Raw genomic sequence first — 144,179 nt, forward strand, 5'->3', positions numbered from 1 at the left:
GGAATGATACCAGATTTTGCTACAAAAATGTTACCTTTGAACGAAATTCGAAGACGACTTCAAATGGAAAAAGAAGAACAGAACGCTTTCGAAAACATAAAAGATGAGTTATGTGTTAGCCCACTTGTTCAGCCTTACAGCTTGACGAAAGAAGCAACCATGAAAACAGAGGCATCTGAGAAAACAATAGCCGAGGTCCTCTCACAGGAAGGACATACTGTGATCTTTGTCTCTTGGAAATTGTCAGGAGCCGAAATAAATTACTCCAATAATGAGCGACAAACAATTGCAATCGTCTTTGTGGTCACAAGACTGAAAAAATTCCTGCTCGGAAGGAGGTTCACTCTACAAACAGAACACAAACCTCTCAAATATCTCTTAGCACCAGACGAGGAAATTCTCGAAACAGCATCGGCAAAAATCACGATATGGGCTATAGGGCAGATGGGATGCGACTTCGAATTAAAAAATACACCCGGAGAACAGTTCCCTAACGCTAATGCTTTGAGCAGACTAGATTTTGATGGCGACGATGACAATGATCGGGTCTGCTTGGCTCTTGACAATATCGATTTTTTTTCAATCTGACCTGGTGACCCAGTTAGACATCAAATTTGAACTGCGACCCAAACGACTCTTCCAAGATGTCATCAAACAAAAAAAAACGAAAACTGGAAACAGTGCTCAGAAGCAGAGAAAGGTTTTGAACAACAGCAAGACGCCCTTACAATCTCCAAAGGAATCATCTTTCGAAGAGTTGTGCACTTCATTCCAACCAAACTAAGACATCAAGTGATAGCCAAAGACCATGAGACACAGATAAAAATTGAAACAGCAGACCGAATGATAGCCTGGTGGCCCGCATCAGTCAAGAAGTTCTTTCATATGTTAGTAAATGTACGGAATTCCAAAAAAACAGTTCTAGCCTGGGGAAACCAGTATCTACTTGGCCAGAAGCAGAAAATTGTGAAGACTCCATATATATTGGGGTTACGTTAAAGACCAAGGTAATATTTTATTAATTGTAAACGCGGGATCAGGCTGGATAGAAGCTTTCCCTGTGGGAAATAGAACTTCAAATAGTGAAAGTGTTCTTGAGTCAAATCTTAGCAAAACTTTGGATACCAAAAAACGTTAGTGTATCACATTATGCTCCCGAGTTTTTAAGTGGTGACTTAAGACAGAGGTGTGACTCACTGGGGATTAAACAATTGGAGTCACCCATATACCATCTAAGGGCAAATGGACTTGCCGAGCGAGCAGTCCAAACAGTGAAGCTGGCTATTCAAGCCTGGAGTCCGAATCTGAAAGTGTCATTTGGCGCTTTCCTACAGTGGGCTTTAATGACACAACGGAATACTTCCAAGACGCGGGGCAGACCTCCCGTGAAACTAGTGCTAGGACAAAAAGTGAGACCTCCAGCAGCCACTGACTTTGATATGTGTGAACCAGTCCTCTTAAAACCAACTAGCACATCAACAGTTCCAGCTACCTTGACTATACGCAAAAGAATGAACACTGCATTCATCCAGCCAGAGAATTCAAACAAGACAATGCTTGTTAGTGACAATCAAACTGCACGGCTGGAACCTGATGACAACAAATCAACTGACTCACAATCGGAGAACAGTAGGGACAATATAGACGTGGCTTCACCCAACTCCAATGAAGAAACTTCACTAACTGAAGGAGAACAACTTTCAGGGGCCACGAGAACTTCCAGCAGAAAAAAAAACAGCCGGAAAGATTTGGTGAAGCTATCCCAACAAACTGGCCTGAAAAAAGAGGGAGGATGTTTAGAACTTAGAGTTTAAGGTAAAACTTCGATATTAAAAAACCTTTGTAACCTGATACTGGTGAATTAAATTTATTTAATGGCTACTAATTTGAAACGAATCGTTACTTCAAATTTGTTCGTAAAACAACGAGTTTATCAGTGTAAATAAACCATAAATTTAAGCGATTAACTCGACCTTCTCACCATCAGTGATGACCATAAACCAATTAGATGATCTTCTCTGTAGATACCAATGACACGTTCTCAGGTTTGAACAATGTGTTTGGTGCAAAAAAATGCACTAATACCTGCTATAAACGGCAAGGGAAAAAACTTGTTCATACTTCAGCCAATTTCAGTTTATCTATATCTAGACGGTTCTGTAAATTTTCATACCGATAGCGGCTATAAACACCTGTGAATGTTTGTACTTTTAGGCCACTTTGAATTCAATTATTAAAATAGTAAAATTCTTGTTAGTCGTGCTCGAGACCTCGACACCCACAGTCGATTATCTCCCGATATTGTTACTCTATAGTTGGCGAGGCATAGTTGGGGTTATTGGATTTGCTGATATAAAAGTGTTTCGGTTCTCAACAAAATTTGATATAAAATTATCTTTTAACAAAAGTCCTATTTGTTGACACGCTTTGGGGACAATGTGCAGGTCTTGACTTCGAAACAACACTGACAAAAATTTTGCGGAGAGCCAATTATTCGAACATTTGAAACCTTACTGTTTAATACCCAGAATTTAGCTTTAAACATATGCAGCTAACATTTTGGCTCAAATTATTCTTTTCTCAATTTTGCAATACGTGCGTAATTTGAGCCAAAAAAGGTATCTCGTATTGTTGCGTTTCATTATAATCAAATTTTAAAAACATTATGCCACAAATTATCTTTCTGCTTCTGCTTTCCTGTCCGGACAGCACTCCCAGACAAAAAAGTCAAACTCATTCTCAAAAATTTTCCAAAACAATTGAAAATGTATTTTAACAGAAATTAGCAAATTTAATATACGAATTCGGGTTTTGAATGTATTATGTTTAATTGATATCAATTAAGATTCACCCCGAAATACATAGATTGACAAGAACGGTGTTGTAATCAAATTAAGATTTTGCTTGCCGATAATCTTATGCGTAACTTTGCAATCCTATTTGTGAACTGGTATACATTGGTTCAATCTGGTGGTTGCTTGGGACAATTTTGTCTGGGACTGTTCTATCTGTATTCTTCGGAGCTATTTGGGACTGTTTCTGGGAGTTTTGTCTGTTCAACTTTGCTTTAAATCTCATGTTTTTTGTATTTTTGGGTTATTAAAATGGTCGAAATTTTGCCACTATGGACAGCTGTCTTAAAAAGATTAAAGCAAGAGAAGCTACTAACAGATATACTAACTAAATAATCCCTTTAAACGCACCACTTGGTGTAGGTTTAGAATTTGTTCAGAACTATTTTAGACAAACGCTGGACGATTTGCTTCCAAATTAGAGTCTGCGGCTTAATATGCTTCACGTTGGGTAGTAGCCTGAATAATATCACTAAGGTTCTTAAAAAGTGGTTATCAGAGCTCGGTATTGAAAAAACGAAACAAAATTTTGAAAAAGCAACCAATGTAGACTTCTTTTCAGAAATTGTGCTTTTCCCTAGTACTCTGGTCCGACTTCATCTGCTTAATAAATGCCTGAAAGAAACAGTAATTTATATCACCTTAAAAGAAAAGTTTTTACATGTCGCATTATTCTTACAAATCTTTCTACATACACAATTGAAGCAGCTGCAGATCAAAAGTTTATGGCACATCACATGAGCAAAACTATTTCCCGTGTTTTCGGACATTTGGCAGTGGAAGTGTTAGTTGGTTTGTCGCTATGCGCTTCAACGAAAAAAGTTGTAGCCAATAAAAACTTTCAGACAGCAAAAGCTATCAATCAGAGGGATTTTCTATTGCTTTTGTCAGGCTGGCAGTATTTTTTATAGGTCAAAATTTATGGTTCTCCTGTAATTCTGCTAGTCCATGAGCCATGAAAGTCTCCTGATTTTGTAGAAAAACTTCCTGCTCACAAAAGGGAAAATGAATAGTCATCTGGTTTAAAGCACCACTGCTCATTTTGAGTTCTTAAACGATTAAGTGGGGAGAACTTCAGTTGTCGAGGCAGCCCATTTCTCTAAACAAAATTCTTTGTACTCTCCTGGCCAAAGTGGGGAGAAAAAACAAATTGCAGGAAACGCCTAATTCACATACTGGGCAATGAAAAGTACTGCTGATGTTAGATTCATCAAATGCTTATCTGTTGTGTTGATGACCAGCATTTTTAAGTTTTTCAAGGCTGTCAAAAAACTTCAATTGCTATAAGAGATTAGGCAGTTTTCGGATTATTCAAAGGAAATACGAGCCTTTTGGTTATACTGGTACTGAATACCCTGATTTCCTACCAAAATGAAAGAGTGCTCACCAAAAAACTGGAATTTAGAATTGCGTGGCGGTCGAAATATAAGAAGAGGTAGGCTTTTTTAAAATTTCTGTCTTCAGAACCGACGAAATAACGCAAAAACAACTAACACAAGAACCCGGCTGAAAACATTACTTAATTGACCACTTGAAGTCAAAATAGGAAAAAAAACTATTTTAAAATGCATCAAAGTTGTGCAAAAACCGTTTTAAGTCTGATTTGTCTTTCTGATATATAGGTCATCATGATCTAAATTTCGCTGTGAAATGCTAAAATACAAATATTTTACCCAATAGCAAAAGCCTGGTTGGACATGTAGGAGTCAGAAAAAAGTCAAAATGAGAAAAAAAACAATGAAAAGTTGCTACAGTTCTTGAGTCTAATGTCTTCAAACTTATTTTCTTAGGTTAAAATCTAATCAATAATAAAATCGCTAGCTTCAAAAAGTTTCATTGGTTCAATAAAAAAGACAAAATCAATAAAGAACAAAATAATTAATCCGAAAACTTGGGAAATAATACAAACATGAGAACTTGTTTACTGTCGCATTACCAACAAAACAAATACACCTCATAAGACAAAAACAGCCATATTTCCTTTGTGCCAATTTCTGTAAACAACAAACAAGGTCAATTTAAGACCCATTTGAGCCCAACATTAAGGACTGAAAAACTACGCGAGTGAGTTGTTCGCCACGCAATTAGGCCTCTCCAGTAACTTCAGAACACTCATACGACGTCAGCCAACTAACAGACTCAAATGCAAACGTCATATCCGCAATATGTGTGTGTTGAGAAAGCAAGCACCAATTTCAAAGAAAACCAATAAGGCAACGTAGGAGAATAAAAATAAAACATGGCAAAATTGATATCTTTGAAACTACTTGTGGTCAAATTTTAAAAACCTCGAACATAATTTAAAAAACATTACTGACCTCAATCTACTCACAGCTAATATTCATGTTAATTCATATTATTACTACTGAAAAGGCAAAAATTACCAAAAACGTCAGGCAAAACGCGGTCAAAAATCAAATCGCAATAATAATTTTTTAAAACAAATTTTGCATAACGTTGGCTTGGGAAAGATTTCATTTTGGTTTGTTAAAATATCAAAGGCGTCTGACATTTGTGAACTTAAGTGACCAGACACCAAAAATCTCGAATGAAAACATTTTTATTACATTGAAGCAAAAAGGGTAAAAAACATAGTTATAAAAAACCCTGAAACAATTTCGTTAACTTCAGAAAATACCAATGAGACCCATCGTCAACAACAGACCTGTCGACAATAAAAACAACAACAAATAACATAACCGACTAACGTCGGGCGAATTGCTCTCAAACGACCGGTTGGCTTCGTCAGTAGCTAGTCACGGGGGGGGGGGGGGGGTGTGAACCGGGGGCTGATGGGGGGGGGGGCAACAGCGCGGTGGGGGTGGAGGCAATCGTGGGGGTGGGGGTGAACAGGGGGAGGGGGAGGTGTCTCAACCTCTAAGAACCGCCCTTCACGCCATAAGTACAAATATAAGTCTCCAAAACAGTTTGAGCTGAAACAGAGCTGAAAGGCTCTAAGAGCACTTAATGCCCGCTGGGCGTTACCTGTTTATCCCGTTTTTGAGGACGAAAAGTCAAAAGCGTCAGACGAAAAATTGGTCAAGCAAAAACTCGCATAAAAAAAAGACCGACAGGACTAATATAATTGCTACAAACTTCGTTTGAGAGCAATTAATAATCAAAACTTTTCGCTTAGTGTAAAATAAACATTCATGTGAAACACCAAATCTAATTATACTGAATTTGGTACGAAACAGAATCTATTAATTGGTTAAACTATACATCATTGGAGAGACAATGTGAACTGAGGACAAAAAGAATATCAAAAAAGACAGAACTTAAAGTAAAGACATTTTTTCTGAAGCAAATGCCAAAGTTGTTCAAACATTAGCTGTAGCCGAAAGCAAAAAACACAATCAATTGTGCCTCAATATGGAGCCTATAAGGTTTATTATTGATGAAAACGAGCGCCCAGCCATCAAAAACAACAAACTACAGGCGAAGCTCAAAAAATCAAAATCTTTAAAAGATTAGGGGCCATACAAAATTACAATTATGCACCGTTAAGCATGCATTTTCTTTAAATAGCATTCGTGAAAGGAATCAAGAGAAAACAACAACTGACTGACGTCGGATGAATTGCTCTCAAACGACAGGCGGGGGCAAGTCAGACCTCATAGGGCTTCGGATCTTAGAGCTGCAGGATAGCAGTCAGATATCTTAACCACTTAGCTAGAACGGCCCGGAGAGTCAACAGCTAACAATCGCTTCTTTACTAGCAACAAACTTCATTGGAATGGAAATCACTCAAAATGATGAAGTAAAGCGTTTAAAAGTTACTTGAGAAGTCACAGGATGTTCAAACTTCGTTCGAGAGCAATTAAACAGTAAAAAACAGAAGTCGTATTTCCGCACGTTGAAAAATTTTTCTTGAAAACCAGAAATTTGTTCTAACACTTTTCTCAGTCCGGCGGCGGTATTTAAAAGTATGATTCTCCGCCCTCTATGTAAACCCGTTCACCCAATCAAAGTAGAAACTTCCGTTTTCCTTCCATTTTTCCTTCCAAGTAGAAAATTCTGTTTTCCTTCCATTTTTTACTGTTCCCTTTTCAAGCTTGGAATAGAATTTTAACAAAAAGGGAAAAGCAAACGAAGAGGGAAAGTTTGACAAAGAAAAAAGCCAGCCGCCTATATTGTATTCTCCTAGTTCCTAGTTCAACAATTAAGTCTTTAAAACTGCCTAAATGGAAATACTTAATTCTTGACAGTTTTAACTAACACAATTGCTTTAAAGTTTCAAAGTTTGAGTGACTTCGTTTTGAACCGTTTAAGATCAGTTGAAGACAACATCTGAAAACCTTTCTTGTAAGATCCAATTTGGCCATCACTCGCTTGTTCAAATCTTTCACTGCCAAACATTTGTTTCGCTCTCTCATTTTTTCCCCTTTTCTTCCCTCCTGCCAACTTCGGGGGGTCTTTAGGCAACACTATGCCTTGCAGTCTGGCAATTTCTCTTTCTTCTTTGTATTTATCTCGTTCTTCTTTCCTCTTAGCCATTAACTCTTTATAATTAATACTCTTCTTCTTCGGAGGCTCAGCTCCCAATTTTATCAGCTGTTCTTTTTCAGCTTCAAGTCGCTCTTTTCTGTTGAGTGATTTTGTAGTAAAACGTTGAATTTCAAAAGTCATGGAATTCAGGTCTTTTGTGAGTTGTTTACTGTATTTCAGAGACTTCACATCTTTTCCTGGCTTTGCTTCAGCCGTTTTCTTATCATCTTCTAACTTTCTCTTTCGCCTGTCGTAACGTTTATCCGGGTCTTCAAATTTGATGACTTCTATTTCAGAAGGAGAATTGTAGTTGGAACGCAAGGGCACAATATCTTCTATACTAGTCATTCTCAACTTGAAACACAACCTTGTTAATAATAATTTGTCTACAACTAAACACAAAGGGAAATTAAACACAAAGGTCTACAGCTATGTTGCATTATAGTCGAGAGGTTGACACCACATTACTTCAAACCAAACCTGTCCGATTCAATGTTAAAGCCTTGTAGTCGAAGCACTTGATATACTTAACACCACTGAATAGAACCCACTAATGCTTAAAAAAATGCTCTCAAACTTCGTTTGCCAGGGAGATTTTCACTTTTCAAAACTCCCAGAACTGCCTTCAACAATTTAAATTTATGACTACTCGACAGTTTCGGTGAGTCACACTAAAAGACTACTCCGTAACAAAAATAGCATTTTTACATGGTAAACATCCTTCCAAATTGATGATTGTGTCGAAGACCGTTTATTTTGATTTTTACATCAATCGGAACATAATCATTAGTTTAAAAAGTCTAAATTCAGAAAAACAATCAAGTCTACTCACACAGAAAATCCAGACCCAAAATTGCCAAAGTATAATTCTTCAAAATGGTCAAGAACACTCCAAAATGTAAAACTACTTGTTAATAACATAAACCGACAAACGTCGGAAGAATTGCTCTTGAACGACAGGCGAGGCAATTTAATTCAGGGGCTTGTAGCATAGATTAATTTTTCTTTATGGGTGCAAAATTCCTATCCCCCGCCGGGATTCGATCCCTCGACCTGCCGAACCCTTGCCACCCCCACTAACCACTGCGCTATGCATCACGTACTCCTGCTATGCTGCAACCGATTTTATATTAGCAACAAGCTTTACTTCGGAGAGATCACTCAAAAATGAAGAACGAAAGCGCGAAAAAGTCTTTTGAGAAGTCAAAGAATGTTCTAGAAGAAAAGCGCAAAATTGTCAGGCAAAAATGTTGCATAAAAAAGACACACACACGTTTACAATAATTGGAACGAACTTTGTTCAAGAGCAATTAATAAGTTGGAATACCCATTGCTACTGATAAAATTCATGTTAAAACTTTCAAAACATTCTTTGAGAATACCTCACGTGAACAGAAAAAAACTACTCTCAACGAAAATTTTTTTACGCTTATTTTCTCGCTCACTCTCATTCTCACTCACTCATTCACGCGCACTCTCTCTCTCTCCCTCGCTCAGAAAAATGTATGATCAAAATCCTCTTTCAGTGAGTTAGATTTTTTAAAAAAAGTTAATCACGTCTCATCTTCGAGCCCTAAAAACTCGATGAAAATCAAATAAAACAGACGTTTCGCACGTGTACAAAAAACCACTATCAATAAAGTCAGTTTTGTTTATCCATCATTTTTACATTGTACTTATACATTTTAGTGAAAAATATAACGCCCCAATACAATATCACTCGCTTTTTCACTCCGTGTCCTGTTTCAGTGTTACCCAGATCACCCCTCAAATTTGACTTCAGAAATCATCAAAACTTGAAACAGATCTTAAAAACAGACAGCGTCAAATCCAGTTCAATTTGTTTGAATTGAATAAAAAAAACTAAGACCACCGCAATATAGATATGGTTATCTTAGACTTTCGCAGCTACAATAAACATAGCCGGCAGATTGCCGAAAAATAGCCGCCGTTGACGCACTCCATGCACATCGGGATTGAAATAGAAAAAGAAAAAAAGAAGAGATAAATTGACAACATTTTATTTTTATTTTTTTTCCAATGTCAAAAAGTGTTCTAATTCGACGTGTGTAGTTTCGGTTGGATTGTAAACAATACTTAATTCAGCTTCTAAACTGAAAGCTAATAAGCTTAATACCAATGTCAGCTAGCAAACAATCTAAGAACTTTGATAACCTAATTCTCAATGACTTAATGACCAGGATTTTTTGGTTTATCTCGTCAAATTTTGATTTTACTCTTTTGACCTTGACTGTGTTCACTATCTTGCGTAATTCATCGAGTGAATGGATTTAAAACCCAATCAGTTGAAACAGTGAGTGAGTTCAGTCAGAAGTCAAACGTGAACGTCGTGACTTATAAAAAACAAAAAACGTGATCAAAAGGTAAAGCGAAATAAAAAAAACATAGGACAAGTCCTGGCGTACAATTCAAAGAATTTTCATTGAATTAACGAACACCAGACGTAGAACAGACTACAAGTGAATTGAAAAAAAAACATTTCTAAAAAATTCAGATCAAAATCCAAAAAAAAACAATCATTATCAAAATGCCGCTAGCAAGAACAAAAACCACTAGCAAGAAATGTTCATTTGATTCGAAAAACCTGGCCTAGAAAGAACTGTGAATAGATTGGGAAAACCATTTAGAAAAAAAACCCGATCCAAAAAATCGAAAGAACAGTAAACATCAAAATGAAATTGCCGCATGTGAACAAAAAACCACTAGCTAGAAAGCGAATTTTTGTTGAAGCACCGTTTTTTCACTCTACTTTAAAATTAGAGCGAACAAAATTCACGCCGCAAAACCGCTCGCTTTTTCGCTCCATTTCCTGTTTCGGCGTTACCAAATTCACTATTCCAATTTGATTTCAAATATAATATTACGTGAACAGATCTTTAAAAAAAGAGAGCACCAATACAATTCAAATTCTTTGAATTTTAAAAAAGAGAGCGCCTAAATAATAGCCGTTTGAGAGGCTGAAGGCGGCTATTACAAAACAACAGAACTCAAAACATACCCGGCAGATTGCCGGAAAATAGCCGCCGTTGATTCCCATAACTCTATTGGGATTGAAAGAAAAAAAATCAACAAAAATTGATTTTTTATGAAAACATTTTTAAGTGCGATTTATTTTGATGTCATTTCGTAATTGAACATACTCCTGTCTCTCAGTGAGAGGCTACACGGTCTAGTATCAATACCAATAAGTACTATAGATAGTAGCTAAAACTTTTGAGAACAAAGTTCAAGTACCTGGCATCTAAAAATAGGCTTTATGGGTTTATCCTGTTTCTATTTTACTTTGATTTTTTTATACTGACTCTTCATTTTGTATTATTTTGCTGAGCAGCTGTGGTTTAAACGGACTTTGAGCAGAGTGACAGAAAAAAAAATTTGACGCAGTAAAAAAAATATAGCAGTACAAGCCCCGACGTACAATTCAAAGATTTTTCATTGACTAAACAATAAATGACTTATAACGGACTATGAGTGAATTGGGAAAACCATTTCTAAAAAAATCCGATAAAAAACTTTAAAAATCGGTGTCAAAACGCCGCATGTGAAAAAAAACCACTAGCGGGAAATGAAAATTTGGGTCAAACAAAAAACTAGGCCTAGAATGAGCTATTAATGGATTGGTAAAACCATTTAGAAAAAACCCGATCCAAAAAAATCAAAAACAGTAAAAATCAAATAGAAATTGCCGCATGTGAACAAAAAACCACTAGCGAGAAAGCGAATTTTTGTTCAAGCACCGTTTTTTCACTCTACTTTAAAATTAGAGCGAACAAATTTAACGCCGCAAAACAACTCGCTTTTTCGCTCCATTTCCTGTTTCGGCGTGACCAAAATCACTACTCCAATTTGACTTCAAAAATCATGAAAATGTGTGAACAGATCTTGAAAAAACATAGCCGGAAGAATTCCGGAAACGACTCGAAGTGGAAATCCATTTAAACGCCATCCAACTACTCATCAGACAAAACGTGCCTCAACTAATTTATGATTATTTGAAACAAAACTATAAAAAAGTAAAAACAATAAAATCAAATCTGTTAAAATATGATAAAAAATCTGATCACAATTTGTTATAAATTGAGATTTCGAAATGAAAATCTCTGCCAAATTTACTTCATCAAAATAACTATTATATACTTAAACCACTTAAGTGATTTTTTTAATATACTTGCGGCCAAATTATGAAAAAAAAGCTCTGTAAAACAACTTGCACTAAAAAAACTAAAAATTAATAAATTTTTTATATTACAAAAGCATAAAAATCCAAAGACAAATTCTTGTCAGCCAATAGGTATCCAATTGCCCGCAAAACAATAGGCAAGTCATAATTGGGTAAGAAACTTTTCTAAAAAACAGAGAAGAAAGAAAAACTGCAGAAAATTAAGAAAAATTGTTCCAATTTTCGCAATTTTCTGCCAAATTCTTCAACAAAATTATTCATATCCACAAAACTGTACCCGATTGCTATCGAAAACTTGCTCAAGAAAAAGGCGTCTTTTCAATACCCATTTGAGCCAGTAAGACGAAACAGTCGTCAAAAAATCGTAAAAATTAGCCCAAAAATCAGCAAAATACGTGAAAAACCTCCGAATTAGCATAAAAATCATACGATTTCCAGAAACCTTCAATCTACTGCCATGATCAGCCTAAAATTAAAGCCAAATCATAACCAAACCTCTGAACAAAAAAAAACAAAAAAAAACTGCTTTAAAATCCCACACGTGAACAAAAAATTTTGCTCGCTTACAGAATTTTTTTTCACACGCTCTCTATTTCTCGCTCTCTAGAAAACAGCGATATGAACAAAGAACCACTCTTTTCGCTTCGCTCTTCACTTTTGTTCAGCACCAAAATCAATCGTTTTTTTTTTTCACGCGTTCCATTTCCCGCTTCAAATTTCACTCCAATAAAATTGATTTAAAAAAAGGACTTCTCCAATACTCCTCTTCGAGTCGTAAAAAGACAGCGCCCCAAAACAATTCAAATTCTTTGAATTGTAAAAATTAGGAGCGCTATAATAGCCGGCTGAGAAGATGAGGCGGATATTAACAATTGCTACAAAACCTTGTTTGAAAGCAATTAATTAGAGCTCATTAGATACCGTTTAACTGTAAATTGGAAGAAAATAGATCGAGTAGAAAAATATGAATTCGATAAGGGAATAGCAACTAGCAATAAATATTGTATGCAACATATAATCGCACGGTAAAAACTACTTTGATAAATTGAAATTAGGAAGTAATCAATTTAATATTTTGAATCAAATTAAATAGCAACTTGTGTTAAGAGCAATAGCACAGAATTTGATTTTGAGTACTTGAAAATTATGCAATGGAAACTAGAGTTTGAGCGAGTTCATGGCGGGCTGACTTGATTTATGAATGATACAAGAAACATATTCACAACAATATAACATCACATCAGAGGACTAATATTAGTTGGAAAAATTTAAACTTTGTAGCACTAATGTACAATTAGGGCTCAATGACAGTCAATATAGGAAACTGTAGGTTGGTTAGCGAAATTCCTGAAGTAGCACATTAAAACCAGGTCCGAAACAATTGTGTGAGTAATTCTGCAGAAAACCATTTTCAACTCGTCCGACGCATGCGAGTTCGTTAGTTATTTCATACCAGTCATCATGGGGAACTGTTTCCTTTCCCCGGTAGTATATAACTATTTATAGTTCTTATTTAACGTCTTTATGGTGATATCTATAAACTATAATAGGTAGTCGTTTCATTTTAGACTCGTTATAGAACCCATAATCAGTGAAAACTTAATTCCTTTGTTTACTAAGGCTGACGAAAACAAAAAAAAATGTTCAGTGCAGAAAAAGAAACAGCTCCGATCAGTCCGTATCTTGAACAAAAGAATCTTTATAATGTAAGAACAATCTTTAAAACAGAATTTTCGATTCATAAAACGATTGTCCTTAAGCCAAATAACTCAATTATCACATTTATTTTTATCGCTTTGAGAGAGTCAATTTAATCCATTCGCATACACTAATATGTTACACTAACGCAACAAAAAAAAATCCTAGTGATGGTAGCAGTATTTGGATGACTTAAGCATGATACTATGATTCAATAAATCGTGAGGTTCTAACATATTTTCTGAAGGTTCAAGAGTTGGACCGATTAAGAGATAATATGGATGTTATTGCAACAACAAGTTCACGAATTGGAACAAGGAGAGGCTAAGATACCAGGGACAGTAGATTGGTGGGGTAGCTGCTCACATAGCCCAAGGGTTAGATGATCGAAAAAGTAATTGTATTAGGAGCACGAGGTTATGTTTCACTGTAACTTATTTTGTCCTTAAAATTTGTTTGTAAAGATCTAAAGCCAGCTAATGAGGCCATCAGCCTTCATTAGCAGGCTTTATATTTTTCTGTATCGTAGTTTGAGAGACCAATCACAGCTAGCTAATACAAATCGAACAAAAAACTCAGCCAACCAAATTGCTTTGATAAATGTGAGCCTTGGGCCATGTGAGGACAGACCGCGCGTAGGTAGAGAGGAGATATGCATGCAACAGAGTGATTCTGCTACTAAGTCTTCATCATCATGATCATCTTTAACATTATTACACATCGCACTATGAGCGACAGACTAGCTGTGAACTAAAGAGAAAAATAACAAAGCTACAATTTAACAGCAAACAAAATCAATCACTACTTTTACACATTGTTGTGATGAATAGAGAAATTATTACATAGTCAAAAACAGTCCAAATGATAACTAGGGAAGGATAGTTATAACTACTCCTTCAGTAGGCAAACTAGCAGCAGCAGAGATACATTGATTGGTCTGTGCGAGAGAATAAATTCAACTTCACTTCAGCACTTTCTCAAAATCCTATTCGTACAAGTTTCTGTCCTCTAAATCTCTTTTCCATTGCCTTTTAAGATAGGTCAAGTTTATAAAATGCTCGGGAACCAAACTCATCGTAAAAATTTTAGCGTCAATTGTCCCTGATAATTTTTGCTTGATGGCAGATTTTGGTTTTGAAAAGTAATCGATTGACGGAGAGCGAATAACAATACTGATCCTAATTGCAATTGAATTTGAACATAATTTTCAAGCCACACTTAAGCAGCACTCCTCACAATTGACAAACTCTTCAGAAATTTGTAAAAAGTACAAATTGTTATTGTTTTCAAATATTTAATCATACAATTTTCAGGCAATTTTTAAATGGAATGGCTGATTAGTTCCATATCTTTGAACCATATGTTTATATAATCTTCTGGCATTTCTTCTACACAATTCCAAAAAAGCTAACCATGGCCAAATAGATTGGCTTGAATTCGGGATCAAATAAAAAAAATTCGGGGAAATTGAATCACATGATCCTCAAGTAAAACTTGCAAAAAGACCACGAGCGCTTCAGATGAACAGAACGCTTCAGTCAATTAGTTCAACATTACAATACATCAATAAAAGATTGTTCGTAAAACCGAAAACAAACAATTGACAACAGCACAAAACACCCATCCAAATGTTGTACAACGATTGACACAAGGAAGCTGTTAAACCCTTTGGTTCGCTTTCAAGCTACTTAAGACTTTGGAAACACTATTTTCTTAACCAGTTTAGACAGTGATTCTTGAATGAAGGTTTTATTCAAACGCTAGATCGGGACATGAACGCGGAGAACAGAACTGAGTAATTCCTCAACAAATACATCAAAAAGAGCATCTTTATAAAATGGACCCGTCTCAAAAAATTGTGTCTGCTTTACTAAATTCAACAGTCAAAACATCACGAAATTTATCCACTCTAGTCTAATCTGATCGTGGAGAAACATTTAAATGCATAATGTAAAATTAAATGTATTTGCCAAATTCTTAAAATGGTAGCTCCGCACCTCGAAAATACTTAGGAAGCATTAATGACAAAAAATAGACAAACAAGACTAATAGTTACCGACAACCAAATTTCCTCAGAAGGGTTCTTTCAACTGACCGTTTTCACCAACATATCACTCAGACAACACAGCCCTCCCTCGATGTGTCTACTAAACTTCCTATCTATCCGACCCAATGCCATCCAAACAGCCCTCTCATTCAAAGCCAACTCAAAAATGACACTTCTTCCTGATAGCAGAACCTTCGCACGGCTCCTCCAAACAGACCACCACAAACGGCCAAATTTCTGTGGACAAAAATCAAGTTTTTCTAATAAAAAAGCACCCAATGACAAAAATTTCCCTCTGATTTTTGCTATTGGTTCTTTCCTCCTTTCGTAAACCAGCCACAATTTCCCAATTAAAACAAGCTTTCGAAATTCTCCAGACAACATACTTGAAAACTAGAGAAAATGCTTCAAAACAGCTTCAAGAGAAAAGAGCTTTTTTTATAACTGAACTACAACTGTACCATAAATCATATTACAAAATGATTTTTTTTTACCGCAAACAAAAAAAATGGCCTTGCAAAAATCATTCGGTTCTGCCACCGATACAGACGAATTCACGAAAACCCCAGAGAAATTTACAGAACTTCACAAAATATGTCAAAAGTTAAAATCGATACTTATTAGCTGCAAAAGATTCCTTTGGACGAATTAACTTGTTCTTTTTATTGCACAAACTGATAATTAATAATAAAATTCCATCCCAGTAGGGGTTTTATTCAAAATGCTTGGTTCTGAACAGTGGTAACTTACAATTTAAATGGAATTATGGACAAGCAGTGAATGAATGGACAAAAAGTAAAAATATGATCAAAACAATTTCAGAACAGCAGCAACAAAAGAACTCTCAGTTAAAGCATTTTTCAGAAGCACTGCTTGACAAAAAAAATGTTTTTGACCTATTTTCAAGGAAATTTACACATGGAGGATATTTCGTCACCTCCAATAATACTATGTAATGTAAATTGACAAAAATGATAGTACAATTGTGCATACAAATCAATTTTAAAAAAGATTTCAGAGTCGCCATAATTCAAGAAATCAACGAATGAAAAGTTACGCAGCCCAAGTCAACTAGCATGAAAAATCAAAAAAATATATTCTTGAAAAAGTTGATTTCAAAAAAATTAATGGTAGCAATTACAACTGACTTGCGTGACATCACAATGAGCTCGTACCTTACTTCCTCAAGGAAGAAACCGATTAACATTGGAATTGCCCTCGAACGACTAGTGGGAGCTCGCAGCCATTGCAGCCTGCGTGAGTCGGGGTACAGTAACTAAATTCAATAAAGGGTACTTCAAATAACATCATTAGGTGTTATATAGCACCATACCCACTAATAAAAGTACACATAATGAAAATTACACTCGAAAAGCCAAAACGGTCAAGCAAAAATTTTGAATAAAAAATAGACCAACACGTTTACAATTGCTTCAAACTTCATTCGAGAGCAATTAAAAGTGCAAACAGATGAAGCTATGCTGCTTTGTGTTTTATGAGAAATTACACTACACAAACAAGTCAAATTTGAAAAGTCAATTGAACGGTCAGATCGTACAGAAAAATAATCAGAAGAGGAAAATCGTATACAAAGCAACAGAATTAAACATAACTGTCTAAACCTCGGAAGAATTGCTCTTGAAAGACTAGTGGTAGCTCTAATCAATTGCAGCCTGCTTCAGTCGGGGGGGGGGGGGGCTAAATGGGACTAAGAAGTTCTATAGTGGGCTTCAAATAACCACATTAGAGGTTAACATATACCACTATTAAGATTTAAAGTAAAAAATGACACCAGTTTCGGCGCACTTTTCATTTGACTTTTAGTATTAAACTGCCGCCAATTGCGTTCAGCTGCTTGAAATTGTGATTGAGAGGGAATTTTAGATCACGCGAAATGCAAAAGTCAAGGGCGCAAAAGTCACTCGAAAAGTCAAAATTGTCAAGCGAAAATTTTGTATAAAAAAAGACACACGTTTACAATAATTGCTATGAACTACGTTCAAGAGCAATTAAACATCCCACTAGCCTTAGAAAAATTTCTTGCAAACATCTGGCAAGGCAATTTGGTCGATTGTATCCTGCGTTAAAAGGGGTTGGTCGATTGGATCCTGGTTGAAAACTCCAGGAAGGTTGTTTACAAAGATGTCACTAGAGCTTATCGTTGACTCTATGTGAAAAAGAAAAACACTTAAAAAGAGTTTTGGAAGACTTTTAATTTGACCTTCAGTTGGTAGGCTGCTGTCAGCTACGTTAAGCTTCTTAACATTTTGAAAAGCAATTTAAGTAACACGCAAAACTCAACAAGTCAAGCTTCAATAAAACCCAGCCGATAAGTCAAATAGGTCAGCCGAAAAACGATCAAGCCAAAAAATCGCATTATAAAGACCAAAAGGACAGGTTATACAAACTTTGCTCGAAAGCAACACAAACTTATTGCTACAAAATTTGATTTCTGCCGTAAAATTTTTTTTAAACGTTAACGAGAATTTTACTGGTTATTAAATTAATCAGCGCATACATCAATTGTCTCAATAATTAACTGTCAGGAAATAACGATGACTCATATTTTTCCAAAGAGCTAATAAAGTCAAAAATCGATGACGTCGTACAATGTTCACACACCAACTATAAGAGGGACCCAAAAACACACAGATGAAAAAGTAATAATCAGAATAAATACTAATCAATATAATTTTAGATTAACCTAGATTTTGAACTGGACACAAAATGAAGCCAATTGTATTCAAAGGCAAAAGAACCGTCAACAATGCAACATTTCCATCCAACAGTTTGGCTTAAAAAAGATAGAAACCTTGAGACAGAAACATGGCACATGTGAATTGATGAAAGACTTTATTAGAGACAGTCTTCTTGCATAAGTTGTACTGGTGCATGAAGCTCTAAAGATGTGTGCTCGTAGTGTTCTTTACTAGAACAATATTCTGACTCTTCTTTTCTATTGCTGATTTCACCACTGCAGTCATTGCTAATTGTTAATTCTCTTCTCCCTTTCACATCATCAATATCATCGTCATCGTCATCATCAACTTCAGGTGTCATCGGAAGTTGGCCGTTTGCAAACACATGCTGACCCTAAACAAAACAAATTGTTTACCTTCCTGTGTTTAGATTCGAGTTAGGGTGTTTATATGTATGCATAGAAAGGCCGTAAACATTCAAAAGGAAAACAATGAGCAGATGTAAACAGAATGAAAGTCCAAATTAGCCGGGACGAGTTGAACATTTAGTCAAGTATCAGTACATAAAAATAGTCCATATTTGTTTGAATCAAGTTTGGTTTTCCGAAAGGAGACTTTTACAAGAAATTGACTGACTAGGTGTTAAGTTGACTCGGAGATAGAAGTGAAAGGAGGAATACAAGGAGAAATTCGATCGGAAGGAAGAGAAGAACAAATCACTAAAAACGACCCGAAACCAAATCAAATTCACGACAGTGAGAGAATGAGGTGAACATCTAACAATGTACACACAATTACGCACACTCAAAATAAAATAATCACGACAATTCGGAGCCCTCGTGTTTTAAGCAGTCGGGCTTCTTCATTAATCGCTGATCCCAGTTGTCGTGGGTTACTACAGCCAAATGACGGGGTTATTGACGGTTTTGTAATTAGCTCTTGAGTTCATCTTGGCATTATTTCCACCACTGGCAGTTTCTGAATAGACAGCTTCTCCACTGTACTTCCTTCGCAATTCTACCTCATTTTGACTACAGGCAGCGAATCTTTTCGGTTTGCGCACCAATTAAATAATCACAATTTCAGAGAGAAAACCCAAAGAAAAATACTCCCCCACGTGACTGTTAAAGAGCTGCGTATTTAGCTTTGCCTCGCGGTGCGTGAGACTTGAAAAAAAAACCGCTCACAGCCCATCAAAAAATTACGACTGCAGTTCAAAGTTAACATATGGGCTAACTACCATATAGTAAATATTGGGGGTGGAGGGAGAGCGGTGCAAAACTGAAAAGATCCGAAAGAGCATCCCTTGTAGTACTATTGGCAGATCTCGCACTTGTTGGTTCAATTGAGCCACTAAGACTGTCAAAATGATCTCGTCCAAGTGTGTTAGATGTTATGACGTTTGCGTTGGGCTTCGGTGGCAACAAATTTTGCCTATGCTTCTCTTGAGGTAGAGAGAAATGCTGAAAAACCATCCATCATAGAAATTCTTAATGGAAAAGAACCCGGTTGCACCTGATAGACATTTTGAGAAAACAAAATTGAAACAAATATCATATAATTCTCTTCAGAACTTAACTAACTCAATTAAATTAAACCAGCTGAAAAATAATTATCTTCCTCAATTCAAACAAAACAATATAATTAACAAAACTGAAAAGCTCACATCTGTGAGTAAAAATTATGCAACCCACTATCTCCTACCATACCATAAGGACCGAGTGATCTTTAAGCTTTACCAGTATAAAAAACCGACTAAGGTGGGACCAATTGCTCTCAGAAGACTGGCGAGGGGTTGACTTTCGAAGTCGCGAGCTCACACTTGGGGAGCCTATCATAGTTAGGTGCAAGGGGTGGACTGGGGATAAATTAAGTGGCAAAACTCCATTAGCTCAAGTCAATTTACTCGAGTTTGTCACTATTTTTCACCACTACGTTTTAAGAGTAGGATTATAAGCGTGCGTACAATTGAGACAAAAACAAACTTAGTTCAAAGTTGCTTCAAGTTTTGATATATCCGTCACAATTTTCCAGGATGTCTCTTTGGGGAAAGCATGGACAACAAAGACAAGATTTTGTCACTTGTCTACGCCACTCACCACACATCACGTCGTAACTGTTGCTCACGTTTACGAACCGCAATAATTAACAACTTATCAAACATAACCGACTAACGTCGGGCGAATTGCTCTCAAACGACCAGAGAGCGGTTGGCTTCGTCAGTAGCTAGCCAAGTTTTAGTGGGGCTAGCTTTAGCTTAATTGAAGGGGCATACGTGTGCGCAGCGGGGGGAGGGGTGCAGCGGGGGGCTGATAGGGTGGCAACAGTGGCGGGGGGGGGGGGGTCAACCTCTAAGAACCGCCCTCCGCACCATAAGTATAAGTCTCCAAAACAGATTCTTTGAATCGCATACTTGAAGACCAGTGAGCTTAAAGGCTCTAAGAGCACTTAATGCCCGCTGGGCGCTACCTGTTTAAAGTCAAAAGCGTCAGACGAAGAATTGGTCAAGCGAAAAATCGCGTAAAAAAGACCGACAGGACTAATACAATTGCTACAAACTTCGTTTGAGAGCAATTAAACATAAACGAATTGCTCTCAAACAACTGTCGCGGCGGTATAATTTATAGGGAGTACAGGCTGCAGAAACTTCTATGGGCTGCAGAAACTTCAAGAATTTCCGAAAAGGAGCAACCAAAACATTCGAAAGTCAGCGTTACATAGTCACTCGAGAAGTTAAAACGAAACAGTTTTCAGGAAAACGGTAAAGCAAAAATTTTGCATAAAAAAATCCACGCACGCTTAAAAAATTGCTCCAAATTGCGTTTGAGAGCAATTAATTAGACTGAAATGAAAACCTAATTGGTGATTATTTTATGAAATGTGCCTCCGAACACTGAATGCGGATAAGGCAGACAATAAGCAGTTGCAGCTACCCATAAATGGTGATTAATTACAGAAATGTCTCCCCTCTCGCAATTTTAGATGTTGATTAGAAAGACAATTAGCAGATTTGCAAATTTACTGCTCACAAGAACATTTAAGTCTCTGAATTGGATCTAAAGTAATTACCAATTAAATTCGAGCAATGAAGTCATAGGTTAACTGAATGCTCAAAATTGCAGACACGAGTTATGTTTCACCGTAAATACAATGCCAAAATTCATGTGTTCTCCAAAACATGAATTTAGATTTGAAGGCAATAACTATACCCAATGCTGATGATATTACTCACAGACAAAAATAAACGCCAAAATTGCAATTTTACATGATAAACTTCCTGCTTTTGAGCAGTAATTTAAGGTAAAGCCAATTTCCGTTGGTTTTGTATTTCATATAAATCCACTCTAAAAGCATCAAATTGTAAGTCTCATAAACTGAAAGGACAGGCCCAAATTATTTTAGGAAAAACCTGGATGGCAGTTTACCAGTTTTCTGTTAGAAGTATTATATTCAGTTCTGACGGAAATCTACAAAACTTGAACATACCTATTTCATTTGAAGCAAGTTTCAGCGTTGTGAATTAAAGGTTTCCATGATCCAGTTGAACAGATTTCAAAGAACTTAACTTATTGTTTCTTACGGAAAACTGATTTCCTTTCTTAATTGAGGGGGCTTAGAATCGATTCTTTTGCATTTATAATCGATTCTTATGATATCCAAAGGTAACAGAATATGAGCTGATCCTGAAATTACTCAAAAACAGGCAGCTAATCAGGTAAAATTGCAGTTTGAGCGTTTATTTTTGTCACTGAGTGTAAAAGTACTAGCATTGGGAAAAATGGTAGAAACATCATTTGAAAAAGCGATTTGAGAATTGTAGGTCAAAGAAATAGTATTTTCTGTCCAAATTATAGAGTGCGAACCTGATTTTGACACAAATTTTCACCAAAATAACCAAAATTCAAACTGAAACCAGTCGCTTTTAGTGGAAACTGAACAATTATAATCAAATTCTTCGGCATTACAATAGCATCAAATGAACACTTGGAATCCATCAGTAAAATGTATTATGAGATACTAACTCATGAACATTTACTGCTTTCTTTTCACTTAGTAAAATCAATTTTCAACTTCAACTTCATCAGTCGGCTAGGATGGTAGGTACAATTGCATCACCAATCAGAAAAGGTAATTAATTATGATTAGCTTTTCCAATTTTGTTTGACGAACGATCTTGTAACAATCTAGCTGTCGAAATGGAGCACTCCATTTGTTACCAAGATCTTGAAGCTCACAGGATTCGAATATACTCAAATTATGGCACAGCGTGATACCATCGTATGAGAGCTCTCTTTAAGGAGCGCCTTTGATATTTTCACCTACCAAGAGCAATGCAATTGCCGTATGCTTGTTATTGACAAGAGTCACTTTCTACAAACCGTTAAACAAGCTCTTTTTAAACTGGTTTCATAATCCCGAATGATTTTTGAATGATAACAGTCGGCAATGAAATTAGAGGCCCCTTATCCCTTACCCAATTAAGCATAATCTTACCAGGGGTGACGGGTTTTCAAGCAGACGTGTATTTATGTACATTTCAGCATTGTAGAATGGAGGGTTCTTTTACCCGGACTTCAACAAACAAAAGCTAGCTTTACCTTATGATAGAGATCAAAAGGGATTTTTCATAACGAATTATCCATTCAGGTCCGAGGAACCCGATAAGAGTCTATCATCAAAACACACCATCAGATCAGTTTACTAAAAAATTTCTTTGTCTTTATTTTCAGCTAAGCGCGAGATGCTCATATTAGTCATATAGTATCTTGAATTAAAAAAATGGAAAACTTTTTTGAATGGAATCCGCCAATCAGAAAAGAGAACAAAATTTTCTCAACGCTGATTGGCGAGTTAAAGAAATTGTACATTAATACCAGTCTGCTTGTTTCCCTAGAGCCCTTATAAGCCTACAAAGTGACTGACAGCGTACATGTTGTGATCTACATGACAACAAACACATTTGATTTAAAAGCAGCTTGACGGATAGACCTGAAGCCACAGAAGCGAACTACCTTTCAGTTCTTGTCATCAACTGTTTCGTACTCAAACCTGTAAAATAGCACATGTTTGTGGGTCCTTGCCAAATCAATTAATGGCCCCATTAAGAGGTTCCCTTAGTAGATAGAACAGCCCGATTGTGTGAATCCATATGCAAATTACAAGACATGCCGATTATGTGAACTGGCCGAGAAATGAGATCACAAAACAAAATATAAACCAACTAATGTCTGACAAATTGCTCTCGAACTACAGGTGAGATAGTTTAATTCAGAGGGGGCTGTAGCAAAAAAGAGTCCAAAGAAATCTGACTATGGAGGGCTTCGACCCCCCGCCGCACTGACCTCCTGCGTCCTAGACTGAAGAACTTATCACTCGTCTATCAGGCCCTTATAATCTCCTATCTTATAATCGCCTTTATTTTTGCAACGCACATTCAATTTCTTAATACTCAAGAAGAGCAATTTAGGTCAAACGAAAAATCGAAGTTGAGCGAAAAAAGTCACTCAAAAATCGCAAAAGAAAACAGTCAAGCTCAAATTTTAAAAACATAGGTAGGTAAGAGGTAGGGTGGGGGAGGGGTAAGTATAGGTTAGTTTGCCGGGGGGTAGGTAGGAAGCGCAGATAGGTGGGGGCGTAGGTACGAGTGGGGGTATGTAGGGGGATAGAAAAGTGGGGGGTAGGTACAAGTTGCCGCATTGGGGGTGCTAAGGTAGGTAGGTAGGGCTGTAGGCAAGAGTAGATAAGTTCCCAGCAGAGGTCAGTAATAAGGAGGTACGTGGGTAGGTAGGAGATAGGTGTGGGAGGGTAGGTATGGGTAGTTAGGTGGGTGCTCTGTTGTTTAGATAGATAGGAGGGACCTGTCTGGGATCAAAAATTCTCAAGATTACACGTTCACCTTAAATATTGCCAGCTGTTTCTAGTTACTAATTATTACAAAGTAAGCTACTGTTAATAGTTTAATAGATCAGATCCGCATCAAATAGTTGCATTAATTATAACTTTGCTTTTTACTATTTCAGAATTCGACATTGACTACTTAGTTGTATTTCAATAATATCATATTAGGGACCTTCAGTGCACAAATGAATTCTTAAAATCAGTGTAATATTTAAACTCCAAGAGTCCTTTTGTTGTGTGAGGTAATTCAATTATGATTAAAATCTAATCCTCTAAATGACCTAAAAACGTTTACTAGATAGAGTGAGAAAGTACGCGCTCAAATGCCGTTAGTGAGAGCAAGAATTCATTGAAACTTTCTCAGCTTCGCTGTGAGAACAAATGTAAAACGAAAAAAGAACTTCAGTAGACGATGCAAAAAAAACAGCAGGGCATGCCCTGAACTACAATTCAAAGAGTTTTCATTGATTCCAATACGCCATTCATTGCCACACGTGCACAACAGAAGAGCATTTTCTAAGCAGAGCAATAAAATTTCACGATGCAAAACTCCTTATTTTTGCTTCATTTCATGTTTCAGCGTAACCAGAATCTTCGCTCCAATTTACTTCAAAGATCATGAAAAAGTGCGAACAGATCTTAAACAAAACACAGCCGGAAGAATATCGGAAAAAAATCGAAGCGTCCCTCCTTCTCGAACAAAAAATGACCATTGCAGCCGAAGCGATTATAACCAATGACACTTTTAAGCACGGACAAATTGGGAAAGCATAAGCCGTTGCGGAAGAGACTATGGGAAAGCGTAAGATGACCTTCGAAAAGAAAAATATTTGGTCCCATCAAAAAAATTCGTTTTTAGCGTAACAGCATTTCAAAAAATTAGGAGATAGCTCTATCCTGTTGCAGCTATTATTGAGTAAATGAACTCACTCTATTGCAATCAGCAAGAATTCAATGGAAACATTAAAACAACGGCAGCAAATCATTTATTCACAAAACCTAGCGCCTAGGAATTTCTCAAAAATTATTGGCCACTTCCCGTCATAAAGTCCAGTAAAAAAATTGCAGTAGTAAAAAATTCAGAGCTGCATTATATTAAATGAAGTTAGCAGCCAACAATAGAAAATGCTAAAATCTTGATAAATGCAAGCAAATAAAACTAAACATAGATAAATGTGTGAAACAAGAAAGTGACAAAATGATGGACGCAATTTAAAGAAAAAAAAAGCATCTCCATAATCGCAAAACTGAGATCAGGAAAACTTATATGGAAAAGCAAGTACAATTAACTATTCAACATCGGAGGTTGAAGAATTTATCCATACTCCTGTCAAAATAAAACAGCGAAAAATATAAAGATTCGGAAGATTTCGCAAAAAAAAAATTAAGCATATTGTTAAAACCGTCATCGTGAAACAGATGAAACGCGCTGTAGGCCAATTGTGCTTTGAACATTCAAAGCACATCTAAAGTTAACAAAATACGTTATCTGATACTAACAGAACTTTCATATGATACAATGGGCGCAACGTCTGAGTGTCTATTGGAGCCAACTGATGTGATTTGAGATCTGGATCCAATTCTCGGCGGTTGGAAAGATTCGTTATAGCCATCTTCTCTGAAACATAATTGTTCACATCAACAATTATAGATGGCAAATTGTCAGCAATGAGCAGAAACCCATTTAGTGATTTGCAAACAAAAAGAGACAATAGAAAGAATTCGACGGCTGAAAACAGAGCGAGATTATAAATCATTAACATTACCGACAAGCCAATTGCTCCTGAACAACTGGCGAGCGGCTGGCTTCGTAATCTGGAGGCTAGCTTTAGGTATGGACCGCGCGCAGGATTAAGGGTGAAGGGGTGGGATGGGGGGGGGGGGGTAATTAAGTGCGGGGAATTATCTTTTTTAAACAAATTAAGTTTCGGTGAATCGCTTACTTAGTGACTAGTGAGCCGCCAGGCTCTAAGAGAAATTAATGCATGCCCTCCGGACTTTAAACGTTTATCCGGTTCCTGAAGTCAATGGTCAGACGAAAAAACCGATCAGACTAGTGTGAAACACCGCATTAAAAAGACTAGCAGGACTAATATAATTGCTCACAAATTTCGTTTGAGAGCAATTGGTAAAGATGAAAAACGAACGTCTGGGCAGCAAGGAGGTCCAACAATAATATATTTGCTCTTCAAACCTTCAGTGTCTCCTTTGCGTTTCGATGAATCGTATAATCAGCCTGGTTAGGCTCTTACAGAACAGCTCTGCAACTTAAAATCCGTTTTATTCCATATATCAAAAGGAAAAACCACAATAATTGCTAATCAGGAGAAAAAACTAAAACAATCAATCAGACGAAAAATCAAAGCTGACAAAATAATATAAAAGGAGCTCTGAACTACAAGAAACTTGTGTTTGTTTTCAGCTACAACATTATGCTGCCAAACAAAACAGACAAATTGACAGCTAGACAAAAATTCGTAACCCCTTAGGGGCTAAGTTTGAGGCAAAGTCTAAACCAAATTATAAAAAAAAACATAGCCGGCAAATTGCCGGAAAACAGCCGCCGTTGACGCGCTTGATGCACATCGGGATTGAAACAGAGAAAAAAAGACAAATTGACTGATTTCTTCTGTTTTTTTTTTAGTGTCAAAAGGTGTTCTAATTTGGAGTGCAGTTTCAGTTAATTCTCAAATTATATTTAATTCAGCTTCTAAACTGAAAACTAATAAGCTTAATAATTATGTCAGCTAGCAATCGCTCTAATGAACTTTGATAACCTAATGCACTATGACTTAATGACAGAGCTTTGTACGTTTATCGCGTTTCTTTTGATTTATTTTGACTTATTCACTACATTGCGTACTTCAAGGCGTAAAAAAATTCAAAAATCCATTCAATTAAACAGTAAGTCAGAACGCAAACGTGCAAATCATGACTTATGTAAAACGAAAAACGTGGTCAAAAGGTAAAGGGAATAAAAAAAGGAGAGCGCCAATATAATAGGCGCTGACGGGCAGACGGTGGCTATTAAAAAACGAACACTAACTTTAAGATTTTATGTTAATACCCAAAACTAAGATTTACCTGCGAAAGCAGGCTATTAAACAGAAAATAACTAAAACAAATCCAGCAAAATGCCAGAAAATAGCCAACATTGACCAGCTTAACGCACATCGGCATTGAAACAGAAGAGAAACAAGCAGATAAAAATAAACAGAATTACTCTATACTGAAGGCCATGAAGCTTAATACGCATACCAGCTAGTTACCGCTTGAACGAACTTTGATAACCTAATGCAGGACTTTATCTCCTAATGCATTAGAGCCGAGTTTATCGGGTTATCCGGTCTTTTTTGATTTTGCTCTTTTGACCCTGACATTAATCAATACATTCTGTTATTCAAAAAGTGGAATATTTTAAAATCTATCCTGATAAAAGAAGGAGCGAATTAATGCAGTTATGTGACTCATGCAAAACGAAAAACGAGATCAAAAGATAAAGAAGTTAAAAAACATAGCAGGACAATTCCTGACGTACAACTCAAAGAATTTTCATTGACTAAGCAAAAAACTAGACCTAGGACAGCTAATAATTGAATTGGGAAAACCATTTCAAGAAACAGCAGATCAAAAAACATAGCCGGCAGATTGCCGGAAAATAGCTGCGATAGACGCTTGGGGCCTTCAATGAATTGAAACAACTAAAGAGGTTAGATAGACAGATCGACCACCAGTCCTTTAATAGACCACTTGACTTTTTGGGTTAGCTTTGGACTGTCACTTTTATGACTAGACTGACACATAAGCTCTATAAGGAGAAAGCCCCAATAGGGCTTTTCAAAACTAGGATTTTTTCAGTTTGTGCCCCCTCAGCTTAGGGGGCGCAAATTATTTGCACCCCTCAGATGCACGTGCAATATTTTTTACACAAGGACTTACTATGTAATGGCACGTCCTCTGTAACTGGGGGCGCATAACGTATTGGGGGCACAAACGGAGAAGATCCCAAAATTAAAATTCGAAATCAAAAACTCAAGACTCTAATAATCAAGAATTAGGGCATATATGTGTGGCACTACTTAGATGCACACTATTGATTTTTAATAAGTGAATGTTCATAAAGTTTAAAGTTCCATAAGTGAGTTCAGAAGTCATTTTTTTGAGTGAGGTAAGTCATTGAAAAAGTCAATTCCAAGAAGTCGGGGTAAGACAAAACAAAAATCTGTTAGACAAAGTAAAAAAAATAGGAGCGCTATAATAGCCGCCTGGAATTGAGGACGCGGCTTTTAAAAAATACAAGTCAATTTCAAAGTGAGGAAGTCATTTTTGTGAGTGAGGTCAGTCAAGTGTGACCAAAAATTTAACCACGCAAATGAACAAAAAACTAGCTCCACTAAGAGCGAAAAATGACGTCACGCACGAACTTCAGTTGAAATTGCATAAACGAATGAAAAAAGAGCAGATTGCGAACAAAAATTGCGACGACGAAATAAAAAATACCAAGAGAAGGCCAATAATAGCCCCAGCTCTTGCTGTGCGGCTATTAGTAAAAATAAAAATCAAAGTCAAAAGGGCGCATGTGAACAAAAAACCACTAGCGAGAAAGGGAAATTCCGTTCAAACAAAAACTAGGCCTAGAATGACCTATGCATGGATTGGGAAAAACATTTAGAAAAAAAATCCGATCCAAAACATCGAAAAAACAGTAAAAATCAAAGTGAAATTGCGGCATGTGAACAAAAAACCACTAGCGAGAAAGCGAATTTTTGTTCAAACACCGTTTTCTCAATCTACGTTAAAATTAGAGTGAAAAAATTCATGTGGCATAACCACTCGCTGCTTCGGCGTGACCAAAAACACTACTTTAATTTGACTTCAAAAATGAAAATGTGTGAACAGATCTTAAAAAAAGACAGCGCCCCACTACAATTCAAATTCTTTGAATTGTAACATAAAGATGGGTCCTGAAAAGATTCAAGTAATTTTCGTTGACAAAACCGAACAACTAGACCCTGAATTGACTTCCAAACTACTCTGAAAACCATTCACCAAAAAATTCCGATAAAAAACTAAAAAACAGTAAAAATAGTGACATTGCCCCGTGTGATAAAAAATTGCTCTCAAAAATTCAAAAAGTTCAAATACCGTTTTCTTACTCCACTTTAGAATTAGATTTTGGGAAAATTATACGCCGCAAAACCACTCGCTTTTTCGCTCATTTTCCTGCTTTGGTTCGTAAAAAACAGTGCCACAGTACAATTCAAATTCTTTGAATTGTAAAAAAACCAAGAGAAGGCCAATAATAGCCTCGGATAATGCTTTGAGGCTATTAAAAATAGCTGATAATTGACATCAAAAGCGCCACCAAGGAGAACATCGAAATAATAGCCGTTGAGAGGCTGACGGCGGCAATTCAAAAACATACCCGGCCGATTGCCGGAAAATAGCCGCTGTTGATTCCCATAACTCTATTAGTAGTATAAGACTTCAATTACCTTCTGAGGGTATAAACAACGATGATGATACAAATGGTATCACAAAGATAAAAAATGATATAAACTATGTAACAGCTAGAAAAACATTGATTGAACAGAAAGTAATGCTATACAGAAACTAATCTACACCTAAGGTACCACGTGCAAGATAAGTCAAAATCATATTTATTATTTCTCATTGCCATTAGTAGATTTTGAGTTGCGGTTTTGGATTTGCAAGTATCCTTGAAAAAACTGAGTAAATACGCGGCGTCATTTATAATACGTTCAACTATGAAGCAAAAAGATTTTTCTGTACATCTTTTCTTAGCTCGTGTGAGTGCCAGACGTTCATGATCAAGAGTTCGTAGGTTTCAGAACTTTAAGTCCAATTTGAAAAATTTGTCAAAAGATATGCTATTCTCGTTGTTTAAGATTGTCGTAAAAACAAGTATGTCACTCTCGATGAGTTGATAGCATATTGGAAGGGAGTTGGATAATTTTAGCAGGGAGGAGCAGTCACTGTAACCGGAGCACCAACGCAGGCCACGGATATTGAGCTGTTCTAATTTCCGTATATCAGAAATTTCAGGAAACGAAGCAGCGTATCCTTATGAAAGAAAAGAAAAATCAACAAAAATTGATTTTCGTATAAACACATTTTTAAGTACGATTTATTTTGATGTCATTTCGTAATTGACCATACTTCTGTCTCTCAGTGAGAGGCTATAGGGTCTAGTATCAATTCCAATAAGCATTATAGATTGTAACTAAAACTTATGAGAAGAAAGTTCAAGTACCGGGCATCTAAATTTGGGCTTTATGGGTTTATCCCGTTTCTATTTCTGACTTTGATTTTTTTATACTGACTCTCTTCATTTTGAATTGCTTTGGTTAGCAGCTGCTGTTTAAAAGGACGTTGAGCAAAATGACAGAAGAGTGAAACTAGGCTAGAGAAGTCAAAAAGATTTAAAGCAAAATGTCGAAAAAGCGGCAAAATGGATAAAGCGAAAAAAAGTTCGACGAAGTAAAAAAAAATAGGAGCGCTATAATAGCCGGCTGAGAAGATGAGGGCGTCTATCAATAACCGAGCTCGGTAGGTGCTAGCTTAAGTTGAGGCAGCGTATTTTTAAATGCGCCTACACAGCAGAGTTCAGGGGGAGCGGAGTAAAGGGTTGAATGTGTGTTTTTGTCCTTCACACCATGAATTTAAGTCTACTCAGTTTCGGTGAATCGCATATTTTAAAACTATTAAGGCTCGTAGAGATTTGTTCAGCAATTGGATACCCTCGCGCTTCACCAATTTATTACGTTTTTACGTTCGCTATAGCTGTTTACTACGTAAATAAAGGATTGAATTAAATATTGAAATGAATGGCTTGTGAATCAAGAGAAATTAGTAGGTAAACAAAGCGAGTGAATTTTAAGCGGGAAATTTTGCGTGTGTTTACACAATTGAACAAAAATCAGCCATAGCGAGTAACATCAAAAGTCATTACATGCGTTGAGTAATTTATATGTTTATACATTGCCGCCCCCGTTGATGTATGGCATCAAAAAATATAAATGAAAAATTACTTCAGATCATATTTCAGCTTTTGATAGCATCAACCGCTATTCAACCTTATAATACAAGAAGAGTCATATTTTGACCAAGTTTAGGTCTTGTGCAGTGAGGCTTGTGAGAATCCAATTTCCAGTGGTCAAGGCTTCTCGTGTCCGGGTACAAAGGTACCGAAAGTGTGCTCGTGGGAAGGACGGCAGGCGGGATCGAGTTGGCTCCTTTCTGCAGGACCATTTTCCACAGCTTCTGGATTGAGGTTAGCGTGTGTTGATTGGTATCTTTCTGAGTTTTACTATGGGTCTTTTTGAGAATTTGCCATTTCCTGTTTTTATTTTGGCTACTCTGACCAAATTGTAATTTCCTGTATATGTTTCATGCACAATTCCCAGAGGCCATGATAAGCGAGGACTGTTGTCATCTGTGATGTACACTAAATCTTTCGTCAGGTTCTGCTTTTCGGCCATGTTCTTTGACCTGGTCTGCAACTGGGATAAATATTCAGTTGTCCATTTCTTCCAAAATTCTGCTACGAGTTTTTGCAAGTATTGAAAGCGCTTTTTTGGATCTTCCTCATCTTTTGTTTTTGGGATTGGGGAAACAACCAAAGGCAATTGATGATTATGAAAGCCGGTTAATAGCATAGCAGGGTTTAAGGGATAACTGTCTTTCGCATCATCTGAGACAACTGTGAGCGGTCTCGAGTTAAGTACAGCTTCGACTTGGCATAGCATTGTACATACTTCATCCAAATCGAGATTAGCTGTTGTTCCGATTGTTTTGAACAGCAGTAATTTCATCGATTTGACTCCTGCTTCCCATAGTCCACCAAAATGTGAAGCTTTGGCTGGAATTGTTGACCAGTTGATGCCTAAATCAAGAACAGCTTGAGGTAAACAATCAGTTCCATATTTCTCTTTAAGTATCCTTTTGAGTTTTATGAGATCATTCAATGATCCTATAAAGTTTGTACCATTGTCCGAAAATATGTGAGCTGGGGATCCTCGTCGAGAAATGAACCCTCTGATAGCTTTCATGCACTCCTGTGTATCAATGTTTTAGTGACATCCAAATGAATGGCTTTTGTAACGAAGCATACGAAAACTACCAAATAACATTTGCCTTAAGTCTTGCCACATCTGTAAGGCATTGGACCAGCGAAGTCTATGCCCACGTTACCGAACGGTGCAGCTGGGTTGACTCGTTCTTGTGGTAGGTCGCCTAGGAGTTGAGAAAGGTTTCGGCCATTAAACCGAAAACATGTGATGCAGTTTCCAACTATATGCCTTGTCAGCGTTTTCACTCGGATTATCCAGAACTTCTGACGCGTATGAAGAACTGTTGCGTTTACGCCTGAATGCAACACTCGTTGATGACTGTCAAGTACGATTAACCTCGAAAGATGATTTTTGTAAGGCAAAATTGATTGAAATTTGGCAGATTCATTCAAGCAATCTGCTGCTACTAGACGTCCACCAACCTTTAAAACTCTTTCCTCATCTATGAAGGGATACAGTTGAAGGATTCCCGATTTTCGGCTTATGCTTTGGTTTTTCTGCAATTTGTCTATTTCACGAATGCTTGTCGCTTGAATTCTTTTCTCTCGATTGGCTTTTTAAGCAAAATGTAAGCAAACTTTAGAACTTGCTTTGCTACTCTTATTGCTTTGTCGAGACTTCCGTAACGATTAATAGGGAATAATTGGTCGATTTGGTGATTCGACTGCTCTATGTTTTGATCATTGAGAGGGTCGTTTGATCATTGATCGATAAATGCCATCCAGTCAGTGAATTTGCAATCGAATTTGGGTAGCTGTATCTGTGGTAGCTTTGCAACATGCGGCTGGTGCTGTGTTGCATCTCCGAAAGACGTATTCATAGTCACGTATTCGTCCACCTTTTCCAGTTCAAATTTGTCTAGGGCTTTTCCCAGTTGAAATAGCTTCTTGTGGACTAGTGTGTGCTTGTCTTGAACCAGATCGAATTCTGTATCGTACTGATCATCCTGAACTGTTTCCGAATAGGATTCGTCTTGCTGCTGTTGAATTTTGAAGCATTCAGTAGCTTCGGAGAGGGCCAATCTGAACTCGTCTTCGTTAAATGGCTGGCTAAGTCTATCCCATTCATCAAAGATCTTGTTGAGCTGTCGTGAATTGGCACGCCTCCTTCTGGAACGTGTCTCTGTAGACGCTGCTTGGCTCATTTTGTCGGCGGTCCAGAATAATGTACGTTCGCGATAGCTGTTTACTATGTAAATAAAGGATTGAATTAAATATTGAATTGAATGGCTTGTGAATCAAGAGAAATTAGTAGCTAAACAAAGCGAGTGAATTTTAAGCGGGAAATTTTGCGTGTGTTTACACAATTGAACAAAAATCAGCCATAGCGAGTAACATCAAAAGTCATTACATGCATTGAGTAATTTATATGTTTATACAACGTTTCTCAAGGCAAAAAGGAACGATAATTTGTTGGTCATAAGAAAAATCTGTGGTGGGAAAAATTGCATAAAAAGACCTACAGAACTAACATAATTGCGATAAACTTTGTTTCAAATCAATTAAACATGAATTAATAAAACTAACAGTTCAGAGTTGAAATGGGTGAGAGATTCTTGTTTGGCTAAGGCGGGCATCATTGTAGAAGCTGTCCTGATGGCTCTCTGGGAACTGACACTGCCCCCTCCACTGGTCTTATTGGATCTAGGAGTGCTCGTGCTTAATGTTGTTGAATTCGCCTCAAAGTCCACCTTAAAGATTATTTCGAGGTTGGTCAGTTATAACTAGCTATAAAGGCATTTCTACATCAGCTACTGACGACATTGATAAAAACTATATTAAAACTAATCTCCATTTTGGAAAAGGTACAAGCTCCAGCATTATTAAACTGGTCATGTTCAATATTTTGAACAAATGAGTGCCTGCTCATGACATAGTTACAAGTTTTACTCCTCATGAATCGTCAACTGAAACCAGTTTACAAGCTTTTCTCCACTAATACTTTTTTTGCTTCTGTGCGCTGCTTTACAGATGGCTTTACATTGAGAACTTCCCATTAAACAAGCATATTTATACAGATTAAACTTTGTTAGGGTCGGCTTCCCCTCAAAATTAAGAACGCCTATTCACCTGGTCACTCAACGGCCGGTTGGTTCGGGGAGTTGTATGCCCAACGTTTGTTTGATATTGTGCCTGGTGGTGACCTAGAGTGGAGGGGCGTGAGAAATGAGAGGTTGTGGTGTGGTTAGTTTCTGCTGGTATGGTGCTGATGCTATCATTCATTGTATTGTTCGCACTGCTCTCTCCGCTATTGTAGGCGCTCGATGCACTGTTGTCCAGCTGCTGCTGAGTAGCAAACCTGTTGCCGCTGGCAGAACCCGATAATTTACTATTTGACATTTTCGGGGTGACCTCCACGTGGTGCCTAAAAAATGATCCTTTGCAGATCTTATAAAACTCATGTTTCACTTTTTAATGTTCCTTGTAGTTTAAACGTATGACTATTTAATTGTCGCGAATTAAAAGGATCGTTTCCGTTTGCCCCCCCCCCCCCATCCAATACGTTATGCACCCCCCACAGAGCACGATCCATACATAATAAATCATTATGTAAAAATATGGCACGTGCATCAAGGGGGTGCAAATCATACGCACCCACTAAGCTGGGAGAGAGAGAGAGGGGGGGACTTAAACTGAAAATGTCCAAAAAAGTATACGCCTGTTCTTCAGTATTTGAACAAAAAAAAACGACTGCCGTTAAACACAGATCCAGTAAATAAGATTATAAAGAGCTTGGAATGTTATTGCAGCTGTAGCACCTAGAATTAATAAGTTAGCGGTCAATGATAATAGTAATTAATATAATTTGAAGATAATCATCAAATCTGAAAACATCATACATTATTTTCACTGTCACGCACACGCGCGCGTTTCTGCGCATAATTTGGGCAAAACTTTAAGGTTGAAAGGCTCACGGGAGATCAAAACAAAATAGATGCCTATTGCTTTGAAGCGTTGAGATCAGTGAAAAAAGCTTACTGGCGTTGCTGACTGCCCGAGAAATGCGTGGAACTGGTAGGTCTGGATCCAGTGGACACTGCACTACTTCGTGAGTCTATGGGGTTGGTAGTAGTAATTGGACTAGTGGCATCAGATTGGAATCCAGACGACGAACTGTGAAACACTGACTTGCCAGTCTGCTGATTGCCACGGATACTTCCCCCTCCGTTTGCCGTGACTGAAACGAAAATCACTTTTCAACAGAATTTTATTGACATTCAAGTAAATATTCAGATTCATAGGTACTACAACAATCTGTCGCCATAAAAACGTTTGCGATTCCGTTCAATAATGGCGACAAACAACACCTTTTTTATTTATCTTTAGAACAGGAATAGAGGAAAGAAGTTTCAGCGATTTCCTCATCAGAACGCAATTAACGCTGTGAAATGAAACCTCGTCTCATAATCATTAACCATTAAACATTGATCATCATTGCCCTAGATTGCCGTGGACTACACGTTGTCAAGAACAAATACTCTGTTGCAAAATACTCAGACTTGAGGAAATTTTTTATCCTATAATTCAAACTATCAGAATTCAAACTAACAGAAAGACTGTTTAGCGTAACCAAAATAATCGCCACGAGCATTTCAGCGTCTTGGAATATGATATGAAACCATCAATCGAATTAGCTAAAACAAACCCACAAACATTGGGTGAATTGCTCTTGAACGACAGGTGGCGCAATTTACTTTAGAGGGGCTGTAGCTTAGAATTGTTCTACGGTCGCAAAAAATTGAACCTACAGGTGTTCGAACCACTAACCTCCACGTCGGCAACCAGACACTCAGCGACAATGGCTTTGAGTTCCCTTCGCTCAAAATGAATTTTAGCGACGAACTTGACTTCAAAACGAGAGCAACTTATAACATAACCGACTAATTATCGGAAGAATTGCTCTCGAACGACTATTGGGAGCTCTAATTAATTGTAGCCTGCTTCAGTCGGTGGAGGGGGGAGCTTAAATGGGACTAAGAAGTTCAATACTGGGCTTCAACTAACCACATTAGAGGTTAACATATACCACTATTAAAATTCAAAGCGAAAAATGGCACCAGTTTCGGCGCACTTTTCATTTGACTTTTAGTATTAAATTGCCGCCAATTGATTTCAGCTGCTTGAAATTGTGATTGAGAGAGAATTTTAGATCATGCGAAACGCAAGAAGTCAAGGGCGTAAAAGTCACTCGAAAAGTCAAAACTGTCAAGCGAAAAATTTGCATAAAAAAGACACACGTTTACAATAATTGCTATGAACTTCGTTCAAGAGCAACTAATCACCCAAAAATGAAAAACTAAAGTGTGAAAAAGTTACTCAAGAAGTCAGAGAATATTCTAGGACAAACGCAAGTCAAACATGAAAATCGTGACTTATGTGAAACCAATTAAAAGGTAAAGCGAATTAAAAAAGAGGACTGCGCCTAAATAATTGACGGCTTAGCTATTAATTTGTAGTTATTAATTTGGGGGTAGGCAGAGGGAGGGTGAGGTGTAGGTGGGCCCTCCTCGAGGGGGAGGTAGGCAGGGGAAGGGGTTAGGTAGGTAGGGGAGACGTGGGGTAGGTAGGGGGTTTGGTAGGTATGTGTGGGGGGTGTCTGTAACTTAGATAAGAAGGGAGACTTATGGGATCAAAAATTCTCAAAATGACCTTTTCACCTTGAATATTACCAGCAGTTCCCAATTACTTTACAAAAAAAACAGCTACTGTTAAAGTCCAATGTTCAAAAACAGAAATAAAAGTTCCAAAACGGAGGTAAGTGGTCAAATAGAAAGAAGTCAAAATTGCAGTCATGAACTGACTTGCTACAGCTTAAAAAATTTTGTGGAATACCAATGCTCCTCTTAGAGTCGTAAAAACCAACACGTTAACAATAATTGCTTCATACTTCCATCAAGATCAATTAAACATGCGTGTATCGAACGTCAATATCAAAGTCAACAAACCTTTTCATTGAGTTTTTCCGCATTGGGTATTTCGGTATTGGTTAAATATTGTTTAGTCCTACTGCATGCGAGGAGTTGGAACAACATGCAATACGAATGGACACCCCCAAGCGCAAAAGCTCTTTTGTTTTACATAATTTTTGTTAATTTTTATAACAATTAATTTTTGTTAACAGTATGTGTTATTGCTGTTTTGCAGAAAATTGTTTTGGCGTCCAAACAGCACCGCCACTGCCTTTGCAAACTCCTGGATAATCTGGTTTTTCGAAAGGTATGTGGACAATTTTGCTCATCCTGTTCAAGTGATGGATACCAAGAACATAGCCGGCAGATTGCCGACAACAGCCACCGTTGACCCGCTTGACGCATATGGGGATTAAAACAGAAAAAGTTTGTGGATTTTGCTTATACGTGACGGCTCATCAAATGACGGATTCCAAGATCATGTACGTCTGTTAATTAATTCAGAATTAGTCAAATCTAAAAGGTGCTAGAATAATTCGCGATTTTAAACTGATAGCAACACTTAATAGTGAGTTGAGTACCTGTTGGCGCAGCTAGAGTTGTGCCGTGATGAGTGTGAAATTGGGATGATTGTTGGGATTGCTGGTGGTGATAATAAGAGGACAATGAGCCCTGATGGTATCCAGGTGGGTATGCTCCCTCCTTGAATACAACAGTCTTCATGAAGTTCATGAATCTTCTTTGGAACTTGGTAGGATGAGTGACAGACACTTCACTGTCCTGACTCTCCAGAAACACTGCCTTCACTCTGTGCTCTAGCTTCTTCTTCAACCTATGTGATAAAATATCAAGTCAAATCAAACCTGTCGCCACTCAGTACAAGTTCAGAAGATCTTTACAAAAATTGCATAAAGACCAAACAGAAATTTGAGAGCAATTAATCGATTGGCTCTACATCACTTTGCAGCAATTAATCACGTACTTGTTCACACACCCACCATGTGCTAAAATCGAGATAAAATTACTGATTATGTTTATAAAAAGAAAAATTCTTACACGTATTTCTGAAGTATGTCAATGATTCCCACGTACAACCGCAGCTCCTCCCCGTTCTCGGTTTTTGCTGGAATGCCTTTCTGGTGTCCTCTGAAAACAAGTTCAATTCTTTATACCAAAATTTGAAGACTATCACTCCGTCCGATCATGACCATAATGTAATAGATTATAGCATAGAAGTGTTAATTGCTCCTTAAGGGTCCCCCCTTCTCATAAACTTTCCTCATTCCAATTTACTTCACATGTCTAAACTCCAGTTTTTTGGAGGAACCATTTCACTGTTTTGTTTCTATCGACTTTGAACAGCAAACTCTCTCATTCACTGCAATACACAATATTGCTGCTGCTGAAGTACATTGTTTGTCCGATCAGAGGTTGAAATAAAAAGAAAATCAAAAAAGTTCAAATCGATATTCAAAATAAAATTACGATTTTCCACTATCATTTGATGGTTGGGGACAAGGTGTTGCGGACCTCAGGTATCGTTGCCTATCATCTCCGGTCTCTTAACATTGTATGAGGTACTTTATTACCAAAATTTATGTAGTTTACCTGAGGAATAAATTTTCTGATTGTGGGTTGCACCATGCCTTTTTAATGTATTACATCACAATAGATCTATCTATCTTGTACGGTATTGCACAGCAAAACAAACTCAACTATTATCAGCTGCTCACTATTGACTCACAAGAAAAAAGTATTTTTGAGGGTATTGTGACTTCTATCATGCTATACTCTCATATTGCTCCTGAAGAGATATTCAAAATCGAGATTTAAACTCCTTTTAAACAACTTCTTTTTAAACTGACGCCACTACTTGGGTAATCTTCAAAAGCAGCATTTAGGCTGACTTACAAGACGGGGAGGTTAAGAATCTGGCTATACTGGTAGAAAGTGGGAACCTTGTCCTTTTCCGGCCTCAAGGTCGCTGTCCGCAGTTTCTAAACAACAACAGCAAAATCTGTAACATCAAACCGTTTTCCAATGGCTTCTTAATTTGCATTACTCTAAAACTTAGCTCCAAAATGTGATTTAACTAATCCCCCGAGAAAAGGCCACGGAAATTTGAACAATCTTTAAATACACTTTTGACCAAAAATGGGGTTATCTTTGATACGAAGAACTTCATATGCCAGCCTGGGCTTTCAAGCTCATCGATATTTTTCCGATTTCTTGAAAATAAGTTCTCTTCTTACCAATTGAACGCTCAAATTTGTTATCGTATGACGCTGTGTTAACAAGATATTTAATTTTACTAGTAACTACTAGCAAGCCCCAAAACCATTGCAGAGATGATTTTGAAATGAGTATAAGGCAAAAAAAACTTTTTAGTGTGAAAAAATTGAAAATCAAGATGAAAAAACAAAAAAAAATAGAGAACGAAAAACAGACAGGCACACAGACCGACACACACACGCACACACACACACACACGCACGCACACAAACACACACACAAACACACACACACACACACAAACGCACCCACACACACACACCACACACACACACACACACAAACACACACAGAAAGACGAAGATGAGGTGGTGAAGGAGGTAGCAGGAGGATGAGGAGGGAGGGAGGGAGGAGGAGGAAACAAGTTTTGTCAAGCCTTGCTTTGTAAAAATTGGAGAAAGAAAAAGTCAGACGACGAAACAAAAAACAAAATCACAGTACTATAGATACGCTCAGACCAAATCTTCTCATCTTTAAAAACGGAGGAAGATAAAACTAAAACAATGGGAAATGACGAGGACAGATTTTAGGATAGACTAAGTCGCACGCACGGACGCAAGCACACTTACATACACAAACACACACACACACACACACACACAAACACAACCTCAAAAAATTTTTTAATAAACCATTCATACTCGCAATGAAAAAAAAACAGAAAAGAGGAGTAAAAATAAGACGAAGAACCAAAAGAAAAAAAAGAATGCAAAACAGAAAGGAAGAAAGAAAGAAAGAGAATGAAAGAAAGAAGGAAGGAAAGAAAAAGAAGAAGAAAGAAAGCAAAAGGAAAGAAAGAAAAAGGAAAGAAAAAATAAAGAAAGAAAGAGGAAATATAAGAAAGGAAGGGAGCTAAATGGACGAGAGCGGGGGCAGTGTGGGGATGGATGCCGACGGGGGGCACAGATAACGACTGAAGAGGTCAAAATTATAGGAGTAACAGCCACCCTTAACACAAAGAAAATATCACCTCAAAAGTTTTGGTGAACTGCGTACTAAGACACGAGTAAGGCGTAAGGCTCTAAGACAGCTGCGCGGCAAATTGAAGCCCGGCGAGCGCTACCTGTTTATCCCGCTCTTGAGAACGAAAAGGCAAATTAAACGAGCCAGAAATAAAAAAAATGCTACAAACTTTAGTTGAGAGCAATTTATTCTCAATTTAATCTCAAATTTTACAGCTGTTAAAAAAATTGATCAAGCTAGCCTTTGAATTTAGTTTTCGTCACAAAATATTTCTGACTCCGACTTCTGTTTTGCCTGATACTCAAGATAGGCAAAAAAGATTGACTCTCGCGTCCATTCATTGCTCGTATAATCATTGTATTCAAGTTCATTCCTACAAATTCCACAATATGAACCACTAACCTTTTTGGTCATTCTTATTACCAACTGAACGCTCAAACTTGTTATCGTATGATGCTGTGTTAACAAGATATTCATTTCTGTTAGTACCTACTAGGAAGCCCAAAAACCATTGCAGAGATGATTATGAAATGAGTATAATGCAAAAAAAATTCAGTATGAATAAATCGAAAATCAAGATGAAAAACAAATAAAGAAGGAAAGACAGAAAAAGAGAAAGATACGGACAGACAGAGAGAGAGAGGGAGAGGGGAGAATGACGAGGATGACGTGGAGGAAGGAGGAGGAGGAGGAGGAAGAGGAGGAGGACTTCAAGCATTACTTTGTAAAAACAGCTTTTCTCAAGCATTGCTTTGTGAAAATAGAGGAAAAGTCAGACGATAAAACAAAAAAAACAAGATAACAAAAGTAGACATACGCTCAGACCAAATCTGCTCATCTTTTAAAACGGAGGGAGAAAAAAGAAAGAAAAAGAACACAAAACACATATACAAACACGCACGCACGCACGCACAAACACACGCACAAACAACCTCAAAAAACTAACATAAAAACAGTGACACACGTAGCGAAGAATTAAAACAGAGGAGTGCGAAAAAATCATCACAAGACGAAGAAACAAAAGAAAAGGAAAAAGAAAGAAAAAAACAATGAAAGAAAAAACAGAAAGAAACATAACCGACAAAACGTCGGAAGAATTGGTGTTACGCACTGATTTTAAATGTCTTTCTCGAGGTGTTATTGGTGTTGATATTTGAAGCGAAAAATGTGAAAAATTATCATTTTACAAGGACTTATTTTGATGTTTCACAGTGCGGTTTTTTTAGCGGATATATTTTGAATAAAACTAGCTAGTAATAGCCCTTTATTGAGCGGTTCAGATGCGTGATATATCCACTAATTTGCCTTGTATTTCAAAGCTTTATCCGGTCGCAATTTAGCTCTAGGGAAGCCTTAATTTAACTTAGCATGTCAAAGATTTTTCCAATTCAATCTTTAATTATTTCAGCAAGAATTAATCAACAATTATTAATAGGAGTTTTTCAAGCTATCTAGTTTTAAGAGATTTTGGTCAAATGGCTTTCAGGCTGGTTATCCGGTGTTCTGGAGATCATGGGTTCCGCAGGGCTGTACCTTGAGTTTTATTGGTCCTTCGTAAATATTTACTCATCTACAAGTAGGGCAATTTCCGGCTTTTGTACGTCTGTTGATGTTTGTTAAGCACATATACAATTTCCGTATTAGCACCAACTTTATCAGAAAAATTACTTCACCAAGTACATAATTTCTCATGAAGTTATTCACCAAATAAACGAGTTCATCGTCAGGGAACTCAAAAAGTTAAATATTGAGGCTTTTAGGCACTTAATATGTTTATCAGTAAACTGTTAATCTGCGGTTGTTTTTAATAAACATAAACAAATTAGGGGCTACAGGCCTAGATGGAAAATACTGGCTATATGTGGCCTTGAGAACTATATGAATATGAACTAAATTATAGCACCTATTAAGGATATTTATAGGAAAAACATCACGTAACTATGAGGCACGAAATAGGGGCGTGATAATTGCTCTCGAACGACTAGTGGATTTCTAATCAATTGCAGCCTGCTTCCGTCGCGGGAGGAGCCTAAATGGGACTAAAAAGTTCAATAGTGGGCTTCAAATAACCACGTTAGCGGTAAACATATACAACTATTAAGATTTAAAGTGAAAAATGGCACAAGTTTCGGCCCACTTTTAATTTGACTTTTAGTATTAAATTGCCGCCAATTGAGTTCAACTGCTTGAAATTGTGATTGAGAGAGAATTTTAGATCACGCAAAACGTCAAGGGCGTAAAATTCAATCGAAAAGACAAAACTGTCAAGCATAAAATTTTGCATAAAAAACGACACACACATTTACAATAACTGCTATGAACTTCGTTCAAGAGCAGTTAAAAAGAAAGATAGAAAAAAGAGAAAGAAATAAAAAGAAAGAAAGGGAGCTAACGGGACGAGAGCGGAGGCAATTCAAATCGCCATAAGGAGGAACGTGGAAGTGGGAGCGTTGGGGGGATGGATGACAGAGGGGGTCAGACTTTTAGGATTAATAGCCGCCCTTCACACCATGAAAGTTTCTCCTCAAAACAGTTTTGGTGAAGCGCGTACTAAAAGACTAGTAAGAAGTAAGCCTCTAAGAAGTGCTCAGCCACTTAAAGCCCTCCGAACACTACCTGTTTATCCCGTTTTTGAGGACGACAAGTCATATTGAACAAATTAAACATCAGTCGAGCGAAAAATTGCATTAAAAAAACCACAGGACTAATATAATCGCTAAAAACTTTAGTTGAAAGCAATTTAATCTTTATTTAATCTCAACTTTTACAGTTGTTAGTGCAAATTCGTCTATCAATCCTTTGAACCTAGTTCTTCTGTCGCCAAAACATTTCTGACGGCAACTTCTGTTCTTCCTGACGCTGAAGATAAGCAAAAAATGACTCTCGCGTCCATTCAATGCTGCAAAAATCAACGTATTTATGTATTATAACATTCAAATTCCACAACATGAATACTAACCTCTGCGTCCACTTTTTCAATGGCCATTAGGAAGCTGTAATCCATGATCTGGAAACTCTCCAACATCTAAACAGCCAGCCCCAAATAAACAAACCAACACAAACTGATGAAATTCATATTGATACAACTTTCTAAGAATTATTTAGAATGAACGAAAAGATCCGAAGATTATTGCAGTGTCACGTACACTAAAAGCATGAGCACTGATTGCCTATCCGATATCTCAATAACCGATATCTCTAGACATCCGTTCATCAGTAACATTAAACATTTGAATTTTTGTTGAGTCAAGATTCTGATTATAAGCTCAGAACTTTTTTCGAATCAGATAAATCAGATTAAGATAGCCGGCGGATAGCCAGAAAAAAACCACCACTGACATTACAGACCGACGTTGGCATTGGAACAGTGAGAGATGAAAGAGGAAATTGACAGCTTAATTTTCTTCAAAGGTTGAAAAAGTGTTTCACTTTGATCTGCAGTTTCATTAGATTCAATAAATATTATCTGATTACATTTCTTTTTTTACAAAATTGTCTACAGTCATATATCAACAGCGAAAAATGTGACACACCTAAACGTTCTCAATCAATTTCTGATGTGATGTGGCCTCAATTAATGACTACCAAGCGGTTCAAAACAAACTAACAAGCAGAAAGTGGAAGATCACAAAAATAGGGTTAAAAACACAAAAGTTTATTTATTTCTGTTAATACTGGGCAATCAAACATTCAACTTTCCCTCTGATTACATGTCCAACGAAAACAGGTCTAAACAAGCATTTGTATAGGAAAAAAATAAGTGAAAATGCTTTAAAATATCAATATTGAACGAAAACATCATTAATGGACAAAAATAGTCAACAATCACAATTAAAATAATCAGTTTTCTTAAACAAAAAAGAAATTAAAACTGATTCCCATGAAAAGAAAAGATAAATTCTCCTGACAGAAAGACCAACTGCAACCAAAAAATCTCTCAAAATTTTTTAAAAGTTTTTTGTGTCTAGAGATTTTTTGGTTGCAGTTGGTCTTTCTGTCAGGAGAATTTATCTTTTCTTTTCATGGGAATCAGTTTTAATTTCTTTTTTGTTTAAGAAAACTGATTATTTTAATTGTGATTGTTGACTATTTTTGTCCATTAATGATGTTTTCGTTCAATATTGATATTTTAAAGCATTTTCACTTATTTTCACTTAGCATTTTCACTTAAAGCATTTCACACAAAAAACTTTTTAAAAATTTTGAAAAAAAACTGCCAAAAGCGTCGCAAAAGGCAAGTTGACAATAAACAGCTCAAAAATCATCTTAAAATTAATTAAATAACTACTTAAAATATTAGGAAATGATCCAAAAGATACAATTACTTGATAGCATTTGTGATCAAAACTATTTAAGAGGGAAAAGTTAGAGTTAGAACTTAAAAAACTGGTTCGAAAATGATAAATCCAATTACCAAAAATAAAACTTTTGTTCAGCGGACTGACCAAAACAATTGTTTTGACGTGTGGCATTTGGCTTCGCATTCTGTGAACAAAGAGAGAGGTTGCCGGAAAACAGCCGCCGTTGATTTCCATGAAAAATAATGGGATTGAAAGAAGAGAAAAAACAAAAATTATTATTGTTAACAAACAATTTTAAAGTGCGAACTATTTTGATGTCATTTTAGAGCTGGATTCGTAGCGAGACGACACAAGCGCTAGTATCAATACCAATAAGCATTAGAGATGGTAACTAAGAACAAAGTTCGAGTAACGGACATCTAAAATTGGGCTTTGTGGGTTTATCCCGTTTCTGTTTCTGATTTCGTTTTTTGATACTGACTCTGTGCATCTTGAATTGCTGAGCAACTGCTGTCTAAAAACCCTTTTAGCAGAATGAGAGAACAGTTAATCTAGCCTAGAAAAGTCAAAAAGATTTCACGCAACATTTTGAACTGTGAACTAAGGTAAACCGAAAAAGATTTTATTCGACGAAGTAAAAAAACATAGCAGGACAAGTACTGAAGTACAATTCAAAAAAATTTCATTGGCTAAAAAATCTAGACCTAGCAAGGACTATGAGTGAATTGGTCAAACCATTTTAAAAAAAATCAGATCAAAAAAATTAAAAAAAAAAACAGAAAATCAGTGTCAAAATGCCGCATGTGAACACAAAACCTCTAGCGAGAAATGGAAATTTCCAAAAAAACTAGGCCGAGAAGGAAACATGAATGAATTGGGAAAACATTTAGAAAAAAACCGATCCAAAAATTGAGAAAAAAATGTAAAACTCGAAGTGAAATTACTGCATGTGAAAAAACCACTAGCGAGAAAGCAAATTTTTATTTATGCACCGTTATCTCACTCAACTTCAAAATTTGATTGAGAAAATTTCTACTCGCATTTTTGCTCCACTTCCACTTCCTGTTTCTGCGTGACCAAAATACCTACTCCAATTTGACTTCAAAAATCATAAAGATGTGTGCACAGATCTTAAAAAAAAATCAGCGCCCCAATACAATTCAAATTCTTTGAAATAGGTGCACTATAATAGCCCGCTGAGAAGCTAAGGCGGCTATTAAAAACCGTCAAAATTAATCCTGATCCAGTCGGAAAAATAGCGCACCAATACGATTCAAATATATCCACAAATAATCCACAATTAAGATTACTTTAAATATGAAAACATAGCCGGCAGATTGCCGGAACATAGCCGCCGTTGACGCGCTTGAATCACATCGGGATTGAAACAGAAAAAGAAAAAAGAAGGAGAGACAAATTGACTAAATTTTTTTCTGTTTTTTTTTCCAGTGTCACAAAGTGTTCTAATTTGGCTTGCAGTTTCAGTTAAATTGTAAAACTATATTTAATTCAGTTTCTAAACTTAAAGCTAATAACCTTAATACTAATGTCAACTAACAAACACTAATGAACTTTGATAACCTAATTCTAAATGACAGGGCTTTAATTATTCATTAAATTGAGTAATTCAATGCTTGAAAGAATTTAAAATCCATTCAGTTGAAAAAGTGAGTGAAGTAAGGCAAAACGTGAAAATCGTATGTAAAACGAAAAACATGATCAAAAGGTAGAGCGATTTAAAAAACATAGCAGGACAAGTCTTGACGTACAATTCAAAAATCTTTCATTGACAAAACAAAAACTAGACCTAGAACGGACTATGGGTTAATTGTGAAAACCGTTTCGAAAGAAATCAGATAAAAATTTTTAAAAAAAAAAAAACAGAAAATCAATGCCAAAATTCAGCATGTGAACAAAAAAAACCACTCACGAGAAATGAAAATTTGTTTCAAAAAATTAGGCCTAAAATGAACTATGAATGGATTGGGAAAATCCTTTAGAACAAAATCCGATTCAAAAAATCGAAAAAAACAGAAAAAATCCAAGTGAAATTGCCGCATGTGAACAAAAAACCACTAGCGAGAAAGCGAATTTTTGTTCAGCCACCTTTTTCTCACTCTACTTTAAAATTAGAGCGAGCAAATTTAACGCCGCAAAACCACTCGTTTTATCGCTCCAATTTCTGTTTCGGCGTGACCAAAATCACGGCTCCAATTTGACTTCAAAAATCATGAAAATCTGTGAAATGATCTTGAAAAAAAGACAAGGCCCCAATACAATTCAAATTCTTTGAATTGTAAAAAACATAGCAGGACAAGTCCTGACGTACAATTCAAGGAATTTTCATTGACTAAACAAAAAACTATACCTAGAACAGCATTGAACTGGGAATACCATTTTTAGAAAACAGATCAAAAAAATAAATCAATGTCAAAATTCTTTGAATTGTAAAAATCAGAGCGCTTAAATAATAGCCGTTTGAGAGGCTGACGGCGGCTATTAATTATTTATGCAATTAAATCAATAAATTTGTTGTTTTTGTACTAATAAATAAAATAAGCCGACTAACGTCGGATGAATTCCTCTCGAACGACAAGCGGGGTGATTTAATTTAGAGGGGTGTTTTATCGGTGCAAAAAAGGATCCCAAAGGGGTTTCGAACACCTCATCTCAAGGTTTGCAGTCTAAGATCTTGACCACCCAGCTACAATGGCTTTGATTTCCTTTCGCTAACAGTCGCTTTTACGAATAACTTGATTTTAGAACGGGAGCAACTTAGATCACTCAAAAATGAAAACTAAAGTATGTTACAAAGAATGTTACGGTCAAGCCAAAACTGTATAAAAGACTAACACGTTTACAATAATAGCCTCCAACTTCCTTGAAGAGCAATTAATAGTTCTGAAGCCCCTGGGTTGTTATTTGAATTGTTAAGAACGATTAGTAGAATTGAGGAATGTTTTGTATACACAAAATCTTTAAAAACTGAAGAACATCGATGTTTCAATTAGGACAAAGCTGACTATTTATGAGCTCTTATCACGTAAAACATCAGCTTGAGCACATGACATGAAAACTGTAATCACTCATCGCTCCATCACAATTGATTGAGATAAATAGGGTCTAATATTACGATTTAAATTGAAGCTTTGCATGAACCCCTGAAAATGAGCTTGATTAAAAGATTTAAATAGAGAGCTCATTTGCAAGCTTGCTAAAAACCAAAAAATTGCTCGAGATAATTAGCAACATTCTGACGCGTACATTTCAATAGGATAAACACGAGTTTTATTGAATTTTTGAAAATTGCGATGAAAAAAAATCTTTTTTGATGAGGTTTTCCTATTTGTTGAGGCTGCAAAACCAAAGCCAAAGATAGGGCGAAGAGGAAGGTGATTGTCACTTATAAATGTATCTGAGCTAACAGCATTATTTTCAACTGTTAAATACCAAAATGTCCAATATATTGCTAGTTACATTTTGTCGACAATAGCAGAAAACTTAACACTGTGCGTTTTTCATCAGTAGAGCAGTTTGTGTTCTTCTTTTTGTGGTCACTAAAAATTAAGAGAAACCAAGTGTTAAATATTAAACAGCAATAAACTTTCAATGATCTACTTGAAATTCAACATTTTTTACATTAAATAATCTCAGTTATCAATGCTAAGAAATCACAGCAAACTACGAACATACCCGGCAGATTGCCGGAAAATAGCCGCCGTTGATTCCAATAAGCATGATTGGGATTGAAATAACAGAAGATATTGAAAAAAAAAGATTTTTGTACAAAAACATTTTTTAAGTCCGATTTATTTTGATGGCATTTCGTAGTTAAACATACTTCTGTTTCTTAGAGAGAGGCTACAGGGGCTCCTATCAATAACAATAAGCATTAGAGAGAGGTAACTAATACTTATAGGACCGACGTTCAAATAGCGGGCATCTAAAATTGGGCTTTATGGGTTTATCCCGTTTCTATTTCTGACTTTGATTTTTTTATACTGACTCTCTTCATTTTGAATTGCTTTGCTGAGCAACTGATGTTCAAATTCAACTTTTAGCAGAATGAGAGAAGAGAGAAACTAGCCTAGAGAAGTCAAAAAGATTTCACGCAAAATGTTGAAAAGGCGGCAAAATGAGGTAAAGCGAAACATTTTTTTATTCGACGAAGTAAAAACATAGCCGGAAGAATTCCGGAAGCGACTCGAATCACCAAAACTTCGCAAAAAGCTGAAGCCATTACCTTTTGTATTAAACCATTAACTCATTACCTGCCCGGGTCTGATCTAAAAATCGGTGAAATTTAAACCACTGTCACCAAGAGAAAGAAAATGCAGCAAAACTTTATTATTGAAAACGTTTGATAACGTTAAAAAAGTCTGAAATTTTTAGGATGGTCGAAAAGCTGATAGCCTGACAAAGCTGACAGGGCCATCAATTGCCCTCAGATAATTATTGATACTAATCTCAAAAAGATCGCGAAAGCAAACGGCAGATAAATACTTTTCAAAAAAGATAGGAAAGTCAAAATTATTCAAAAAAGAGTGCTCAAACTTAAGAATCAGAGAACCACTACAATTAGATTTCTAATCACGGCAATTTAGACAAAAATAATACATGATTCTTCCTTGTTGTATATATGCTAGACAACATGATTTCATACTAATTCAAAAATTAAATTAATCATAGAAAAACAAAAGCAACAGAATAATATTCAAAGGCAAAAAATTGTCTCAAAACAATACCGAAACCGGAAGAAAATTGCAATGAATAGGAATAAGTAGAAATGTTGGAAAAGACCTTCTAGCAAACTCCCAGTACTGCTTTATTTTGAATTAAATCAATTGCAAACCGAAGAAACCAAGATCTAAGAAAAAGCTGAATTCATTCAATTTTTTAACAACTGAAAATCAATATAACGAAAATAAAAGTAGGTGCCAGGACAAAACTAGAATGATACAAACGAGAATGTGAAGAATATGGACACAATGTTAGGAACACCGTAACAAAAAGACCAATTCTTGATTTTTGAAAGTTAAAAATCAAATTTAAAAAAATCAAGAAAAACGAGTACATTTCATTGATCAGCATTCGAGACATAGAAAAGACAACGAGTCATTCGAGACAAAAATCCAACTTGCTCAAGAGAAAAAAAACAAGAAAAAGCAGAATTCAGACATGCGAAACATTGAAACATTTTGCAAAAAAGTGGTCAAAAAATATTTAAGACTGTATTTATGAAAAAAATTTATCTGTTTTTTCAAAAACTTCACACCAAAAAATGATTGCATTTTTATTGAAACGAAATTAAAGTCCCTCATGTTCCCCAAAATACTATTTCTAGTAATTAAAAGCAAAATACAAACAAAAAACTGAAAAAAATTGGCAAAAAACTACGAAAATCGGATTAGCAAATGTACAATTTTATGAAACAAATTACATCGAGGTAGAAAGAGGCATTGAGTATATGAATTATCAAAGGGAAGTTGCCATATTAACTGATTTTTGACAAAAAACAGCGAAAAGATCCAAAAATGAAGAAATTAATAGAAAAAAAAGCCAAAAATTAACTAAAAAATCAAGAAATATGTGCCAATTTCGCATTTGAAACGCAATTTCAGGCTATGCAAAATACTGTGCTATCAATTTCCGGGGTTTACATTTCAACATAGCACCGATTAAAAAATATTTATACAAAAAACCAAATTACAAGCAAAAAAACTAGGCCACTTAGACGAAAAAACGGCTAAAAATGGTTATCTATATGTGCCATTCAGTCAAAAACTACTTTTCAATGTCAAAAAGTCATTCACTAAACTCAGCGTATGATCAAAAAACTTCTCTCACTCAGAAAAAATTAGTTCACACTGCAATTTTACTCGCTTTCGCTTTTAGGTCAAAACATCGTCTGAACGAATAGTACTTCCGGTAAAAAAAAAAAAAACCTCAAGAAAACCAATACTCCTCTTCGAGTCGTAAAAAAAAATAGGAGCGCTATAATAGCCGGCTGAGAAGATGAGGGCGGCTATTAATAATAAAAACACGGAGACCAAAACCCAAAATTAGCTCAAGTCTTGCGGACAAACTAAGAGGGTTTGTCATAGTTACCTTTTTAAAGCGAACCCGAAAAATGCAGACAGAGGAAATATAGCAACACTCACAAGTGTATCGTTTTCCAGTCTGTTGATGAGAGCCTTGTAGACGTCTGGTTCAAGGACAATTCGCCCGAGGTTTTTGAAGTCGTTGATGAAGTTGAGGTCTTTCAGGGTCGGCACTTTACTCGAAGACTTGGACTCATCTGTTACCCTTTTATACGTAGACCCTGTAATACAGAAACACTTCATACCTTCCAATTCCACTGCACTAAACGTGAAATAAGTTTGAATTAAAAAGAGCTTGCTTTTTAAACATGTGTCTGTTGCGTGGTTCAATGGCAGTTCAAATTTAAGATGTCAAATTAAACCATCAATAGTAAGTGTCACATATTTAGAACTTCATTCTTTATCCCCCTTTAAAAAGAACCATATACAATGTGTTCATATGAGCAAAACCAACAGCTGGAAAACACGCCAATAGAATTTATTACCTATAACATAGCCGACTAAAGTCAAAAGAATTATGCACTCGGCGAATTCAGCCTCTAAATTGGAGGAAAATAAGCTTAATACTATACTTAATCAGCAGAATAAATTCTAATGAACTTTGATAACATAATGTACGTCAAAAACTGACAAAACAAAATTTTTGAAGTGTTTTAATTGAGTCCACAGTTGCAATGGATCCAATAAATATGCTGAATTCGGCCTCTAAATTCGAGGACTATAAGCGTAATACTAGAACCAATTAGCAGTATACTCTAATTAATGTTGATAACTTAATGCACGGTCATCAAACATTAGGTCTCTCTCTACCCCAGTTCTACTGGTTTATCCCGTTTCCATTAATTTCACTTTCTGATCTTGGACGTACTCGCGTATATCTCACAAATCAATTCAGTTGAACGAGAGTGAGTAAGTCAGAAGTGAAAATGGTGACTAATGCATAACAAAATGTCAAACGATATAAGAAACATAGCAGGTCCAGTCCTGAATTGCACTTCGAAGATATGAGCAAGCTAAAGACGACCCTATTAGAATCCCTTAAAGAACAACTCTGCTAATAAAATCATATACCAAGACGTCCACGAAAGTAAACAGAACACTAAAAAACTAGTTTTTTAATTTCCCCAAAAAAAGTTTTATCGAAGCTATTGTCAAACAACGTCAAGTTCAAAAGACCTTTACAGAAGACAAAATTCGACAACAAACGCAAACTTTTAAGAAAACCATTGAGAGACGATGTAAGATGACAGCAAACATTTTGATAAAAACCTGTTTTTTTAATGTCATTGAAAATAGGTCATCAAGTCAATGAAACACGCAACTAAATTCAAACTGTTCAACATCTATCGCAATATCCATAATTGGGGAACGATGTAACAAAAGTAACAACAACTGCAGGCAGTAAAAAAATAGACAAGAATATTTGTAGCAATTACGCAAAAATTAGGAACTAAAAATTAGGCGAATACCAATTAACATTTGAAGGTACTGCATTTTTTGCTTGGTAATAATATGTATTAAAGTGACTATAAAAAACTTCGCAAATTAAAAATCAATCAAAAATTGACCAGAGTTTTTGAATTTTGAGCATTGTCACGATATAGTTTATCCACCAACATTAGGCAAAAACCAATTAAATTACTTACAGGCGGTACCTCAAAAGACACTTGAAGCTATAAAACACACGTTTTCTAAACAAAACAATTTCAAAAATTTGATGATTCTTGTAAGTTACTATTATGAACAGACATTTACTCGAGTCACTTGAAAACTTTATCGCGTCAAGAGGATGAAGTACCGCTTTTAAGTGTTTAAATTGGTATTCGCCTAATTTCCACAAAACTTCAGTTCAAAATTTTTCCCCAAAGAACTAACAATTAGCGACTAACAACATTAAAGCTACATAGTGAACTCAGCAAAACTTCAAACATTTGATAATTTCTCCTTCCAATTATGGTCCTTTCGGCTTAGGCGCTTGGGTATTTAGGAGCTAGATAAATTGTCGTGTAACCACATGAATATCGAATGACTGCCGACACTAGCTGAGAACCAGCTTAATCAAACAAGAGCCCGCGGAATTAAACGCCCTCTTTCTTCAACTCATTCAGTTGAATTGAATGTTGCCCGGAAGAACATAACGAACTAACAGATTTTTTTAACTTCCGATGGAACTAGCAGCAATTTATGTATTTGAAAATTGACTTTTGAAAATTGGAATCCGGTTAGTTACGGAGAAACAAACAAACAATGCAACAATATGAGTTTTTCCATCCTTTCTCGCACGCATTAGCTCGTGTGAAATATGCAAAGCGACCTATTTTCGACAACAATGTTGGAAACAACAGACACTACTTTGGACATGTCATCAGCAGAAACCAACCCTTGTCAATGTACAAGCATAGAGAGACAGCTCCTCATTTCAAACAAGGCCAATATAGACGCAATTCATTTGCTACACAATTCAGATCTCCACTCAGACGTCACTCATCAACCAGACGATATAGGGATCTATTCTGTTTCGACCCCCCCAGTTTCATATGATATGTTGTTATATAGCACGTTACTATGTAAGAAAATGGCACGTGCGACTGGGGGTCATAAAAAATTTATGCTCACTAAGCTGGGGGGGGGGGGGGACAGAATAGATCCCCATATAGTTACGACTCGTTCCCCGGACAACACGGAGATTGGTAGGAACTTTTCCGTTACCCACGAAAACGTTATTCGACCCCAGTTAAATCTTAATGTTACCTCTCCCCGCTGCCGTTCCCACCTATAATTTAAAACTTATGCCCTCAAAAACTATGCACTAATTGTAATGACTAGAGTCCTATCTCTTAATAGACAACCCTAACTACTATTCGCTCAAAAATGCGCCTTGATTTGTTCACACATGGATGTGAGGGGGAAAACTTATCAGTATAATAATGACATTTGGTTACGGGGTTGCAAATAATATGTACCTAATCAGATGTGGTGGGGGGGTCTCAAGCAAGCGGAAAAGATATCCGCTTGGTATGCCAGGCACCAATATCGCCCAAGACAGAGCTTGGACACGAACTACACCCTGAGAGACTCAGTTATATCGCCTCTCAATTACAATTATTACACAAACAACCAAGCAGGCAGCAGCTACTGTCCGTCTTCGGCAAGACGACGCTTCTCATACCCCACTAGCACCGCTATCTCATTCCCTTTCAGTTCCTCTTACCCGAACACCTCCACTCGTCTCGCCTACAGTTCTAACCGGCCCACCTCCAGAGCTCCCTCTACGTATGAAAGGTATTATACAGCAGCAACAAGACATTCTCCATCTTGGCTGTTCGATGGCATCGAATTCTCACCCGATCGAACACAGCATGAAAGAGACAACAGCTTTACTTCCGAATACGGTACTTGGAGCACAAAACCTTCACGACAAGGTTACAGACGCAACAGACACCTTAGCTCGAGATCATCGCCCAGTTCATCTTCATTTTCGCAGTTTTAACTTGGAATACAAACCAAAGAGCCAAGGATATTCAACCAAAACACTTGAAGCAACCAAACTATTTTTCATATAGATAAGGGTGAAAATAACTGCCAAATTCAGATACTTTTATTAACAGTTTTAGAACCGATGACACAACAGATATGGAAAAAAATCCATTTGAGTTCTTAAATTTGACTTTATAAACTAGCGACTTTCACAAAATAGCAAGAAACTAGTGTACTATGAATTGGAGTTGTCGCGCACGAAACTAAATTAATAGCACAAGTCGTTTTTTAAGGACGGTTTCTCCAGGGGGTCAAAAGCTTACGACTCAAAATTTAAACTTAATACGAGTCAAAATAAAAATAGAGGATGCTAAACAAAATTTTCAATCATAAACATACCGCACATTCACCGAAAATAGCCCACATTGATTCTCATAATTCCGACTCGGACTGGAAGACAAATAAAAAAATGAATTTTGTGCACCTGTGTACTATTCTGATGTTATTCCGTAGTTCGAAATAGTCCTGCATCGAAATAGTAATGAGAGGATACAGAAGCTAGAATTAATAAACATTACTGATGAACATTACTGATGATAAATAAGATTAAAAAAGAACGAAGTTCAAGCAGCGGGCATCTAAAATTGGGCTTGAAGGGTTAAATGCCGTTTTTTTTCCTTTTTGATACTTACTCTGTTGATTCTAGAGTTTTTTGCAGAGCAACTGTTGTTTATGGGACAGCAAGTATGAGAGAAAATAAAAACTACCCAAGAGAAGTCAAAAAGATTTCACGCGATATGTAGACCACGTTGTGAACTAAGGACAAGCCGAACAAGTAAAAAAAAACAGTAGGACAAGTGTGGACACAATTTTAAGAATTTTCAATGAGTAAAAAAACTGAAAAACGACTACACCTAGAATGGACAACACAGGGATCCGGAAAACCACTTAGTCAAATTGCCACATGTGAACAAAATACCACAACTGAGAAAGCAAATTTATGTTTAAAAACAGTTTTCTCACAACTGTATAATTGGAAAAAATTCACGCCGCAAAATCAATCGCTTTTTCGCTCCACTTCCTGTTTTAGCGTGACCTAAATTTGACTTCAAATTCATGAGAATGTGCGAACAGATCTTGAAAAAACATAGGACAACTCCTGAAATAAAATTCAAGAATTGAATGGAAACCTTGAATACTGTTCAATTGACTAACAGAAGAATTGAATAACAGAAGCCAAACAATTTTCTTTACACATTGAGAATTATCAAAACTGAATTTGTGCTGTAGATACTCTGGTTGCAAAGGTAACGAGAACCAGAAAATATAAAAATTCGAAAAAAAAACACAAATTGCCATTTTGCAGAAATATTTTTGGACACAATCGACAAGAAGCAAAACCACAAAAAAGTTAACTATGTAAAAGCAAGTTTTTAAAAATCAATGATCGTTAGTGTTATTGAATAGGCTATTGATTAATTGCTAGATTTATTGCTGAGCTTGTTAAACTGCTCGATACCTGACAGACTACCGATTAATTACCAAATTTTACTGAAAACACGCTGAAAAATTGCAGTTAAAAACAATCAAAACATTTTTACAATTAAATTTGAAAGTAATTAATACTTTAGTTAAGTTCAAAAACACTTATTTCATCAAAACCGGCTATTTTCAGCTATAAACATCAGAATCGCAAATCTGCAGGCTACAAAAAATTAGGTTATAACCAAATTTTCATTAACCCATTTTCAAGCCTTAGAACAGTTTTTGCCCTATAAATATGAAAACTGAAACATGGCAAAAACATAAAACATACCCGGCAGATTGCCGGAAAATAGCCACCGTTGATTCCAATAAGCATGATTGGGATTGAACGAATAGAAGATATTGAGAAAAAAATTTTGTACAAAAAAATTTTTTAAGTCCGATTTATTTTGATGGCATTTTGTAGTTGAACATACTTCTGTTTCTTAGAGAGAGGCTACAGGGGCTACTATCAATACCAATAAGCATAAGAGATGGTAACTAAGACTTATAGGAACGACGTTCAAATAGCGGGCATCTAAAATTAGGCTTTATGGGTTTATCCCGTTTCTATTTCTGACTTCAATTTTTTATACTGACTCTGTTCATTTTGAATTGCTTTGCTGAGCAACTGATGTTCAAATTCAACTTTTAGCAGAATGAGAGAAGAGAGAAACTAGCCTAGAGAAGTCAAAAAGATTTCACGCAAAATGTCGAAAAAGCGGCAAAATGGTAAAGCGAAAAAAAGTTCGACGAAGTAAAAAAAATAGGAGCGCTATAATAGCCGGCTGAGAAGATGAGGGCGGCTATTAAAAATAGAAAAAAGCTTTGACTCTGGTGTTAAAGTTGGTGTAAAAGTTGAGAAAACTAAAGATGAAGGTGACTATTTATTAAAAGCTCGCGATAAATTGAAGGCTAACCAACTGAACAATCGTCCGATGAATTGCTCTCAATTGACTAGCGGGGCAATTTAATTCAGACGCGTGGAGCCTAAGCAAAATTTTTCTGGTGCAAAAAAATCCGACTGCGGGAGGGGGTTATCCTCACTAGCATTTGCTTTATCGTTACCAACAGACTTAGACACTGAATGACAGCAATTTAGATCACGCGAAGCGTGAAAATTCACTCCAGAAGTCAAACCATTCAAGCAAGCGATAAAAAAGATTAAGAAATGCGACCAGCGAAAATTTTGCAACACACATGTACAAAAATTGTCCCAGATTTCATTCTACAGCGATTAAAGAATTTATGATAAAAGTGATAATTAAATTTTAGCCGCCGATGACATCTTGAAGCTCATCGGGTTTGTAATAGACACATAAACCGACTAACGTCAGAGAAATTGTTCTCGAATGACAGGCGGCGCAATTTAAATTCAGGGCTGTAGCCTCGATAAATTTTTTTTGGATCTATTCTGTTTCGGCCCCGAGTGTTTTTTATGACCCCCAGTTACAAATTATATATTAATATATAGCACGTTACTATGTAAGAAAATAACACGTGCGCCTGGGGGTCATAAAAGATTAAGCTGAGGGGGGGGGGGCAGAACAGATCCTTTATGCGTGCGAAAACATCTACCGAAGGCAGGATTCGAAACTCGACCTCCTAATTTGATTTCGTCACCTCGACTGATGTATTATCCACTCCGCTATCAGGGACTTGTCATCGAGTCTCTAACAATCGGTTTTCTTTGAACAAAAAAAGTTTATTTCGGAGTGAGAGCAATTGCAATCAATCAAAAATCAAGAACTGCCGGAAAAAGTCACCCGAGAAGTCAAAGATTATTCTAGAAGAAAAGCTCAAAACGGTCAAGCGAAAAATTTGCATGAAAGATAGCCGGTAGAATACCGGAAACGAATCGAAGCGTAGTGCATTAAAATCTTTAACATAATTTTGCCAAAATCAAAATATCAAAAAAGATGAGACAACAGTAACTATTAGTCTAATAAACTGTAAAGTGTTGCAAAAAAGCAGACACAATTCTTAGTTCAATAAGGGGGTTGGGAGGGGGGTTAGGTCGGGGCAGGGGGTACGTTGGGGGGATTAGGTGGGGGTTGGGGTTACGTGGCGGAGGGGTATGTGGGGGAGGGGTACGTGGGGAGGAGGGGGCGGTACATGGGGGGAGGGGTACGTGCTGGCGGGGGGTAGGGGCTGGTGGTTAAATGGAATGAAAATTTCTCAAATCGACCTCTTCACCAAGACTATTACCAATAGTTCCCAATTGCTATACATTACAAACAGCTATTGTTAGAGCCCAATGTTCGAAATCAGAAGTCGACAATCAAAAACGGAGGTAAATCATCGAAGAGAAAGAAGTCAATTAGTCATGACCAACCTTGCGTCAGGTAGAAAAAAACCTGTAGAATCTCAATACTCCTCTTCCAGTCGTAAAAAGACACATATGTTTACAATAAATGCTTCTCATTCAAGAGCAATTAAAAAGAAAAGACAAATTGACAGCCTTTTTTGTCAAGTGTCCAAAAGTGTTCTGATTTTAAGTGATTTCACAACTAGCCTTAATTCAGCTTCTAAACAAATGGCAAATAAGCTTAGTACTAAAACAAGCAACCACTCTAATGAACTCTGGTAACCCAATTCACAATGACTCAATCTTAATGACTAGGCTCTATCGGTTTATCCCATTTCTTTTGATTTTGCTCATTTGACCTTGACCCTATTCACTACATTGCGTAATACACTGAAAATCTACTTACCGGAAACAGTGAATGATTTAAGTCACAAATCAAATGGGAAAGCCCTGATTTACGTACAACGAAAAACGTGATCGGAATAAAAAATCAAATCTTTAAAAGAAGCGGCCTAAATAATAGCATGACGTCGGCTATTAAAAATTACCTGGAACAAAATTACCTGCCTCTTTTACGACTATTTATCATGAGCAACTAACATCGGAAGAATTGCAATCGAAAGACCATTGCGAACTCGAATCCATAGCAGCCTGCTTCAGTCCGGGCATAAATTTACTAAATAGGCCATCGAATGGCGTCATTGTATAACTACTAAGATTTAAAGTTAAAAAAGGACTCCAATTGCCGCACACATTTCGGTTGATTACCAGTAGTAAGCTGTGGAAACTTGAATTCAGGCACTTAAAACTGTGAACGAGAGAGATTTAGATCACGCAAACTATCAAAATGGTCAAACAAAAATTTTGCATCAAAAACACAATTAAAATAAATGCTTCAAACTTCATTCAAGAGCTATTAATCACTTCAAATTTATTGGCCAAGGTGAGTACGGAGTTCAAAAAATGTCAATTAAGAAATTTAGCCAGTCAAGCAAAAAAATTTGAAGAAGACATCAGACTAGAATACTTGCAACACTGCGGTTGAGAGCAATTAAAATCAATCCTTCTTATGAAATTTGAAGCGCATGAAAACATCACTGATAACTTTAACCGTCGCTTCAAGGCTATTAAATATATGCTTGAATTACTTTGATTATCTTTACCGGCAAATTAACATAGCCGGCAAATTGCCGGAGAATAGCCGCCGTGGAACCGCTTGACGCACATTGGGAATGAAACAGAGAAAGAAAAAATGAATAGATAGAAATTGATAAATTTTTTTAAGTGTCAGTGTTCATATTTGGCGTGTAAATTTACTTAATTCAGCTTCTAAAATGAAGGCTATTAAGCATAATACTAATGCCAACTAGCAATCGTTTAAAATGAACTTTGATAACCTTATGAATTATGTTTCTCCCATTCGTTTAGATTTTGCACTTTAGACATTGACCGTATTCACATTACGTAATTCAATACGTCAAAGAATTAAGAACCCCATTCAGTTGAAACAGTAAGTGAAGTAAGTCAAAGTCAAGTGTGAAAATCCTGACTTATGTAAAAACCGTGATCAAAAGGTTGAGCGACTTAAAAAAGGAGAGCGCTTAAATAATAGCCGTTGAGAGGCTCACGGCGGCTATTAATTAAGCTAAACATTTTTATAAAGTACGTGCATAATTGCGCAACGATTTAGCTACTGTAACTTTTAAAAAATTAAAATTTCGAAATTCGCCAAAAATTGCTAGCTGATGTGAACATAGTCTACTGCCTAATAGGGCTGCGACTTGCCTACCAGAATATAGACAGATCCTAACAAAACCGATTAACGTCTAGCAAAATGCTCTCAAACAACTCGAGTAGCTAGCTTCGGTATTTGCCATCTGCGTCTTAGGGATGCTAGCATTAGGAGGTGAGCTGAGCGCGGGCGGGGGTGTGACAGAGGGGGCTGAGGGGGGAAAAGATTAGGAACGAGCCTTCAAACCAGGGAGATTTTCTCGAAACAGTTTTGGTGAATCGCATGCTTACAGTCTACAAGGCGTAATGCTTAGACACTAATAAGGCGTAAGGTTCTAAGAGAGCTGTTCAGCCACTTAATGCCATCTGGCCGCCACCTTTTCATCGCGTTTTTCGGGACCAAAAGTCAAACGAAAAGTCGGTCAAGCGAAAGATCGCATAAAAAAGACAACAGGACTAATATATTTGCTACAAATTTCGTTTGAGAAAAATTAATAAGATACAAATCTGAGTAAATGGAGTTGCCGATTCAACGTATAAAATCTATTCAGAGCATTCAAAGCATTTTCCCTATTTCATTTTCGTAGTAATAACTTATTATTAACAGTCCTTGTTACATTGAACACATTATTTACCTTGAAAGGGCTTAAAGTAACGTAAAACTTTAGAATTGAAAGTCATTTACAGAGTGCATAAGTTATTTACAATCAAACAATTAATCACGCAATTCAAATTTTTAACTGAATAATTGCTTTAAAAATGACGCAACGCACAAGCAATAAAATCAGCATGAAAATATCAAAATTGCTTTTTCGGCGTAAAAATGTTGTTACAAGAAATAAGCGTCAGACGAAAGACATTGAGTACCGCCATATAGCTCTGCTTAGTTAATAGCTCCACGCTATGATCAGAACACCCGAGCTTACTCGCCCATGTATTTTACAATGACTCAGAAAATTGCTTGACTTCTTATTCACAAGTTGAGCCGAGATGAACTTCCAATACACTCTCTCCATTCAATACAAAAATCTAGAGCATAACTGATTAACGTCGTACGAATGGCTCTCAAACAACTGGCGAGAGGCTGAAATATGCGAGTTTGACCTTTTCTCGAGGGGGGATTTGGGGCAGAGCGGTGTGGACCAAGTTTCCCAAGAACTGCTCTTTACAAAATTCATTTGTCTCTTTAGCAGTTTCGGTTAATCGCATACTTGAGAATTTAGTAAGACTTTTAGGGATCTGCTCAGCAACTCAACGCCCACCTTTTCATCTTTGAGATTATTCCAAAAAGCTATCCGATTACAGATCCCATTCAAACTTAAGGTTTCCGACAGCCTTCAAATCACAGCGAGATCCATCAAAAATATTTATAAAAGATTTAGATCAAAATTAACCCATTGCCTCAGAAAAGTGAACCTTGCGATAGCCTTCAAAAACCATCACAAACGCGTGACATTCAGGTGTGTATCAGTTTGGGACAGAGTATGAGGTAATAAGGTGGACTGACCTTTGAGATCGTACTTTTTCCAAAGAGTGACATTCCGTGGAATGAGGTTGTTCATGATGGCCACCCGGACATTCTTGCCCAAAATAGACTGGTAACAGTAGCACCCAAAGTATTTGGGCAGCAATGTGTCGGGAGATTGGTACAAGTTCTAAACACAATTGGCACACGTTCTAAATGATGCGCAGTCATCTGAATTGCAGATATTACCATTTACTTTGGACGAGAAATTATTGAGCTGACAAATTTCATAGTTTTGATGTGATCATGCTGTCTACATAACTCCCCTTACAAATACATTTGATTTAAAAAGTATTTGAAACTTACTCCATTATAAGAAACAGATCAGATTCATAGCGGCACCTGAATGAAATCTATACAATTATTGCAAAAAATTTGCAAAGTATTAATTTCGAAACTCCTGTTTTGCTATGATGCTATTATAGTCTGCCCAAGAAATTGAAGCGGAGGCGAAACTTCAACTAACTTTGATATGCAAATTAACGTTAAAAAGCTGTTATCTGCACAACATTTACTTTTGAACTTTGACCTTCGAAATATTTGTTCACTTATGTTTCAGGACACTACATAACATCTAATGCTCACCAATATGTATCCTGGGTACAACTCGAGTAAGAAGACGGCCTCCTTCTTCTGCAGAGTTTTCATTATGAAGCAGTCATCCCCCGTGATGAAGAAGAGACTCCCGGAAGCACCTGTATTCGGAATGCACTTCATCGGAGCCCCTATCGAGTTCTGAAACCAAAACGTACATCTCCACTCAAGTATTCACTAACTGTGTTCTAAACTTTTTTATCAGAACGCTATAAATTAACAAAACTTTCTGTCTTTCAGGTCAAACGAGACAACTGAGAAACTTTTAAACCAAGATTATGTAAAGTTTAATTATCTAAACGTTGGTATCGCCCAGTGAGTGACATTTGGAAAAACGTGAACCTTAATTTTACAATCTTGCAAATACGTCAAGCTATTTTTCTTCGATCACAATGAAAGTTTCCACAAAAAAGTCTGAATGAAAACTGAGAACATCAAACACAGATGCTCATAGTTGCATTCCACCTCCTTGGGTGGGCGGGAGAGGGAAAGGGATATGGAGGTTCCACAGTGATTGTAAGAATATGGGGGGAAGTCTCATACCATGAACTCTCCCTTGTCCACTTTGTATATTTGGCGGAAGAAATCGAATGCTCTGGGGGCATAAGCTTTGAATCTGTAGTTGGCCACAGAGACCTGTTGAGTACTGCTACTAGGTGATGGCTCAATGGCACTCGCATCATGTGTGTCAGACATTGATGAGGAGAGAGGTTTGTCACTCGTAAACTTCAGATTCCGTGGCACCTCACTCCTTTAATATGGAAACAGATCAAAATGTCTCTCTTGTACAAAATATCGGTTCAAAAAATTGAGTGAAAACCTACCCTTGTATGTTCAGCATGACCACTTGCTCCAGGTCCTAAAATAGACATGTGAATAGAAATCGCTATTTTTAGTAACCTCATTTTTTTATTACTTACGATTATACTATTATAATTTTTACCATTTAACCAATTTTTATTACCATGTGTAAAAAACGGATAATATTTTTTCATTGATAAAAATGTGTAGGGCTCGGCGTGGGGGAGTCTAAGAATCGCGCCCTTCACATCATGAATTTGTGTCTCCAAACCAGTTTCGGTGAGATTCTTAGAGTGTAGTAAGCCGAAATGCTCTAAGAAACTTAATGCCCTCCGGGCTTGACATCTTATCCCGTTTTTGAAGACGAAAAGTCAATTTGGTCAAACGAAAAAAAACACAGCCCGCAGACTGCCGGAAAACAGCCGCCGCTGACGCGCTTGATACAGATCGTGATTGAGACAGAAAAAGAAAAAAAAGCAAAGATAAACAAACTGAATTTTTCTCTTTTTTAGTGTCAAAAAGTGTTCTAATTTGTCGTGCAGTTTCAGTTGGATTCTAAGACTACACTTAAATGAGCTTCTAAACTGAAAGCTATTAAGCTTAATGTCAGCTAGCAATCGCTCTAATGAACTTTGATAACCTTATGCACTATGACCGGGCTTTATCGATTTGTCCTGTCTCTTTGGATTTTGATCTTTTGACTTTTACAGTATTCACCACATCGCGTAATTGAATGCGTGAAAGAATTTAAAATCTATTCAGTTGAAACAGTGAGTGAAGTAAGTCAGAAGTCAAACGTGAAAATCGTGACTTAAGTAAAACGTGATCAAAAGGTAAGGCGAATTAAAAAACATAGCAGAACAAGTCCTGACGTACAATTCAAAGAATTTCCATTGACTAAACAAAACATAGCTGGCAGATTGCCAGAAAATAGCCGCAATAGCTTCGTAGATCTGCAGTCTCAAAAAAATCAGTAAAAAGACAGACCAAAAAATTTGAAGGCTGATATGTTATATTTTGATTAAAAATCTGGATAATTTTTTGCTGCCTCTATTAGCTGCTCTCAAATAACCTTCATTTAGAGTGACACACACCCATTTGACCTTATCTCTTTGAATTAAAGTAAATAAAAGTCATTCAAAGTGAGGAAGTCATTTTTGTGAGTAAGTCAAGTGTGACCAACAATTTAATCACGCATATGAACAAAACTCGCACCACTAATGGCGAAAAATGACGTCACACACGCACTTCAGTTGACATTGCAGGAACGAATGAACAAAAAGCAGATTTGAAGTGGTTGTGACGTCATATAGTCGTAACAAAAATCGTGACGACGAAATAAAAAAACCAAGAGAAGGCCAATAATAGCCCCAGCTATCGCTGTGCGGCTATTAAAAACTAGACCTAGAACGGACTATGAGTGAATTGGGAAAACCATTTCCAAAAAACATCAAAAATAAAAACAGAAAATCAATGTCAAAATGCCGCATGTGAACAAAAAACAATTAGCGAAAAAATGAAAATTTAGTTGAAACAGAAAACAAAGCCTAGAATGAACTACGAATAGATTGTGAAAACCAGTTTAAAAAATCCGATCCAAAAAATCGAAAAAAAACGGTGAAAATCAAAGTGAAATTGCCGCATGTGAACAAAAAACCAGTAGCGAGAAATCGAATTTTTGTTCAAACACCATTTTCTCACTCTACTTTAAATTAGAGCGAAAAATTTTCACGCCGCAAAACCACTTGCTTTTTTGCTCCACTTCCTGTTTCGGCGTGATCAAAATCACTACTCCAATTTGACTTCAAAAATCATGAAATTGTGTGAACAGATCTTTAAAAAAAGACAGCGCCCCAATACAATTCAAAATCTTTGAATTGTAAAAAGGAGAGCGCCTAAATAAGAGCCGCTGAGAGTCTGACGGCGGCAATTAACTAACATAGCTGGCAGATTGCCAGAAAATAGCCGCAATAGCTTCGTAGATCTGCAGACTCAAAAAAAAACAGTAAAAAGGCAGACCAAAAAAATTCGTCTTTTCATTGAAGGCTGATATGTTATATTTTAATTAAAAATCTGTATAAGTTTTTGCTGCCTCTATTAGCTGATCTCAAATAACCTTCATTTAGAGTGAAACACACCCATTTGACCTTATCTCTTTGAATTAAAGTAAAAGTCAATTTCAAAGTGAGGAAGTCATTTTTGAGAGTGAGGTAAGTCAAGTGTGACCAAAAATTTAATCACGCGCATGAACAAAAAACTCGCTCCACTAAGAGCGAAAAATGACGTCACACATGCAATTCAGTTGAAATTGCATGAACGAATGAACAAAAAGTGGCTGTGACGTCATATGGTCGTAACAAAAATCATGACGACGAAATAAAAAAAAACCAAGAGAAGGCCAATAATAGCCCCAGCTATCGCTGTGCGGCTATTAATAAAACGAAAAGTTATTACGATAAAAGTCATTGCAAAGACCAGCAGGACTTTGTTTGAGAGCAGTTAACAAAATTTTGAAAAGAGACTGGGTTTCTTCAAATATGCCAAGATTTTGACGAGATTCTTCAATTTTAGAACCAGATTATTGAGCCCCTCATCCTCGTAAAATATTCTCCCAGCTTTAAGATATTCTGCATTATTACATGATTAACCGTTATAAGTTACTATCCGGAAAACGAAAAAGATCCCATATCCCATAACTTATAACGGTTTTCTATGTTATAATGTAATACATCTTTTATCAGGGAGAATATTTTAAGAGGATGAGGGGACTCAACAATCCGATCCTAAACTTGAACTATCTCGTCAAACTGTTGGTATGTGAAGGTAAACTTATCTACAAACTTTGTCACCGTTTTGTTTCAGTGACAACTAGTTACATCAGTTCTTTTCTGACTTACAGCCATGAGCATCTGTCTCTCCGGCTCGTACAACTTCTTGTTTGCAATGACTGAGAGCATCCCGTGCTGTATGGAGCGCTGCAGGTTCTCCAATTCCAACTACAAAACCACAAACAATTGTACAAAACAACAGCACAAACAATTGTAACAAATAATATTACCTTTTTGAACTTCTGGGGCTCATTGTTGGCGTCCAAGGTTGTGTGCCCAACTTTCTGAAGTAGAACATGAAACATTCATACATTTTTAAATTGAGAGTCTTCAAAAGACTATGTTTCAGCGTCTCAAAAAGTTCATAATGACCTGGACATGAGAGTGCATTCACAATATTTATTAATCTCTCGGTGATTTAAATAATTGACCAGAGCTGTCCCAAAAAAGCCCCTGATATTTTAACTGTCATCTTTCAGAACAAAAGCGTTCTGTTAATTTAAAAAGAATGTTAATAAATATAAAGCGGTTTCGCATTGAGTTTTTTTGGCTTCCCATATTTTACTTCAAAAATTAACATTAACCAACTAAAGTCGAACGAAATTCTCTCAAATGACAGTCGTACTTCAATTTGTTTCTAGTAAACTTCATTCGGGGGGGGGGGGGGCTTAGAGCCTCCTTAGATCACTTCTGGGATTTAGGAAATCAGCTTTGGCGCATTTTTTACTCTTTAATAGTAAACTACCGCGATTTACAGAATTGGCTTTCGAAAATTTGTAGTTTTGCCCTACTGATTACTTGCTGAAAAAGAAATTATGTTTCCAGCATCATTTAAGTTGTGTAGCGCATTGCTCCTCTCTAAATTTCTTAAATTTGCAATAACTGCGTAGAAAATAACCAACTTTTATTTGAGTTTCTCCGCTCAACAATCCATCGACTGGAGAGAAGCTTACGCTGCCATAAAAATCTTAATGAGCAACTATATAGCCAACAAAATAACAGATAACAGCTACCGAATAGAACACTTAGGCTTTCAATGCCAATACTCGATCAGAAATTGTTCCCTCAGAAATATCAATCTCCATTTCATCCTTCAATTTAATGTCAATTAGATTCATCAGATTCTCTACAGCAACATCCGGGAATATAAAAGCTGTAGCGTCCACGAAAAGAGATGTATTAAATTAGTATGCGCCAGAAAAAAACAGTTTACATGCGCGATATTATACAGCTTAAATTTCAAAGCATCTTTTGTCCTTCCGGAGCTAAAAATGAATATTACCACGATTGTTAAAGGCATCGAGAAGTTATCAAACTCAGGGGCGAAGCCGAGATCTAGAATAACTTTGAATTTCAAAAGGTCGATAGCAAACCCAATGATAATATTTTTCACCAACTCCCGTTGCAATAAAAACAATTGCATAACTTACGCCACACTGAAGCTGGTAAAACTCGTTTTTCGCACTTCTCCATATAGCAAAAGTGGCGAGAAAATATGATAGAAAAAAATAGTCAGCCAAAAATCACAAATTTCGCCATTGTTTCAGATTTCCGTAGTGTTCATCGGTCAACAATTTGTTCATAGTTATCCAATTTTTGTTACAACAATGGGAGTTCATTGAAGTTTGAATGCTAAAAAACGGTTCCCTTTGGATACAAAAATATTGATGTCCTGTCCTGGTTAAAAAGAGCGATTATGCGTCAAATTATATTAAATTCGAAGAATTATATAAAATAAAATATGATTACTTTCGTCTTTGGTTAAAATCAACTCTTTAATTTGGTGAAAGCGTCGTGTCTAATACAACCATATGACAATGTTCTTTATAAAACACATTCACAAAAATGACAATTTATAGAAAACTAAAGGATAAACTTTTTGCTTTTCGATATTCCGAAATCAAAATCCAGTTGAAAGTTCTGGCATTTCAAGAGAAACCGTGAAAACAAAAATATTTCAATATAAAAACATGGCATCTTAATTGGGAGCAAAAAGTATTTTTTCCAAAAAAAAGTTTTAAAAAAAATTACGAATAGCTTGTAGACATCCGAGTCAGAATTCTCGAAAACACTCGCCGTTGATTCCCGTAATCCCGCTTGGAATTGAAAGAACAGAAATGTAAAGTGCGGACTATTTTCACTTAATTTTGAAGTTAGAAATTCTTCTCTTTCTTAATGAGAGGACACATGGGCTATCAGCAATACCAAAAGCATTAGAGATGGTAACTAAGATTTATAAGAACAAAATTCGAGTAGCTGCCATCTAAAATTGGGCTTAATGGGTTTATCACAAAAGAAATAAAAAATTATATCACGCAAAATGTTGAAAGCTGTGCTCCAAGGCAAAACAAACCAAACTTTTGTTCGACAAAGTAAAAAAAACGTAGCAGGACAAACGAACTTCCATTAACTAAAAAAACTAAAAGACCACTAAACAAGTGGAAAAAAATCCGATCAAAAACAAACACCTTTCCCTCACTCTACATTAAAATTATAGAAAAAAATGAAGTCGTAAAACCACTCGCTTTTCCGCTCGACTTCCTGTTCGTCTCCAATTTGATTGCAAAAATCATGAAAACGTGTGAACAGATTTTTTAAAAAAGAAACGACAGTACCCAATACAATTAAAATTCTTTGAATTGTAATGAAAATAGGGCAGCTATCATAGCCGGCTGAGAAGATGAGGGCGTGTATTATTAATTAACGTCTACTAAAAATTGCGTTTTAATTACCTGATTTTTCACACATATAACAAAACAATGCAGCGAAAAACATTTATTTTTGATCCAAGAATGTTGCTAGCACGAGATGGCAAAGCAGGACACTAATAAACGATCAGGGTGACGAGATCGACAGTTTCAGCTTATTTTCTTTCAGTATCTAAAGTAATCTGTTAGGACATATGTCCACTTTATGGAACAATCAACGTTCCTTATGCTACTCTGAATATCATTTGTTTCTGAATGATTTTAAAACAGAATATATATATAGGCAGTATTGGAGGTCCAAATTTGAAGTTTTCGTCCATCAGCAAAAAATCAATGTTCTCAGCAGCTAAAGACGCCAGAAGTTGATTGTGAGGAAAACCGTTCCTAATAATATCTTGAGTTGAAATTTTTGCCCACGTTTGTTGAGACCATTGTTAAGAGTGAACGGCTTTCGAATGACATCTCCTCAAGTATTTCTCCGGAGATAACATTAAAAGGTCAAACTTAATATTATAAGGTTAAACTTACTGAACAGAAGAACCAGAACGAACAGAATTCATCGCAAACTATTATGAACTGCAACTACTTTGAACTCAGGGCTAAAAGTTTTAAGATAGACTAATACCAACGTGTTTTCTGATAAAAAGTACTACAATAACTATTTAGGCTATTTTAAATATAATTGCTTCAATCACAGAAATGAACGATAAAACCCAAGTCGATCTACCCAGCTAAAACCTCTCGCTACGTTATCAGCTACAATTTTACTGATCAAGAAAGGACTTTTAATGCACAAAAAGCACACTTTTAATCATCAAAATGCTAGCTGGCAATGACAAGAAATATATCAGAAAGGCTCGCGGAACGGCGCGTGACGGAAAACTTAAACATAGCTGGCAGATTGCCAGAAAAAATCCACAATAGCTTCGTAGATCTACAGAAAAGATAGTAAAAGAAGCAGAGCAAAAAAATGGTTTTTATTAAATGCTGAGATGTTATGTATTGATTACCAATCTGTTATTGCTTCTATTGCTGCTTCTATTAGCTGCCCTCGAATAACCTTCAATTAGATTAAAACACATTTACTTGACTTTATCGCTTGAAATTTTTGAAAGTGAGTTAAGTCGTGAGCCCAAAACTTAATCAGGCGAATGATCAAAATATCGTGTCAATAAGAGTGAAAATGATGTCACGCACTCAATTCAGTTGAAATTGCATGAACGAATGAAAAAATTGACGACAAATAAAATACGAGAAGGCCAGCAATAGCCTCAGCTATCGCTTTACAGCTATTAAAGAAAATGCCTAAAGTTGGATGAAATGCTCTCGATCGAGATGCGGGCGCAATTTAGAAGTAGTTCATAAATTTTACGATAGCAAAAAAGGCCGCTACAAAAAGGTTTGCTCTCCAGACCTCCAGAATGTCAGTGCACCAACATAACTACTAAGCATCAATTGTTTTGATTCTATTCCATCTTAATCGATTTTATATTATCAACAAACTGAGAGAGAGAGAGATAGAGAGAGAGAGAGAGAGAGAGAGAGAGAGAGAGAGAGAGAGAGAGAGAGAGAGAGGAATTCAAATGAGGAATTCAATCGCAAAAAATCCCTTCAGAAGTGAAATTGACCTATTGTTTTGGAAAACGGTCAAGCGAAAACTTTGCAGAAGAATAAACAATCGTTTTCAATAATTGCTTCAAACTTCGCTCGAGAGCAAGTGTTTGAGAAAAGAAAGTCCTGAATCATTCAACTGACATTTAGATTCTTCCTTACCTCAAACCTCTTGAATATTAAACCAGTTCCAATCACGCAATATTAACAGAACTAGCTGAAAACAAAGTCTTACATTTTTAACCTTTCGAACAAATGAAACCATTTGGTTCCCAAAAAACTTTCATCCAAAAGACGGCAACTATTTGGCTGCCTAGATTAATTTTACAAATAAATTTTAATTTTGTCAGAGCATATCTTCTGACAACCATGCAAAAAAAGTTGCGAAAAAGTCAGTGAATTAGTTTTGATCTTTTTATACCCAAACAACCAACACAAAGAAGTCCCCCAATTTTAATATGTCATAGTGAAAATCATTTCAGCATCATTTAAATTATTAGACAAGAAGTTCACTTTAAAGTCCTGTTAAACATCACGCAGAAAAGGTAACGAATGCAGAAAAGAAGCTAATGATCTCATCTTTATTTATAAAAAATCACCAAATGTTTCATCGGCAGCATATTTAGAAAAATTGCTGGCAGTTGAACTCTTTTCTTCAAAAACAGTACTTCCTAATTTCTCGCTCCAAAAAAGCTCTAAATCAAAAGTCCAATTAATTGAGCTAACAAGGCACATTTCCAGCCGTTGGAATTTGAGACATTTACCAAACTGATTAGCTGAACTGCAGATAATTTTTGAAACTTCCAGAAAAGAAAGTTTGGTAATCTCAGGATCTGTTGTTGTTTCCTATCCACAACCCTATACTCTCACTAAAAACATCCCTGGACAGGAACTCGACAAAAAGACTAGGGGTTTCTTCCAAACTAAATTCCGCTTCTAAGATCATCATTGCTTGGCAAAAGATGAACCTTATAATTACTAGGCCATTCCCGGTCAAAACTAAACAACATAGTTTGAAAGCCGCATCAGTATTCTCATTCCAACCTGCATTGTTTAAATGCGAAAACATCTCATCCTTATCATCAGAAATGAAACTCAAGCAGCCGTTTAAAGTGCTTTACAGCAAGCCATAGAGGCGAACACGGAAGACCGAAAGGAAAAAAATTGGGGGGATTGATCTTTTTAACAAAAGGAGCGATGCAACTTTGTAAAAAGAGCAAGCCGAAACAGAAGAATTACAATAGAAGGGACATCAGATTACTGGTAGTTAACGAAAAAATTAAAGAACTACGAAGGGAGTCTGCTGAGGGAGAAAGGTTCCGCAACGATAAAGAAGGTTATCGGTGCTGCGGTATCTATGGTGTGTATGGTATATCGACAACAGTATCTATGGTATATCGACGACGGTGACATTTCGACTGCTCAAAGACTTCCTGGGGGCAAAAGTGGAGAGCGACCAATGCTTGTGCTTGTTGCCTTTACTGAGTCTCCTTGGCTGCTGACATTGAGAAAGAAGGATTTGTTTCATTTAGTTGCTTAAGAAAAACATCTTTTATTCATAAGCCCGAATGGTGAATGAATACAATAACCATTTGAATCAGGAACTAGCAAAATAGTTCAAAACAAACTACTGATGTAAGGGCACGGCTAACGAGTTAAATAGTTTTAATTTCGATTACTGAGCGATATGCGCCATTGAAGCACATTCATCCAAGAGAAGTTTTCTTCCAAAAGTTTGATAATCTTAAAAATCTGTGTACCGAACCTAATTTAATGCATAGAAGAAAGACAAATTAAATTTCAAATTGCATAACAAGTTTAAGACATTCGGATAGGGCTCGAAAAGAGCATCAAGAAAGCAAGAAATGCTTTAAAAAAGTTTGAAAAGTATCAGACTTAAAACATACCTTCAATCTTCCCAATTCACTCACGGGAAGGACTCTTATCAATATGAGATTCCCAAAAAAGATTCCTGTTTTGGGGGTGCTGAATCTAATTCATCCGCCTTTCGGATTGCGGAAAAGTAGTTTTTTGTAAATGCCTGCAAAAACCTTAAGCAAAGCAATTCCGCTAAAACATGTGTTCAATCAAAGGGATGTTGAAAATTCAATTTGATTGCAATCAGTTTCCGAAAAAGGAATCATAGATTCTCCTCCAGATAAGAAAAAATCGGCGAGGAGCAAATAAACCTCATTGCCAAAAAAGCAATTATAGACCAAACTGTCAATGGTTTGGATCAAAACTTATGAGAGCAATGTTCACAAGAAAATATGAATAAACGGAGAATTTTAATCCGATATATTCGAAACAATTCGGCTTCAGGAAAAACATTCAACAGTTGATGCATTGGCCTAAGAATTAGCCTTAAAATAAGGAAAAAAAAACAGTGAAGTTTTTGCTACCTGAAGAAGGCTTTTGACATATTAGTCACAAAATTTTGTTTAGAAAAATGCAACTATATAGTATTCGTTATAATAAAGTGATTTAAGGGCCTTTCATCTGAATGATCATACAATCTAACCATAGCGGGCAAGTCATCAAATTTGGCTAAATGTAAATTGGGGTGTTCCTCGAGGATCCATCCTTGCACCAATCATATTTTTGATCTACATTAATGACCTACTATATGTGTGCACTCAAGATGTTTATCTCTTTGCCGACGACACCAATTTTTGCGGATTGAAGTGCTCGTAGTGCACCTTTTCCCCCTTATTTGAAGTGCATCAGATAATACATGAAATGATTTTCTTTAAGAAAGGCCGATATCAGAGTAATGATTGTTCATTGGTTTTTGACGGTTTAAGCAACATTCTAACGCTTTCTGAATTATGTTTCGGACCTTCTAAAATTTGTTCTTAAATCATTAAATGGGCTTCATACAGAAAAGTATTTGAATGATGATTCCTTTTGAACGACTGATTGTGACCACAGGACGTGCATCTTGGAGGTTACTTAAAATCACATTATCGAAAACGAAAAAAAAACCCAATTACTCAACGTAGCTGTTTAAATTGTTGAAAATGCAAAATATTATCCCAGAAAAGTTGAATAAAGTCTTTGACACAACTAGTCTTTCCGAAATAGACACTCTAGAATATTCCTTGGTTAAATGTTTTAGAATTTTTATGAGATCCATCTGATGGCAAAAATAAAAGTTGTATTAGTTTTTGCTGTCTTTTGAATTTTCGTGCAATAAGTATATCCGTTCTGCAATATTGCAGGGCACCCTGGAAAACCAGTCTAACGACCCCGTTGCGAGTCCTTTCCCGGCCTTTGATCACTCAATGTCCTTAATTGAATTAAATTGATGTCAAATTGTTGATAATTTGGTTAAAATACATTTGGAGTAATAAATTTGGAGTAAAATATATTCGTCTTGAGCGATGTTTGATTTATGTTTGAGAAGGCATTTATACCAACTGGGCGAGGATAAATTTACTTTCTCTCTCTTTCTCTCTGCTGCATGATGAATTTTAGTCTGTTGTCAAGCAGGGCATTGGCAAACAGAACTTAAAAACAGAATTTCAAATACGACTGGTTATTTATTTTAACGACTGGTCACTTAACAGCATGTTGAACCCAATAGAAACAGATATCTCCTTCGAGCAATTCTGTTCTACAGCAAAAATACAGAAAACCAATTGCTTTCAAACATGCTGATGACGTGTAAGTTGAAGAGCCGCTTTAGAAACAAATGATCAAGCTGTAAATATTTTGCATTGTTCAAAATGAGACAAGCCAATGCGTGAGTTTTGACGCGTCTTCTTTTTGTGATGACAAGCTGACAATTTACAGGGGATGGATTGAGGAATAATAAAAAGCTGAACACTTTCGCGGAACATGGCTTTTCGGGAAAACAAAAGCGGACCAAGAAGGGGTCCACTTATTGCACTCCGATTGGCAACACGGCGGAGTTGCTAAGAAAAATTGATATTAAAAACCTCATACAATAAAAAAAAATCAGCAAACGCTAAGCCCGCGGAGCAAGAAAAATCACTGTAGCATTCAAAAAAGGTGTCATATTCAGAAGTTAAAAGCGTTTTGATGGCCAATTTTCAGTATTGCTCATCTTTCCTATCTCAGGATCATATATTTTTTGGCATGGACTATGCCTATAGACTCACAATTCAATTACTTGATTAAAGACACAATTATATGAAAACAAACATTCCTGAAAGACTAATTTTAGACACTATTTAAAACCTTTCATTTCTGAACAACTAAACGTTAAAAAACCGGATGCGAAAACAAAAAACCTTTAACCAGTCACTATGGTCCGCTGTTTAAAAAAAATCTTAAAACCACTCAGGATTCAATATTTGAATAACATTCTCCGTGTTCAATTACTTTCTGATCAAGGATCTCTTAAGTGATAGCCCGCCAGGTTTCTATAAAATACCGGACCCACAGTTAAGGAAATTTAAAAATCTAATACCTTGCACAAAAAGCAACACACCTAGAGAATCTGATCATGGTTTTCAATTATTTTTTATAGATATTTAAAAATATGTGCTTTGGACAGCGCAAGTCAACAAAAATTTTCAGTTTAGGCATCCTGATTCGTTAGGACAAATTGCATCAAAATAATGTGACGGAAACGAAAACGACAGAGCACAAAATTTGAAAAGTTTTTGCAACTCAGTATCAAGCCTTCTTATTTTTACTACGAGACGCTCCACAGAACATAAACTTTGTGGTTTTCCTCTTTATTTTGTTTCCAGAAAGATAATGAAAAAATAAAAAAGTCAATGAAAAATTGCAGTCTTGATCAAAAACAAAAAATAGCAGAAAACAGCCCAAAAACTTTAAATCCGAAATCCTCTACCAAAGTGAACAAAAAATCGGGAAATTCTCGGTAACATATGAGGCCGAAGAGAGAATTAATTTCAGACAAAGAGAAAAAGAAGGCATTAGCGGAAAATTCTGGATCCAAAATGCCCTGAGAAATTAGGAAATATCCCAACTATTAATATCCAAAACGATATTTTAAAGAAATTGCCAGTTAGTTAACGTAGCTTTCGCTCATGCAGATTAATTGGACTCTTGAGCCTAAAAGAGAGCAATGTGACAACAAATTTTTTTTCAACGTTTTTAAACATTTAGCGTTGACAGCAATTGATTTTTTTTAAAAAAGTGCTTAGCTAAATGTTTTAACCGTTATCACTAAGTTTTTAGCGAAACAAATTAAATTTCTCTTGCGTCGTCAATATGATCCCAAAAAACTAACGAGCGTTAGATCTGACATTTATCGTGCTCTTCAATGGCAAAAAAAGTAAAAGACAGATAAGTATATCTATTGAGTGAATTCAATTCTAATTTCATTCCTTCAAACATTGATAAAAAACAGCAAAAAATACCTGATCAATAGTCGAGTACTTCACAAGCTCCAAACTTCAGGGCTTCTTGGAAAAAACAACTTCAAATATCATTAAAATACTAAACGTTTGCAATAAACAACGAGGCTAAAAAATACTTCAAATAGGATAAACGTTTAATTAATTTAGCATAAAACCGAGTCTTTCATTCCCGACCGCTCCTCTGGAAAGTGAAAGTAAAAAGAGCTCCCTTTTCAGCCTACGAACGTGCATGCCAACTATTCTTATGGTCACTGCTTTTGACAAATCTCCCTAAAATGAGCACAAATACAGATTTAATGCAGTTCTTAACTGAAAAAGCTAATTAATGCAAAATCAGACAAAAATTCAATTGAAGCAAAGAGCTACGGTTAAGCAATCAAAAACTATAAATAAACGTCAAACAAATACCAATCTAGAAAAAACTTTTAAAATACATTTAACATCTCCTATATGCTAGAGTACCACTGATAGGTTTTTCCACTAAGTTAATAGTTACTTTGCAGTGCTATACGAACCAACCGGATACTGGAGCGGTATCATTAACAACTGTCTTTTATAAAATTTTAAGGAATACAAGAGTTTCATGAAACTTTAGTGCATAGAGTAATTATCAAACAAAAAAAAACCCATTGAATTGTTCTCGTATTTTTTGTTGTCTTTCGTCTGTGCAACCAATTCCTGCTCCACGGTCGTTCTCGATTGCAAGGTTTGCGAGGCGTTCAAGTCAGTTGAAAATCATCTGGATGCTCTTTAACTAAGCTGAACTTAAAAGATGCTACGTCCAGTCTGAAGATTCATCTTTAATCTAACCTGAGTATCGGTTCCTAAGTTATTTTAGGGACTGGTCGAGGTCATTTGGGAGTATTTTCTGGTAATCGTAAATAAGGGTTAGTGCTCATCTGCTCTGATGGCGGGCTTCAGCTATTCTTGACACGGCTATAATAGCCCGAAGCTAGCCTTCGAATCGGTTTGAAGCCTTCGAATCGCCATTTTTGTTTGTGTTTCCGGATGAACTTAAGAGATGAACATGAAGAGGAGTAGGGTCCTCTATTTTGTTGAAGTCAGTCCTTTGTTTACTCAAAAGTTAGCTAATTAGAGTGAATCGGAATATATAGTTTTTTAGTTCAAAATTGGTCGGGAGGTTTGCTTGCAATCGGAAAGGAACTTGCTGTTGTTGGGGATTTACAGCTGTGCTGAAGGGTCTAAGGTCCCAGTCCGAAGGAAATTAAAATAATGTCCAATTATTTCTACAGTTTTGACAATCGCAGAACAGTTGCCAAGGGCAAATATTTCGCACAGAAAATTTCCTTGAAAAAATTCCACATTGTACGTAATATTCTGTTTTTCAGTCCAACTGGTTCTCTTAAAATTATTAAATTTTCTAAGCGGTTTGCAATTGGACAGGTTTTAAAAGTGAATTCGCTGCGCGATTTCTCTGTTCGAGTTTTCATCAATTTGAAGATTTTGTTGTTCCTTGTCTCTTTCGTATGTACTTCTTGTAGTTCGATGCCGCTATTCTCTTCATTCAGCTTTTGAACCTATTAATAGGTCGTTAAGGTGGATAAACATTGGTTGAGGCAAAATGTTTAATAGTCGAAGCTGGCTTTTGTATTCTGTATCTTTATTTCCCGTTATCCATTTCACTACCTTTTTTGAAACTTTTCCAGTTTTGAAACTATTTGAATTTCAGTTTTTCCTGCTGTCAAGCACGTGAAACCATACAGCAGTACCGGCAAAATTAATGACTTAAATAATCCCAATTTCAAAAACGTGTTTACTTTAATTGCAACATTTCGCTTAAGCATGTACAAAAATTCATTTGCTTTCTTCAGTCTTTCTTCGATATACTCTTTCCACGATACATCAGCCAAACGTGAATTCCAAGATCTTTGACAGTTGTGGAGCTTGCCAAATCCTTTCCCATCAATTTGTACTGTTGGCCTCTACCTCTGAATTTCAGATACGCACACTTGTCTATTGCCAGCTCAATTTTATTTTGGAATACCCAGTTCTCAATCCCAACAAGCTCATCTTGAACTTCCCAGTAGCTTCTTTGCACAGTCAAAATTTTAAGATCATCAGCGAAGATAGGGCTCAGAAAACATCAGGAAATCTGGAAGATGAATATACAGAACAGCAATGGGACTAGGAGTGACCCCTGTGGTACCCCGCTTCTTATATCGAGTATCTTCGAACTGGTATTGTCCACACGCATATGTCATCAATCTCAAGTAGTCTATTAGCATTTCAAGCGAACATCCACCAACTCCAAAGTTAATCAACTTTTGATTTAATTCATAATGTAGTACTTTTTCAAAAGCTTTTGAGAAGTCAGTATAGAAAGCAATTATCTCTGAGTGACAGTCGTGATCAAGAGCTTCATATATTCTTTTGAGAAACACCAGCATATTTGTTTGCACAGATCTTCTCCTGACAAAACCATGTTGACTCTTAGGCAGGAACTTTCAAAAATGATTGTACAATGCAATGTATATACATTTTTCAGCATCTTGCTATCAATGTCCAATAATGAGACAGGCCGGTATTTTTCAACTTTTCTTCGGTCTCCTTTTATGAAAATTGTCGTTATGATAGCAACTTTCCAGCTGTCGGGTATTTTTCCCAACCTCTTTATATTCTTAAGGACTGAATGCATAATGTTGCAGAGATTCTTGCTAGCCTTTACGTAAAAACCCGGAGGTATACCGTTCGGCCCTCTGCATTCTGTGGCATCAATATCATCTATTATATTTCTGATTGTATTCTTCGAGATGTCAAAATTTGTCAGAGGGTTTCTGTACTTTGAAATCTTTCAAACAGATTGGTTTTTGGGGAGAACACGGAGTGAAAGAATTCCTTCAACGTATTTACTTGTTCGCATCGAAGCAAACTTTGCTTGGTATCATTCATCAAGACTTTGTTTAGGCTTTTCAGATGTTTAAAAACATCCTGTTGTTTTGCTGAAGTTCTGCGTTAGAGTATTGTACAGATCGGTCGAGTTCCGGTTAAAAAGTGCAAGGTTTTAAATTGCGTGAGCTCTTTTGCACAGTATAAGTTGCTGAGAATTGTCAGCAATAACATTAGAAAAGAATTTCTTCCCTACAAGGACTATAGGGCTTTATTTAGAACATTTAACCGAAAACAGAGTACCTCAGAAGTATAAAGTCATATTTAACTCAACACAGGTAAAAATTCAAAGCCATCGGGCGATGGTCACATGGTTTCAAACCTTGCGATACGACAATTGATACTCAAAAGCATTTCGATAATTCTCGGAAAAATGGAATAAATTCAGCGATTTTAACAAAGACGAGTCTAAAGCTTATTTTACGGAAGGTACTTGGGAAAAAACGACAGAACTTCAGAATTTCTGTCGCCATGTGCCATCTCTAATATGCTGGAGTGCTGCAGCTGGTTTTCTCTATGTTACTGTAGGCTGATTGCATGAATTTTGATTAAAAAGGTGTAGCATGACACACCAAACGCTGTCTAGACGCAATTTATTTTCAAAACATGACAGACTAAAAGTCGGAAGAATTGCTCTTGAACGACTAATGGGAGCTCTAACCAATTGCAGCCTGCTTCAATCGGGGAGGGGGGATTGGGACTAAGAAGTTCAATAGTGGGCTTCAAATAGCCACATTAGAGGTTAATATATACCACTATTAAGATTTAAAGTGGAAACTGGCACCAGTTTCGGCGCAGTTTTTATTTCACTTTGAGTATTGAATTGCCGCCAATTGAGTTCAGCTTCTTGAAATTGTGATTGAGAGGGAATTTTAGATCATGCAAAAAGTCAGGTGCGTGAAAGTCACTCGAAAAGTCGAAACTGTCAAGCGAAAACTTTGCATAAAAAAGACACACGTTTATAGTGTGTCCCATAAAGTTTGAAATAAGCGAACGTTTCAAAAGCCACAGATTAGAATTCAAAGGTCAAAGTTCAAATTTAAAACATGTACAAAAAATTGATGACTGAAAACTTAATGGAAAAAACGTTGGCATTCAAATGACCACATTGATGCTCAATTGCACGTTTTTGGCCTTTTTCGAAAGTTCGCTTATTTCAACTTTATGGGACAGACTATACAATAATTGCTTCTCTACGAGAGCAATTAATAATTAGATGTAGACATACTTACTTGTTTTCCACTATTGGTGGTAGCAGCCGGCACATCTCCAGATGCTCCTGAAAACAACTCATTCAGAAATGTCTTGAGAACTATGCAGACGTGTAGTGTAGTACTAGTAGTAGATTAGGATTTAGGGATACGCTCAATACTTTGCCCTCATATAGAACTGTTGAAGTTTATATTATTATTAGGTTAATTTAATTTAGCAATTAGATTCAATTTGAAGCTGTTACGGGCCAATTTAATTGTTCGCAAGCGTGCTAATGTACGGCACGGTTTATATTAACTAGCGTAACGAACGTCCATCCGTGGTTGAATTCCTTTTTAGGATCTTTTTCGTTTGTGCCCCCCACCCCGCTTAGTGGGTGCATATTAATTGCACCCCCCAGACGAACGTTCCATATTTTAACATAATAGTAGTAGTAGTAGTAACAGTAATAACAATAGTAAATAATAGTGATCTGTAACTGGGGGAGCATAACGTAATGGGGGGGACAAACGGAAAAGATCTCCTTTTTTATTAAGAAGCGGGTACAAAATCAAAGCGCCAATTCTTGTCATCAATCAGGAGACAAAAAGTTTACGGTCCTCATTGACACTGGAAACATTAATCCTCTTAAAACCTTGCTAACAACTAACTAGAATCTGGGTCAGTCATTTTGATAGTTGAAGAGCTTGCATCTCATTGTTCCATACAACTGCATGCAGTTTACCCGTATGATCTGGATACCATTTCTCTGAAACACCAACCGGACCAATTCAGAGAGAAAGGTTTCGAGATAAAAAGACCACAATATTTCGGTCTTTCCCATTATAGCCCCCAGCTTAGTGGTTAGATAACCTATAGCCCCCAGCTTAGTGGTTAGATAACCTAGAGCCCCCATCAAGGCCATAATGGGGGCTATAATTTCATGGGGGGACTATTATTATTTTTATTATAATTAAGACTTCATGACAAATAACTCGAGGGGACTTATAGCTCCCTCAGTTAAGACATAAGATTGGAACGATATCTTTCACACCGACATAGAAAAATCCATGAACAGGGGTTGTTATCTGCTCAGTTTGTTAATAAGTATTTCCACATGATATTCATTAGTCTGCTCTATAATGCGAGTAATTATTGTCTGGTAGGGGCCCTCCCAGCACTACGTCTCCAAAAAAAATTGTATTTTCAAATCTATCAATAAATGAAATATTTAACACGTCGGCCGAATTGCTCTCAAACGACCAGTGAGTGGTGGGCTTCGGTAGCAGACAATAGTTTGAGATTAACATGATTTACGGGGCAGCCGAGGTGGCACCCTTATCTTTCTGATGGTACCTATTACTATTGCAGCAAGTTCATTACACCAAACACTACAAACAAGAGACCCTCAACTACAACAAAAAGCAGAGCCACTATCAGCAATCGTCTACAGTGACAATGGTATTTGTCTACATCCACTTGCAATAAACCCAAGGAAATTGCTACAGAACATCATCAAGGATTTCGATTACAGACAAGAATTTATTGTGTGGCACGACGTTATAAATAACACTAACAGATCATCCTTTCGACCCCCGAACTCCCCTGTCATCTGCTCAACTGCTGAAAGAAATTCGGGCTTTTAAACAAATAGTAGGTGTTGTGTATTGCGAGTGAGAGGGTGCACCCTGCATACAGTCAGAACTGAAAACTCAGAACCTAAAGGTTGTCAATGTAGTCGAGGATCTCGTATCTAACAGTAAACGTAAAGACAGCTCACAGACCAACGAGTACAACGAACTTCACCAACAATATTACTTAGAAATTCACAGTCTCGAAATTGTTATCAATAACGGTATCGACCTCAGTATACTCTTAAGGAAACCAAAGAAGCCGAACAAGCAACAACGAAAAGTGAAACGACAGAAACTGGAAGAAAATCAGGACATTGAATAATTTATAGTAAGTTTAGAGAAAAGACTGGTTTTAAATGTCCAGGCTTTGAACAAAACTTTCTATCGACTCTTCTTCTGTTGTTAAGAGACTGGATTTAGTTGTCCAGACTCCTAAGATTATCTATCCTTCTGTTCCTTGAGTCTCGTTTCATTTATCCCCCTTAACAATGTCAAAAAGTTGCAATACGTGTAAAAAAACTGATATATCAAACATCGCCAAGACACTTTTGCGTCACATTTAAGGTTCCCATGCACTTCGAATCAATTTGTACTGGGCTTACGCAAGTTACAGTTAATGGTCTCAAAGAAGGGGGGTCAATTGGCAATGCTTCTTATTGTAAAATGTCTGAACAGCAATGAAAGAGACAACTTCACAAAATGTCGAAAAATTGACAAGATGAATGAAAAGATTGAAACAGAAACGCAGATCAACAAAAATTGCAGACAATGGAAGAGAGAATAACAACAGTCGTTGATACAAGAGTGGAATATGCCATTAAGACTACAAGTTAAAAAGTAGATCAGAGCTATGCGGAAGATGTTGCCGTCCAGCCAAGAAATGAAGGTGCTACATCTAAAGCACACTCAAAAGAGCCGCCTGACCTGGATCACAATATCAGAAAAAGCATTCGAACCGAAGGGATTACAGAAGACCCCAACAAATACAAATCCGAGAATTTTTTCCCCCACTACTAATGAAGTGAACGATGTATTAAACCGAATAGGAGTGACCACCCAAATAACGAAGCTAAAACGACTTGGTAAATTCAGCAACACAGGAAGAAACCACGGACTTTACTTCTGACGTTTCCGACTGAACAAGATGCCAGATTAGTTTTAGCGAAAGCCCACGAAAACAGAACAGTTCTAACTCAAAAAGTTGTGTTCATTTTACCAGCCTTGTCAAAAGAAGACGCAATTAAAGAAAGATTCTGTCTTTAAAGAAGAGAACTACTTGAGGAAAATGTTCCCCTCGATAAACTGAAAAATCAAAACCTCGAGTTGTTCAATGATGGCAAGAAAGTGGATTTAGGAGATAACCATGAAAGACGGTCACTAGGTTTCATCAATGTTCTTCTAATTAATACAAGAATCCCAACAAGCCTGGAAAGAAGATTGAAATTTGCTATTGCAGTTATGCTAAATGACTCTGACATTATTTGTGCTTGCGAAACATGGTTAAACGACAACATTTCATCATCTGAATTACTCTTAGACAACTACACTATATATAGATCAGACAGAAAACAAGATGCGGAAAACAACAATCACGGAAGGTCAATGATTGCCGTCAAAAACTGCCTAGAACCTGAACAATTTAATACTGACTAACCCGACTTTTCACTCACCTGCAGAATAGATATGAATAAACTCAGCTTTTTTCTGTGTTCTACAACACACCGAAAGGAAGTGGGTACAGATAGACACAAGAAGACTTTGGAACACTTCTGTGTTGGAAAGAAGATTGAAATTTGCTAATGCAGTTATGCTAAATGACTCTGACATTATTTGTGCTTGCGAAACATGGTTAAACGACAACATTTCATCATCTGAATTACTCTTAGACAACTACACTATATATAGATCAGACAGAAAACAAGATGCGGAAAACAACAATCACGGAAGGTCAATGATTGCCGTCAAAAACTGCCTAGAACCTGAACAATTTAATACTGACTAACCCGACTTTTCACTCACCTGCAGAATAGAAATTATTAAACTCAGCTTTTTTTCTGTGTTCTACAACACACCGAAAGGAAGTGGGTACAGATAGACACAAGAAGACTTTGGAACACTTCTGTCAGCCCTACCAAAAAACAGCTTAGCAATAATCTTTGGAGATCTTGACTTTCCGAACACAAACTGGCACAACTTCTCAAGTGAGGACACTGACGAACAGGAAGTACTAGAGCTCTTTGAAAACAACGTTTTTCTTCAAAATGTTGGTTTTAACGCCCGCGAATACAACATACTGGACGTTGCCCTCTATCGAAATTTTTACTTGCACTGCGCTCTTGACGAAAAATTTGCAAAAATATTTAACTGCTCAGATTACAAGGCACTCAGTCATCTAGTTGAGTGCTCTCATACAGAAAAGAAATCAAAAGCGAACTTTTAGAAGTTTTGGAAGAGCTGATTATTCGGAAGTAAACAAATTCATTAAAATTAATGACTTCAAACCAGTGTGTTACACAGACTTAAACATATTGTGCGACGAGATGTACGACTTTTTCGACAAAGTAGCACAACAATTCCCAAAAGGACCAGGCATAGGCAAGCTCTACCACCAGGGATTACACCAAGTACGTCCAATTTGAACACTCAGCGTAAACTCTTAGCGAACAAACCAACGTCATATCGGAACAACGTCGGAAGAAAATTTCAAAACGTTGTGAAAGAGGCCGCAGAAATTGATCGGAGTAATTACCAAGAGAAAAAAGAGCACCAGAGGCACCAGTGTGATTTTCAAACATCTCAAAAGACCTAAAAAGTCACCAAACCTCCCAAAAGTTCTAATCAATGGTGGAAGATCAACATTCAACATTGAAGACAAAGTAAACTTACTAAACGACCTCTTTCATTCAGTCTACACTCCTAAACATTCCTTTAGCATAGAAGAGATCAATTCTATGAACCCAACTTTAACAAACTTCTGTATATCAAAGCAAAAAATTAATAAAATACAAGCGGAGCTCGACATCACTAAGACTAGAGGCCCTAACGGGTACCCCCTATCTTCTGACAATAAACAGCAAAACCAATGACTGATGTCTTATACCTAGTCTTTAGGAACATAAAGCGCTTGAGAAAAATCCCGACCAATGGAAAATCGCATCAGGCACCCCTAATTATAAGAAGGGCGACAGGAGGCTGGGCACAAATTATCGTCCGGTTTCTCTACTGAATATCGGCAGTATTTTTCGAAAAGTGCATGTACGAACCACTATATGAACATTTTGAAAACCACTTGAGCTTGCATCAGCATGGTTTTGTTCGAGGTAGAACTGTAGCTCCAAATATGTTTTCCTTCCTGCAAAAGATTTACGAGGCAATGGACAAGAACACAAGTGACAACATAGTTATCGTCTGCCCTGACTTCTCCAAAGCTTTCGACAAAGTAACGCATAAAAAATTACTCATAAAAGTAGGTCAAATAGGTGCGGGTGGATGCTTCCTCGAAATTTTTGGTGACTATCTCCACAATAGAAGACAATTTGTCAGAGTTGATAACACAAGCAGTAGGATTCTTGAAATAACAAGTGGGGTCCCCAAAGGATCTTTTCTTGGACACCTTCTGTTCTGTATACTCATCAACGAACTCCCAGATGTCCTAAGACTGAGCAAGCCATACCTGTTTGAAAATGACCTGAAGATCCTCTCAAAAGGATACAGTGACACCGAATTCCAGGAGGACATAAATGCATACAAACTGGGTGGCGACAAACAAAATGAAACTTGCAGTCCACAAGTGTACAATAATAAACATAAGAGGGCCCGAAAAAGATTTTGAACTCTAAAAGATTTTGAAATCAAAATTTGAACACTCTGCAAGCAGTCAAGGACCTTGGTATAAACGTCAGTAAGAAACTGACATGGTCGGCTCAAAAATATGCTAGAATCAAAAAAGCAAACAGAGTCTTTACTTGATGAGGAGGAATGTCGCCTATGCCGTAAAACCCTTGATAAAACTGGGATTATACAAATCGCTGGTTCTGCCAGTCTTGTTATACGGAATCAACTGTTCCACGCCCTCAAAACCTGATTTAGGCAATCTTGAAAAACTCCAGCGGAAAACAGTTAGGTGGATAACAGGACGATATGAGCCCTATGAAAATCAACGGAGGCTTTTGAACACATTGCTATTACCAATGAACATGCAGATGAACGATCTCCTCACCCTCTCAAAGCTTACTCAAGAAGGAAGAGATGGTATTGAAATACCTGAAATAAACAAAGTGCGAGGAAGATCCACAGAATTGTACACGCTCAGAAAAACAACAACAACAGCTAGGGCTTGTGGATGCATTAGGTGGGTAAGAGTTGAGGGTGGGGGTCAAGCAATGGGGGCAGTCAATTGATAGGGGCAGGATTGTGCTCTTTCGCACAGTGAGCTTCGATACCAATTGTCTCAGCTCTGTCGAAATTGACCGGCTAGCTCCACCAGTGCTTGCGAAGACTAGTGGATAAAACGCTGCTCTATCAGCATCAATTATTCTTTGTTCATATTTGTTTTTAAACAGATTTGTGATACTTATAGGCTTCGCTAGTGCTTCCGCGGACCATTTTTGCTATCTGGTTGAAAACTTGACCTCAAAGTAATTCGTTGATCCTGGATTCCCGATGTCTGTCGCTCTTGATATCCAAGCCTGCTATATTATGAGTTGTCTTTGTTTCAAAGAGCAAATTGGCAGACCTCATCCTTGCAACTTCTGAAGATAATGTTTGATCTCAACATCGTGACAGACATCACTTAAGAGATTCGCAAAGGAATCGAGAAGTTCATTAGGTCTCATTTTCCCGTTAATTCATTAGGTCTCAACTCAATTTTCATCAGGTCAACTTGATCTTGCTTCAAAAGCATAGCATTCAACCAATTTGATGCTCCTTTATAACTAGCTACGTAAAGCGAACGCATCTCATTCCGACTCAATTCGTTTTCTCTTCTCTTCTTCGAATTTTCATCTTTTAGTAGGTATGTAATGCGGGGCGAATGTATTCGCTGGCACTTTGAAGAAAAAAGTTTTGGAAGTAAAAATGCTGTAATAAACTAAAAAAGGCTAGTTTTTCAGTGGAGAGGTAAACAGTAGCATTAATTACCGGCGTCAGAAGTCTGGTACTGCTTTAGTTTTAGTTTCAATACCCTTACTAGAAGTCATTAACGTATAAACAAGCCGTTCAGGTCATTTAGTAGTTCATTTGGAGTCAGCATCATAACCAACATAGTTTAGGAGTTGACCTGTACAGAAATTGTCAAAACAAACATTGTTGAGTGAGTTGAACCAACTTAACAAACCAAAAATATTGAAGAACCGCGATTAGATCAAGCAGTTCGATTCAGAGCTACTTCGAGGAGTTCTTTTGAGAGTTTAGTTGTGGATAGACAACAGTAGCACTCTCTAGATATAGAACTGTGAACAATCTTATATGAGAAAACGCTTGACAAGTTTTGCAGTTTGCTTGTAATCTCTATCTTTTCTTGTTTATTTATTTAGTGTTATTACTCGAATCATTTCATTAATTCAAATTGAGTTTCCAAGGGCTGGCAGGAGCAGTTTGGCCAAAAAACGGCCACCTCAAAACTCTAAAAGCGGACTGAGAGCCATCAAACCACCTTTCATTTTGTTTAGATTTTTCAGCGCTAACACGTCCCTAGCTATTCAGTCTAAGCAAAACACAAAAGTTTATAAAATTTTACTTTGTTCTTTAACCAATCTTTGTGACATTAACAATAAGCATTCTCACCAATGACAATAAACGATGCAATAGAACGATGCAAGATGCACTCTTTGACCCAATGACTCTGCTTCATCGAACTTGTTTTTAACTTTCAATGTACTCACCATATTACGAAAAATTGTTTAATACATTTGATTGGCGGTTAGAGTTCGGGAGGCTGACGTGTTTTGGAGCAGGACATCTAAAACGCGACAAAAAAGCCGCTCACCTTATGCCTTCTTAGCAGCTTTACTAAATTTTACAGATAAAAGTCTTTGATCTCCGCCACAAACGATCGGCAGTTCCGCAACTCTTTATGTACCTAAGAAGTGAATGAACTCTACGACGCAGCAAAAAGTGAAAAGATATATACCCTCTAGCGGGAATATCAAAAAGCGTATGACAAAATTGCCCACGAAAAGCTACAAGACTTTATCATTGCTGAAAAACCGCTCAACCTTTTAAGCAGCTACTTTAGAGACCCTTAACAATGATTCAAGATAAACAGTGACAGGTCAGGTTTTAGGAATGTGATAAGTGGTGTTCCCCTAGGGTCCATCCTAGGCCCCTCCTCTTCCTTGCCTGCGTCAAAGACCTTCCGAGGGCCGTTGACATTTATTTATCGTATGACTATGTTGACGACTTCAAAGTCATCATGGAGAGCAAAACCGACGCAAATTGGCTTGTAAAAAAGATTTAAACCTGGAATGAAGACAACCACATCTCCAATGACGTCGAGCAAAGCAAAAAACGTTGTCTGAAAAGAAGGTCCTAATGCGAATCCGGCGATTCACTTGAAGTGTTGTCGCAACAAAAGGACCTTGGAGTAATCATATCCAGAAATCTCTCCTGAAGTGATAATTGTTCTCGAAGAACAACTAAGGCCTGGCGATCCTTTTGGTTCTTAAAGCTGTGAGGAAACTGTTCAAACAAAGCCAATCCCACCACAAAATTGAATGCGTACGTTGGTTACGTAGTGTTTGTTCCAACCTACGCTTCCCAGTTCTGATACGCAACAAAAACTGACCTGAAATCGCTTTAAAGAGTGCAGCGCAAAGCCACTTCTTGGATATGCGGAAAAGATGCTGACGGCAAACAGCGATTTCTAAAATTCAACATACTGCCTGTATCGTTGTATCTCGAAATACACGATATTCTATTTTTCAACGCAATATGTCACAAAATTAAGCTCTAGATTTGAACGAAAAACTATGTATCTACTACTACTACAAATGGACGATTTGCTCTCAAACAATCGTCGGAGAAGGATCAATGGTTAGTTAGTAAATTAAATTTTTGCCATTTCTGAGACATACAAACGCTAAATTAATCAATCAGATTCAAGTATTTTAAATACGTAAGAAAATTATTCCGATTTAAGTCAACAGCTCAGAAAAAGACCAAATAGCACAAAATTAAAAGGCAACAATTAAACTTATTTAATACGGCTTGTTAAGACAATAGTTATTTGCACGGTTATGAATACTACAGTGATCGGCTTTGATCTTAGGTATCAGAAATAGACTGATATCTGATTTCCTTTATCGGACGAATGCTTAGGCGTTGCTTTCTTCATTATAAGGCTCGAATTGAAACATCTCAAATTAGGCAGTTTTAACCTATCTGTTTCACTCAGCACTCAGTTTTATACTTCCCAATACCTCGCTTCAAATTTACTTCCATCACCGACTTCGGGGGCCCGGGTTTCAAAATAAAATCAAAAGATACAACAGTTGACGCTGGACACCAAGACGCTACAAAGTCAGTGACACATCTAACATAAAAGGAAAAATATGCAACCAAACAAAAGCTTCTTCAAAACATATATGGAGTCCGTCATCAATAAGTTTCCAAATTTTGTACCATAAATATATAATTACATTGTACAAGACGACAAAATCAAGCCATGAAAAATATTCAATAACTTTGTAGTTCGATGAATTACGTGGTAAAAAACATAGGTTTGTTTTTGATATAACTGTTTACCATTAACCACCATAATTGGAATTTATGAAACGGCAAAACATCCATTTTCTGTTAGATTTTCATAAAATTTGGTAAAGTTAATCCAATTGGGTTATATTGCAAAAGCCAAGCCCGATAAGTAAAAAAAGTAAAAGAATATGCAAAGTGATCAATATTTTGTTGAACTTCGATGGAATTCAGAAAGTCCAGAAAATCAATACAGAGCTTGAAAAGTTGTTCTTTCAAGTAAAAACCATAATATTACATTAAGTCCGTTAACTAATCTTGATATTGCGAATTGAGAATTTGACAAAAACATTAAACATTGCCAAATTTGTCAAAAAATTATTTATTTTTCTGAGGGTTCGTTAATTGAGAAAACTCAATACAAAGAAAAAGTTTGTAAGAATTCGTCACCTCCGGACTAAAGAAATAAGTGACTTTTCATTTTTGTTTCTTCTCGTTTTCTTATCACACTCTGCCGTTCGCCTGTTCATCCCTGTGCTTGGCTATTCTTCAGTTTGGGTTCAGCGTTGTTTTCTCTGTCTTGATCGTACTTTTTGTAGCATGTTGTCATATGTGATTTATGTTTCGTTGCAGCATGTTATTATACTAGCAAGCGGGTTGGTTGTCCCAATCTTGCTGCTTGCTAGAATCTGTCTTAGTTGAAACACAATCTACGGTTGGTTTTTCTAGGGTGTGACTTAAATTTGTTCTGGAGTTACCACAAGATTGTTTTCAGACCTTTGCAACTGTCATAGTCTACATAAACACGGTTGAAACTTTTTAATTCCTGCTGAAGTTTGTTTTGAAATTTCGAGTTTGCTGAGTGCCTGTTTGGATATAGGTATTGCATGGATGTGACGTAAGATTGTTCGGAAGTTACAGCTAGAAAGCTTCATGACCTTCCCAACTTTGGGTATAAAACTTTAATTTTTAACTATAATATAAATAATATAAAATTAGTATAAAACTATAATTTTTAACTATGAAACTATAATTTTGAAAACTATAATACTATTAGTTACCGTAACTTACTTTGCTATTGGTATATGAAGAACCATAATGGCTTTCGTTAGTGTGTCTTGCAGTATCTTCTCTCCTTCTTCCGAGGGTGTGACTTGAATTTGTTCTGGAGTTACGGCTAGTTTACTTGGTGGAGTTTGTGGCTGTGGTCTATCCGGCTCCCTGCTTGTTTTCTGCGCATCCCCAGCCCGTTCTATGCCGGCATCGCGTCTCGCTGCGCGCCACTTGCAAGACGTTCCTGTTCGGTCCGCATTGCCGTCAAATCGGTTCCGCCTTCCGTTTTGTCGTGCGCCTTTCGCTCGGCGTTTCCGTCCCATCTATTGCATTTCGTTGCTCGACTTGCGTTTTCCTCCCGCCCGACATTTTTCTCGTTTCCTGACACTGCGTTCCCGTCCCGTCCATTTCGTTTACCGTTTCACAGTGCATCGGTCTCCCAGAGTTTCGTGTCTGTTTCCTTGTTTCCCGTTCCATCTTATGTCGTTCGCCCAGCTCTCCTTCGTCGCGTCTTGCTTACAAGCACGTTATACGCTATTTTTTGTTACATGATTTCTTGTTACGCATAGGCTACTCGGTAACCATTTTTCTGATCTCTGGCGGGCTCCTTACTAGGTCATTGTTTGGGTTCAGTCGAGCTCACTCCGTTTACACGTTTGGAAGTCATTTAAAGTTAAGAAATCAACTATTTCAAAATCATGATAGAACTACAAGAGGAATTGAAGGAGCTATATAAAACAATATCTTATTCAGAGTCAGTTTTACTTAAAATCCACAAAGACATCAATGACTCCCATCCATTGATCGGCAGAACAGAAGGGTTAGTATTTGAAGGATGAATTCAATAAGCTGGTTCAGTAGAACAAGGAGTAAATTTGGCCAGTAAAACGGAGAGACCCGAATCAATTTATCCTAATTTTGAGCAGACGTATGAAAACACAGTGGTAAAATTGTTCATGTTGGTGGAACCTTGAAGCCAAAATTATTGATCCTACGGTCATTCTATACGAAGCTTGCGCTTAACCTCATCAACAATGCCTAGCCAGCTTTAACGCAACTTTCCTATAGTAATCTGAAAAGAGCAAGCTGTCACGCGCCTCAACAATTAAAACCTAAAATTGGAGTACAAAAAAGAACTCTAAATATAAATGCAGCACATGGTACATCAAGAATTAGAAGGACGATCAGTGACAAAATGATGGAATGTTGTTCATTGATCAGTCTTCAGTCGAGTGAACTAAGTTTACTTAAAGACAGGAAATCAGTTAAGAGCTAGAATGTAGTACATTGTTGGGCAAGCTCGGTTCTTTCTCGGAATACACTGACTGCCACAAGTGAACCAAACTTGTCAGTTCCTGGTTCAGTAACCATTGACACCCCTTTCAAGATGCTATGCTATCGATCAAACTCAATCCACATTTCAACCAATAATTGAAGCTGCACACTTGTCCACAGTCCCGGATACTGTCATTGTGAACTATCACAGCAACAATGTTCCACAAAAGACTAAGAAAAGGTATTGTTGCCAATAGTTTGAAAAATCTTGAGATGCTATCTCAGTACAAACTGCGAAGATTTGCAATTTCTTGCGCAGAAAAAGAAGGCGCTATATCAGGACGAGCTCCAAGGTCCACTGCAGCGACCAGACAATGACCGAAGAGTTGAACACATCTGTTCACCCAAACGGTACACAACTACCTAACACCCACAATGCAAATGTCAACACCTTGCCTCGATAACCACTCATGAACACGTCTCCCTTAATCCCGTCGGATCAGCTAATCCTCAAATTGCCGTGATTCCGCCGGTTATCCCAGCGGCGCAGTGACATATCCAGCCGTCCCCCAGTAAAAAATAATTTCCATCAAAAGATCATCTGTTTTTAAGCATGCGACCGGAAACAGTGCCCCACTTCAAAGGAAGTCCCAGTAGCTTTAACCCTGATATAATTTTATGGCGTTTTCCTCTGAGCATCCATCCAAAAGCTAATCATATGCAGAAAATTGCAGCCGTTTTTAGTATCACTCAATCGAAACTACCACTTAAGTTCTAACCCAGCTATCAGCCAAAACATCTGGCAATCATCAGCTACACAAAATTAAAATAGTAACACAAACCTGTAGTATCCCAAAGTACGGTAACTATTATCGCGCCTCCTTTTGTCACGCTGGTTACTCCTCGGACATATGGGCAAAACTCTCTAACACCGTTGCGCTGGGTCGGCCCACTAGGCGCCACGCCTCGGGCGCCGGCAACGGAAAACGCAAGACTTATCAGGGCATTGGCTGACGCCTTAACCAGCAAGAGGAATAACCCGCTACCCCGAAAGAAATTCTCTCAATACAGTGGGGATTCGTTACAGTGGCATAATTTTGTTGGTTTTAGTTAGCCTAATGCGGTGCAATGAACAAAGACGTACGAATGACTCTAGATCGCAAATTTAATTGTAAATGTTCATTTGGATAAACTAAGGAGGAAACATTTGAGCAAACGAGAAAGAGTCAGGGTAACTCTTCACTGTCAAAATGCATTCGATGACAACTACTCTTCAGGATTTTAAGGCCCCGTTAGCGAGGAGGTAAGCGCACAATTTAATGAAAAAAAATATGGCTAAAGCAAGGACTGCTTTAGCGGCTAAGTTTACTTCAAAAATGCGGCTAAATTTGCTTCAAAATCATCTGTTGCAGTACGCAACAGAAGGGTAAGCAGAAGTGCTCTATCAAAAGCATTCATTGGCTTTTCAAATGCAATGGCAACACCGGCTGTGCGAAGGCCGTGTCTTTAAAGAGACTTCCAATCAGCAAACCAAGGTTGGGCTTAGACAAAAGTCTGTTTCTATTGTTTGAGTGATAAACTCATGTTTCCGCAGTGCAAAAGTCTAAAGATAGAAAAGAAAGCCCCAAGAGCTCGCATAACACCTCACTTCATGAAACCGAAAAAATTTTCTGAGCTAAACTCGTGAAAAAACAATACTGATAAATCAAATTCAAACGCAGGTACTAGTAAATTACCTACCGATTAACAACAAGCACGCAAGACGACCACTTTGTCTCCTCTCAAGGACGTCAGGGGCCTACTTCAGGTGGCGGAATTGCAACCAGCTAATTCCACTGGTACTAAGACTACGGCGCTGGTTTAATGCAATACAAGTGTCCGATATTGTCCCATTAAGAATCGGTTTGCTTTGTAACGCATTAAAAAAGACCGTCAAGAGTATGAACAAGGAAGAACTCATTGACAAAAACTGGTTCAATTGACCGTGACTTCTATTTCAATTGAAAGATGCTTCAGTATTATTCCGAGTGAGAGGAAATTCAAAAACGCACAAAATAAGTCTAGCATGAAGGTTTGAACATAAAGTGATGGAAAAATTGCTCTAGAATGACTGGCGGGGCAATTTGACTCAGAGCTCTAACTTAGGCAAATTTTTCTTTATAGGTGCAAAAACGTCAGATTAGGGTAGGGTTCGTCCCAACTTCCTGAGCCCAATTCAATCACCACAACAAAGGCATTAACCACTTGGCTATCAGGGCCTTGTCATCGTCCCACTAACCAACGTTTTTAATTTGATCACCAAACTTTTTTTGGAGTGAGCGCAATTGAAATCACTTAAAAAACAAGATGTCACTGGAGAAAGTCGCTGGAGAAATCAATGGATTGTACTAGAAGAAAAGCGCAAAAACTGTCCAGCAAGAGTTTGCAAAAAAGACACTCACGTTTACCATAATTGCTTCTCATTCGAGGGCAATTAAAGGTTTGCCAGATGAAAGAACGGTAGTACGAAAAGTTGCATAGAAAAAGGCCGATAGTACCTAATTAAATGCTACAACTAAGTATGAGATCAATTAAAAATCACTACAAAGGTAAAAACGAAACAGCATAGGGTAGTGGAGGAGTAGCAAAGACAATGGCGTCATACTCAGTCTATTTGCATTCACATCTTAAAAAGCAGTTCATTCACTTTTCCAGGAGAAGCTTGCTTGATACTTATAGCCATTCTGCTGTCGTACACTTTGAATCTGATTCCATGTTTTTGGGATCATCTTCTTTTTCTTAGATTTGTGTCCTCTTTATCTCGCAACTCACGTGTCCGTTTTAGTTCACGGATGTACTCGTTCAAACAAGCTTGTTGTTGCTGTGTGAGTATTTCTGAATGTGAATTAAGGACATCGTTCGAATGGCGCAACGAGTTTTGCAATTTTCGAATGGCATCGCGTAATGCCACATGCTGCAACATACAATTACAGCACCTTATAAACTTTTAAAGCTGTTATCACGCGCAAATATTTTACTTCAAGCAGTAAGTTAAACACAGTTTTTGAATATATGAGTCAACTATTTTATTAAACGTAACCAACAACGGTGGGAGGCGATTTTTGGCTGCACGGAGACCTTGCGGCCTGAACGATGTGCAGAGGTGGGATGGGGGCGTGAGAGGGGCGCTGATGTGTGTGTTTCTGTGTGTGTGTGTGTGTGTGTGTGTGCGTGTGTGTGTGTGTGTGTGGGAGGGGGGTGTTGTGGGGGTTGGTTTAACCTCTAAGAACCGCCCTTCACACCATAAGTATAAGTTTCCAAAACAGTGTCTGTCAATCACTTATTTCGAGATTATTGAGTTGAAAGGATCTAAGAGAACTTAATGCCTACTGGGCAGTACTTCTTTATCCCGTTTCTGAGGACGAAAAGTCATGTAGGTCAGACGAAAAATGGGTCAAGCCAAAAAATGGCATACAAAAGACCAATAGGATTAATATGATTAATCATTTCTACTAAAAATCAGCTTTAATGAGGATAATAGATAATAACATCACGCGATATAACCGCATCTGAAGTGCGGCATCAACAGAAGAGTTAAGGAAAGAGAGAGAGAGAGAGAGAGAGAGAGAGAAAGAGGGAGAGAGAGAGCTAAAACGTGAACAAGAAAAACAAGGAAAAAAACCCCATTCGACAGAGAAAAAAACTGGGAATTTTTTCAATGATAAGATTGGACCCTGCCGCTTCTAATTTTCTAGCCTTTTATTAATTTAAAACAGAAAAACTGAAAAGAGCAAAAATCAAAAAATGATTCTAGCTTTTTAGCAGAAAACTTGCTCAAATCCAGTTTTTTGTCTCTGGAGTTCTGTCATTTCACTCATCTGCAAGACTTAAAAATTTCAGCAGCCAGTAATGATCTTTAAACCCAGTAAGGATAAGATAGGTAAGGAAAGGACAAAAATTTTCAAAACTTTTGAAAACAATTGCGAAATTTAGCAAAATCTTGCAAAATTCTTGATTTTAGTATCGTCAGAATCCTTTCATTTTCTTAGGGCACTATCCAATATCCCTTTTTAAAGCCCCAAATATTTTCCTTGGCCCATAAAGATCCATAAACTCAGAACATGATAAAAAATTTCCGAGAACTTGAATAAAAATTTAAATTTTATTATAAAATGAATAAATCGAATCAACCATTCGCTTAATTGTAGAAACTATGCAACAACTTATAACGGAAAAAGAGGTGATCCCTGAGCCCCTGGTTTTGAAATGAATCGAAACAGTTCAAATTAATTAAGAAAGACTTGAAAAATTTCACAAATAGATTAAATTTATGATATAAAAATCTTGAAAATCTTTCCATTACATCTAGATATTAGGCAGTAATTAACTATGAAATAGTACAGGAGCATCAGAAGTCAATAGATTGCACTAGAAAAAACCCTACAGGAGTCAATGGATTGTACTAGAAGAAAAGCGCAAAAACTGTTTAGCAAAAATTTGCAAAACAAACACTCACGTTTACAATAATTGCTTCTCATTCGAAAGCAATTAAAAATTTGCCTGACGAAAGATCGGTAGTACAAAAAGTTGCATAGAAAAAGGCCGATGGTACTTAATTAAATGCTACAACTAAGTATGAGATCAATTAAAAATCACTACAAAGGTAAAAACGAAACAGCATAGGGTAGTGGAGGAGTAGCAAAGACAATGACGTCATACTCAGTCTATTTGCATTCACATCTTAAAAAGCAGTTCATTCACTTTTCCAGGAGAAGCTTGCTTGATACTTGTAGCCATTCTGCTGTCGTACACTTTGAATCTGATTCCATGTTTTTGGGATCATCTTCTTTTTCTTAGATTTGTGTCCTCTTTATCTCGCAACTTACGTGTCCGTTTTAGTTCACGGATGTACTCGTTCAAAAAAGCTTGTTGTTGCTGTGTGAGTATTTCTGAATGTGAACTGTGGACATCGTTCGAATGGCGCAACAAATTTTGCAACTTTCGAATGGCATCGCGTAATTAGTTTGAACAAAAAATATAGCTCATGAAAAGGTCATAAGAACTGTCTGTAAAAGACTTGCAAGAGACCTTTATCAGCTTTAACCAGCCTCATTTTCAAACTCTTTAAGCAAAAAATTGAAAAATGAGACTGAAAATTGCAACATTTTGTGATCAATCGTTCATAAAAATGATCTTTTAATCTTAAACTACGCCCCTCCAAGTAGCTTCAACACACTAAGCACTTGAAAGCCTACTAAATCCGGTCAAGGACCTCTAATGAAACCTCATACCTGTTAATCACCATCTATGTTTCCTGATTTTAGGGACGGAAAGACCAAAAAAGTTTTCAAAAAACTTGAAAAAACTTGCTAAAATTTGTGATAATGAAAAATTGAAAATTATTCCACGACCAAAAAAATCCAAAGCATTTTTTATCAAATTGCAAAGGAATTTTTTCAACTCCTGGGTCTAGATAAAATTGAATAATGAAAATAAAGGCAAAATAATTTCCATTTGTAAAAAAAGAACGTTTCTTGATGTTCAAATGATGAAAATAATTCCACTACCACTAGAAACTATGCAGCAACCCATTATCAAATCATAAATAAAGTTAATTGAGACAAAAAAGACCAACAGGATTAATTTATTTGCTAATAAATTTGTCTGAGAGCAACCTAACACTAAAGAACGTGCATTATAGCTTTTTCGAGGAAATATTTTCAGACACAATGACCAAGTTTGCAAAATAGTACGAAACGAAACCGTCAATGAAAAAAGTTAATTAAAATTTCTGAAAACTCAAAGAAATGTTTGATACCTGACCGCCTTTGTTTGATTTAATGCACCTCTATTTATTTCATTTCCAACCGCATGATCAGACATGTCTGTTCATACTAGCAAATTTGTTGTCAACCACTTCGTTTTTAAGGTCTTGTCTTTTCGAATCAAATTCAGTTATCATAGTCTCTTTTAATTTCGCCCCGCAAAGCTGAGCTCATAATAAAATCAGTATTTCGCCTGCCAAAATCCAACACTGATTTTGCAAGTACGTCTTCGCACTGCGAAACTGACAGTATTTTGATGAAGTACGACCTGGCGCAACCATCAAACAACCAAAATTCTACGTGAATTGATGCCTTTTGGGATAAAGCTACACCCCACCACCTCTCCGATGGAAAAGTTGAGGGTACAATACAAGTTAGCCTTTCTAGCCAAGGAGATTATCATCTTGGATACACTTCTCGGTCCTAAGCCAGAAAAACTAGATTTGCCCCTGGACCTTATATACAAAGAAACGATCATCCATTCTTCAGCACGTTTGGAACGGGAACGTAGTGACTGGAAAATTCAACTGGCAAAAGCCATGGACTGTTTGAAATTGGCTTAATGTTTCGAGACAAACCGTGGCCACTTGCCGATTGAAAAATCATCTTATTGCTTTATCTCAGCATTGGTGTGGAGGGGCGCCAAAATTTTAAAATCAAAAATCTACACATTATGGTAGATACTCTCTCTACCGCAGAATTCTGGAAGATTGTGGAGAAGGCATTCATTAGACACCGAAATACAACATTCGATAAACAAGTTTTTCTCATCACAAAACAGCTCCGGGGAGAAGCAGTTGAGCGATCTCATGGAGAATTTGAAGAACTAGTGGAAAATTGTGACTTCGAAAATAAAGACGGAAAGCTAATCAGAGATGTCTTTATCAGAAAATTAATCGAACCTGAAAAACAAAAACATATATTGAAACAAGCGGTAGAACCGAGGAAAGCTCTCAAACTTGCTATCAATTTCTAACTCGGGATGCAAAATCAGGATTAAACACAAGATCACAACAAAACGCTCTTCTCGACAACGCGATACAATATCCATCCAGTGCTCGCTCCTCAACCTGGTCGCTCCCAAACAATTTCCACAGACAAGGTTCTCGACCACCACCTTTACACTGCTGTAACTGTGAGGTACCGTGGATACCTGGTCATTGAGAAAAATGCATTGCCAAATTAAAAACTTGTAATAATAGTGGTTTGCAACATCATTTTTGCAAAGTCTGCAGAAAACAAAAAAAACGAATTGCCCCTAATCGGAAAAATCATCCAACACAATAAAAGAAGAATCTCACCCCGATGACTCCATGAACTACTGACACTCATCAACAGTTTTGTACGAATCAGTCTACAGTAGCGGAGAAGACAACATTGATGCCACAATCAACGATGACTACGAGAAAGTCGAATCGCTTAATATGCGGATCAAAATCAGAAACATCTAAGACATTTTGAATAAGTCACTCGCGGCCCCATATGAGTATTCGAAAAAAACTAATCACAGCTGTGAACATTTTCCAACGAACCAACTCACATCCAGGGTAATATTCAAATGCCAATAATTAGCAATGGCTGGTATATATCAGCTGCCACTTTCACAGTTGTTGCTGATGTTCTCAAACCACTCATCCTTCGCAACCTTTTCTACCAACTCGGGCTTGCAGTCACACAATCCTCATCCCAAAAAAGGAACAAATGAATAATATCTCACCACTTTGCGCGATCAAAGAAATGATAGCCCTACAATTTCCAAATCTGGTATCTCGAATCGGAAGGTCAAAAAATGTAGCAAAATCAAAATTTCACAACTGTTTTCAACTACAACACCAAAAAATGAGACGTGTACCTAATAAATTACAAGCTAAAGCAAACTCGAAAATCCTTGATTAAAAACACATCACAAAACTTACGAATTCCCCAGAGCAAATACTCTATTTCCCCAAGCATAGTCACTGTTAAAAAAGACAAATCTAGAAAACTAGCAATTGACTCAAAATCCCTAATAAAAACAAGTAACAAATGCCCAACATTGATACCTTAATCGGATCCATATCTCATCAAATTAGTGATCCTCCATAGCAAAGCAAAACATATTTTCCAACATTAGATCTCAAATATTCTGATAACCAACTAAATCTAGATACTGACACAGCAAATCACTGTAATTTCAACACATAATATGATGGACACATTCCGATTTCAAAGCAGATCCTATGGCCTCACGTATATGGCTGCGAAATTTCAAAAAGCAATGGATTACACAATAATAGGATTGAAAAAGTACCTACTGCTTTCTATACGATAAACTGATCGTTAGCAAAGGATCAGAACCAGAACAAAAAAAACGTGTTCGACTGTCTTCGCAGATTTGATGATGAAAAATCCTAGGAATAATCTTCCAAATGTCACTTTGCAATAATACAAAATCAATTGGCTTTGTTACCATTTTTCGCAATCATCAATTTCGCCAGTTGAAAGTAAAACATCCGCAATTTTATCTCTAGAAGCACCAAAAACTTTAAAAAAAAACTACGTTTCTTTCACAGTTTCGTACACTATTTAAGTAAATTGATTCCCAATCTTGCACAAACTAGCTATCTATAACAAAAAAAAATGTGTGTTTAGGTTGATACCGATGAAAACAGTTTTCTCGAAGAAAAGGAGTCTCACCGCAAATGCAACTGGTAATTGCCACTATAACCCTCAACTCGAAAATCGCGTCGAATGTGATGCTTCGCGTGCCGACCTCGGCAATGCACAGGAGCTACTAACGGTAGACTGGTGGAAACAAATTGCATTCACATTTAAGTTTCTCAATTCATGCGGAGAAAACTGTTAATTTTCAAACCAATGAAAAGTTTTCTCGAAAAAAAGCATTCTCACCGCAAATGCAAGTGCTAATTGCCACTATAACCATCAACTCTAAAACAGAGTCGAATGTGATGCTTCACGTGCTGAGCTCGGCAATGCACAGGAGCAACTAGAAGTAGACTGGTCGAAACAAAGTGCGTTCACATTGAAGTTTCTCAATTCATGTGGAGAAAAAAATAGCGTTAACGAATCAGAATTCTTTGATGTAGTTTGTTCCATTGAAAATTTTAAAAATCACTTGATTGTAAAACAATTGAAATATAATACAGACCACAGAGCACTACTACCAATATTAAAAGAAAATCTTACAATAGTTGTTTAAACCGTTGGGTAGATAGAAATTTACCCTATCATTTCATAAATGAACACACGCCAGGCTCAAAATGGGGTCGCGTTGAATATATTTCTTGACACGCAAACACAAAAGCTAAAAAAAACTTTCTGCCTTTGATGAGGATATCTTTGTAGCAGAATTAATTTCCGCCTCAGCAAATCCATTAAAATTAAACTTAATACAATCTGCACCTCATCTACACAAATAGCTTAAAACACATGATCCCGCACCGCAAATCCCTACACAAAGTAAACTTGACAAAAATTCAATAACATTAATTAACACACTTGATAACCAATTCCACACGCATGCTTTTCATTTATCTACCGCTAAGCGAAATCCATTAGTAAATACCAGCTACAATTAAAAGTATTCTAAATCCGCATACCCGGCGTCGCAAATACTACTTCACACTACACTCATTGAGCCAAATCCATCTCATTTCACTTATACTCTAGATAACAATAATGCAACATTAGCGAAGTGAAAGAAATTCAATTATATAAAACTAATTTCCCGCTGATTAATAGACATTCCTATCATAATTGCAAAAATCAAACAACCAACATGAAATCAGAGCATTTTGCCCAAATTTATTATCAAAATCTGTCGCATCTTTTCAACTCAAAAACCAAACTTTGATTGTAACCATAATTCTTCCTCAGATAAACAATTAAGTTCAACAAAAGTCACTTTACAATCAAGTCAATAAAGAAACGTACAATTGAAGTTCGATTCGGTGAATCATCTCGCGCAGCGAATTCACCGTCTACCCCAATCCTCGGTTCGCCGACCACATCATCCAATATTAGATTACCCCTCACACCTGACTCTCAAATAGCCATATTCGATAATTTTATAGAAAAGGTGTTTAGTAAAACTCTAATAGCCTTTCTTACACGTGAAGATGCGGCACTCAAAGAAGTACGCGACTGTATCCTTGTTAACAGCGAGGAAAAATTGAAATAGCTCAACCCGAACATACGTCTCCTACTGGCGGGATCTCTGTGTACGACCTGGATGCGTATGTATCGATGAAAAAATCTCCATTCCACCATTCGCAACGTTTTTAGGGAAGCTCTACTAGACGATATACATGCTAGTTACCCGGGTACCTGGGGCATGATATGTATGGCCACATAATGCTGTTGGCCATATATGAACATGGAATTGATCGTCAGATCAACAGAGTGTGAACCCTGCACAGCAATTTGTAAGAATCTTAAATGAATAATTCCTGCTAAGCAATTCCACTCTCATATACCTCGTGCTGAACCGAACCAGGAAATACAAATTGACTTTGGAGGACCTATCTATGAAGAAAACCCAATGAAAAAATTAGTTTATCTTGCCAATAGATCGTTTTTCTAAATCTCCCACTCCATGTATGTTTGACCAAGCAAATGACCCAAATGCCACAGAATTCTTAGACAGTTATATAGATAGTTACGGAGTACCTCGTAAAATTCGGCTGAATCAAGTAAAATGTCTGGTGGCATATCAAGTCAAATATTTTTGTAATGAGCATAACATAGACATTTTTGCGACTCCAGTTAAAGATTCTCGGGCAGTTGGACTGGTTCAATTTTTAATACAAACAATTAAGAATCGACTTGAATGTATTAAAAAGGAAAAAAACAGCAACAAACCCGCTCCATATAGAGCATACATTGAAAATTACCGTCCACCAACTACGAATATGTAAACAAAAGACAACAAAAACATTTTCGAAGCACTTACCCCGCTGAGCGTAATCTGTACTACACAGAAGTTGTCTATTCTCTCATACGAAAACATTTTAAAATATTACTTAGATGAAAACACAATTTCTCCAGAGGTCATCCTTTCCGATGACAAATGAGAAAATGTTTGTCGAAGCGACATCGAGGTTGAAAAGCGTATAATGAGAGCAACAAAAGTTACCAACGAGGGAAAAGAAGAGCACACGTAGCGAATTTCGATTTCTCCAGTCGACCCTATGTCGACCCATTCCCCTCTCAGAAGGCGCGGTACCTTTTAACCTGGCCTGCAAAGTCCACGGAAAGACGAAGCAAAGAAGAACCTCCACCGTTTGTACGAAGTGCTTGCCCCAGGATCAAGCATCATTAAAGTTAGCGCATTAAACGACGACCATCAAAGAACCAAAGAAATCGGTGGTCACGGTACGCAAGAGCGGCCTTGAAAAGTTCGGCTGTTAACTTGAACGTCAAACCCCACTCAAAGTGTATTCTGATCGCCGTGGTCCCAGACCGAAGGAGCAATTGGTGGAAGAACCAATCCAAAGCCACGTGAAAGGGTTTAACCGCAAAATCAGGGGTGACAAAAAAAGTTGAAGATAAAACTCGAACCGGGTAGCTGAATTTTGTCGAAATTAAACATAGCCTGAGCGATGAGGCGCCGCATCCCTAAACTACCCAACTTCTCTACCATAAGGATTCAAAATATTAACCGCCCCAAAGATAAATGAACCAGCCAGAACTCTACAACAAGACTCCTCTGCTAAAACTGATCCCACTACAGAGAAAAGATCCATTGGTAGAAACATAGGAAGTCGAGCTTACTACGGTTTCGAAGAGACATCTTTGGACTCATTGATTACCGCTCCACCAAAAAGCCAACGCAGAGATTGTGAAGTAGAAAACTTTTAACTCCCCAACATCTCCGTTGTTGAAACCGTTCAATCAACAGCAGAAAAAGCCCCAAAAGAGATGAACATCTCACCTGTAATTGGAAATGTGTCTCCTTCCGACCCTCGAGTGAGGTATTTGGCCAACTACAGGAGCACGAAGAAGATAATATTGAAAATAATTTCGATGACCGTCTACGAAGAGGAATTGAAAACGAGCTCTAAATAGAGCTTCTTAACAGACTTAACACAGATTTAACATTATATTTTAATAAGTATCACTTGCTAAAATAAACAGTACAAACATTGTTATTACGTATTCAACCAGGGACCATGTATTGATATTGTAAATATGTTACCATTATTAAAAATTGTTCTTATTGTACAATTTTTTTCAGAGTTCAAGGGGGGTATGTGATACCTGACCTTTAATTAGTTTAGTGCAGTAAATCTTAATACGATGCAATAATTTAATTCTTATTTATTTGCCCTTCATTCTTTTATTAGATTCAGATCATATTTCATGTTTGCCGCTAATTGTCTTATGTTCATACTTTTTTAAATTTCCCGCTGCATGATAAGACATGTCTGTTCATACTAGCTAATTTGTTGATATCCATTTCATTTTTCCTAATCTTGTCTTTTCAATTCAAATTCAGTTACCATAGTCTCTTTTGATTTCGCTCCGAAAAGCTGAGCTCATAATAAGTTTTTTGCCAGGCGAAAATCAACAATAAGTTTGAAAAGGCGTCTTCGCGCCGCGAAGCTGACACTAAACTAAAAAAGAGTACGACACGATTCACTGTAACGCATTAATTTGAACAATTGACTTCCAAATTAGACTAATCAAACAATTTATCGAGCTATTAGTGGGCACAAAGGTTTTTGCAACTGTTCATTAGCACGGAATTCCTTCAAACAAACGGAAAACTTTCCTTGACTTGATCTTTTGCAACCAATATCACGTATCGCCAATGATGAGGCGATTTCTTTGCAGTGTTGCATTAAGAAGCGCAATGCAAGGCCCAGACCACGCAAAAATGCCATTTAGAAATTATATTGGTTAATTATATCGCACAGTCTTTTACCATATCCAGCAGATATCGAGACAGTGTTAACAGAAGGAGTTTGCATAGAGTATGTGGTCTCTTACGAGCCGTCCGTAGAGAAAAGATCAATTATGATTCAGGGTTAGATGCGAAACAAAGTTTTTACGACAATGCTGGCCATTGATATGCTCAAGTAATCGGGTGGCCGTTTCTATGATTGAATTGTTCGACCAGCATCAAGTGATAAGTCTGTGTCTCTCATCTATTTCGCTATTGTCATTATTCATCAAGCTGACGCTTTTTTCAAGTCTACACAATTTAAAAAAATTGGTCAACGGCGTCTACTCTCTTCTTGGTAGAGGAACAGATGACCCAACAATTTCTGAAACTTAAAAAAAATAAGCGATAATCAATTTCTACGTTGCGCTTCACAGTACATTCCTAGCGCGGAATGAAATCATTCAACTTAAATGTTGCTTCTCTTATTGTTCAGTAAGCGAGGAAACATTCACAATCAAACGGTGAAGCTCCTGGATACATTTATAACCAAGTTCCGGGAGCGGACCAGCATGCGGATCTGTACACCTTTCTTGCCGATCAGCGATGTCCTAAAGGCATTTAAAAAATGCATATTTTAACTTGATCGAGTGTTGCACAATTTCAAGCAATTTTTGGGAAGTGGTAAATAACTTTCATCGAATATTTACGCTGTGCGTTTTTGCTGATCTAGCATTCTATATTAATAGCGAATTAAAGTCCTTTATTCTGCAACTGCTTCATCCGTTTTTCTTCGTATATTTTGCAGAATTTTACTTTAAAGCTCAATTTTTAGCGAGAGTTGGGCGGATAATTGGAAGTATTTTCGGTGATTAAATTCACAATTTGCGACTCAAACAATAATAAATTAAGGTTAATTTAATGGTAAGGAGATATAACACTGCATTAAAATTGCCTGTCAAGTAAGTAACTTCATTGCAAATTTTCTCAACCTCATTCATTGACTGTCCGCAGTTCCTTGCTACCTCAAAAAATGTGCTATTCAAATCACATTTAATTCGGAGCACCTTTGAGAATGTTAAAACATACATATACAGTTTTACAGTTTTAAAGTTTTCTTGGCAGCTTTGTGTTTTTCCGGCTGAAGTTTCCATATTTTAGGTTGTCCAATGACAGGGAATTGGAAGTCTAATTGGTGAGGGTTCTCGCACACCCACACGTACGATGAATCACTGCATTCTTCACACTCGGTCGAGTACTCCTGCGTGAACTGTTCTTGAGTCAGGCAATCTACAACTTCCACACAACCTATAAATATTATCAAAATATATGAAATGATTTGGAGCGCTGATTCTTTTCTTATCACGCAACATTTTTTGATTTTTTAATACAAAATAGGAGAAAACAATAGTTTAATAAAATGTTGATTGAATTGCACGAGCGGTTATAGATCAAACACGGCTACTCTGACCTTTCAAAACATAGACGGCAGATAGCAGGAAAATAGCCGGGAAATAGAGTAGTTTTGGGAGCTGTTGTAATAACAGAGACAAATGATAAAGGAAGGAGAAGATTACGGCACATGAGAGTTGAAACTAAGGCTAGAAAAATTATGCCACAATTTGTCTCAAGTTCAAACATACCCGGCAGATTGCCGGAAAATAGCCGCCGTTGATTCCAATAAGCATGATTGGGATTGAAATAACAGAAGATATTGAAAAAAAAAGATTTTTGTACAAAAACATTTTTTAAGTCCGATTTATTTTGATGCCATTTCGTAGTTGATTATACTTCTGTTTCTTAGAGAGAGGCTACAGGGGCTACTATCAATAACAATAAGCATTAGAGAGAGGTAACTAATACTTATAAAAACGACGTTCAAATAGCGGGCATCTAAAATTGGGCTTTATGGGTTTATCCCGTTTCTATTTCTGACTTCAATTTTTTCTACTGACTCTGTTCATTTTGAATTGCTTTGCTGAGCAACTGATGTTCAAAATCACTTTTAGCAGAATGAGAGAAGAGAGAAAGTAGCCTAGAGAAGTCAAAAAGATTTCACGCAAAATGTTGAAAAGGCGGCAAAATGAGGTAAAGCGAAACATTTTTTTATTCGACGAAGTAAAAAAACATAGCAGGACAAGTCCTGAAATACAATTCAAAGAATTGAATGAAATACTTAAAAGTACTCTGACTGACCAGCAGATCAATTGGAAAAAAGCCAGCCAAAACACAAGAAAAAATCATATTAAAAAATTGAGAAACTAAAACAATCAAACAAACTAAACAAAAACATACTCATTACTAAAACTCTTGAAGCTTTTTCCCTTAGGCAAAATTTCATCACTTTAAAAATACATGTTTCAAAAATATGTTTAAGACCATATTTTGTTTTTTAAATCGGTCCAGTATTATATCTGCATGACCTGAAAAAATTAATTGGCCCTTGAAGATCGATTAACTCAAAAACGACCGAAAAATATAAAAAATGAAATCGATTTCAATATTTTACTGAAAAATGCGCTATTAATATTTTCAGAACCATTTCTGTGTCTCTAGAGGCTATCCATTGGCCCAATTCCAAGCATTAAAAATTTCATTGGCTCAAACATCGATAGGCAATAATTTTTAGAAAAAATCTCAAATTTCAAGAAATAGAAATTCGTTCTTAAGATGTTGAAAATCAATCAATTGCCCCCTAGCAGCTATCTAATAACCTATTATCAAACCCTGGATGAGGTAGCTGGCTACTGAGGCAAGACAAACTGAATATAAAACAAATCTTTTGAAAAGACTTGAAAAAAATAGCAAATTTTATCAAAAAACTTCTAAAATTCGAAAAGCTAAATTGTTGATAACAAAACAATTGAAGCCAACAACCATTCAGTAACTTTTAATCAGACAGTGGAATAGGTTTTCTGGCATTTGAAAATGGACAAATATCAAAAATTAACAAAAACTTTAGGAAACCTTGATAAACTTGCAAATTTTATATGAAAAAATGCCAAATTTCGAGACATTAAAATGTTGAAAACCAATTCATTATTACTAGAACCCATGCAGTGCTCTATTCTCAAACCACAAAGGAAATTGCCTGGCCCTTGAAGCTGAAAAACTCGAAAAATGACAAAAATTTTCAAAAAACTTGAAAAAAAATGCAAAAATTATTATCATTTTGCATGTTTGTATTTGTAGTACCAAAACATATAGCTCATTAAAAGGTCATAACAAGTTATTTTGGCTCACAAAAAGCCTTCATCCTTTTTCAAAAACTTCAACAAAAGACAAACAAAAAAAAATCAAAAAATTACAAAAAAACATGAAAAATTGCAACTTTTTGGAGCCCAAAAACACCTCAAAATGACCTTTTAACCTTGAATTAAAGTCATTCCAGCAGCTGCACCACTCTAAGCACTCGAAGGGCCACTGAAGCTCACTTTGGGCCTCTAATGCAACTTAATGCCTGCTGGGCTTTACCTGTTTATCCCGTTTTGAAAGATCAAAGTCATTGAAAAATGTGTGAACACATCTTAAAAAAAAAAAAAAAACACAGCGCCCCAATACAATTCAAATTCTTTGAATTGTAAAAAAAAATAGGAGCGCTATAATAGCCGGCTGAGAAGATGAGGGCGGCTATTAATCAAGTAATAGAGACCTCGTAAGCACAGAGCTCTATGTTGGTGCACTCCACTGACCTTCAACGACCAATGTCATCGTAAATAGTTAAAGTTCAAGCGTTTAGAAGTCATTTTTATGAGTGAGGTCAAATATGATCAAAAAATAACCACGCCGATGATTTAAAATTGAACAAAAACAGGCTATGTCCAAAAACATAGCCGGCAGATTGCCGGAAAATAGCCGCGATAGACGCTTGTGGCCTTCCATGAATTGAAACAACCAAAGAAATAAGAGATAGATCGACCACCAGTCCTTTAATAGACCACTAGGGATAGATTCGGACTGTCAATTTTATGACACATACGGTCTATAAAGAAAAAGTGCTCAGAGAGCTTTTTCAAAATTGATATTCGAAATCAAAAACTCAAGACTAATACTCAAGAATTAGGGCGTATAAGTTTGGCACTACTTAGATGCACAATATTGATCTTTAACTAAAATGTTCATAAAATTTAAAGTTCCATAAGTGAGTTCAGAAGTCATTTTTTGAGTGAGGTAAGTCACGCAATTGGCCTAAAAACAAAAATGGCGTTACACAAATTTTAACTGCAAAGCAATAGAAGTTAGTGAAAAAGTCAATTCCAAGAAGTCAGCTCGAAAGAATCATCGATGGAGACGACGAATTAAAAAATATAGCAGGACAAGTCCTGAAATACAATTCAAAGAATTCAATGAAAAACATAGAAGTAGTCTGCCTGACTAATAGATCAATTGAACAATGACAGCCAAAACACAAACAAAATCATCTTAAAAAAATGAGCCTCTAAAACAATCAAACAAATTAAACAAAAATATACTCATTGCTAAAACTCTTGAACTTTCACCCCTAAGGCAAAATTTGATCCCTTTAAACATATTTATTTCAAAAATATTTTCAAAACCAATTTTTGTTTCTGAAATTGGCCCAGTATTATATATGGAAGACCTGAAAAAAAATCATTGGCCCTTGAAGATCGATCAACTCGAAAATGACCGAAAAATTAAAAAAAAATGATATCGTTCGCAAATTTCTTCATAAACTGCTGCTAAAAATCTTGATATTAATATCTTCAGAATCATTTCTGCTTCTCTAGAGGGTATCCAGTAACCCAATTCCAAGCCTTAAAAAATCCTTGGCTAAAACATCGATAGGCAATAATTCTTAGAAAAAAATTCAAATATCAAAAAGTAGAAAATCGTTCTATGGAAAGGTTGAAAACCATTTAATTGCAACCAAGCAACTAAATAATAACATACTTTCAAACCCTGGATGAAGGTACCTGGCTACTGAGGCAAGAAAAACTGAATAAAACAAATGTTTTTAAAAAAAACTTGATAATAAATCGCAAAATCTACCAAAAAAATTCTGAAACTCGCAAGGTTAAATTGTTGAAAAACAAATCCATTTAATTTAATAGCCATGTAGTAACTTTTTATCAGACTGTGGAATCAGTTTTTTTGCACTTGAGAATGGACAAATATCAAAAATCGACAAAAAAAACTTAGGAAACCTTACAGAAAATTGCATATTTTGTCGAGAAAATGCTAAAAATCGAAAAAATAGCAAAAATTAGTATCAGTTTGCGTGTTTGTGTTTGTAATACCGAATCATATAGCTCATAAAACGGTCATAACAAGTATTTTTGTCTCGCAAAAAGCTTTCATCAATTTTCAGCCTCCATCAAAAACTTCAGCCTAAGACTAATGAAACAAAAAACTCAAAAAAATCAAAAACATGAAAAATTGCATCATTTTGAGCCCAAAAACTCAAAAATGACCTTTTTACCTTAAATTAAGGCCATCCCCGCAGCTGCACCTTTCTAAGCACTTGAAGGACTACTAAAGCTCGCATTGGACCTCTAATGAAACTTAATTCCCGCTGGGCATTACCTGTTTATCCCGATTTGAAAGATCAAAGTCATTGAAAAATGTGTGAACAAATCTTAAAAAAAGAACACAGCGCACCAATACAATTCAAATTCTTTGAATTGTAAAAAAAAACCACGATTTCCCCAATAATAGCCACTATCGCTTCACGGCTATTAAAAACTAAACATACCCGGCAGATTGCCGGAAAATAGCCGCCGTTGATTCCCATAACTCTACTGGGATTGAAAAGAAAATATCAACAAATTGATTCTAGGGATCTATTCTGCTTTGGCCCCCCAGCTTAATGGGAATATATTTTTTTTTGCCCACCAGGCGCAGGTGCTATTTTTTTACATAGTAACGTGCTACATAACAGCATATAATGTGTAACTGGGGGGCGTAAAAACACGGGCGGGGGGGGGGGGGCGAAACAGAATAGATCCGATTTTTGTAGACATTTTTAAGTGCGATTTATTTTGATGTCATTTCGTAATTGAACATAACCCTGTCTTTCAGTGAGAGGCTACAGGGTCTAGTATCAATACCAATAAGCATTATAGATTGTAACTAAAACTTATGAGAACACAGTTCAAGTACCGGGCATCTAAAATTGGACTTTATGGGTTTATCCCACTTCTATTTCTGACTTCGAGTTTTTATACTGACTCTCTTCATTTTGAATTGCTTTGCTGTGCAGCTGCTGTTTAAAAGGACTTTGAGCAGAATGACAGAAGAGTGAAACTAGCCTAGAGAAGTCAAAAAGATTTCACGCAAAATGTCGAAAAAGCGACAAAATGGGTAAAGCGAAAAGTTCGACGAAGTAAAAAAAAATTAGGAGCGCTATAATAGCCGGCTGAGAAGATGAGAGCGGCTACTAAACAAAACTGAGTGAGAAATGACGTACGCACAAACAATTTATTTGCAGAGCATCGTAAGTCAATGAAAAATGAAGTCAAATAGTCGCAAAAATCGTCGAAGCAGACGACACATTTAAAAAACATAACCGACGAACGTCGAGCGAATTGCTCTCAAATGACTGGAAAGTGGTTGGCTTCGTTTGTAGCTAGCTACGGTTTACTAAGGATAGCTTTAGCTTAATTGAAGGGGCGTTAGGTGAGCGCAGCGGGAGGGGGGTGGGATGAAGCAGGGTGATTGATGGGATTCTTTGGCTGCATGGGTCACGTCCTTACGGCCTGAACGATGTGCAGGGTTGGGGATTGGTGGTGAAGATGGGGGGGGGGGTGATTTGCGAGAGGGCTGAAGTGTGGCGGGGTCAAACTCCAAGAGCCGCCCTTCACACCAGAAATATACGTCTCCAAAACAGTTTCTGTGAATCGCATACTTGGAGACTAAAGAGCTGAAAGGCTCTAAGAGAACTTAATGCCCTCCCCGCAGCTGCACCCGCAGCTGAAAGGCTCTCAGAGAAATTAAGGCCATCCCCGCAGCTGCACCTTTCTAAGCACTTGAAGGACTACTAAAGCTCGCATTGGACCTCTAATGAAACTTAATGCCCGCTGGGCATTACCTGTTTATCCCGTTTTGAAAGATCAAAGTCATTGAAAAATGTGTGAACACATCTTAAAAAACGAACACAGCGCACCAATACAATTCAAATTCTTTGAATTGTAAAAAAAATTCTTTGAATTGTTGTAGCTAGCTACGGTTTACTAAGGATAGCTTTAGCTTAATTGAAGGGGCGTTAGGTGAGCGCAGCGGGAGGGGGGTGGGATGAAGCAGGGTGATTGATGGAATTCTTTGGCTGCATGGGTCACGTCCTTACGGCCTGAACGATGTGCAGGGTTGGGGATTGGTGGTGAAGATGGGGGGGGGGGGGGGTGATTTGCGAGAGGGCTGAAAAGTGGCGGGGTCAAACTCCAAGAGCCGCCCTTCACACCAGAAATATACGTCTCCAAAACAGTTTCTGTGAATCGCATACTTGGAGACTAAAGAGCTGAAAGGCTCTAAGAGAACTTAATGCCCTCCGGGCGCTACCTGTTTATATTGTTTTTAGGACATTTGTTTAAGTCAAATGGGTCAGACATAAAATCGGTCAGGCAAAAAATCGCACGAAAAAGACCACAAGACTAATATAATTGGAACAAACTTTGTTTGAGAGCAAATAATTATGAGATCAACAATAGCCTCGCTACTGCTTCACGACTATTAATAAAACGATGAGACAACAGTCAAATTTTCTTGCCGAAACTGAGCCATGAGAAAAATTGACGTAACTGATATCACATCTAAATAATAGTTCAGACTAACTGATTTCATTGTATTAACTGTTCACTGTAATTGACATGCTTGTCTTGCGTAACCAAGTTGAGTGATTGATTTAATCAGTACAAATTTAAAAAGAAAAGTGGAACTAACCAAAATAATTAGCATATACCAATAAGCGGCTGAAGAACTACTTATAGAATAGAACTATTTATAGACTGATGCTTCACCCAGAGAAAAGAAAATTAATTCATATTTGTGATTTCCGAAACAGTACGTTTCACCAGGTCTTTAAGAACATAACCTACTAGCATCGGATTAATTGCTATTAAACGACTGGTGATCAGGTGGCTTCGGCGGTAGTTCGCTCTGGCTTGTAAGGCTAGCTTTAGCGTAAGAGACGGAGTAGAAAAAGCTGCTGAGTGGTGGTGGTGGTGGTGGGGTGTGTGTGTGTGTGTGTGTGTGTGTGTGTGTGTGTGTGTGTGTGTGTGTGTGTGTGTGTGTGTGTGGGGGGGGGGGGGGGGGTTGGCCTGGATTAGGATGCGCAGGGGTTTTCATTTTTCAGGATGAAAGTCTAAAGCGTCAGGCGAAGAAAAATCGATCAAGCAAAAAATTGCATAGACCCGTTGGACTAATATAGTTGCTAAACTTCGTTTGAGACATAAGTTTTTTTCACCGATTTGCTTGTACATCATCCACAACACTGCTCAATACAAACATTCAATACAAAAGTTCGCTCCCTGCGATCGCCGTCGACCAACGCGGAACGATTTATATGGGTGTCTAAGCAGGGAAGACAATTTTTAGATTAATAAAAAAACGAGCATGAAAGATCGTTCAAATTAAGTAGTGCAAATCCCAGCAACAGAATAAATATGAAACAGTAATCAAACTTGAAAAACAATGAAGTGTTCCAAGTTATCAAATAACCATTCGTTTCATTTGGGTATGTATGGGTGGAGAGCAGACAGAAACAATGAAAATTAATTTGCTAAATCATTGTTGAAATGAAAAGAGTTTATACGTTCTACGTTCACAGCAATCATTAAAAATGTGCTGCTGTAGATTTTCTCATGCAATAACTCTCAAAAACGTCTGGATTAGATTAAAAATTGAAGAATCAGAAATAAAAGCTTACAAAAATCGGTTCAAACTTCAAAATCTACTGATTAAAGGACTTGTTACAACTGATCATCAATGGTCCTTTTTACTAAGACGAATTAAAACAACAAAATTGTGCACCAGCCATCTAAAAATGCGCTTTAACAGGTTTATCCCGTTTCATGTCCATTTCATTATTCGATAATAATTCCGTCCGTCAATTTCACGTTTTTTTGTTTAGTAACTGCTGTTAACGTTACGATTGAGTAGTTTGTGAGAACAAAACTAGCGTGCAGACGGCAGAAACGTTTTCCGCAAAATGCTGAAAAAGCGGTAAAAGTAAGCAAAGCAAAATAAACTATTGTCTGACGAAGTAAAATAACACTAAAGAAGGTATAATAGCACTCTGAATATCATAACGTGCGAATATCGATGAAGGAAACCGACAAAATTATATCCTATTTTTGACTGCAACTATTTTATCATGGTTATACATTATGAGAAAACATAAAAATAGTCTCCATTTCCTGAATAAAAATGAAATTGTTGATTCAATTCTTTTAATTCAGAGAACAAGGAATACAATCAACCTTCCATTTTTAGGTAGCATGTGTTGCTAACATTTCCGTATTAGAAACAGCTTAAAGAAAAAGTACAAACTATTTTTGTGCAGTTAAAATAATTAAATGAAGGTATCCTTAAATCTGTTTTCAGATATAACTGACCAATCCTCAATTTCGTAAGCAATCAGAAGCTCACATAACATTTTAAAAAATTTTCATCAGATTATTAACTTTCAAAAAGATTTTTCAACGAATAAAGGTAATTTTTTTTGCTATTTTTCAAACAATTTAATTTTTCACCGGTCATTTCAGATTCGTTTGAAATTTGCTTCAAAATTAAGTAACCTCCAATAGCAATTTCAAGTCCATTAGCTTCAATTAAGCGATTCCGTTGGCATTAGATATTTCTCATTTAAAGGATTATATAAGAATTTTTTAGAACTTTGACGCTCTATTTTTTTTGAAAGAAAAACTTGCAAATATTTCAAACATACCAGGCAGATTGCCGGAAAATAGCCGCCGTTGATTCCAATAAGCATGATTGGGATTGAAAGAATAGAAGATATTGAAAAAAAAATTTTGTACAAAATCATTTTTTAAGTCCGATTTATTTTGATGGCATTTCGTAGTTCAACATAACGCACTTCTGTTTCTTAGAGAGAGGCTACAGGGGCTACTATCAATACCAATAAGCATTAGAGATGGTAACTAAGACTTATAGGTACGACGTTCAAATAGCGGGCATCTAAAATTGGGCTTTATGGGTTTATCCCGTTTCTACTTGTGACTTCAATTTTTTATAGTGACTCTGTTCATTTTGAATTGCTTTGCTGAGCAACTGATGTTCAAAATCACTTTTAGCAGAATGAGAGAAGAGAGAAACTAGCCTAGAGAAGTCAAAAAGATTTCACGCAAAATGTTGAAAAAGCGGCAAAATGAGGAAAAGCGAAACATTTTTTTATTCGACGAAGTAAAAAATCATAGCAGGACAAGTCCTGACGTACAATTCAAAGAATTTTCATTGACTAAACAGAAAACTAGACCAAGAACGGACTATGAATGGATTGGGAAAACCATTTAGAATAAAAAATCCGATCCAAAAAATGGAAAAAACTGTAAAAATCAAAGTGAAATCGCCGCATGTGAACAAAAAACCACTAGCGAGAAAGCGAATTTTTGTTCAAACGCCGTTTTCTCACTCTACTTTAAATTTAGAGCGAAAAAATTTCACGCCACAAAACCACTCGCTTTTTCACTCCACTTCCTGTTTCGGCGTGGCCAAAATCACTACTCCAATTTGACTTCAAAAATCATGAAAATGTGTGAACAGATCTTAAAAAAAGAGACAGCGCCCCAATACAATTCAAATTCTTTAATAAAATAGGAGCGCTATAATAGCCGGCTGAGAAGATGAGGGCAGCTATTAAAAAGCGGCAAAATGGTAAAGCGAAAAAAAGTTCGACGAAGTAAAAAAAATAGGAGCGCAATAATAGCCGGCCGAGAAGATGAGGGCGGCTATTAAACAGAAGATTCAGTCTTTCATGATCTTTCTAATGGTACCACATTGTTATCTCTCTGCCAGAAGACATTGATCAGTCAAAATTGACTTAACAAAAATCCAGGGTAGCATAAAGTTCCAATTCCCTTTCAAAGAATGTTGAAACACTGATTGTACAATAATGGTCTGCCACTTTTTATGGTATAACTAAGAGAAATTATGTGGGTGGTCAATTTGCCGACATACAAATTAGCCGACAATTAAGTAATTACAAAATGTAACTACTAGAAAACCACATTTATGACAATTAGTAACGCATTAAGCGCGCAAGTAGCATCGTCCTGAAATCTATCGGCCAATTGGCGTGTCTTCTAATTTCTATGATAGAAAAAACCCTGAACCACTTACCAAGAAGACACCCAGTGGGATACTGTTGAGGGAAAGGAAGGAAGTCGTCATTCCTCAACACTTTGTAACTCTGCTCTAGACTAGCAATCGTTTCCTGGCTACATGGCTTCCCAGTGGAGGCAATCCAGAGTCTTCCACGGTGGGTTGTGTACCAGTCTCTTCCTTCCAGACGCTTGATGCCAGCCACTAGCAGAGAAGCCCAGGGTTGGTGCATGGACAAACAGAGACCTGCAATTAAAACATGTTCGAAATGGTTCTACTCTCCTCCTTTTAGTTACCTCCCACGCAAACCTTTTTGTCATCAAATGTCCCCATCCCTTTAGTTTTCCACCTTGTAATACTCCAATTATACACATTATATGCGTATCCATAGCTCCGAGTATTAAGTATTAGTTGTTCCCATTATAATTCGAATTAAAATGGGTACAAATGAGAGTTATTTATGGACAATTAATTAAAGTACCTATCCCGAAGTGCGCACACAGTCTAATGCAGGCATAAGTCCTGATATTTAATACAATTATTCAACTGCATCGAGATTTTATGCGATTGTGATATGGGTCTGGTACATTGATTGGGAAAGAATATACCTGCCACTTGGCCTAACAATTTTTCTCCCATCATGCATCCATAGGACATTCTTTCTAATTTCTCACTCCAATCGATCAAATTAAAATGCACTTAAAAATTATTTTAGTAAATTATGCACAAGGATATAACTGTACTTATGAACTGTACAAGAAAAAGTTGGTAAATGTGCCAAAAACTATCGCTACCTTCATCGGTCATTTCTTGCAGAAAACTGTCTTGTAGCTTGAGGCCTTTCCCGAAATTCTCCTTGGCTACTTGTAAGTAACTCTGCTTCAGAACCTCGTCTGTATCTGATGTCTGCTGAGGTACAAAAGTTGGAGCGTTGATTACATCGCCAGCAGCCGATTGGATTGTAGGGAAACAACCGGCATCTAGCAACGCCTGTTCCTTTGCCTCTCTACTCTCTAGAAGAACCTGGCTCGCTTCATCTTCCATTTTCGCCCTTTCGTAAACTGACAAATTGTTCACAGACTGAGTCACGTTCCGACCAAGGACATCAATCGTGACCACTCTGCTTCTTTCGTCTGTCTTTTTCTGCTCACGCAGTCGCTCTTCTTGGATCCGCAGCCTTGCTCTTTCTTCGGGCGACTGCCACAAATCCGCACCGAAGTAGTCGCTTTCATCGTCAATCACTTGAGTCCGTTTAGAGGATGTTCTGTCATAGTTGAGCAGTCGATCTTTGAACTCGATTGCTGCCAAGCTCGACTCACTTGTTTCACTCTTCAGAGTTTGACCTTGAATGTCCGAATCCAAAATCTAGAAAACATATACTTAACGTCAAAAGTAAGTTAGCAACCCCTAGTTTTACGAAGTAAAACTTCAATTTTTGACCCCATATTCCATCTTGAAATCAAATTTTGGAAAATTATTTACACCATTGATCCCCTTGGCTAGCGGTCTTGCCTTCTTATGAAATTCAGATAAGACGTAATGGTAACTTCCAGATACCCTAATGTAAAGTTGCTGAATTCCATCCAAGTCTCGCAAAGAAAAGAAAGTTTTCTCAAAATGTAATGTTTTCACGTTTGTTCAACTATGATTGAGTTTTCATTTGCGTTTAATATTAGAGAAAGATATGAATAAAAATCCGAGACAATTTTTTTTCTGGTGAGTCTTGGATGGAGTTCATCAAATTTACATAAGCATGCAACACCGCTAGTGAATGGGATCAATGGTGTAATCTATCGCTGCTGTTGCTTCATGATGAATGGCGGAACAAATATACTGATTGGCAAAAATAAGTTAGCACCCCGAGTCTTAAGAATCAAAAATTCAATTCTTAGGAAAATAACCCCAACTTAAAAACATAGCTGGCGGATTGCCGGAAAGTAGCCGCCGTTGACGAACACTGTGATTGATGCAGAAAAAGAAAAGATATAATTGACAGAATTTCAAAAAGTGTTCTAATTCGGTGGGCAGTTTCAGTTAGATTCTAAAACTATACTTAATTCAGGTTTTAAATCTCAAGCTATTAGGCTTAATACTAATATTTGATAACCTATTGCACTATGACTTAATGACCGGTCTTTATCTGTCTTTAGCGCCTAAATAAGTGCCGCTGAAAGGCTGACGTTGCTATTAATCAAATTACAAAAACAATTTTTACAACATTGATCCCTGACAATAGTCTTCTCGCATACCTATGAAATTCAGATAAAACGCATTTACCAGAAATTCCTATGTAAAGTTGACGATCTTCATCCAAGCTTCACATTAAAAAGAAAGCAATTAAAAGATGTGGGACTTTCCTGTTCGTACCCCCCAGCTTGAGTGATATTATTTGCACCCACCAGACGCACGTGCCTTATTTTCGCATATTGCTTTACTGTGTAATGACACGTGCTCTGTAATTGGGGTGACATAACGCACTGGGGGCAAAAATAGAAAGATCCAAGATGTAATATGTGTTCAGGTTTGTTCAAGTATGGCGTAGTTTACATTTGTGTTAAATAATAGAGAAAAAGATGTAAAAAATTGTGATCTTGTGACAACTTTCTTTTTAATTTAAAACTTGGATGAAGTTCATCAATTTTACATTGGAATTTTCCCGCGCGCCATAGAATAACTACGTAAATTATTTAGAATAAGGTAAATGAAATTTTTTTACCATATTCTCCTGTTTCTCCCCGTAATGGACTGGTGCCAAAACCTTTAGCGAGGAGTATATAAATGATATAAAAGTTATATATACTGTATTTTAAATATAATTTATTGACCCATTTTCATGTAAAGTCCATTTTTAGGGACACTTGAGCACTTTACAGCGTCAAGTGGGATTTTTTGGGCTAATTTAAGTGCTTTAATTGTTATTCGCCTAATTTACACAAAACTAGTTCAAAATTTTCAGGTAGTGGCTGCTAAAACTGGCCTGGCCTAATCGAGTTTAGTATAGTATACTACCCCCCTAGCAAATAAACCATACTTCGATACCCGCAAACTGGCTGTGATGGATTGCAACGTCTCACTTGTATCACTGATAGACTGATTTCCGTTCACGCTCTCCTTTCTGAATCCACCCACTGGCGGTCCAGCCTCAGGTAGCTCTGTGCTGATGGGAGGAAAGCCTTTCCAAAATGTTTCTTTTCCCTGATGGAATTTGACGCTACATTATTGACATTTTTATACCTTAACAAGGGTGCCTGTGAGTACCTGTGCCCTTAAGTCTGTCTCGTGTCATATTAGGCACAAAAAACAGCAATCAGTGCAAAAAAATATTTCGTTCACACCTGCTTATGAAAAAATTGGTCAGGGGGCAAGGAAACAGTTCGAGCCTTTTAATTTCAAATAAATGTTGTGCACTTTCATGATATTCTCATAGATCTTCTTTCCCTTTTGTGACACTCTCTTCATTGCTTCGACTTCCTCTCTCGAGGCAACAAAATCCCCACAAAACAGACAGGGACCTGCTCTCTCCTGTTCACACACAATTCTTCCACATGAGAGGCAGTTTCTGATGAGTTTGTGTCGAGTCGCTTGGCAGTCACAGAGATGTCTACCAGGCAGCAGAATGACACTCTGGTTACCACTTGCATCGAACAAAGGCACGTACTTAGGAAGCGTTTTGGTCGTAGATTCCGTGCTTGTGTTAACTGATATGTCATCGATTTCCTGGACACTGAAACCAAATAGGGGTTCGTATATGTTGGATTTTATGCCAAATGATTGGCAAATTCTCAAATTGTTCAAACTTAACGTCGAAAAAAGGTGGCGGTCAAGCACACCGATAGGCAAGCAAGCCGAATTTTGAAATTTGGGATGCTCGTATTTTAAGTTGCCCCTGGCGGGCCAGCGGGCGCGCTGCGTCTTCGTCGCGATAACCAGCCCGCGGTTTCCGGATTACATCCCACAGCGGATGAGAGGCATGGCCATGGACAGCAGTCCGCTGAGGCCCGTACCCACTAGATGACAAAAAAAGAAGTATTTTTGTTTCTTTGGTGCATTGGAATACATTATGCACTTTAATACTATGCGCACTGTTGATTTTAACGGTTAACAATGTATTAATTCTGATAGTAGTAGTAGTTTAGGCTTCAGAGTCGTGGCACTAGGGTTGACATCCCTTTATTGGTTGGCTAAATTGACCTTCTGTACTGGATTGCAGTTGTACAAAAAGGTCCACGTACAAGAATTGGCTTCAGAATAATGTCTAGAGAAATAATTCTAAAAAAATTCGGTTAATAGTTTTTTGTTTAAGCTTTCAATAGTTATATATTGTGATTTTAGATATTTAAAATTTGACTAGAACGCCTCCAGAAATTTTCATCTGCCTTTTTCGTTCTTGTTTGATTTATGTTTATTAGCTCAAATTGTCTGGTAATTGGTTGATCGTCACAGTTTGGGTTTCTACTGATCGGTATACTGATAATGTAATTTCCTGAGAGAAAAGAAATTAAGAGAAGTAGATCGTGTAGTTCTATATATAAGGAGAGAGGAAGTAAATTGAGTTTTCCAAGCCTCTTCTTGTAATTCAGTTCCCAGTTGTTTAGGATCAAACTGGTAGCTTTCTTTTGAACGCGCTCATCTTCGTCTCCGTTTTGTAAGCGAACCAGGCTTGAGTTGCATATATAACAATTGGTACCACATATCCTGCCTACGCATTGCTTCACGCTTACTTTTGTGGACGCTGAAGTGTTTCTTATTAAGATGTAGAACGCCTTCAGTGCCTTTGAGCGCCATTTTTTGGCATTAGGTTTCCATTTCAACTTTGGCGCCATTGTAATGTCTAGATCTTTTTGTTCACTCTGGTAGTGTAAAGTTTTGTGGTTGAGACTTACCTTGGGTTTGTCTTGACTTTTGATTGGCGAGATATAACACTAACTTTTATTTAATGTCATTTAATTAATTAATCACCATTCTATATTTGTTTTATTTCGTTTAGCATGTTTTCACTGTTCGTTGCAACAAGCTTGAAATCGTCTGCATAACCGAAGGCTTAACACTTGGTTATCTGTAGAGGAAGATTGTTAACATAAATGCTGAATAGAAGTGGATCTAGTAGTGATCCTTGTGAAACACCACTTGTCATCTGCACTGTTTTATCAGTTAAAATCATTAAGCTTTACATATTGCTTTCTTTTGCTTAAGTAGCTGGCAATAATTTTCAAGAAGTTACCCCCATTGCCTAGCATTTCGGTTTTCTGAAGCACGATTTCATGTGGAACGCTAACGAAGGCTTTTTTGAAGCAAAAGTTCTTCTTCACCACAATCGAATTTGTGTTAAGATGATTTAGGAACAACAACATCTGCGTTATCACCGACCTGTGTCTTCGAAAACCATGCTGAGCATTGTGTTGTCGTTTTTACAATGTCCTATAGTTCGTTGAACGTAATTTTTTTTCGAAAAACTTCTGATATATTGCAGGAGAAGGCTTATAGGTCTGTATTGCTTCACGTCTGCTCTGTCTTCAAGACGGGAATAACTTCACTTATTTTCTAAAGCGAGGGAAAATAACCTTTTGAAAGCTCAGCCTTACACAATATGTAAGGATGTCGAGAGGGCAGGCAGGTTTTTGAGCACAAGATTACCTATGCTGTCCGGGTCACATGCTTTATTAGTTCCAAGTTTTGATAGGATTTTTAAAATTAATCCTATCTAGATTAAATAATTATTACATAGCTTTCGGCTTGCTTTTATATCGGCTTGCATTGCGTTCATCTCAAAAAATGCTTTCGAACGACAGACGTTCACAATAATCACTTCAAACTTCATGGGAGAGCAATTAAAAATGCCCAATGACAATTGCTCAATTTGTTGCTGAGTTTTCATGAATTCTCTTGACCTCTAAAGTATTCTCAGTTCCTATTTCTCAGAATGAGGTTAACATGAGGCGGCCATTTTTGACTTACACTTTGTTAAAATTAGGACAAAACCACAACACGACCAAAACCGTAACACACAAGAAGTGCACTTGAAAATTCAAACTTGACAATTTTTTCTTCACAAAAAGTGTGTCACGATGATGTAATCAAAATTTTTCTATTTTTCTTTTTCGAGCACTTACATCTCTTCAGTTTAAAGCCACTTTGCAAAATTGGCAAGCTTGGTTGAAAAACGGACGTAAACTTCTGAAAAACACCAAAATGAAACTGTGTTTTTTGAACGTCATATATTGATTCAAGTGTTAATATAGTTCGTTGAATATATTTTTTTCGAAACCTGATATATTGTAGATATGGCTTATAGTTCTGTATTGCTTCACGTCTGCTCTGTCTTCGTCTTTAAAGACGGGAATAACTTCACTTATTTTCCAAAACGAGGGAAAATAACCTTTTGATAGCGCAGCCTTAAACACTATCAGTAAGAATTTCGAGAGGGCAGGCAGGTTTTTGATCACAAGATTACCTATGCTGTCCGGGCCACATAATTTACTAGTTTCAAGTTTTGATACGACTTCTTAAATTAATCCTATCAAGATTAAATAACTATTACATAGCTTTCGGCTTGCTTTTATATCAGCTTGCTTTGCGTTCATCTCAAAAAATGCTTTCGAACGACCGACGTTCACAATAATCGCTTCAAACTTCATGGGAGAGCAATTAAAAATGCCCAATGACAATTGCTCAATTTGTGGCTGAGTTTTCATGAATTCTCTTGACCTCTAAAGTATTCTCAGTTCCTATTTCTCAGAATGAGGTTAACATGAGGCGGCCATTTTTGACTTACACTTTGTTAAAATTAGGACAAAACCACAACACGACCAAAACCGTAACACACAAGAAGTGCACTTGAAAATTCAAACTTGACAATTTTTTCTTCACAAAAAGTGTGTCACGATGATGTAATCAAAATTTTTCTATTTTTCTTTTTCGAGCACTTACATCTCTTCAGTTTAAAGCCACTTTGCAAAATTGGCAAGCTTGGTTGAAAAACGGACGTAAACTTCTGAAAAACACCAAAATGAAACTGTGTTTTTTGAACGTCATATATTGATTCAAGTGTTAATATAGTTCGTTGAATATATTTTTTTCGAAACCTGATATATTGTAGAGATGGCTTATAGTTCTGTATTGCTTCACGTCTGCTCTGTCTTCGTCTTTAAAGACGGGAATAACTTCACTTATTTTCCAAAACGAGGGAAAATAACCTTTTGATAGCGCAGCCTTAAACACTATCAGTAAGAATTTCGAGAGGGCAGGCAGGTTTTTGATCACAAGATTACCTATGCTGTCCGGGCCACATAATTTACTAGTTTCAAGTTTTGATACGACTTCTAAAATTAATCCTATCAAGATTAAATAACTATTACATAGCTTTCGGCTTGCTTTTATATCGGCTTGCTTTGCGTTCATCTCAAAAAATGCTTTCGAACGACCGACGTTCACAATAATCGCTTCAAACTTCATGGGAGAGCAATTAAAAATGCCCAATGACAATTGCTCAATTTGTGGCTGAGTTTTCGTGAATTCTCTTGACCTCTAAAGTATTCTCAGTTCCTATTTCTCAGAGTGAGGTTAACATGAGGCGGCCATTTTTGACTGACACTTTGTTAAAATTAGGACAAAACCACAACACGACCAAAGCCATAACACACAAGAGTTGCACTTGAAAATTCAAACTTGACAATTTTTTCTTCACAAAAAGTGTGTCACGAGGATGTAATCAAAATTTTTCTATTTTTCTTTTTCGAGCAATTACATCTCTTCAGTTTGCAAAGCCACTTTGCAAAATTGGCAAGCTGGGTTGCAAAACGGACGTAAATTTCTGAAAAACAACAAAATTAAATTAGGTTTTTTGAATGTCATATAGATTCAAGGGTTAATTTGATAATTTTGTCGACAAAAATTCCTTTTGTCTAATATCATAAGACAATCCTCAGTGGTATCAGCCACTTCCCAAACTTGCTGCATCAAGTATTAGAGTAATGATCAAAACGTTGCACACAGAATTATTGAAGCTGACTTAAAAAATGAAAACCTCGATGAAACCAAGTCGCAGCTATCGATACGCCACCAATAAAAACCGTTTATGGTAACACTATCAACGGTCTAAGTAAGACACTCCTTCAACATATTTATTCTTTTTAAATTTAGAAAATTTCAGCCCATTATCAGCTAGAGCAAGTAAAAACAAATGGAAAACCATTTCTCATCTCTCTGATTTCGGAAAAATAAAACAAAACATACTTATTTCTGTTGCGTTTTTTCTTGCTCTTCTGTCTCATAACAGGTTCATCATTCTGTTGCTTCTGAGATAATCGGAAGGTTTCCACGCTCATATTACCGGCTAGTTGAGACCTCCTTCCACCAAAATCAATTTTAAGAACCAGCTGATTAATGAATTGCTTTTTCTCTTCGTCCAATGGTGTTAAAATACCATTAAGAAAATCTCTCAGCTCATCCTCGCTTTCGATAGACAAAATGTAATTCACAATATCTCTGCTAGTAGAATATCCCGTAAGCTTCTCTAGTGATTTAAGACACCAACTATGTGTATCACTTGCTGCATGCGTTCCCATACTGATCTGTTAAGGCAAATGATTTTTTGATTGACAACTTTTATGGGGCTAGAGCGTATATTCTCCACTCCGCCTAACTTGAAAGCGGCACGCTTGAAAGCGGCACAAAATCAAACGAAATACGAATACGAAATTTAAAGTTACAGCAACAAATTGATAAGAAATGGGTAGACATAAATGTTGATCAAACAGAAAATGAAAACGTAAATAATCCATGACTACAAACACAAATGAAAATACTAACTTTCAATGCCAGAAGCCTACTAGATTTAAAAAGACGCTATTCATTCTCTAACTGCGTAAAAACTGAAAATGACTTGGACATTCTATGCATAGCTGAAACATGGTTAACTGATGACGTACCTGATGAAAGCCTCTTCCTAAAAGAATATGCAATTCACAGGAAAGATAGACTCACAGACAATCATAAATCGAAGCATGGAGGGGTTCTCATAGCTGTCAAGAACTTACCGCATGAAAGGGTGACCCTGGGTAATAATAATCTTGACGAGTACGTTGCTATCAAGGTTACCCCAAAAGATGTCCCAATGATAATTTGCTGCATTTATAACCCCCCTAAGCAAAGTAATTACAGATGGCCTGTCGAAAAAATGATAAACCTCATAAAAGACCTGAAAATGTTTGCTGAAGAAGAAAATTGTGAATCAATAATCGTAACAGGAGACATAAATTTCGAACACACTTGTTGGAAAACCTTAAGATCCCAAAATAAATATGAAATCCAAATTCTTGAAAAATTATCACATCTCAATTTCCAGCAAGTCCTAAATCAGAAAACACAAAACCAGCTAGATGTGTTACTAACCAATAACCCAAACATTGTCATCACGAACACCATGAACAATGAATTCAATAAGAGTTTTAAATCTGACCACGACGCTTTTATAACTACCCTACAAATTGAGAAAACCACAACGATTGACACGAAACATAAAAAATACGCATTTAACAAAGTTGTCTAGAAAGACCTGAACTCATACATAGAGAAAAACCCATTTAATCCCTACTGCTACAGCAGCGTAGATCAATTAGTAATTCAATGGTACAAATGGCTAGACAAAGTTCTTAGCGAAAATGTCCCAAAAACAACAACCCACAGATCAAACTTAGCTCCTTGGGTAAGCAAATATTCGTCCCACCTTATTAAAATAATATCAACCTTAAAACGAAAAACATCAAAGAAATCCACCTTGGCGAGATTAATAAAACTGAAGAAAGTGGAAAAACGATTAAGAAATTCCTTGAATGAGGACCAAGCAGAATTCGAAAGTAAAGTCTTTCAAGGTAGACGTTTTCCGGATCTTCAAAAATATCTCAAGTCAAGTCATAAAAGTAGTAGATACCCGGAAACAATGAAGTACAAGGATGTACAAACTAATGAAGATAAGAAAAAGTGTGCGTTTTTCAGTGAATTCTTTTCTAAAGTTTTCCTTAAAACCAATCAAATCAAGAAAAACTCCTTCGATAAACATCAGCACAATAAAATTGAAATAGACGAGAGTAAGATTAAAGAAATCCTGTCAAAACTTCAAACAAACAAAGCCTGCGGCCCAGACAGGATAGGAAACACGGTACTAAAAAATCTGCCAGCCTTTTCTAAATCCCTTTTTCTGATTTCCAAAACTGCCTTGAACAAAGGCTTTCTTCCATCCTACTGGAAAATCAGTGAAGTTGTACCAATATTTAAGGATGAGAATCGGGCACTGATTGAACAATACCGCCCTATTAGTCTCTTATGTAGCGTCTCAAAAGTATTAGAAAGACTAATTTTCGACGAACTACATGAAATTGTCAAAACAAAGCTAGAAGAATCACAACACGGATTTAGAATGCATAGATCAGTAGTAACCCAGATGCTGCTTTTCCTAGACCTGTTGTATAATGAATTCGACGAAAAAGACAACGAAATTTTTGTACTTTACCTTGACTTCAAAAAAGCGTTCGATACAGTTCCTCGCGATCTTCTGATTAACAAAGTGGAGAACCTGGGTCTAGGGGGAAATTTCTTAAAGATTGTAGCCAGTTACCTATCAAATAGAAAACAATACGTGAAAGTAACTGACTCGGAATCTGAAACTGTACCAGTAACCAGTGGTGTCCCCCAAGGATCTCTCCTAGGTCCCCTACTTTTCATAATATATATAAACGATCTTCCACAACAAACATCAAAATGCTCTGCGTTTGGATACGCAGATGATTTCAAGCTTTTATGAACAAATCCAGCAAATACACAAAGTGACCTGGAAAAAATCGAAAAATGGTGCCATAACAACAAAATGCAACTCAATGAAAGCAAATGTCACGTCCTGCCGGTTAAAGTAAACGAAAAGAACTGGCACTCCTTTATACTTAACTCTAAAACTCTCTCAAATAAAAGCGAGCAAAAAGATCTAGGTATAATTATGGCTACTAAAATATCATGGAAAGCGAATATAAAGAAACGTTGTAGCAAAGCCTGGAAAGCGTTTTATTTCCTAAAACGAAACATATGAAACCTTGCATCGCAAACAACAAAACTCAATGCATATGTCGGCTACGTTATACCAGTCATAAGTTATGCCTCACATGCATGGTTCGCGAATAAGACCGAAAGCAAAGACATCGAGCGCATTCAAAGGAAAGCAACGTCGTGGATAATCAGTAACTGGGAAATTATTTACAAGCAAAGACTGACCACACTGAAGTTGCTGCCATTGTCATATTACTTTGAATTGCATGATCTATTAATGCTCATCTCACTGCTTAAAGGATCTTACAATATAAAAATAGCCATTAAAACAAACAATAATGAAGGGTTGTTAAGCACACGTCAAAACGAGCTAATAACAATTAATAAAACAAGAGCAAGGAAGGCTGATGAAAACTTCTGGAAAAGAACCAGTTATTTACTAAATATAATACAAAAAGTAGGGAACGTCGATCTCGATCAAATTGATAAGAAATATTTAACAAAGATATACTGGAACTACTTCTTCAAAAGTTATTCGGAAGTTAACTTATGTTCCTGGGCTTTCAACTGCAGCTGTGGACATTGTAACCCGGTGCAGAAGCTCAGCTCAGTCGTTATATGAAGGGTGCAAACCCATGTGGAAAGACCCACAGAAGCCTAAACTCTCTCTCTCTCTCTAACTATCATAAATTGAAATGGTGACAAATTTGAAAAGGCATTTAATGAAACTGCCCAAAAACTCCACACCTAAAACGAATAGTCGCGCGTCACTAGGCGAAAAGTCATTGTTTAAGTACATTTATAAACAGCCAACATAAAACTTCACTGCATATAAAACTTAACATAAACCGACGAATGTTGGACGAATTGCTCTCGAACGACTGGCGACGAGGCAAACAAATTAGAAGGGGCATATGCTAGAAAAACTTTTATGGTGCAAAAAACCTCTGATTGTGAAGGCACTTGAACCCACACCTCTCGAATCCAACTTGCACCTCAATTGCAGGTTATTACCGGGTTCTTGCAGGTAAAACAATGGTTTTACGTCTTTCGCGTGTGATTTGTATTCTCTCTGTTTTACCTTTCGCCACCATTCTTCAGTTGTAAATAACTAATAATTTTTGCACATCATCGTTGATGATTCTCTTCCAGCCTTCAGGGTATTGATTTTCTTACTAAATAGTTTCGTTTTTCTTCAGAGCTTTGTCAAAAATTTTCCAAGTACTGTTGCTTAGACGAAGACAGAGCAGACGTGAAGCAATACAGACCTAAAAGCCTTCTCTGCAACACATTAATGGTTTTCGAAAAAAATACATTTAACGAACTATATGACATTGAAAAAACGACACTACACAATGCACAACATCGTTTTCGAAGACACAAGTCGGTGGTAACACAGATGTTGCTGTTCCTAAATCATCTTTACAACAAATTTGATGGTAATGAAGAACTCTTGGTTCTGTATCTGGACTTCAAAAAAGCCTTCGATAGCGTTCCACTTGACATCTTGCTACAGAAAATTGAAATGCTAGGCATTGGAGGTAACTTCTTGAAAATTATTGCCAGCTACTTAAGTAAAAGAAAAAATACGCAAAGCTTAATTATTTAACTCTGAAACAGTGCAGGTAACAAGTGGTGTTCCACAATGATCACTAAAAGGTCCACCTCTATTCATCATTTTTGTTAACGATCTTGCTCTACAAGTAACTAAGTGTGAAGCCTTTGGTTATGCAGACGATTTCAAGATCGTTGCAACGAATAGTGAAAACATGCAATACGATATAAAACAAAAAGAAGAATGTTGTTTAAACGATAAAATGACATTAAATGAAAATAATTGTTATGTCTTGCCAATCAAAAGTCAAGACAAACGCAAGTTAAGTTTAAACAACAAAACTTTTCCTTACCAGAGCAAGCAAAAAGATCTAGGCATTACAATGGCGCCAAAACTGAACTGGAAACCTAATGTCGAAAAAAGGTGCTCAAAGGTACTGAAAGCGTTCTACTTCTTAAAAAGAAACACTTCAACGTCCACAAAAGTAAGCGTGAAGCAATGCGTAGGCAGGATATGTGGTACCAATTGTTATATATGCAACTCAAGCCTGGTTCGCTTACAAAACGGAGACGAAGATGAGCGCGTTCAAAAGAAAGCTACCAGTTTGATCCTAAACAACTGGGAACTGAATTACAAGAAGAGGCTTGGAAAACTCAATTTACTTCCTCTCTCCTTATATATAGAACTACACGATCTACTTCTCTTAATTTCTTTTCTCTCAGGAAATTACATTATCAGTATACCGATCAGTAGAAACCCAAACTGTGACGATCAACCAATTACCAGACAATTTGAGCTAATAAACATAAATCAAACAAAAACAAAAAAAGCGGATAAAAAGTTTCTGGAGGCATTCTAGTCAACTTTTGAATATTACCTGGAAAGTCACAGATTTAGCTATTGAAAGAAGAAAGTGTTCAAACAATAATATGACATTAAATGAAAATAAGTGTTATATCTTGCCAATTAAAAGTCAAGACAAACCACGTTAAAGGAACACTTCACGATTCCCAGTTTGGTTTTCCGCCTCAACGTTCAGCAATTATTCAAATGTTATGCTTTCTAGAACAACTGTACAATAATGTCGACTCAATTGCACATGAAGAACTTTTCGTTTTGTACTCAGATTTCCAGAAAGCGTTTGATACAGTAGCCCACCACAGCGTTGTAGCAAAACTGTTGGAATCAAGGATCGGGGGACAAGAGCTCAGATTAATAGCCAACTACTGCGACGACAGAAAACAACGTATTCGAATTGGAACCACAAAGTCGAGCCTTCGTGACGTCACTAGCGGCGTACCGCAAGGTTCAATCCTGGGACCACTACTTTCTCTCGTCTACATAAATGATTTAACACAAAAAATCGAATACAGTCAAACCTACGGTTATGCAGATGATTACAAATTGCACTTTATTAACAAATATGAACTTCAAATTGATCTCCAGAAATCAAATGAATGGTGCAACAACAACTAAATGCGCCTCCATGAAAACAAATGCAAGATCCTTTGTTTCAAAAAAAAGTCGCTCTTTACAATAAAATATGAAACTGTCAACATCTCGTCTCATCAAAAAGATCTCGGAATACAAGTTAGTGATAACCTCACTTGGTATCAAAACGCAAGCACACGAGCCTCCAAAACTCTTAAAGCATCTTCGTACCTCAGAAGAAATCTTCACCACAGAACACTCCCTCAAGTTAAATCAAACGCATACAAGGTTTACATTGTACCAAATATATCCTACGCCTGTCAAATGTGGTATCCGTCTAAATGCGATCTAGTACTTATCGAAAGAATCCAAAAAAGTGCGACGAAATGGATAATAGGTTCTTCTCTCACATATAAGGAACGTTTAATCAAACTGAAAATTCTACCTCTATCTTTTTACTTCGAAATTCACAGCCTATTACTACTGTGTGATCTCATAAACAATGAAAACAACATTGTCATAGAAAAGTATATACAATTCAACGACAATAATCGGAAGAGACAAGGTGCGAAATGTGAAATCAAACTTACGAAAAAACGATATTCAAAAGCGACGAAAATTTGTGGTCGAGAACAGCCTATCTCTATAATATTGTCAACGAACACGCAGACCTTACAGACAACAAAAAACAAAATATCGGATCAGCGACATTTGTTGGAAAATTTTTTTAGAAGTTTTAACGAAATTGACATGTGCACTTGGAGAATTTGCTGCCTGTGCAAAAACTGTAACCCTATTTGGAAACATTTATAACTCATTTATAACGATCAATAAGGTTGCTTCAACCCGTGCATTGCAGAAGTATGAACTACTACTACTACTACTACTACTACTACTACTACTACTACTACTACTACTACTACTACTACTACTACTACTACTACTACTACTACTACTACTACTACTACTACTACTACTACTACTACTACTACTACTACTACTACTACTACTACTACTACTACTACTACTACTACTACTACTACTACTACTACTACTACTACTACTACTACTACTACTACTACTACTACTACTACTACTACTACTACCACTAAAGATTAAGCAAATAACGATTAACAAAATTCTGCTGGAATTATTTTTCTAGACATTGTTCTGAAGCCAATTATTGTAGGTGGAACTTTTTGTGCAACTTCAACAATTACAATACAGTACAGAAGGTCAAATTAGCCAACCAATAAAGGGATGTCAACCCTAGTGCCACGACACTGAAGCCTAAACTACTACTACTACTACTACTACTACTACTACTACTACTACTACTACTACTACTACTACTACTACTACTACTGCTGCTGCTACTACTACTACTACTACCACTACTACTACTACTACTACTACTACTACTACTACTACTACTACTACTACTACTACTACTACTACTACTACTACTACTACTACTACTACTACTACTACTACTACTACTACTACTACTACTACTACTACTACTACTACTACTACTTACAAAAATGCGGCGAACAGTCCCTTCTACGACGTTTTCTTATGTTGGATAGGTGCATAGCTACGGAAATTCAAGACAACCTCCTCTCGGTTAATTTCTGGTACCAGTCACAACCTATTTTTTTACAGCTATAAACATTGATCAACAAGAAAAATCAGATCTAGTCTACAAACAGTAACAAAAGAAAAAGTAACAGCAAACCCCCAAAAAATGAACATCTCAAAAAAATAAGTCTCAAAAAAATTAAAATTCAAACGATTTTTTTACAACACAGAGGAAACATCACACAAACTTTCGCGAGTAGCCTGAAAAACTGTGTGATATTCAAATCATTTTCACGAGGAAACTAAGAATTTGCTTGCCCAAGCTGAAATCATCTTTTGATAAAAATCTGAACTCGCATGGGGTATATAAAGTTACATCTAATGGATGCAGTTCCATCTCTGTTGGCCAAGCCAGCCAACATGCTACCACTTGTTACAACTAGAATTTCGGATCATCTACAGAAAGATTCCCCGCTGTGGGAAAACACCTCGTCGAATGTTTAGATTTACATTCCTTTTCACCTCTGGGTTTATTTTCATACCATAAGCACGCTAGGCTGAACTGGATCCCGTTAAATTAATCTCAGTCTCACCTTCCCAACCAAAGGCGAGTGAAGATGGAAGATCTTCCATCTTGTTGGAGCCAGTTCGCTTGAAAATATCATAGAAACAGTGAAGCAAAAGAACTTTTTCAAGAAATTCACCACTATTTGTGGGCTCAGCTTGATCACCAATACAAAGAAGCCGGATATTGTGCACAATTTGGGTCTGTCGGAGTTGAACGGTATCGTACTGTGGCACGACCTAATGAACATCATCTCCAAACACTCCATCAAAAATTTCACTGTCTATCCAAAAAACGAGTTGACTCGAACTGTATTCATTTTCCAAACCCCAATCATTGCGGCAGTCTATCTTTATTGAGCAGGAACCAATAGCATCCTAGCAGAGCTAAAAAAAGTCCAAACTCGATACTATCAATGTCGAGGAACAACTACCCATCAACGTGGAGCATCGACTAGTCCACCCAATTGCGGCTTGGCAAAAAGAAATTCTCGAAGTTTTTTTCAGCCTACCTAAAAAACAATTCGGCTCGTGAGATAATCAGACAGCGAAGGTGATTCCCGAAAAGAAAAGAAGATGCGGGTAGTCCTCTTTCCCCATAAACCTCCTGTTCGCGCTTTAATCTTCGGTGCCCGAGTCTAGGTTCTTAGTTGGCGCAAGCTTTGCTTAGTGCCTGGGAGCCCGTCTTCGTTGGCGCGAGAGCTATTATTGTCCCGATAAAACTTAATCTAATCAAGCTGTCTGTTGTCTCCCTTTGACTCTTTTGTTCCCTCACCATAATCCCAACACAAAAATAACACGAGATTGAACTCGGTACAGTATCATTACGGATAACGCCAACTAGAATGCAAGGATGAAACGCTGCAGTGCTTTCTTTGCGGTGCTTGGCACCGCACATGATAATGCTCTGACAACACTGGTACTGCACTCTCGGTTAATTTCAAATTGAGTGGCCTATTCTGGCTGTGCTAAAGCTGTGAAAGCTTAGAAAGGAACGCCTAACTCAACTGCAGCCATCATTTTTAGAACAAGATATGTCAAAGGTAACAAAGCAAAAAATAGAGGATCTTAAGGACAAGAACAATCTACTAACCTTCGATAAGACAATAGTGGAAAAATTTGATAAAGGTATCTCGAAAGAAGTGTTAAAAGCACCTGATTGATCAGAAATGGTGCAAAGGAAAAAACGAACTGTAAAAAATTTTCAAGATATCATGAAAAAAACAATGAAAGAGACAAAAAAAGAAAGGGATGACCAAGCAAAAAAAATCTTATGCTATCATTTATCGAATCCGCGTGAATAATAAGAAAATGCGAAGAGAAAGCCACAGAAAATATTAGCTTCTTAAACAATTTAACTTCTTAAGTGCTAAAGATCGGAGACCCTGGAGCAGTGAAAGCAATTTGCCTCTGAACTAAAAGCAACAGTGACGGCAATAAAGATGACAACGGAGGACAAGGTAACAATGACAAGGGCGGAAATAGTGATAATGATAATGGAGAAGGAAGAAACAGTGACAATGTAGGAAGCTCCAGGAAGAACAGACCTCTGAAAATCGTTCTTCCGACTAAAGAGAAAAAAGTCCTGCTCTTTCAAAATGTAAAAAATATGAAGAACGCAACTGAAAAATTTGAATCAAATTGTCTAGCATATGACTTTTGGCAGGACGAGCGCCAAACAATGCGGCAAGCGATTAAAAAAGCCAGCCGACGAGATGGAGAAGATTCAAAAATTTTCAAAAACTTCATTATTGGCTAAGAAGACCTACAGGACAAATGGAGGTACTGAGGATAAAGAAAAAACGGAACAAAGAAGCACCTTCGAGCAATAATCAGATGTATAGCAAAGCTAAAACTAATGATCAGCAAAACGGACTTGACGGCAAACAAGAAGGCGGAAATCAAAGCAAGACATGACGCATCAGATTTCACAATTTTCAGTAATTAGGAGGCTAAATGGGAGAAATCTGTTTCCAGACTGGAGGCAGCAGACATTATTTTGATGAGCACAAGTCTTCCTAATCACCGCTGCTGAATGCATAGGATGAAATAGGAAGAATTGATTACGTTCTGAAAGGAGCCGAGCTCAAGTGTAGTCTTCTCAATACCAAATCCTATCTCAGAGATGCTTTTTTCCTCAAAATAGACACAAGAAAAAACGACAAGCTTGTCTTGGGATCAGTTTACAGACGTTGGAATACATCAGAGGAAAAGCACACGGTTAAGTAAAACGTCCTTCAAGACACCCACATGGCTAGCAATCACGTATTAATAATCGGGGACTTTGGCCTCCCAAAAAGTAAGTGGACAGTCAACTGGACCCGACTCTTTCAAGATACCAAAGAGTTCAGACTCATGGAACTAATTAAAGACGTATTTTGGACCCAAATGGTCAATTTTTCAAAGAAGAAGCAGTGTGGTGGACGGAAATTGAACGGTTAACAGCTCAATGGGGGCCTAAGACGATGAGTCAGGCAAAAGCTAAGTTTTCAGTGCCGCTGACCATCAAAGCTTGGAAGCATATCAAGCAAAAACTTAGCTTGTGCGCGAAGCTTTCACGCAGTAAATCTGATCAGACACTGGAAAAATACAAAAGGATAAAAAAGGAGCTAAGAAATCTTAATCGAAGAGAAACTGCAAAACTCAGATCGCCAAAAACATCATATCCAATCCCAAAAGGTTCAATAGTTATGTAAGTGCAACGCTCAAGATCAGAACAAGCATAAGCGATTTAAGAGCAGAGAATAGAGAGACAATTTCAGACAGCAAACAAAAAGCTGAGACCTTGAACATGTATTTCTGCTGTGGGTTTGTTAGAGAACGAGATGACTGTCCAGCACTGGATAACAAATGTAAAAATTACCGAACTGTTAGTCTGACTAATTTTGTCTGTAAAGTCATGGAAAGCATTATTTGGGGCCAAATAGTGGACGGTCTTGCGCGAAATGCCCTTATCTCCAACAGCCTGCTTAGTTTTGTCAAAGGAAGGTCCACCAGCCTCCAACTAACATCAGTGCTAAATGATTTGCCAGAGGAGGTGACACTGATTTTATCTAGTGCCACTTCCAAACGACTTTTGACAAAGTACCTCAATAAAGACATAAAAAAGTTTGGTCATAGGAGATCAGAGAAAAAGTCCTTAGGTGGATTGAAGCCTTCCTAGGTGACCTTCAAATCAAGTAAACTATTCTGGTTTTGCAAAAGCGTTGAAAATTTGGACCGGAACGCCTTACCGAACAGCATCCATCATTTCTAGAAGATTATATGTCCATAGTAATTGAACCAGAAATGGATGATCTCAATGACCGGAACTCAAAATTAATTGATAACAAGATAGTGTTATTCGCAAAGACAATAGAGGAAAAATTCGATAAATTTCACTCGAAATGAGTGTTCAAAGCACCTGATTGGTCAGAAATGGAGCAAAAAAACATCCCATCTGTAAATCTATCCAGAAATTATGAGAGAGGAAATGAAAAGAGACAAAAAAAGACAATGACGACACAGCGAAAAAAGAAACTAATGTTATCATTAATCGAATCCCGGAGAACGTAAAAAACTGGCGAAAGAGAGAGCCAAAAAGGATCCTAGCTTCTAGCTTCTTGAACACTTTGAATTCCTAAGTGCTGAAGATCGGATACCTTGGAGCAGTAAAATCAAATTGCCTCGGAACCAGAAACAACTGTGACGGAGGTAAAGATGACAACGGAGAACAATGAAACAATGACAGGGGAGGAAGGAGTGATAAAGATGGTGGAGGAGGAAAAAACAGTGACAATGTAGGAAGCTCCAGGAAGAAAAGACCTCTGAAATTCGTTCTTCCGACTAAAGAGAAAAAAGACCTGCTCTTTCAAAATGTAAAAAATATGAGAAACAAAATGAAAAATTTGAGTCAATTTGCCTAGCATGTGACTTTTTGCAGGACAATCGCCAAACAATGCGGCAAGCAATCAAAAATGCCAGCGACAGAGATGGAGAAGATTCAAGAAAAACTTTTTATTTGCTGAGAGGACCTCCAGGACAAATGAAGGTACTGAGAATAAAGAAACAGCAGACTAAAGAAGCACCCGCCGAGCAAGAATCGGAATTACTGCAAAGCTAAAAATTTTTTTCAGCAATACGGACGTGATTGCAAACAGGAAGATGGAAATCAAAGCAACAATAGACGCCTCAGAATACACAATTTCCAGTATTCAGGAAGCTAACTCGGCGAAATATGTTTTCGCACTGGAGGCAGCAGACATTATTTTGAAGAGTACGAGTCGTTCTATTCATTGCTGCTGAATCAACCGACGGGATGAAAAAAGTTTAATCGTAAAGGAAAATCTCAGAGATGCTATACTCCTCGAAACAGACACAAGAGAAAACGATAAGCGTGTCTTGGGTTCAGTTTACAGACGTTGGAATACATCAGAAGAAAAACACAAAGTTAAGGAAAATGTCCTTCAAGAGATCCACTTGACTAGCAATAACGTATTAGTAATCGGCGACTTTGACTTCCCAAAAACTGATTGAACGGTAAACTGGACCTGACATTCTCAAGATACCAAAGAATTCAGATTCCTGGAACTAATAAATGACGTCTTTTGGACAACTGGTCATTTTTCCGACGAGAGGCCGTGCAGTGGACAACCGCAGTACAATCGATCTCACTTTTGCTAGCTCTGAATCGCAAGTGCAAGGCATTGACTGCAAAGCTCTTTTCAGTAAAAGCTAACACTCAGTCATCTCTTTTTTTACGACCTGAAACCAGGCCACAGAGAGAGGGTTGGATGGAGAAAAGCCCACCTAAAAAGCAACAACGAAAACGGTCAGGAAGTTCTATCACAGATTGAGTGGAGCAAAGAGTTTGAAGATATGCCAATAGAAGGACAATGCTACCAAACGAAAACTCAAATTGAACGGATAACAGCTCAATGGGGGGCCTAAGACTATGAGTCAGATAAAAACAAAATTTCTAGTGCCACTTACCATCAAAGTGGTGTTCATCAGTTCATCAAACATTTGGAGCTCGAAAGAAACAAGTCACGAGAAAAACTTCATTAGAATTCGTCCATACTTCTTGAAAGAGTTGGCTCGAGTTATAGCCAAACCACTAGAGTTGTTATTTCGAAATAGCCTCAAAGAAGAACAACTCCCCCCGGACCCGAAGGAAGCAACAATTACCGCCTTTTTTCCAAAAATGAGACCGGTGGCTTGGTGATAAATTACATACCTGTTAGTCTGACTAGTACTGTCGTTAAAGTCATGAAAAGCATGATTCGTGGCGAAAAATAGTGGACCAACTTGGGCAAAATAGCCTTATCTTCAACAGCCAATTTTGTTTTGTCGATGGAAAATCCACCAACCTCCAACTAACATCAATGCTAATTGACTGGACGAATATAGTTGACAGATGAGGTGACATTGATTGCATCTATTGCGTTTTCCAAAAAAACTTTTGACAAAGCACTTCACAAAAACTCCTAAAATATTTGGTAATACGAAATAAAAAAAATAACCTTGAGTGGATCAATGTCTTCCTAGGTGATCGGAAACGGCATGTCAGAGTGAACTGCAAGCAATCGTCGATACGCGATGTCATAAGTGGCGTGCCGCACGATAGCGTCCTATCACAAGTCCTTTTTGTTGTCTTCAAAAATAATCTATCATATTGTGTTCAGAGATCAGTCGACATATTTGTAGACAACACAAAAATTTTCCATTCCTTCCGAAGAAACCCGAATACCCGTCTTTCATCTAGGGAAGGGCAGAATCGTTGTTAGGAAATCTCCTGCAGAGAACGAACATTCAGAGACGATTGAAGAAAACACTCCAGAAGTGGCACTTGGAATTACGTTTGACAACGAGTTGAAGTTTGAAATGCAAGTAGTCAAAAAAGTGAAAAAAGCAAAGAAATTTTTCGGTATCATCAGAAAAACTTTCACCAGCTTAATTGGGAACAATTTCGGATACCTCTTCAGATGATTGATAAGAGTTCAACTCGAATATGCAACGCCGGTTTTGGAATCCTGGAAGAAGAAAAATGATCAAAACTATCAAAAACGTTTAAAGGAGAGCTACGAAAAAATCCCGTAACTGAAGAGTTTGAGTTATTCAGAGAGACCCGGAGCACTCAACATACCAACTCTTTTCTATCGACGAATGAGACGCAACATGATTGACAACTTAAAATTAATATCAGGAGGATGCAACCACAAAATCACCGGAGCACTTCTTCTTCAGAGGGACACAAGCACGCAAAAAAGAGGACATTCGAAAAAGTTGTTAACTCCAAAAAAGCAACGAGGAACTGAGGAACATCTTTCTCACAGAAAGAATAAACAAATTGTGGAACGTGATTGAATGCAAAAATGTAAATTGATTGAAGACAAGACTAGACATATCCTGGGAAAAAATAACGTTTAATCTTGAACTAGAAAAAATCTAACGTACAGTAGATACCAAAAGCAATTGCTAGGAACACAAAAGCTGCAAAAGCAGGACTACCTGCTCAACGAAACGAACTGATGAACTAATTTTATAATGTTGTCATACAGTGCATAATATTGAATGGGACGTTCATGTCGTGGTGTTAAAAAATTAATGACAATAGAAGCGATCTATATCAAAAAGGTGAATTCGCCACCCAAAACGAGCAATGAGTAGCAGGGTTGGAAAATGACAATGAATTATTAATTCAAATACAAAAAAAATGACTTTTGATATTAAATAAAAAATGGGACACAACAATTCAAAATTTGTCAACCACAACAAGAAAAACATAACAACAGATAGGAATAAAAATAAATTTTCCTTTTCATGAAATAAAATCATAATAACCGAGAGTTTCAGATACTGCGGAATAAAGATTGAGTTTTCTGCTCAAATGTAAAAAAAAATTGTAAATATTATTTGAACTCATTTTTTAGAATTGTATTGATAGAGTCAATGAGAAAATTAAATACTTTGTAAAAAATTTTATTAGATTGTGAAATCAGTTTTACGTAAACTTGACAATGAACGCAATGTTCGAAAACGTTCGTTTTATGGTTGTCAACTCAATTCAATTTATATTTTTAATTGACAATTCCTGCTTCTCTGCATTAACAGTGTTGTTCATATCCACGAATGCTAATTTAACAATTTCGCCCGTTTTTTTTTCATATTCACCTCTAGTTTCCTGTGAAGTTTTTTGACCTTTTTAGGCAAGCTATCTGCATAAATTTTCGAAACTGACTAGCTTTTGAATATTTGTATTTTGTTTCCGTGTCACTACCCCTTTCGTTACTTTTCTGGAAATTAGAGCGAAACCACACCGGGTCTATAGTTTTTTTTGTAGAGTTAATCATCAATATTCTCACATTTTGCATAGAACTTGTTCTCGCGTTTTCCACAAAAGAAAACCTTTTCCTCTACAAGTGACTTCACGTTTGCTCTCAGGTCACTGATCAAGTTCACTTTTGGGGAGCTTTTTGACGATCTATTTTCTTGACTGGTTATTCAAATGTTTTTCAGGGTGCTAATGCAAACGATGCTCTCATTTCAAAGCCATACAAATGATTAATCTCTCATTGCTTTTAAAACGGATATTTGTCCTGGCTAGATTCAACAGTAATATCAAGGACGTCATGAAAACTCAGCAGCATATTCACTAGATTACAGGCTTCTCAAGGCTGTTTCAGTTGCTTTATTAGTTTGGAAACTTTATATGAGCTTCTGACGTCCAGAGAGGAAATTTTCTCTTCAGGACATAACTCAAGGAACTCAGGTACTCTCCAGGCGAAAACCTCCTGATGTTAGCAACTGGCGCTCTCTAAAAAAAGGGTGAGAGTTTTGCTCAATTTGTTGAAAAAATTGACCAGCATAGACAACACAGAAAGTAAAGGATTTTTATTCTTGTGCAATTTTGCTAGGCAATAAAGTCTAGTGGTTCGTGCTCCATTTGAACGTATCTTTTCAATATGTTTTTGTTCTCGAAAGTTTGTCCCCTTGAAGGATTGTCTCAACGTTTTAACGCATATTTTTAAATGTTTGATTCAACAAAAAATTTACTCGGGACGTGCAAGATAAGCGAAAACTTTTGAGTAATTCATCAGTTTTTTTCATCAATTGATTCTTTGCTCCTATAGAGTTCTTTCGTTATCACTCAAAATCAATTTTATTTTAGCAGGAGGCCTATTTCTGCTATGGGTTCACTACAAATCACTCAAAAGCCAAACGCCACGTGTCGCATTAATTTTTGTTGCCGCAAACATCGTTACAAAAGCGGATATGTAAACATTTTTGCCCAAAAAAGTTTTTTTTCAGTAAATTTGTTAGCGAGTGAATAAGATTATTTATATTTTTGTAGCTCCCAATAAAGGTTTGAAATTTAAAGAAAAGTTTCAAATATCGCATTTCAAATATCAAATATCGAAAAATTTCAAATATAACTATTTACGTCTACCTCATGATTCAAGTCCCTGAAAGATATCCAGTTCAATGGCCCAATTCAATGTCAATTTGACTTTAAGAGAGAATTTGCATGATTTTAGAGATCGACTACTTCCCATTTTGAAGTTAGGTTCTGATGATCTTCAATCATTTTTGAAACCAACGTATTACGTGTCAACATATAGTGTTATAACACAGTCAAGCATTGACTTTTTTCGTTCAGGAGTTTAAAACAATTTTTTAATTCGCTAAAATGTAAATTTCGAATAAAGCAACCAGCCTAAATTTGGCGAAATGTTTAATGCCTGCGCCTGTTTTTTTTTCTTATCGCTCATGTTCAACGAAAGCCTTCGTGGTCTTGCTTGATCATCAATATTCTCATATTTTGCATGAAACCATTTCTCGAACTTTTGACATTAGACAAAACTTCTTATACAAGTGACTTTACGGTTCCTTTCAGCGCAGGTATCAAGTTAACTTTTAGGGAATTGTTGACTAATTTTTTTTTACCTGACCTGCTGTTGAAATGATTTCATCCAAACGTTTTTCAGAGCTATTGTAAAGTATGCTCCCATTTCAAAGCCGTCCAAATTGACAAAATCTCTCATTGCATATAAAATGGACATTGGTCCTGGCTATATTCAACAGTGATTTCAAGGACGTCATGAAATCGAGGACCATATTCACTAGGTCACAGGTTTTCCAAGGCTATTGCAGTTGCTTCATTAGTTTGGACACTTGAATCTGAGCTTCTGACGTCCGAAGGAAAAAAACTGTTATCATGTCCTAATTTAAAGAACTCAAGTATTTTCCAGACACTGAGCGTTGACTTCTTAATATCAGCGTAAGGTACTCTCCTAAAGAATTGAGAGGAATTTATTCAAGTTGTTGGAAAAATTGCCCAATATAGATGACACAGGAGTTAAAAGAATTCTTTTGTGCATCGAGGGAATAAACTCTAGTGGGTTGCGCTCCATTTGAATGTAAATTTCTAATAAATTATTTTACTCGAAATTTCGTTCCCTTGAAAGCTTGTCCCAACGTATTTACGCCCAACGTATTTGAAGATGTTTGTTTCGACAAAAATTTAATTCCGGACGGTTGAAGTTAATGCGGATGATTTTGGGTAATTCATCAGTTTGATATAAGTTTTTTGCTCCTTTGTAGCTCTTTCTTCATCACTTTTAATCATCTTTATTTTAGCAGGAGACCTATTTGTGGTATGAGTGTATTTCAAATCACTCAAAAACTCAACATCAAGTGTCAATTACTGTTTGTTGCTGCAAAATTCGTTCCGAAATCGAATATATAAACATATATACATGCGTCAGGTAGTTTTTACTTCAGTAAGAATGTTAGCGAATGATAGCGAAATAATTCAAATTTTTGTAGCTCGCAAAAACAAGTTTGGTTTTCAATTAAAAACTTTCAAAACTCTCATTGAAAACCTCACTGTTGACACCTACCTCATGATTCGAGTTCGGGCACGATATCCACTTCAATGCCCTAATTCATTTTAATTATGACCATAAGAGAGTATTCATGTTTTTCAGAATCTCATCGATTTCCATTTTGAACTTAGGTTCTTCTAATTATCAAATTGAAAAACACTTTGAAAATCAACATATAAGGTGTCAACACATAGTGCTATAACTCAGTCAATCATTGAATTGTGTTTGCTTTTACAGGATTTTTTTTTAAATTTTTTAATATATATTACTAAATAATCGGCCGTTTGTAAAATCTGGTCCGCACGTTTTGTCGAATGGAGGACAATATTCCCACGTTTTCTTCTTTTTTTGCAATTTGAGGACCCAGCTTGCTGTATATCAAGATAAAAAAGTTTCTTAAAGACTAATTTTTCAACTAAGAAGCCTCCTTAAAGTGTAATTGAACAGTGACTTTAGAAAACGAACAAAAGTCAACGCTACATTCTATTGAAGTCAAATTCTTTTATTCACATTTATCAGCTTACATATTTGGTAACTATTATTAGTGCATAGTTATGATCAATGAGGTGAAACTACAACTAAAACTCGAGCTAACTCACAATCAGCGAAACAATATGACATCCTGTGAACGAACTGTACATCTTTTAAAATAAAATGCCACCAGATTCGCTACAATTGGTTCGCGAATCAACCTGTTGTTGAAAAAAAAAACTTTCGGCAAAATTTCTACATGGTCAACAATTTTCCTTAGACGGATGGAATTTACCCTAAAAAGGGATCTTATTGAAAACTGTTCAGATTTTGTCGGCCTCCTTGTCTAGAACCAGTTGGGCAATGCAATCTTGACAGGAAAACGACTTGAATAGCAGCAAAAAAGAGGCTGAAAAACTACCAAAAAACAGTTGCAATTTGTTATTTTGGTCATATTAATTCAATATACAGCTCGAACACTTGACCGGTTAATTACTTGGTAAAGTGTCCTATTTCTGTAAAGCATTTTAGTGGTTGCACATTTTACGTAATTTTGCCATGTTGAAAACTAAAATTATTTTTCTGAGGAACAAAGTTCCTAATTAAAAGGAAATTTGTACAAATTGCAAGAGTTGCTTTCTTTTGTACAAATTGCACGAGTTGCTTTCTTTTAATTGCATTCTTGAAAATTAGACTCGTTTCAATAATGTTGTTACCGAAGCCAGTGAGGAAAAACTTCATAAAAAAATGATTGTTGATAGAATTTGGATTTTGTAACATGTTCTCAAATAGACCTGTTACCAGATGAAGCTTGGAATTTTGCATGTACATAGCCAAGTAATAGGTTAAAAAATAGCTCGCTAAGATTTTCTAGCTTGTTTAGTTTTTGAGTTTTTAGAAATTAATAAATCAAGCAGATACTATTGGAATTTGATTTTTTTGGTACTCTGAGCAAAACAAATTCGTTGAACAGCAAAACTGAATGATTTGTTATTTGGGTTAATTGAGAAACAAGTAATATAACCGTAATAAATAGTTTAGCGGATAGTATAATTAGTTTAGCGGATAGTATAATTCCCGAAGTTTACTCTGGAAATGTTATATCCGGACAGATTGGAAACCGAGGGAACGATCTGAATGGCGTGAAGCTTTCCTTGTCTTTGATAGGAGAACATCAGTCACAGGGTTGCTACTGCCCGGCCGCGGTTTTGGTGATTAAAATTTCGAATCATATAAACTCTAGTTCTTTTGCAGCATACAGAGATAGCTAGTTTATCATAGTAGTAGGGTCGCCAAGGTTACCATTATTAACTTGCTTAAAATATTTAACAATTTAGCTTGCCTTGTGACTGCTTGGTGGGTTCCTGTATCCGGGCAGTGATTAAACATTCAATTGTAAAATAATTAGATCTTCTTTTTGCCACCGCTGGAAGTTAGTTTTGGTGCCAGACTCAGCCTGCCAGTATTTAAAAACTTTTTAAGACAAGCAATCTTTTGTTTTTGACCATTTTTCTTCCTCGGTGAATTTTTTCTTCCTTCCTTGATTGTCTTCTAAGTTATCGAGATGTAGTTGACGTAATCCAAGGTGGCACATGCAATCTCTATCTTTTAATTCTTCAGATATGGTGTTCAGATATCTGGTTTTTCAATCATGTTTTTATACACCATTCCGTCAGCGTTGCCAAATGAAAAAGAGCAAAATAGTCTTATTTGCGCTGACTTTTGGCTGTTATAAATTGTTTAACGCTCGTTTCACTTTGAGGCATTGAAGATAAACTGATTCTATATGATAAAATTAGAAAAAAAACCTATGAACCGAGCGCTTTCATTAATTTCTGGCGTAATTAGTACCCATGTTGTGGCCAGCTAATGACAGAGAGGGAAACAATTTAAGCTTCTGTTTCATTCACAAGGGTTTCACTCATCATTCTAGGGTAAATTGGATCACTTTCTGAACCGTGCTGCAGTTGCCACAGTTGCAGAGTACTGTCCAGGAACACGAGTTGACCACTGAGTATCAATTTTCGGAAAAAATTCCACGAATTCTTTGAATAGAAACGTTTATCAGAGTCCTTTAGCTGAATATTTGTGCATTTACTAATTATATCTATTACTTTGTTGGATCTCCCTCACAAAATCTCATTGGTTTTTTCCGTGCGGGATCTATCGATTGCTATGAGCTCATTTTGACATGTATTAATTGCATCTTCATTTAATTTAATTGACAATTCGATGTTGTAGTTGCCCTGGAATAAGATTATAAGCGTTAGTAGGTCGTGGATTCGGAAATAGTACAACAACGGCAGTAGCTTGGGTTCTGATAGCTTCTTTCACCTCCCAACTACTTAAAATCCATTCAGTGGCTTTCTTTTGGATACGTTCTATTTCTTTGCGATCAATTTTATTTAGAAACCAAACCTTTGAACCATAGCTTATAAACGGTATGACATATCCCACATAAGCAACAAATTTTGATCTGAAGTTCGTTAAAACGGAAAAGTTTCATTTAAATAAATAGAAGAAAATTTTTGACAACGTTTTTGGCTATTTGTTATCCAGGAGAGTTTAGTAGACCTTATCACGCCCAGATCTTTCTTCTCATTTTTGCTCTCAAGGAATTTTGAAATTAATTCAAAATGATGCTGTTTTGTTGTTTTTTTTTATTGCCAAAATATAGCATTTGTTTTGATCCGGCTTCATTTTGTTTTCCTCGCACCAGCATTCTATGTCTTCAAGATGCGATTATATATCTGAGGTTGGTTTGTTACGAACATAAAGTCATCAGCATGTTGATAAGCTTAGCACATTTTCACACACTTTGGCAGATCGTTCGCATATATAATCAAGAAGATTACATAATAGTGATCCTAGAGGAACACCACACGTAACTTGGACGATTTCATTTTTTCATTCATGTTATTTATACACAAGTCCGTCAGC

The 144,179-nt window shown here is 36.8% G+C and overlaps 4 protein-coding genes across 9 annotated transcripts; 1 reads left to right on the forward strand and 3 right to left on the reverse strand.

Moving 5' to 3' along the window:
- Window positions 1-7,033: 7,033 nt before the first annotated feature.
- Window positions 7,034-7,718, reverse strand: LOC142341114 (40S small subunit processome assembly factor 1-like). The gene has a single exon (XM_075391996.1). The coding sequence runs from the start codon at window positions 7,686-7,688 to the stop codon at window positions 7,089-7,091; it is 600 nt and encodes a 199-aa protein (XP_075248111.1). The 5' UTR covers window positions 7,689-7,718; the 3' UTR covers window positions 7,034-7,088.
- A 10,345-nt stretch (window positions 7,719-18,063) lies between these two features.
- On the reverse strand, window positions 18,064-79,894 carry LOC142341822 (phosphatidylinositol 4-phosphate 5-kinase type-1 alpha-like). 3 transcript variants are annotated; one of them, XM_075393065.1, is made up of 19 exons: window positions 79,776-79,894; window positions 79,146-79,192; window positions 65,561-65,614; window positions 65,400-65,498; window positions 62,526-62,560; window positions 62,245-62,452; window positions 61,693-61,842; window positions 61,090-61,237; window positions 50,603-50,763; window positions 43,100-43,165; window positions 38,797-38,882; window positions 37,942-38,031; window positions 37,467-37,717; window positions 34,955-35,153; window positions 34,046-34,340; window positions 33,503-33,666; window positions 25,384-25,501; window positions 22,998-23,034; window positions 18,241-18,379 (listed from the first exon to the last, which is right to left on the reverse strand). In XM_075393065.1, the coding sequence occupies exons 1-18, from the start codon at window positions 79,792-79,794 to the stop codon at window positions 23,029-23,031; spliced, it is 2,196 nt and encodes a 731-aa protein (XP_075249180.1). In that variant the 5' UTR covers window positions 79,795-79,894; the 3' UTR covers window positions 18,241-18,379; window positions 22,998-23,028. The 3 variants fall into 3 exon arrangements, with proteins under 3 accessions (XP_075249179.1, XP_075249180.1, XP_075249181.1); XM_075393066.1 differs by lacking the exon at window positions 18,241-18,379 and adding an exon at window positions 19,433-19,448; XM_075393064.1 differs by lacking the exon at window positions 22,998-23,034 and having other exon boundaries at window positions 18,064-18,379.
- On the forward strand, window positions 51,629-54,232 carry LOC142341115 (uncharacterized). Of its 4 annotated transcripts, none has more exons than XM_075392000.1 (3): window positions 51,629-51,780; window positions 52,833-53,050; window positions 53,571-54,232. In XM_075392000.1, exons 2-3 carry the CDS (start codon window positions 52,931-52,933, stop codon window positions 54,030-54,032), a joined length of 582 nt encoding a protein of 193 aa, XP_075248115.1. In that variant the 5' UTR covers window positions 51,629-51,780; window positions 52,833-52,930; the 3' UTR covers window positions 54,033-54,232. The 4 variants fall into 4 exon arrangements, with proteins under 4 accessions (XP_075248115.1, XP_075248116.1, XP_075248117.1 ...); XM_075392001.1 differs by having other exon boundaries at window positions 52,888-53,050; XM_075392002.1 differs by lacking the exon at window positions 51,629-51,780 and adding an exon at window positions 51,813-51,838 and having other exon boundaries at window positions 52,888-53,050.
- Window positions 79,895-104,481: 24,587 nt separating the features above from the next.
- On the reverse strand, window positions 104,482-123,581 carry LOC142341823 (activating signal cointegrator 1-like). Its single transcript, XM_075393067.1, has 6 exons — window positions 122,970-123,581; window positions 118,118-118,461; window positions 117,777-117,910; window positions 115,532-116,102; window positions 114,756-114,983; window positions 104,482-104,750 (listed from the first exon to the last, which is right to left on the reverse strand). The coding sequence occupies exons 1-6, from the start codon at window positions 123,299-123,301 to the stop codon at window positions 104,542-104,544; spliced, it is 1,818 nt and encodes a 605-aa protein (XP_075249182.1). The 5' UTR covers window positions 123,302-123,581; the 3' UTR covers window positions 104,482-104,541.
- Between the last annotated feature and the right edge of the window lie 20,598 nt (window positions 123,582-144,179).

This window comes from Convolutriloba macropyga, chromosome 6 (assembly GCF_964194025.1).
Source record: "Convolutriloba macropyga chromosome 6, txConMacr16.3, whole genome shotgun sequence".
NCBI classification, from domain to species: Eukaryota; Metazoa; Xenacoelomorpha; order Acoela; family Convolutidae; genus Convolutriloba; species Convolutriloba macropyga.

Bases quoted from the DNA above. Each gene is read 5' to 3' on its own strand.
- LOC142341115 (XM_075391997.1), top strand. From the start codon at position 52,790: ATGCAACAATATGAGTTTTTCCATCCTTTCTCGCACGCATTAGCTCGT. The intron at 53,051-53,570 runs CTATTCTGTTTC...TATGCCAGGCAC, and splicing joins CAACCAGACGATATAGGGAT to CAATATCGCCCAAGACAGAG.
- LOC142341114 (XM_075391996.1), bottom strand. From the start codon at position 7,688: ATGACTAGTATAGAAGATATTGTGCCCTTGCGTTCCAACTACAATTCT.
- LOC142341823 (XM_075393067.1), bottom strand. From the start codon at position 123,301: ATGGGAACGCATGCAGCAAGTGATACACATAGTTGGTGTCTTAAATCA. The intron at 117,911-118,117 runs GCTCGAACTGTT...CATTTTGGAAAG, and splicing joins CATTTATTTGAAATTAAAAG to GCTTTCCTCCCATCAGCACA. The intron at 104,751-114,755 runs GTAAGTGGTTCA...TAATATTTATAG, and splicing joins TCCCACTGGGTGTCTTCTTG to GTTGTGTGGAAGTTGTAGAT.
- LOC142341822 (XM_075393064.1), bottom strand. The intron at 38,883-43,099 runs GTTAGTATTCAT...GTTGTTGTTTAG, and splicing joins TTGAAAAAGTGGACGCAGAG to AAACTGCGGACAGCGACCTT. The intron at 38,032-38,796 runs GTAAGTCAGCCT...ACTTGTTTTCAG, and splicing joins ATTCTTAACCTCCCCGTCTT to AGGACACCAGAAAGGCATTC.